Source organism: Tinamus guttatus, unplaced genomic scaffold (assembly GCF_059628265.1).
Source record: "Tinamus guttatus ecotype Peru unplaced genomic scaffold, ASM5962826v1 Tinamus_guttatus_pri_ptg000169l, whole genome shotgun sequence".
In the NCBI taxonomy this organism is placed as follows: Eukaryota; Metazoa; Chordata; class Aves; order Tinamiformes; family Tinamidae; genus Tinamus; species Tinamus guttatus.
The window spans coordinates 2,409,134-2,531,029 of NW_028288703.1; the positions used below are offsets into that span (position 1 = coordinate 2,409,134).

At 39.5% G+C, this 121,896-nt stretch overlaps 1 protein-coding gene across 1 annotated transcript; it reads right to left on the minus strand.

Annotated features, from left to right (window-relative positions):
- Window positions 1-35,957: 35,957 nt before the first annotated feature.
- SLC6A11 (solute carrier family 6 member 11) lies at window positions 35,958-104,257 on the minus strand. The gene is made up of 15 exons (XM_010217313.2): window positions 104,007-104,257; window positions 103,327-103,557; window positions 99,896-100,030; window positions 99,571-99,711; window positions 98,406-98,496; window positions 84,712-84,844; window positions 69,857-69,991; window positions 48,700-48,803; window positions 44,178-44,302; window positions 42,844-42,956; window positions 41,773-41,910; window positions 39,747-39,849; window positions 38,879-38,979; window positions 37,374-37,544; window positions 35,958-36,426 (listed from the first exon to the last, which is right to left on the minus strand). Exons 2-15 carry the CDS (start codon window positions 103,544-103,546, stop codon window positions 36,274-36,276), a joined length of 1,863 nt encoding a protein of 620 aa, XP_010215615.2. The 5' UTR covers window positions 103,547-103,557; window positions 104,007-104,257; the 3' UTR covers window positions 35,958-36,273.
- Between the last annotated feature and the right edge of the window lie 17,639 nt (window positions 104,258-121,896).

Below are 121,896 nucleotides of genomic sequence, written 5' to 3' on the forward strand. Positions count from 1 at the left end.
TGACCTTTGCCTATTACATTAAAGCAATTTGCACAGTGCAGGGTAGCAACAAAGTTGTCATCATACACACACAATACTCCAGTGCCCCAGTGCAGAGAACGGAAGAAGTTCATCACGCGCAGCCACTGGGCCAGAGCCCTGCCGTCCAGGAGCGTTGCTTTGGTCTGTCCCTTTGGCAAGAATGAGGAGAACAGATTTGTTTCCCTGAAACTGGATACGGGCCGTGTTTCAGAGTGCCGAACAACTAAATCCTGCCAGGATTAACTGCTGGCAACACAGATGTAGTCAGTGCTTGCCCAGCAGATCATGGCCCAACTCTGAGACAAACTGACTGTAGAGAGAAAAAATCCACTTGTGAACTGTTTTTCAAAGATGCATGGACCATAACCAAGTATGGCGGGCAGACCTTTCCACCTCAGCATCTCTCTCTCTTGTACCCACTTCTTTTCAATATATTCCCACAGGAAACAATTCCCAGGGCTTTCACATCTACAGAATCAAACATTACATTTTCCTAGCCAGAACTTGTGGAAGCCCAAGCCACTTTCCTAACTCGGTCCAGTCATTTCTGCCCTCAAAGGCATGTATATCTCAGTTTACTGCTAGCTATGTAATTCTCTAATTCTCTTCATTCCTGCTTGCAAGTCACTACTGAAGCACAGTAAGATGCAGATATAATTGCAAGAACTGACAGGAAGGAAGAGCAGCTCAGTAATGTGCTCCAAAGCACAACTGAAACCTGTTCTACATAGAGGAACATTCAGGCAGAGGATACATATTTACATCAAATTATCCTCATGCTTAAAGTAAGATAAAGTAAATTCAGATTATTTTTATTCCAAACAAGAGTGTCCACAGGCCTTGTGTAATCCCTGTGAAGCTGACATACAAGCCCAAGACCACAGAGCATGATTAAGCAACCAGTTTTATTTCCGCAGTCAGTGGCTACTATGAGGTATAAAAATAACTTCAGGTTTTCTTACTGACATTTTTTTATATATCTACACCCACAACTCTGCAGGGTTGTGAGGATCGGGGACTAAAATTGACTTGGTTTTCTATTTCTTGGCATTTTTTCTAGCTGTTGCTCTCCGAAAAACCCTGGCATCACATTATCATCTTGATCTGTCCTTGCAGCGGGACCAGTGCCTGCAAAAGGCCTCGCACACACAGCAGCAGCCCCAGAAAGGTCCAGCTCTGGTGCTGGGCTATTGCGCAGGGCTGCTGCACCCCTTGCAAGCAAACAGTCTTTGCTGAGACCTCCAGCAGCATCGCAGGGACTGCTAGGGGGAAAGGGCGATAGGCAATTTTCCTCATTAATTTTACGTTGGTGTTTGGCAAATAGAAAGCAGAAATTCAATGTACCAATCAAATCTTTGTGCTGCACATGTCCGGTTAATTTAGAGCATCACTTTTGTGAATGAAATCAGAGTCCATATCTGCCTTTTTGCACTCGATATTTTCATCTTGAGTTTCAGACAAAGCCAGTGCTCTTTTCCGTGTTTCTGTGTGAAGGTGCTTTGGTGTTGAACAGAAAGTGTGTAGATTTTGATGTTTCTCTAACAACCCTTTGCCTTCAAAGCAAAATAAAATTTGAGTTTTTCCCTGTTGATAAGTTATGCATTTTCTTCTGCATTCATTATAATATAAGTGGAAGAAAACTCCATATACATCCTTCTCAGTCTTCATGACTGGAAAACTTACAGAAACTAAAGCTTATTGCATTAAAATTACATTGCAGGTATGTCTGATATTAGCATGTTTTATTCAATACACTTTCTGTTGATTTAGACTAGACTTTTTCTTACTTTTGACCTTATAAATGTTGTGTCTTGAGAAGAAGAGAGCTTCTCATTTCCTCTCTAAATTTTACAGAAGTGAAAAACTGTGCTCTTCTTTTTTGTTTTTTTGTTTGTTGTTTTTTCATAGGCCATATCAGCCTATATCAGAGTTTATGTGCTTGCTTTGTCGATGGATGTTTTGGAAGGCTCTAGAAACTATTACCTTCTCAAATAAAATATGTATTACAGATATAGATATTTAGTATTTATGTAGCAGACATAGTATATCTTTCTACTAGCCTGGAAATCTTGAACTGTGATTCTGAATTAGAAGATATTCAAATAAACACTGTGAACAGATAAGAAGTCAAATCAGTGGCCTCTGCGTAGCATATATACTCAAACCTTGCTAGAGTGACTAGCACAGTTCTTATTTATCCACAAGAATAGTGCCTATTTCATCTGAATGTAGGAAAAACAACATGGAAGAGGCTTCATTCCAGCTCTGTATCTGGGCATGTAAAATGTCTGTATTACTAGCAAATGGCCTGTGGACATACTGCACTTTGGGACTGCTTATATGGTGAAATGCACATAGGGGCCATTGTCCTTTCTTTCTATCTGTAGCTCATGCATTTGAATTATTTCTCTGATATTTTGCTGCACTCTGCAAAATCCTTTGAAAGGAGTAACATTGTTAGAATATGGCAGATAATAATAGCATCACAAGCAACAGTCAGTGAAGGGGATGCGGGTGGGCAGAAATAGAAAAATCCCATTGTTTAATTATTAGAGCTATTCACCAGACTTGGGAAGATGTCAGAATACTTAAGCAACCTGCATTCCAACCGCAGTGCTATAATTAGGGAGTTGCTATAAGACTTGGAGAGAGAGGCAGATAAAGCGTAACACAGATGTCCTTTTTTCCACCATTCCCCAACAGGGCTTCACAACTGCCTCGACGGGAGCGGTTGCAGAGCTGCCAGGAAGGGCTAGAAGAGACAGAGACCTCAGAGATGAAAATGTTTCAGAGAAGTTGCTCAGATGGAGCTGAACCCATTTCACATTTGGAGAATGTCAGTAGGAGGCAGAGTGATGCATCCACTATCACGTAAGCAGGTATCAGTGAAGTTTCTGTGCCCTCCCATTGAGTGAGGAAAGAGAGAACCTATGATAAGATCAAGCAATAGCTATTAGGTTATCAATGTTCACTTAGATTAAATCCCAAGTCTTAAGAAGCTTCAAGGCATATTATGAGTCTTGCACTTACTGTATGTTTCTTAAAAGCCAGCTACTGGAGGTAAGTGATTACATGGCAGCTTTCATTAAAGACTTTGCAATTAAAAGAAGTTCGCAAGTGTGGTCTCCAAAGTCGTGCCACCAACAAGTCAAATAGAATTCCTGAGATGACTAGAACTAATTATGGAGACGTGCACATTGGGGAATGGCTAGTCACCAGTTTGATGCTTTTCTGTTGGATCACTCCTTCTGAGATGATCTGTTTCCATTCTGTGTCTAAATTTAATTTAAAATACAGAATAGTATTTATTGAATCTATTTTCATTTTGAAAACACTTTGTGTTCAAAAGTCATGATATTTACAAAATTTTAAGATAAAGCTAAATGTAAACCAAGGGGACATTTTCTAAGAATATAGATTGTTGTGATCCCATATGTTACAAAGTGTCTGGTAGGATGTATTAGAATTTTTTTCCGCTTACACAGTGTGTGTGGTACACAAAAGAGTGTCCTAATGCAAAGCCATATCAGGTTAAGGGGGACATACTCAGAGGACTGAATCTGAATGCCCAGATCCGCCAGATTCCTTGTGTAACCTTGGACAAGCTGCTTAAACTCTTTAGTTAGTTTGAAAGTGGAGATCATTTTGTCTCCTGCCTATTGTTTATTTTTTAGTCATTATGTTGCATATTCTCAGGGAAGGGTACTGTCTTGTGTTCATATGTGGCAGCTGACCCAGAGCATTTACTCTTTAGCCATAGCTGTCATGTAAAAGATAAAGAGATGCTTTTATGGACATTGGTGTAACTATTATATTCTTGGATACAGAAACTGATTTCAGATTCACACATAATTTTCCCAGAACGAAAAAGAAGAATCCAGGGGGGAGAGCAGATAATGACTTGAGAGGACATTCCTTGAATATTAAACATGATTTTGAATAATGTTTTTGTAGTCTTCCAGAACCTTGTTTGCTATTCCTTAGAGCAAATATTTACAGAAATAATAGTAAGATCTGCTGGGAACAGCGCAAAATAGTCTCAGCATGATAGTGCAAGAGCAGTAGGAACTTCCTTAAAGCATTTTTGTACATACCTCCAGCTAAAGACAGATTGTTTACACTGGAAACTGCCTCATTTAGTATTTCAAAGAAAATTCATCATAGATATGGCAATGCAGAAGAAATACTCACTTGAGCAAGCAAGTAAGCAAGCAGATGCCTCTGTTTCTGTGCATTTAGGAGAAAATCTTGTGTTCTGTCATTCAGAAGGCAACACCCAATTCCTAACCCATGGAGAGGGGCTATTGGCATGACAGTCTCTCACTTAGAGACAGACCAACATTGTGTATGCAGAAGGTGCAAAATGTCCACATGCAGCTTGGGCTCTCAGGGATGACAACAAGGGGCAGAAAAAGAAGTGCTGAAAGAAGAATGAAATGTCACCTGCCAAAGCAGCTGTTCCTGGGCAGCTGTCTGGTGGGAATGGAAAAAGTTTCAGTGCGGTTTTGCTGGTCAAGTATTGCAATGTGGGACTGCAGCGTTTGGGATTCCTGCTGTGGTCCCTTAATCTGCTTCAGTGGTTGCATTTTCAAACTGCACCTAGGTCCCATTTTAAAAGCTCTGTGGCCCTCAGGAGGTGCAGGAAAGCTGGCTTAATGATGGGTGGGGTCAAGACCTACTACACTCCAAAGAGGGCTCTTGCAGCTCTAAGCACAGTTTTCTGTAGTGATACTGTCAACATCATACCACTTTTAAAGCTGTGGTGCAAAGATATAGATGTTTTGAAATTAGATAACATAGGTGTTTTGAAATTTGGTAAGTTGTTCCTACTTCACCTATGAGTTAATCCTTTGACTCTTTCTCGTCTGCACTCTAAATGAGTTGGACATTCGTGAGTTTGAGGTAATCAGGCTAAAGTACTCAGTAAGCCTCTGTAGCAGTGAGTACTGACTCTAACACGGTACGTTCAACAGCACACATAGCTCAGTGCTTTAAGGATGGCATTTCAGTGAAAAGGCTTAAGAGAGCAAGCAGAACTGTGTAAATAGTGAGTATAAGATTCCTGATATGGCAACTGGCAAATAAGTGAACTCCCGTGCACCTCCCTCAAAGTGGTAAGGAACATAGGGCCACTGATTATGATAATTTAACAGGCTGAGTTTTTTTAAGACAATGATTACTGTGAGGTTGACAGTTTCTAACTACATTAGAAGTCACAGCTGCTGCTATCATTATTCTGATTAGTTACCTTGAACTGCTTTGCAAAAGACAATTATCATTACAGCTTCGCTAGCACAAGGAGGAAGTGGCTCCTCTTGGCAGAACTGAATTAGAAAGCAAACCAGAGCATGAAATAAGGGGAAGAGAGCGAGTGTGTCAGATACTGGAGGGAAGCTGTTCACACCTTCCTGGATTCAAGTATTTTAAATAGAGGCTATCATGCTGAAAGACAGGAAATGCTAGAGCAGCTGGTGCAAGTAACCATTTATAGAGGCTAATGCTAATCAAGTCGAATGATCCCATAGCTGGTGAGATGGGTTTATTTCTGATAAATTACCCTGTCTGCTTTTAGAATTCCCCAAGCTGGCAGGTGTCTGTAGGGCTGCAGTACCACAGGCCAGGGATGTCTGGGTTCCCTGCGCTTTCTGTCCCTTTTGCAGCTTGGATATTATCCATATTTATTAGCTGATGCCTTTTCACTGGGGACATCAGGCAAGGAAACAGAAGATACATGGCAAGAAGGGATGAGCCCTGTATGAGGCAGGAGGTCTCATCCATCAAATGAAGAGCAAACAAGCTTCTGTGCCTCACGTCTTTTGCCTGGACTTTTCCTTGCTAGGAGTAGGAGCAGAGCTCCAGTTTGTCACCACAGTCACTGGTGGCAGCTGTGGGTATCACCATATGGACAGCAGTGCGTCTCTTTCCTTTCACAAACTCTGCAGGACCAGAAGCAGCCACAGAACGGTGGTAGAAGTGGCACTAAGACATTTATTTAATCATTTATTTCTCATTTAGATATGCAAAACATCTAGACCTGCATGGAAATTTTGACTGAAGTCAAAATTCAGAATTCAGAGAATGAGGATAGAGATTCTGTATGTGAACATAAAAACGATGGCACTGTGGTTGGGGCAGTCAGTGTGTGTTACAGTTTTACTGGGTATACTTTTAAAACACAGGTCTTCTTTCGGGGTCCCGATAATGGTATATGAAAAGTATAGGAGAGGAGGTTATAGCAATTAGTATGGCATTAGGCTGTGACATTGGACAACATTTTGACCACCGTGAAAGAAAAAAGTGGCTGTATTTTATAGGAGGTATGGAAGGGAGAGTAAAGTTGGACATGGCAAAATACATGGAGAGTGAGGTCCAAATAACAAAAATGATCCCCCCTCTTTGGTAAGATTTAGCAAGATGGCAGAATTAACAAGTGTGTATGAGGACTGGAATAACTGGAAAAGTTTAGGAAGTTCTTCTTTAAGGTAGAGATTTGTAACAACATATATTCGGGTACCTCTAACACTGGAAAGACTGAGCATCTGTATGGTAAAAGAGCAGCGTAAAGGGAGCCAGTAGCAGTGTTCATTCCACAGTTACTTATTCCATGGTTAAACTAAACTAGGAGGCACACAAATCAGAAAGTTTTTGGTGTGGAGCATGCTACCCTTCTGTGATCATTCCACATGATCTGCACATCAGAAAAGCTCATCCATCCAATCCTACAACCACAGCCCAGAAAACTGCCACAGCACATCATGAAATACTGAAAACTACCACCATCACAGGTTGCTGCTTCACATCCAAGAGCAGACACAGAGAGAAATATATCTCTAGTCCCTGTGCTTTGGTCAGTAAGTGCTCTCTATCTGGTCTCTCTTCCCCAAAAGGAGGGATGTGAAGAACACAGCCGGTGGGTTGTCTTTTACTGTTTTAGGCTTCTGTGTCCCAAAATGTTCAGCAAACATCATAAACCTATTGGTGAAGAATAGCCACAGGATCTGCCAGGCAAGTGTTAGCAGTAAATGTTAGCAGCATCCAAGTCCCTCCTACAACTTGTCTTTATATATATATGTGTATATATATATATATATATATATATATATAATTTCTCTTACCATTTCTACAGCTTTAAATTTCATTTTGAAATTGTCCTACTCCAGCACTGTTGTCCTTTTTCAGCTAATGAATGTGATCATCCATATTCCAAAAGCTGAAAATGCTTTCCCATCAAAGCACCTTTTCAATCAGTCTGGTTTCAGCCTGTGGATATTATAAATTAAAAAATGACATTACAAATAGTTTTCAAGTTGCAAAGTCAAGCACTAAACAAATAAGAAGTGCTGGAACCTTAATTTGGGCCCTTTGTGCATAACTATTGTGATATAGTCTTTAATTACATGAACACAAACTATTTTTTGCGCATCTAAATGCATAGATGTGCAAATTCTCAAGCAGTTGACTTGATTACAAGTATGCATAATATAAAAGTTCAACAGTCTGTTGATATTTAGGCAGAGTACAGAAATTCCAGATATTCACTGCAGCAGCTGACTATATTAGGATACTATGCCAAGAGCTGAACAAATGAAATCAGATTACTCCAAATGACAAGGAACAAATAGGCAAAAAAAATAGTAGGGTCACAGGAAGAAACAGCACAGTGAATACTAGACAAATACATTTGGTTCAGCTGAAACAGGGCAAGAATTCTGAAAAAGCCCCCCCAAAATGTTTAATGTTTCCTCTAGTCCAGGAAAACAGACTGCTGTCACTACACTACACTGTGCTGATTCCTACTATTGGCTACTTCCTATTTGATAACCCCAAAGACTAAACCCTGAAAATGGGGTCAAAGTATGTGCTTGAAATACACAGAAAAAAATTAGAGGCGACATGTTGGCCTGTAGGTCTTCTTCGGGCTGCAGAAAAAAATAGAAAAAGGTTAATTTCAAGGTTAGAACTAACCTTGTTCTATTTTTTTTCCCCAGAGCCCAAAGCAGAGCTCATGGCCAACATGTCGCCTCTAATATTCTTTGCTCTCTCAACTGTGGGTTTTGTATTAACCTTTTCTCTTAAATTTTGCAGTCAGAATGATAATACACTGCGGATTTTGTTGCAGTGTTAAGAAGCTTGGCTTCATCTTCTTTTAATCACTGGTCAACCAGGCACAGAGGCTGGCAAATGTTACCGCTCTTTGCACTCTACAGGGAATAAAACAGGATGAGAAGAAATCAGGGCTGAGCTGTGCTGATAAGCCACTTCTGGGCAGTTGCAAAAGCAGAAAATGCCTTTATTACTCATTGATGTTTTTATGACTGAATAAAACACTTGGAGAGATAGGAACATTTTCCATTACTGTCCCATAAATGGGGAGAGTTGTTTTCTGCTAGGTGCTAGATATTATACCTAAAATTGTTCACCTTCTCTTAAGAGTTTGTTGGAGGACAGTTAGAGATCAGATCTCAAGACTTGCCCTGGCAAATTCCATACAGTGCATATGTTATATTTATTATAGAATAAGACTGATTAAATCTTCAGTTCCGTTTGAAACAAATTACCTTTTCCTTTCATACGTTCCCTTCCTCATATCTCTTTTCTGACTCCAATGCCTCAGTTTATTCTCCCCAGCTTGTCTTGTGCACCCTAATTCCAGAAGGGACCCCACTGCTAAGAGCAAGCTTTGGGAAAAGCACTCTGCCCCCTGCAAAGCCTGTGCATCCCTTCCCAGGCCGTTGTTTGTGAATCTGCAGCTAATTCTGCAAGTGTCCATGTACCTCCCAGTGTGGATCCGAAGCACTAAGATGGTGCTCTGCTGTGGGTGGCTCCTTACGCAGAAGAGAGGGGCACCAGCTCAGCTGCTTGGGGAGCGGGAAGGGGCTCCACTTTGTAGCTTCAGGGGCTGAATGAAAGTGTGCAGAAGATTCTGCCCGCGTTTTAGCGTGGGGCATGAGTGAAGCTGCAAGGGAACAAAGAGATTTCTGCCTAGGTAGGGAACAAATTATAAATACTGTAGAGGAAGGAGAAGAAAATTGCAGGTTAAAACTCTCCATGTGGTGTATGAATGTAGTTTAAAAATAAAGCTCTGGCCCATGAACATCGTCTGCCCCTACACGGACATTGAGGCAAATTCTATTTATTCAGTTTTTGCCCAGTTCTGGTAAAACTTTCAATGAAGTCAGTAAGTGAGACAATCCCAGTTACCCTGCTGCTGCTCCAGGAGAGCTTCAAGCACCAGGGAAAATAGAAAGGTGTGTGTGATCTTTCTTTGCATTTCATTTCATTCTCCCCACGTTCCCTCTCATTCTAAATGCTGCTGTGCAGAGCAGGGTGTCGCGCTTGAAGAGGACTCTACCACGGAACCTTTTCCGCTGGCAAGACTGTCTGTCATTTGCCACGGCATTTTACAGCACGTCACGCTGTCCTGCAGGATCACTTAAGCCAACACCACTCATCTCTCGTGACACTGCTGTGCTGCCTGTGTGAAACACAGCTTAGTGTGCAGCTCTGAAACAGTCAGCTTGCTGCTCAGGATGCTGCCAGCCTTGATCTTGCAGCATGGTGTGGGCTACCGGGTCGCGGTTCCGAATTACCCAGCCGAGTCATTTGCTAATTTTCCTGTTACATGAGAGAGTCAAGGAGAATTTCATGTTGCAGATACTTCTTATGGCTCAGAGACTAGAGCATACAAATATAGTCCACAGAAAAAATCCTACAGGGCAGAACTGTCAAAAGCAGCATCACTACCCTGTCAGCAGCAGAGCCACGTGTGCAAACGCCAGGAGCGTAGCCGGGCCTGGGCACTACTAGAGGATTTTATCCAGTACAGTTCAAACAAGGAAGACAAATTATGAAGGTCAAGGAAAGAACATGAAATCTTGCTACCTAGCAGTGTCCTGGCCTTGTGTGGAAAGATTTCATGGCTGTCCTTACGAAGCCTCGCAGCTACATGCTATTTTGGAATGTGTGGGGAAGAGCAGCATAAATCAGCTAAGGGTAGTCCACCAACAAATGTTTGGTTTTTTTTAAATGCAGTGGCAAAAAAAAAGTAGCTTTGGGAATCACAGATATTAAACTGTGTAAGAGAAGAGTTGAGTCAGGTCCAGGACATAGACTCTGAGCTAGATCTGATCCATCAAGCCTGTCAGACTTGGATATTAGGGCTTGCCCATGGATTCAGGATTTAATCGTGCATATCCAAAGGCTGACACATGACCTTTGATATATATTGCAGCAGGAAACCTATTTCATTACTGTTCTAAGACGACAGTTCACACAGATTTTTTAACCACCTGAGTATGACATTTGTACAAGATTAATGGGTGCAAAACTCAGTTAGGAGTGCACCATAAATGAGATGTGACAAAATGTGAGAAATTAAAAAGATGAAAGAAAAGGGCTGTCAAGCAGTCCCCGCTTCCCACAGCCGGCCCAAGTCGCCGCAGTCCAGAGCTAATCAGACAGTTTCACCTCCTGCAGCGGTGCCCTCTGGAATGCTCTCCCCCAGGAAGCCCCATTCAGCTGCAAGTCTGCAGCTTCCACCATCTCCATTTGTACATGAGTCTGCTGGCAAGAAGGGCACAGTGATTCTTAATTTTCCTCCATGGAAGTAGTTTCCAGAACATTTATTTTGAAGGCAGGAAGCAAAGTGGCCTTGGTTTCAGTCTCTTTTCGATGAGGACAAGTCAAGGGCCACACACCAATTAGCTCTTCGATCAAATAGTGTCAGCCATGTATGCACAAAGATTTAATGGGGTTGCTTTTCAAGCCTCCCATTAAGTTACGGTGTATACAGCATCTGTCCCCTACCACCAAGCACCAACAAATGTTCTTGATACCATTTTTTCTAAAGAAAACGGTAACTGATTTCTATCCTGATCATATCCTGGTGCAAGTGCCTTAAAGCTGCAGTGAGGGGTTGCCTGGCAACAGCACTGAGCCTGCTGGGATCTTCCTGCTGCTGATTCTTGTGCCGATATTTTGGGTCCCAAGGATGCTTTGTAACAGCGAGTGACTCTTTCCTAATCCTGTTTTCTTACCTCAGAAAGTAATTAGTGCTTTTGCTGCGATAGGAGTCTCCGCTTTCCTAAATGTCTAACTATTTTGTCAGCCCTCTCAAGAGATTTGGGAGCAACACTCAGCAATGGGATCATCAAAATAACCATGAGTTTCAAACAAACAGTGTTGGGGATATTATTGCTCCTCATATACCACACAAAAGTCACTATTTCCAATGAGACTTTGCCAAATGTGACTTCCAAGTTTGCAGAACGAGACCAATTCCATGCAGTCCCTGCTGGTGACTTCCAGAAAGGCAGTGCACCAACCACCACGTGTGGTAGCTGTGCTCTGTGTTCACCAGTTAGGGGGAAAGCTGGTAAGGAATTACCCTGATTCACAGTATGCAGAACACATACAGAAAATTGAACTAATCAGACAATAAACAATGCAATAATTTGAAGAGCGACACATTCATAAGCATTTCAGTGCTCCAAGGACAACCGAATTCAATTATAATGGTTTTGTCATAGCTGCTGTGCAGTGACAACAGTGCTAGTTTGGGTATAAGGCGTATGAAGTGCGTATTCACATACACACGGCTTTGCATGGGCTGAAAGCTCTCTCATCAGCTGGGGTATTTAAGCCCCTTTGCCTCTTCCCATATAGTAGTGGAAGTTGCACTTCCCACAGAAAACAACCATCTTCTGTGGCCCTAAACCTTACAGACACTTTGAGACATCTTTGGGATGTCCACAACTCTCCACACACCTTCCAGGCTCAATCCCCCCAAATCCCCAAAATCCTGGATGGTTTTACTTTCTGTACTCCAGAGCGGCTTGTACACCCACACAGGGGTGATTACCTAGCTGGGGGGCTCCCAAACTGCAACCTTCAGCCCAAACAAGTTGACTTCCCTCTATTCCCTCTATTTTCATAACAGAGGGCACTCCTTTTAACAAATCAGTTCCTAGCAGAACAAGCTGTTTGACAATTACGACTTTGAACAAATATTTCCAGCCACGCGCAAAACACCGTGGCAAAAAAAGCAAACTTTCAATAAAGAGAAAATAGATGATTGTTCCAAAATGACAGCTTTCATGCTGTTTATCCCAAAGGATCCTTAGAGCTTATGTAGTACAAAATAAATTTGCCACTGGTTAAAAATGTAAATTTTTAAATACATAAAAGACTAATGAAAAGGTTTCTAACATTTCCCTTTTCCTCATTCCCACTTTACTCTTTTTATCCTCCCTGAAGAAGACATTGATTATAATTACAGTGGAGACTAAAATATATGCTTGATTTTTGGGTAAAAAAAACTATTTGGAAAGTAAAATGGGCTCTGGTGTATGTCTGTGCCAGTGCGCATGTGTGTGTGTGTGGTGTGTGTCTCTACACATGCAAGCATGTGATATGAGTTGTTTTACAGCATTTAAAGATTTTTCTTTCAATGCACCAAGTGCATTTGATATTTAAATGCACCTAATTTGTAGAAAGCACAGAGAGGAAAGAGGCTGCCTGCTGAGATGAGAGAAAGGCTGCCCTGCGAGCCCATCACCATCATTTACATTCAAGATGTAAATGTAGAAGGCAGGGGCTGACACTGCGTCGTGGTGGGGGCTGCGGGATCAGTGCCACCGGCTGCCGCTTCCTGCTGATTAGCAGGAATGCTCCTGTCACTGCAGCTGCTGCCGGGTCAGAGCCCACTACGGCTGGTGCTCGTGTGCCTGCCCGGGGCCCCGTGTGCGAGCTCAGGGTGAGAGCCCAGCCGTGCGAGGGGAGCAAGTGCTCTCTGAGCACGCTGATCCCAGAGACTGCATCTGCTTTAGCAGGATGTCCAATTAAGCAGGAGTGAGAAACTAATAGTGCTAGTGCAGACAACGGTTCATTGAGGTGACAGCCGGGTGAAACAAAAAAATACAGTTCCGATCTCTCACTGTCTGGCTTCTACATCCCAAACTAACCAAGATCAGCTGCCCACTTTGCTAAGCGTCTGCCCCTGCCCAAAGTGAGCGTTCAAGGGCAGATTTTCTGAGTAACACACCGAAAGCACTCAGTGCTCCATCCCTCGCAATTAGACTTTTCTTTCTGTGGAAGTGTCACCGGGGCAGTTGCTCCTGGGCAGGGAGCTGCTGCGGACACGCAAAGCAAGCGGGCAACACACAGGCAACAAACCACAGGCACGAGCACTGCTGGAGCAGCAGGTGCACTGTGTGCCTGGCTGCCCACGTGCACAGAGCCAGACACACTCGAGTGCAGAGCATGTGGCACCTGGCACAACCAGCCTGCAGCAGCCCCACAGGCACACACAGAGCTCCTGTCTGCCAGGACGAAGCTCATGTTCTGGGGATATCATAGACTTGGCCAGGTACACACTAAGATTATGTCTGCATCTACACAACACGTTATTTTGCTCTGTAGAGGTGCGACTCTTAGAAATCCACTACACTAGTCATCAGACTGAAGAGCAGAAGATCCAGGAAGGTCTGAGCCCAGTTCCCATCGCTCCCATTCACATGCTGTACTACTGTGTGAATAGCAGTTCACATCTCATTCTTCCTTAAAAAAACAAAAACATCCTTCTTGCATACCAAACTTGGCTTCTCACGATTAATGCGGTCAAGCTCTTCTAGAATGAACCTTAGAAAAGCCACTAGAACAACACTAGTCTTTTTTTCCTCATCTTCAGGTCACAATGGCTGAAGTACCAGTGACAGCTGTGCTGCTGCCTGGTGAAATGCTGTTTGATAGACTAATGTTGTGGGTATGTTGCACAGCTGGGGTGCCACGCAGGAGTCTGAAGACTTTGGGTGTTGGAGCACTTGAGGTAAAACACAAAGAGGGTGAGCTGTGTCCAGACAGTGTCCCAGTAGCTTTGGGACAGACCTCTTCTATGGCCTCTGCCCATGTCTCCTGTTAGGTGACATTACTTAGAGCATAGCAGGTGAGACCCTAGGAATAAACTGGCAAGTGTCCAGTATTGACAGAACTAGGGACTGGAGCAAGAGCTGATCCTTAAAACTTTTTTTTATTATTATTATTATTCTCCTTCTTGGAAGCAGCAAATGTGAGTGTGGAGAATTAGGAGGAAAGGTTTCCTTTGGGATTCTAGCAGTGGAAAAAAATCCACTTTCTGAAGTTGTAGGCACAGACAGTAGATCTAAAGTGCAGTAGCTATAGTCTCACTGAACTCAGTGTAAATGCAGAGTCCTCCCATGTTCTTGTTCCTCCCGTTTTCATAATTACTCCCTATTCATATAAACAACGGCTAATGATGGGAGAGAACTGGTTATTATCCTTTTCATTTCATAATTAATGCTCTCAACTATCCTCATCAGTAGGTGTCTCTAACAAGGTTGCTTATACCTTGTTTTGCCCATGAACAAAAAGAAGGTACCAAATTAGATAAATTACTATTCTGCTCCAGTGTGGACAGCCCTGCAGTTAAAGGTGTGGTTAGTTTGAATGCACAGCCAGTAGCTGAGCACACGTCAGAAATTTTCAATACATTTTAGATGCTGTCTAGTGCAAACTGCTGTCTTCTCAGGAAGCTAGAAAGAGCCAGGGTCCAGAGACACCTTTATTACATAGGAATTCAACTTTGGCTTTAAGGTTAGCAGCTCGGGTCCTTCCCTACATAGTAGTGAAATCAGCCTGGTAAGAACATTACGGTTTTTCATAATGATGTGTCGAAGTTTTGTCTTCCTGTTCCAAGCTATTGCTAGTTGTTGTTTTTTTTTTTTAAACACTTGGCCTTCCTTTAGTGTTAACTAAGAGCGAACTGAAAGGAACTCAGACATTGGAATGGGTTGAATTCAACTTTGATATATGCTTTGTACTAACATTTTTTTCTACCTCTTGAGTCTTCTTTATGTGAGGGATCTGATTTACTTCACTGTATAAATGTCTGGGCATGCTGTTCACATTGAATCTGTGAGGCCATAAATCTACCAAGTAAACTAACACCTCAAACACGTTACTGACCAAGTGGTCTATGAGGGAATAAACAAAATGCACACCTAAAACCAGTCACATTTCATTACTTGTTATGACTGAACTAATGATGGGGGGGGAAGGAGTAAATTGATTTTGAGCAAAACTAGACCAATTGTTGCCTCATCCACCTTCATCTCTATGTATATATTATATATGCATGCATGTGTACACACACACGCCCCTCTTCTCTATTAGAGCCAAATTAAAGTATTTGGGACCATTTAAAAAAAATTAGATAAAGAGCAAGAATGAAAGGTTATTTGATGGGACAGGTATTGTACTGCTAATAGTATTATGAACATCACATGGATTGAAACTGCTGGTAAATTGGATCTATTGCAAAGATAATGACAGTTCTATCAATGTTATTTCCAAGGAGTTTATATTTCATGGTTGGATTGTCTGATGCCATAAAGAAATTGAAGAACTTCCGATGACTAGAATTTTTTTAAAATTACTTTCCTCCATGTAGGTTTTCTTATCTCACAGAGTGGCAGTGCAGCCTTTCTCTTTGTGAGCAAATAGATTAAATTTCCTAAATCCAGAATCATTAATAAGGTTGTTCTTCCTCACCTGACTACTTATTTTCAGGAACCTTACAGAAATGCAGTATCTTAAGCTCTTTATTCCTCTATCAAATCAGCCTGAACTTTTCTGAGTACAGAGGTTACTGAGGGCATGAAGAGAGCACAAGTTTAGTAACTGTGTAAGATGCATTTCCTGAGGAATCCAAGATGAAAATAAATTGTCTAACGTTTTTAGATAACCCATGGCTGGGGAACTTTGGAAGCTACAATGTCGCAGGCTTCACTCCGGGCTCTGCTGGGAGCAGCTGATGCCGTATTTCTCATGCCATATTTCTCATGCTCTTCCTCCTCTTCCCACATCTCATTGTTTATGTGCCAAAATAAAAGAACTAGAAGTCTATTTATGTAGTAGGTTGTTCTAGCTAAATACATCTGTCACCTTCTGAAGATACAATATGGGGGTGAATCTTTCCTCTTCATTTTATCCAGGCTGTATTTTACAAATACAATTTGCAATTCAGTTGAGTAGAGAACAACAACAACAAAAAAATGCAGCTGTATTCATCACTGTGCTACCATCAGCTGCACACAAAATACTTAGGGGTTATAAATTGCCTGACTTGCCCTCCAGTTTTTAATGCAGATTCACACAAGAGATGCAGAAGGAAGTTTGCAGCCTGCCATGGCTTGGAAGTCTCTACACGATAGATTTGTCCAAGTTATTTCTGTTGAAATAATCTATAAATAGCTTGCATAACTACTCAAGTGTGTTACGGAATTGTTGGAAGTTTTGCCTGATTAGAAGAAATAAGAAGCAAAATGTCTGAGAAAGGAGCTCAGGATTTTGCATAGTAATAAAAGTAATTGAAGGCTATGGACCTATTCATGTGCTTAAAATTAAGCACATACTGAAGTGCTTTGCTCACCTGGAAACAGTTTGTCTCTGAAATAATGTTGATCCTTATTTCCCAGTATGAAAATGGTCACAGAATGTTTCATCTCACACAATGTGTGATGTTAGACCAGACCTTTTTGTTTCTATCAAAAAAAAATCCACCAGTATTCTATTCTAACAAAAATTCTAGCAATTGTATGCTAGAGAATGGACTGCAGCATCCTTAGAGCAAAAGATTCATCAAATTATAGCTTGCAGGTTTTCAGCACTTCCAAGCATGATGCCTGAGTGAACATACCAGGACTTGCATAGTGCTACAGGGACAGCACCTCCTGTTCAGCCATCAAATAAGAGGCACTGAGCAGTGGGCACTGATTTATGAAGGGCAAAGGTATAGTGGTGGGGAACATCTACCTCTCCAAAAGCAAATTCAGATCCTGTTGCGAGTCAGAATGAATGACAGCTTCATTGGAAATGATTTTCATGTTCAGGCTGAATGCTGAGGAACACTCTGAGTTTCTTTTGGAGCATGGAAATGAAAGCAGCTGCTTTGCTCAGGTGAGCTATGTCCATCCTCACAAAGCTGTCTCCTATGGATTCATTTTGAAAATATATTTGCATCCCTTCTGCCTCACGTAGCTAACAGCAGGCGGGCTGCTTGGGGCAGCTTGGTTCAGACTGTGTTGTATAGCCAGGTAGCCACCAGCTGAGCTTAAAGCCCAGTGAAAACATCCCTTTACTAAGATTTCAGTGTGCTTCACTTCAGGCCTTGAGGGTCTAAGTTGCTTGGGTGACTTACAGGTGAGGCAAGAAGGATATGTAGTTCACGCCAGTTTGCTTACTGTAACAGATGTGTTTGCTCTTACTAATCTTCCAATTTAACACAGCACAGCCCTTGATACTGCGTACTTACCAGCCTGGTGAGATGCTGGCTGAAATATTTCAATGATCTGAAATAAATAGCTCAATCTACTCCAAAATAAATGGAAGAAATTTCACAAAAATCTCCTCCCCCTGTTTAATTTCTCTTTTGCTGCTAAATCAGCATGATAGTAGGCATATTTATCATCTTGGATAGCAAGCTGCTTTACTTTTTGTAAATTACAGTGTTTTTTGATAAGGTGGCTACTCATTTAAGTAGCTACAACTTTGCATTCCTGTACCACAAGGCCTTTCTTGGTTAGAAAATATTCTGGGAACATTCACTGGCCATCATCACCCTGGTGAAGGAAGATCCACAAGAGCAGCCAGTCTGGTACCCACTGAAGTCAATGAAGGTGCCTTTGCCTTCGATGGATATTTGGTAAGACCAGCACTGGCAGAGCTTTGGCTGCAAAGGTGAAGATGCTCCACCACACTGGAGCAGGAAGATGCCAACCTGTCATCGGCTCTGGACAAAGGTGGGCAAAAAAAGGCTTTCTCTTTTCATATGGCCTAAGATACTACACACAAGAATTAATCTAAGCTAATCAAGAACATATGTTGAAGAGCACCAGTGACTGTCCCTTGTTTAGCTGTGAGCAGTGCAAAGCCTTTCAAAGAAATGTGACCAGCCTGACTGACTCAGCAAGGAAGAACTGTCACCCTTTGCTGGTCTTAAGGCCAGAGTTCAAAAGCGAAAGGGCTTGTGAGCATAGAAGGGCTCCAGAAGTTTGTACTCCAGATGCTTCACCTGGCATCTAGCACTTGGCCAGCAGTTTAGGTGCACAAAGACCAACAAGTCATGCAGAAGAAATGCTTCCCCCTGCTCCCAAACACTGTATTTGGGAGATGTGCTTAGTTTTAATCTGAATAATATGTGATGCTGTTCATCTTAGGCAGCACATGTGAAACATGTTACACTGCTGTTCATCTGAAACATTTCAGAGAGGCAAGTTTTGGGATTCTGTAGGATGCTCAAGGATGCTTCACTGAAGTCAGCAATTTCCTTCATCCAGACCATCAAGCTGCTTCCAGTCACTCGGGAGCTGAATATCTGTTACTTAGCAACTGGGGAGGCAATTTGGGAGCAAATACTGTACTTGCCACTCTTCTGCAAACCTGTCACAGGCCCTGCTACTCTGTGCGAGTAATCCTTTCCACAAAGGCAGAAGACTAATGCAAGAAGATTATACATTTCCAGAAATAAACTTTACTTCAACTGTTCTTTAAACTATAGCTAGAGAATGTTTAGTGTATAATTTTCTCAGCAACCATTGGACATTTAATACCACAAAGGATCAGTCAAAGTCTGTTTCTAGGTCAGATACCCGGCTTGAGTAAAACATTTAAGTACAAATGAATCCTTCTCTTGGTGAAAAGGCTGCTTGCTTTACATTTCTGATGGAACACATGTCTACGTGAGGGTTTTGCTCTGTTTGAGAAACCAGCAGTAATCTCAAAAGCATCACGTTGCTCATCTATACTATGCTCATCTATTATGTGTGTACACACACATTATGTAATACTATCTCTGTTTAGAGACTAGTAGGCTTCCTTTAGGGACTTGCTTATTCTGTATTATCCTTGTCAGATACAACAAGTTGTGACTAACTTGTGTTATTTGCTATATTTAAACTTTTGGTGTTTGGTGGCCGTTTGCCTTCATTCTAGCTCACACATTTCAAATTGCACCTTCTCAGTCCTTCACTCATCAATTCCAGCAATGACACTCAAGCTGCAGCTGGAGATCCTTTCAACATAATCATGAGTTTGACAAACTAGTTGAATTTTATTCTTGCAAAAAGTTCATCCATTTTTACTTTCTGGGGTTGTGACCTGCCCTCATAGCAGAGGCCCCATAGATAAATCATTCACATGGTCTTTTCCAGATATAGTGTCACTTCCAAGACTTGTTTTCTACTTTCCTCTTTTCTGGTTTTTCATGACAATTATTGTGCAAAAAGGAGAATATGCTTATTTTTCTTGGCATTTTTAGATGTCACTTTTGAAGCTGTCCTAAAATTCAGATATATATGTATATACACATATATAAAGAGAAAGAGAGGGGGGAAATTTAAGCTTGTTGAACATGCTAGCCAGATTAAGTGTTTTCTTTTTCTTTTTTTCTGTAAGTGGCTTTGTCAAAGGACAACTGAGTTTCAGTGCAGCTCCTAGTGTTTCTGTGATTCCTCATACTAACAGCTACCTCCAGAGAGACTAGCGGTTTGGCACATCCAGGCTTTTTATTGTTGACTTGATAGGCAGGATAATTCACAACATTTATTTTCCAAGTAGGACAGCCAGGTTTAAATACTCTCTCCCTTCTACCTCCTGTATCATCATCTGCTCAGATAGAAGGACATATTTCAGTTCTCTCTACATGGAGGAAAAAAGCAGTGAAGGTAAGGAATAGGGGAAAAAAAAAAAAAAAGCGTTTCTCGACTCTTAACACTAGGTTTAGTAGTACGTTCTAGTTCTAGGCAAGGTTGTCTAACACAAACAGAAGAGTTTACTTTGCAGTCAGATATAGATGCATTTCTATTCCTATAAACCTAACTGCAACTAAAATCTCAGTTACGAAGACAGGAAAGTTCTTTTGCCTTATAATTAGGCGCTCATTCCCAGCCAAAACCAAAACAAAACAGTAGATTTACCAGCCTACTTGAGCAGGAGACCGTATCTGCAAATGCCTGTTGGGACTACTGCTGCTGGTTATATTTTGTAGCTTCAACATTTGATGTATAGGTCACAGATAGAGATGGATCAATAAAACTATACACTATGAAGAAAGAAGTGCCGGATAAAAGACAAATAGAGTGCAAAAATGGCTTGCTTTGTTACTTTAGTCTCTGGAAATGGATCATTAGTTTTTTTGTGTGTGTTTTGGTTTTTTTTTTTTTTTTTTTTTTTTTTTTTTTTTTTTTGGGAAAAGGAAGCGTTCCAACTACAAACCAGTGAAAACACCGAGTGAAACAAGAGGAAATACAGGTTTACAACATTATTTTCTCTTAGTTTTTCTGATGTCACCTTGAATCTTCCTGCCTAAATCCTTAAAACTTGTCTAGCGTGCGAAGGAATGGGATGAACGATAGTTCACCATCAGTAGTGCTTAGAGTCTTCTAAACACATTATTAACAGTTAATGATTTCTAATCATGGTTTCTGCAGCAATTAAATCATTGGCTTCTTTTCAAGTACTAAATCGGGATTTTTGCTGCTGTTTTCCATGCAACTGGCACACATTTGGCACATTATGTAGTCTGAACATTGCAGTAGCAGAGTCATATGCGCATAGAGACTGGTTCTTGGTGCATCCCGTAGGACAGTTCAGCTACATTGAGAAGATGAATGTATTTGTTGCTGGTCAGTGTTAGCTTTTTCTAAGGCCTGCCATGTCACTTTATATAAAGTCAATTGCAATTTGACATTTCAATGATTTGAGGGGAAAAAAAAAATCAATACTGTAAATAGCAAAGAAATCACATTAGTGGAAAATGACTTTGAAGTGCTATAAATGTTATTTCCTATAATGTAATTAGTGTGTGAAATATGATTGTGACTATATTACCTTACACTCTAAAGCTGCGACAGACTAATCAGCTGTTGGAATAGCTTAGCTAGGGAAGTAATAAATATGTTACTGTTTGGGAGCTTTAAATTACCCTGGCATCTTTCTGAAGTAAATGCCAACTGCAAGTTATTGGAGTCATCGCAACAATCACTGTAGGAAATACCTGGTTTGTGGCAGGCAGAGGTCACACGAGGTGATTGTAATGGTCTTTCTATGGGAAGCTACCCAAGGATTTACTATAAGATGAAAGGAAACCCCTCACGTATTGTTAGTGAAGGCCAGGCAGGCCATTGCTTACACACTCCTGATGTTATCCCAGGGTAACAGACCAAAAGTCTCTGCATATTAAGCATCAGCAAGAGGGAGAAGGTGTTAGAGACAGAACTGGTGGCTGATATCAACTCAAGCTCCTAATTACTTTCAATTGCAAGGCAAATGAGCTCTTACTGAAGAAGCCCCTTTTCACCTCAGCAAAATCTTCTCCCATGCATCGTCTTGGGAGAGGGGCTGGCTAAGCACCTTTTGGTACCTGTTTGTTTTCAATAGCCACCTTGTGTGCCTAGACATGGAGACACCAAACACAGCAACATGAGAGCCTCAAGGCTTGATTCTCAGCAGTACAAATACTGTCTGCAAACTATTGCCTTCAGTGGCTTGAGGTTTATGGATTGGCCTAAATCCCAGCTTCAGATACACCTTCAGGGCACCTTATCTGTCACAGGAGAGATTTTTCTACTGGGCAAATTGAAGTAGAAATAAGCTAAGAATCTAGAACTAACAATGATGAGTGGTAAGTTAACTATTTTCCTCCTGCAAGGTCTCACAAAAAGATTTTAGAAAAGCAAGAAGGGTGGCTACAGTCTGCACTGTTATCAGGAGGAGCTGCTCTAATTTGAAGTGTTAATGTGGAAATACTTCAAGAATTCATACTTTGGAGGAGCACACACTGTGCTTGCCAACCTCTCACAGATATGAGCTGTGTGAATTTTTATCCAAAAATACAAATAAATGGGAACATGCAATAAAAAAATTGATAAATCCTTGCTCTCTGGCCTTGTTTCAGGCATTCAGAACCAGATCTGCATGGGAGAGGTACAGGTTCTTTCCACCACACTGACCCTGGAATACGCCAATGTTCATTGAGACATGACTGGATGTAGGGCAGATGTCAACTCCACATGGGAATCAACATCATCAAACTTCGAGGAAACAGGTATTAAACTTTTATTTTATTAAAAAAAAAAAAAAAAAAAGGAGAAGACAGGTTTTGGTTCTGGCACCACTGAAGGGAAAGAAAATGAATGTTTGTCAGGAAAGGACTACATATGTGTATTTGGACTACATATGTGTCCATCTGTCTATTTTTTAATATATACCCATATGTGTACATGCATATATATCTTTAAAATATTGTATGTGTATATATACACACATATATATCTACATACACATAGAGGTATGATTTCTTCTTGAACTAAAGATGTTGCTTACAGAACCCAGCCTTTCCTAGAGCTCTGTTCCAAGCAGTGGACATCCTCAATCCCACTGCAACCCCAGCTCTCCACAGAAAAACTTTTGTTCTGTTTATGTAGCGTTATCCATGAATGGCTCTTGGTCTATGGCTGTAGCTGGACTCCTGACCTTATTACAATACAAAATGTAACAAAATAATACAACCAGTGTCTTGGTACACGTGAAACCAAGTTTAAATCTCACAAGAAATTGTGAAGGTCTAACTGCAGTGGGCTGTGGCCACCATTTGTAGTGTAACCTGCATGCAGGAGAGTTCTCACTTGCTAACATTTCACAATTCACTGCAGATGCAAAATGATACTTAGCCCAGCAGCATAATCTCGCCATTCTGCTTTAAGAATACTGCTAGATTAAGGAGAAAGATTTTCACACAATCCTTTAAGTAGATTTTCATGAAGTCACAGGAATAAATTTATCCCAGAAACTTCCTATGGAAAGCCTTTCTTGACTGCTCATCAGCCAAATTTCCTTTTAGGAGATTTGTTCTTCAGGATTTATGAGAGTGATCCAAATGCATACATGTATGAGGACAGACACCACTAGCACAGCAAGGAAATCTATTGCTTAAAGGACAAGGTAGCATTAACAACCAAAGGTCCTAGGTGGGTGCATTGGGCCCCCAAGCTCAGTGCGAGTTTACACATACTAAAAGCAATGTAGAGGGAGGTGAGAGGCTCAAGAATCAGGTAAGATTATAAAACACATAAAAGAAGATAGATAAGATCTCGGCTTGTGTGCTAAATAGCCCAAACTCACTGAGCTACCTTCCTTAAAAGAGTATCAGTGACAAATACTGTCCAGTTGGCACCAGGCTCTAAGAGGGTCTTCTAAAAGACGCAAAGATCTTGTAAACTAACAAATACTGATGTAAGAAACAAGTCAGACTGGACCTTGGCAGACTTGGTTTACTATTCTACAGAATGAAGGTTGGGATGTGTGCTAGAAAAGGGGCAGTTTTCCACTTTAACAGATACAGCAGATTGACCGTCTGTCAAGTGCATGGCCTGGGCCCGAGGAGACCAAACCTCAAACCAGGGTCTCACATTTCTCCTGGGTGATCAAGGCTTCATGCAGAGCTATGTCCCACAGTGAACCACCCCATCCCCTTAACCTGCTACATGGCAAGTGTGATGAAGTGATGCAAACAACTGACCTGTTGCCTAGCAGGATTGCTTTGGAGAGCTTTTATAACTGCTTCCAGCCAATAACTTGGTACCACCATTATTTGTGACCATTAGTTTGAGCCACCTGGGGCTTATAACACTTGTGGTTAAAGGCACTGAGCTGTCAGCCAATGGAAACAAGCTTCTAATCCAGAAAGTAACCAAAGTACCTTGAAATAGGCCCCAGCCACCTGGTACAAGTTCTTTTCTTTTACAGAAAATGAAAGCTAGTCATTGAAAAGATTCTATATATTGACAGCAATGGGAGACAAGGTATTTCCAATAGATTTATGGCTATATAAGGCCAACATTGTTTACTGAATAAAACAAGGCACCTCTGCAGTGTCTTGGTTTTCTAAGATTATAAAATACTGAGACTAATGAGGATCTACTGCAGAAAGGTATTGTGCATTGTGCCACCACTGCCTCTCCAGAACTTGTATTTGTTACTTTTTTTTCTAGCAGTTAGATATTAAGAAGAGGGTACCACGGCACCCTGCAAAATGTGCCATTGACACTTGAACAAAAAGACAGTTCCATATTGCTTTCTTGATGCACTTTTCAGTGCACTGGCAACTCACTCAGAAGGCTTATTTGCTCTAGATGAACAAAGCAAATTTCCCCTCATACAGCCACAGTCGTGAGGAAGCTCTGCAAGAAAACAAGCAAAGCGTGCAACATTCCCAAGGCCGGATAGGCCCCAAGGCACCAGAAGGGGACAAGCTTGCACAAACTTTCCTTCTGACTATACACGCTATGACAGGGAGCTGCTGAGCAGAGACCAGAGCGAGATCCATGGCTCTACATCAGCATATTCCTAGGGAGTGAAGAAGGGCCTTGGCACTCTGCCTATCCACAGAAATGGGTGTCAGATGGAACAAGGCCTGGCAATCGTCTTGAGCAAACGTTTGCAGAAATGAAGACACTTCTGAACGCTTCTGCATTCCCAGGGAAGGGAGGTAAAGCCTGTGTGTCTCAGAGGAGGAGTTTGCCAACAGCCTTTCATTCTTTCCAGGTTAAATTATTAGATTTCTCCCCCCGGGCTGAAGGTAATGTCATGTAAAAGCGACAGGTCACAAATCACATTTCTGCCCTGGTTCATAAGACAGCTACGTGCACATCTGCACTGTTCTCAGTGCAATTCCTTTCTGACTATGTTCACACCTGAACTCAAACCTCTGAACCTAACATACCCCATTCTCCTCAATGGGTGAAAATGGTGTTTTTGCAGAGACTAACACATGGATTCAGAAACCTGCTCACAAGGGCATCTCATGGGCATGAACTGACAGGGTCTCAGTAATGAGAAGTGATATAAAATCTCAGCTGGAATAGCCTTTCTTAAATGCAGCCTTTACCATGGAGTAGGGGATAGATATAAGGTAGATATTTTGCCTAGGTAGAGAAAGGAGCCAATTTTGTTTTGTATTTTGTATTAATGAGGTTTTAAAAACAGAAATGCCTGAAGAGGACTCTCTGCCCATAGAAATGAATATAGAGTCTTATGGGAAAAATGGAGTGCCATTCCAGACACTGATTAAAAGGAGCTGGACTATTTATGTGTCATCAGGGAAGCCTTCATTGATTTCACAGAAATGAGATGTGTAATGGAATCCAGAGCTTTTCAGTCGTAGCCACTAAGTCAACTGCAGGTCATAAATGGCATCCTTCCCCCCACAGAAAACAAAACAAAACAAACACCTTTCTAGTCGCTCTTTTGCAGTAAGTGTAAAACAAGTGTAAAACAATACAAATCCTGCCATGACTTCATTTTTTTAATCACTGCTTTAAAAAGTAACAAGAAGTAACCACCCCCCCACCAAACTACAATTTCTAGGATGATACTTCTGAGATGCATACAAAAAACAGAATTATGTGTACCCATACACACGTTTAATGAACCCAGGTAAAGCTGTACCAGGACAACATAGCTTGGTACATGTCAAAACCATCTACAATAAGGCTCTAGCTAAAGGAGAGAACGTTGTATGACTCAGTCAATTATGTGGGTTAATTTTGCACAGTGCCTTGACGTTCTGTTCTGGGGTATGACACATGAAAATTACCCACCTTGCAATAGCTCATGTTTCATTAGAACCTGCTGGATTCTTTAAACTAAGGAGTTTAAAGGAGTTTGTATTTTAGGAGAAATTAGTGAGCAAACTTGTTTAAATTTTAAGGAGTGGCTGCAGCCTCTGCAAACATTTCAGGACTCCTTTCTCCCACGCTGAGTAAGCAGGTGGTAGAAGAGGCCTCCCCAGCCTCTGTGAGAAGTCACCAGGCCCAAGGAAGGATCATCTGTACCTGGATTATTTCAAACAGGTATTTAAGTTGCTCTTACACTCCTTCAGTCCCTCCTTCACAGCAGCATTTTATATTTGAAGCCCCTCACTGCAGCTTTCTCGTATCTTGAACTAAATTATCAAGTTACTTGCCTACAACTTTCTGTTGCTCTTTCAAAACCAGAAAACTGAGGAGATGGTTAGATCTTACTGACATTTAGTGGGACATGAACACTCAGCTTCCCTTCCTTGGGTTCTGCCAAACAGGCACATGCTTACAGACACATGAAAAATAAATTGACATTTGTTTTGCTTCTTAGCCCCAAATAACCCATGCATTTTGCACAAAGCAAAGCTCTATAAAAATATCCTGGAAAAGCCAAGGCGATGGCTGCAGCGCCCATTTGGCATCCCATTGGTTTCCTGAAAGGAAATGAAACCTGGTTGTCTTTTGCCAGCAGTAACTCTGCAGAGGTCAATGGCTTCCACATGGAACAACCAATATTGCAATTTATTTTGCTCTCCTTTTCCTAAGAGTCCAGAGTTTAACAGCATTTCTCTGCATTTTGTCATGGAAGTGTGAGGATTTGTACTGCTGAAATACTATTCTAAGCTTAGTTACAGTGACATCCAGTGGTGCATAAAGTTTTCTTGCTTGGGGCAATATATGGCAGATAAATCTCAATATCTGTGTGCTTTCAGCTTTTTTTAAAAAAATTGCTTTTCATGATCCTATAAGTAAGTCAGGGATTAGAAGGAAAGTCAGTAGCTGAAATCTTTAAACTGGGATGCCTGAAGTGAAATGCTTAAATTGATTTTTAAGTACCTGTATAAACGGTCCGTGGGTGGTAAGAGCAGAACACTGCACTTTTTCATGGGATTTGTGGACATGTAAAACTTCTGAAGAATATGAGTCTAGTACCCAGCTCTGCAAGTCCCAGCTGATTTGTTTCAAAGCCCACAGTCATCTCTCAATTTCTGAATGGCTGCGTTTGTGGGAAGGCAGCACTGGCCACTGTTGGGAATTCCAGCAGCTCCAAGCAGACCTCTATACCCATCAGGCACATGCTACTTCAGGCCCCCTAAATAACAACTATTTCCACTTTGTGCTGCTTAGTACGAGAGACTGGCAGAAGCAATCCCATGTTCTCAGTTCATATGTTGCCAGTTTTTCTGATCTTTGTAGCTGACATTTTCTGTTGAGGAGATGCAGAGAGAACTACTTTCTTCCTAAACTTACAGGGCCCATTTTTCCTCCTAGTTTGGTCTACAGTTGCTTTGAAAATGCCAATTCCAAAAGCTAGAGAAACCAAAACAAATCCTAAACTTAGGGCAAGGGCCCAACTTTAAGGTCATGGTACAAAATGAGATGAAACAAATCCAATTGCACCTTGGCAGCAGTTGGGGACTCAGTGTACCATAGCAGAGGACTGACAGGGCTGCTGAACTGTGCAGTGCTCCCAAGACAAGGTCCCTGAGGAGCTCACTGCCAAGGCAATTTCTTTTTGGGGGGGAAAGAGAGGAAAAGTGTGTGTCTGAGGTGAGCTCTGGGCCAGACATGCGTGTGCCAAGCAGCAGGGGAAGCTGCATGCTGAGTGTCCACGTTTCCAAGGAAGAAGCCCCTGAGCTGGAGAGACAGAGCTTCTGTCAGGACTGGGGGACCAAACCCTGGAAAGGAGCTGCAAAGCAGGGCAAGGTACTCGCTGGTTGTCTCAGTTCAGTGCATGTTTTAAGACTCTCAGCATAGAACCCATCAGTATAGGAGAAGCCCATTTACAGTAGCTTGAGGGGTTAAGAAAAAAGCATTTCAGGAATACAGGATTTACTCCCAGTTGTCCCATTGCATAATTGTCTCTCTGCTAAGTCTGCTGAGAACTGGCTTGCCTGAGCTAAGGCCCCAGAGGCAGCAGCAGCTCTGCAGAGGGAGCTCCCGGAGCGCATTGCTCCATCCCTCCCCCGGGTACCACGGCCAGCAGCAATGACAGGCAAAGAGAACTGAACGGACCCGCATCCTGGAGCTGGGGGCACTTGCACTGCCGACTGCTGCACATCTAGGAGGTTCTTCCACTTGTCATGGCTGCACATCAGGTGTTTTCTATGCATTTGGCTGTTGTCTGAACATTTAGCCCAAGTCTTTGTGTTACGCATTCAGCCTCCAAGGCTTCTGCACATGGATTTTGAAGACAATCCACTAAACAAGCAATCAGGTGCCCAAATCCAAATGAAGTAGGAAACTGCTCCATTCTTAAAAGCTTATTTCAAGGCTCATCTTTACAAAACCAGGTGCCTCAACACGCTACTGCCAAAATTTTCCTGCAAACGTCTGTGTTGTCCCAGCAAAAGAAGCCTAAATGCTATAACCTTGTTTTTTATGATATGTTCGTGTCTCATATGAGTACAAGAGAATATACTTGCCTCTCTCCGTTTCTCTGTACGCATTTGCACATAGAGCCAACCCAGTGTATTTACAAGTGACAGCAGAACTTCCATTCTGCATTTGTCAATCTGCAGGAATGTCATAGAAAATACCTGGCAAGACAGACACGGGATAGTGTCCCAGCTGGTGCTTTATATGCTGTCCTTTGTCCCTTGCTTTCTCCTGTGCAAGTCAGTTCAATGGCTTTAGAGGATGAATTTATGACATGAGCGTAACAACATACAACACGAAATGCACTTTAAGAGACAAAACAGCTGCAATAATATTTGTACTTTTCAAAAGCAAATGCTCCTCAGACTTAGACAAATGTAGTTTTGACACAGGCCCCCAAAATAACCCTGTCAGACTCAGAATTTACATCCACATAAAGAAGGTTAATGAACCAGGCAAATTGTACTGCACAGGAAGCAAATGCCAAATATTGCTCTCAGCTCTTTCTTGTGAGTCAGTGGCTGCTGTGGCAATGGGGGGACTAAAATAAATAGTGCCCCGGACCCGCGCGGTCGGAAGGCTCCGGATGACATCGGGCCGTCAGTCTGCTCGTCCGCGGGCGGCTCGGCAGCAGGAGGGCAGCGGAAAGCTGAACCCCTGCACAGTCACCAGCTCTTACAGCGCTTTATCAGCGGTAACACAAGGAAGGTCTCCTTGTGATCGCCAGCCAGGCTCTTTGTGCAGCACTGCACTCCAGTCACCTTTCCCTGAGAAATTAGTAAGGAATACTTGTTTGTTTGCTTATGTTTGAAAAAGAAAAATCCTCATCCAAGGTGACAAAAATATTCAGATTATTTGAAAATGCTCCAAAACAAGATTATATGTGGAAATATTATCAAGGATGATGTCCTTTAGGAAGGTTGCCAGGACTCAGATAGCACAAATAATTAAGAATAAAATAAAAAAAAAAAAAAAGCGACTTTCAGAGGTTGAGTAACTCGACCTAAGCAGCAGACCCATATGCAACACAAGACCTGAGATGGTCCACTGCATTTTTCTACAAGTCCTTCCAGAGGCCAGTAGCAACTCCACCTTATTTTGTGCCATGTAGGAATATGACAGTTTGAAGATTGAAATAAAATAGCTGACCACATGAAGAATAATTTTTACTATTTGGCATGGAATGGTTTTGGGGAAGGAGGAGAGAAGAAAAAAAAAATCGGGAAGAGCTAATGCAGGGTAGCATTTCCAGCCAGCATCTGCATTTTAGGTATAAGCAGAAATAGAAGCTAGGAATCCTTGGTCATCTTGCTAATATTCCCTCATATGAAAAAAAAAAAAAAAGAAACAAAAAACCTGCTGCCTTCCCTGAGTATTTTCTGCTTGATGCGAATCTGTTGAGTGCTGAAAACAATTACTAACACAGCAGTGGCAGCTCCAGGCTCCATCTTTCAAGGGGTGCTTGATTAGAGTGTTTCTTGGGCTTCCTCTTTCGAGCACATAGAGGAGACGTGCGGGCAGCTGGGCTCTCTGGCCCTGTGTCCCCGGTTTCCTGTCTGGGCTGCAGGGTTTGCGCTGGCATCTGCTGCCACCTAAAGACTCAGCAGCCCTGTTTGGGGACAGGCCGGCTCGGCTGGGAGCATCGGAGCCTGTGGCAGGGCCGCGGGCTGCAGGGCTGCCCTGGCTCCGGAGAACATCCTGCCGGCAAAGGGGTGATCTCTGCTTGCTGCAAGTGGCGGGTAAGGAGACGTCTGCTCTCTCTGATCGTATAACACCATCAGGATTAGACCAGTTCTAACCAAAAGGTGTCCCTGCTCTACCACAGAAGTGCTGTTTCAAGCTGTGTTTGTGGCACATCCTGCAGCCACGGCTGCAGTTACTGATACCTCTCCCAAGCAGCCTTTCCAGCAGGAGCTCTCTACATCACTGCGCACACAGCAAAGAGGCTGCGAGCAGCATAAGCTGCTTCCCCAATTTGTGTCCTCATTAAAGCTTCAGCAAGGGGAGAAGCAATTTTATGCAAGAGATTTCCTTCATTACTACCATGTTAAGAAGCTGTAAGGCAAGAACTATTTTGTTTGATCCAGCTGCTTTTAAATGAAGACTTAGTAGCTGCAAGAAAGCCGTGCTCCGGTGTGCAAGACACAAGCTACACTGAAGTTATGTTTTACCAAAAGATCTCTTAATTTTTGAACATCCCACAGTAGCTTTCATATATTAACCAGTCCTGAGGTGTAGTCTGGCAAGTGTCATACACTATATTCTGCTCTAATTTTTAATTCCATCTTACTTGCATATTATTTCCTGAAGAAAAAAAAATACAGAACTATCCATTGTAACATGAGTTTTTTTTTTAATGGGCAAAGCACAAATTCTGCAAAACAACAAGAAAATTAAACTCCTTCTGTTAAAAAGATAAAAGTTCACCAGACCTCAACTCCAAAGAACTTTAGGTCAAGTTACCAGAACAATTGGAGGAACAGCAGAGCTCCCTACAACACCCAGAGCTTACTCGCTATTTGAATTGTAATGGAAAGGACAGATGATGCAAGAACAGGTGGAACTTGGGGTTGATGGGAGGGAAAAAGAAAAAAGAAACAACCCAGATAACCTGTTAGCAAGCACAAACCCTGCAACAATTTTATCAGCCAGGTCACATCAGGTCAGCATGCAAAAACCTCCAACACAGTTCAGAAAGGAAGAGAAAAATCCTACAAACTCCAGAAGCTGCAGTGCTGGAGACCTAGTTCAGATGATGCCCTCCCACCTGCCCTACTCCTCCTACCTGGTGTGCTCTAGAAGAAGCAGCTTGATGACAGGTGAGGCCACAGCCCATCCATTTTTGGCATCAGCTTCTGGGACAAATTAGGTCCAAAGACCAGCAGCCTTAACACCCCTCCCACAACACTCCCATCCTCCTCCAAAGCTCTCTCCTCTACCCTTTGTATCACCTTCCTTCCCCCCACACCTGGCTTTCATCTGTTATTACCTCAGTTAATTAATTTAAGCAATGAGAGGTTCCAGTATCACCACTTCTTTCTCCAGTTACAGGGCTGAGCCTCTATTCTGCCTTGCACTGAAGAAGAAGCACAAGGAGAAAAGCTGTGATTGCAGGAGCAGCAGGTCCTAAAACTTAGGGAAGAGAAAGACCTCATGATACTGCAGAGGGACCCTCTCCATCAGCAGTGACAGCAGCATCCTGTGATGGTTCCTGGCCCTGGTTCAGGCACCTAGCATATGCAGAAACAACCCTAGAAAGCAAGAACATTTCTAGATTTTCTAGATCAAATATTTTTTCCTTCTCCTTTTGGCAATGTATGTATGACATTTGGGCTCCTGTTCTTGACAGTAACAGGTATTTAGCTCAAGGCCATGGTTTTTGCAGGCTGGAGAAATACAGGTGATAGAGTCAATCAAGGAGGGCAGATGTAGAAAATTAGCTTGAAAGCCTGAGCAGAGGCTGCTGCAGTCAATGTGAGCCTGTGAGAGCAAGTAGATGTGACTGGAATTTAGGGCAAGCCAATGGGAGTGTAGGACAAGGCTGAGGATGGTTGCACTTTTTAGCAAAAGGTTAAAAAATCTGATTCTTGTAAAATTAAAATACATAGTAAAAGGGATCTGCAAGGCTTTCCTCAAATTCTTGCTTCAAATCAGCACGCAAATCTCAGCCAGTGTTCTCCTAATGTGTAAATTTTCAGTCTTCTACACCAAGGGTGCCAGTGGAAGCTTCCAGAGTCCACCTATAGTATCCATGCAGTGACCCAGCAGAGCTGACCCGGGCAGGAATTGCTTTGCGAAGCCCTCACCAGACTGGCTGCTGTGCTGCCGATGACCACGAAGCACAGGGATGCCTTGGAGCTGGGAATCAACATTTAAACCATGTTTCCCAGTGTGTTCAGATTTAGTCAGCGTTTACTGCAAGACTGGGGCTGGGAACCGAGCTGCTTCCCAGGCCACCCGGCGGGATGCGGGGGCTGCCAGGGGCCGCAGCTCGAGGAGGTCTGGCTGGGAGGAGGGTGCATGACCTTCCCGCGCTGGCTTTGCTGCCGGGTGGTTGTGGCTGCAGTCAGAGGGGTTGGGAGGCTCTGTCAAAGTCCATAGCACGTTTTGCTTATTACAGCCAAGCTTCATTAATCAAGATGAGAAGCAGCCTTTAAGAAAAGAGCTTCATTTCCTGTGTGTCAAGCTCCCATATAATAGGGTGCCTGGGGTGTAGAAGATGAGATTTTTTCATCAGTATGGCATGTACTAAAACAAGCATTTTTCCCTGCACAAAGGCCAGTGACATAAGAAGGCAGAGTATAAAAGTATAACATCATAGCAGAGATGCTGATGAAAGGGGCAGGGTGCTGGCCTGTGGCTGAGGCGATGCGTACAGGGTTATTTAATCCAGCATAATGCACACGGCAGCTGGGGCGCAGCTCCGTCCTGCCACGGGACCCGCACTTGGTGCTGGGTCGTGCCCTGGGGCCCTGGCAGCCAGGTGGGGCAGAGCTGGCCAGGGCGGCAGCGCCATCCACCCCCACTGCCGCCCCGGCCCTGCGGCTGCAGCCCCGCGAGCAGGGCAGGAGGGCTCCCTTCTTCCATGGCAATGTGGGCTCACGTTAGGTATCAGCAACCATCTGCTCCCCAGCTCAGGAATCTTGGGTTTGTTTCCGCCACAGGTTTGTGGAGGTCCTCAAACAAGTTGTTTCATCTTCTCTTGCTTCTCAGTGCCCCATTATTAAAGAGAGGGACGTCCGTCTGCCCTGATAGGGAGGTTGTGGTGATTTAGTCTCACAGCTGAGGGCCATGTACAACACACTGACATGAACTAAAAAACACACACCAAGTTTTGCCCACTTCCTTTAATTTCCAAAAATGAGTAAGCAGACAAAATCTTGTGCCCTTAAAAACCAAACAGAATCCTTCTTTGTGCAAAATGTTACATAAACCATAGTGGTTCTTCGTTTTTAATGTTTTATTTTTAATAGTACTGTAAATACTTCAGAAAAGGGCAATATTGTTTCTACTGTGTACAAAAATCACAATGATATAGTTGTTTTTTTTCCAATTTTCCCCTTCATATTCTGTTGCCAAAAAAAAAAAATTAACAAATATTACTAGGAAATTTGCCCTCCCACATCCCTTCCCACAAAAATAGTTTATAAAATGAATAAATGTTAAAGGCATATATTAAATGGACACATTTACAAGCAGAGCACATTAATACATTATAATGCTTTAGACCATGCCAAACTCCTGTATGTGTATAAAGCTACTGGTGAAGTGGTTGGTAGCAGCAGAATAGGAGGCAGGTTCCTTACAAAGTCCGTCGTTCCTGCGGGGACACCTGGGCGAGTACAGGCCAGGGTATGCCAGCAGGCTGAGATGCACAACTGGGTTTTATGCTGCAGCAACGAGCATTAAGATTGGAAGGGCAGCGTTGTCAGGTATTTTCATTTTGTTTCTAACGGGTGGCCAGCTGGGTAGGGCCAGGGTTGCACCTATTGGCACGTTTCACTATAAGCACCATCCTGAAGGCCGTCCTGTGGTAACGAAGGCCAAGGGCCGAGCGCGACGCGACACTTCGTCTGCACTGGCGCGTCCTTCACTCCAGCACATGTGCAGAGCCTCACTCGGGGAGGAGGAGGCTCCAGCCCGAAGTCCATGGAGAGCTGCAGCCTTTGGGACTCACTGCCACAGTTTGCTAAGTGGAAAGATTGAAGACTGAAAAGGGCCACTGGATTGGAAATACTTGTGACTCACTGGAAAGGTTAGAAACATTGATTTCTGAATTCTGTTGCAGCCTCGTGTCAGCAGCAGTACCGATTGGTGTGCAGACTTCCGCTGCCTCCCTGGATTTGAGGGAGTTACTCCCTCAGTCTGCAGCTCCAGCTCTGGGACTGGCGCTCCCAGCGCGTGGCATTCAGCGAGACTGAGGCTCTCAGCAGCAACCACCGCTCTGGGTGCCAAGCTGGAGCCCCCTCTTGGAGCAGCATGGGCAGGGAGGCGGCTCTGCCCTGGGAAGGTTGGGCCCCTCCAAACGGCCTCTCCTATGTGCGTGCTGATGGAGAGGTTCCAAGTCAAGCAGCACTTAAAACATCTGAAGTAGAGCTGTGGTAGGGGAGTCCTCTCTCTTAGATTTCCACTCTACCACACGAAAAATAAAAATAAGATGAAATGAATTAGACTGAAGAGTCTGACTTGAGACCAAGTGATTCTAGCAGGGATGCTTTCATAGGAGGCAATTATGATTCCATAAAGTCACAATGAAATGCTGGCTACATAAGTATTTCATGGAATGCCACAGTACTCCTTGTGACTCGTGGTGAACTTTCTTCCTTGGGCTGGAGGGCACCAGGACATCTCTCGCCACCCTTCCCAGTAACGCCACCTGCTGCTGTGGGAGCTTGGGTGACGCTGAATTCATCCTTGTTGTGATTTAGCTGCTTCTGGTGTTTCTCTCTTACCATGTGTAATCAAACCATGTATAATACAGCACATTATTCCTCCACAAGTTTCTCACACAGGTATTAAACAAAAACATACTGTAACAGTTTGAGAAGATGGGAGAAAACACAAGAAGTGATAGCCTAGAAATCTGAATCTTGGAACCAGCGTTTGGATACCTCATAGTGCTGACCTTCCATCAGGTTTTACATCTACTTTAATTCAGAGGGAGTTTACAGAATTGATGGAATAAACGAGTACTGCACCCTTGCAGAAACAGTGAAGTCCCAAAATCCCTGTCCTAATTCCTTCATGTGCACGGTGTGGACTTTACTTCCTGGACATCCTGTAGAGCTCAAGGAGCCCCACTCCAGTCTTACATGCAGTAAACACCTATCCTGACCTCTGTGCAGGTCTGAATGTCATTCAAGGTAAAGACTACTGCCTAACCTGAGAAAGTACCGTGCAGATTTGAGCAAGCTGTGTTCATGCTGCACATTGTTGTGCCAAGACCCTTGACTTCTTTCGAAGGACATCAGTAGGTGAACAGGTAGACAGAGGAAGAGACAGGCCGAAATACTTGCAGAGCTCTAAATGTATCCTTTTTTTCCTCAAAACATCTCCACATGTATAAAGTAACCTCAGTCTCCTCCTGTTGCAAAATTGTAGACAAACACATTCCACTTTAGGGGATGAGAAAAGTAAACCAAAGCGAAGCACTGGCCACCCACAGACCAAAGAGAATGAAAAAGCTTCAGAGGTCTCGAAGCAAAACACGTGAACTTGGAGACTTACAAGAACTGCAGAATTCATAGCTCTCAACAAAATCTCTATCCCATCTCCAGAAAAACAGTGATTCTGAAGCGGACCCCATTCCACCACATTATTCAACCTATTGGAAGCAGACGGAGGGGAAGGAGGGAGGGTGCTGGGTCAGCTGCACAAGACTTGCCTGAAAAGAGCTTCGTTAGGGGTAAAGCTCCGTCTTGCAGCTGCACAGCCAGGGAAAGGCTGAACCCTTCAAGGCCCAATGCAAAAGCCACTACCCCAAATAGGAAGAGCTGCCACTGATTTCCGTGGACTTCAGATACGCATTTCAACAGTGATACTTAACAGCAGTTACAGGTAATCCCCTCTCTCCCCCCCGATTTCTTCCAATATAAACAAAAGGACATTCTGGTCCCCTTTATATACATACATTAAAAGGTGAAATGGTCTGAAATGCTTACAGATTAGAACGCATGTATCTACACAACATCACATCTGCCAGAAATCTAAATAGAAAAGTTTTACAGCACATTATACAGGTCCCTCTAACTTCTAAAAAACATTTACTGAAATCACCATATTACAAGAAGTCATCACTAACATACCGTACAATACTATTATTTCTTTTTCTTTTACATAATTATTACTTATATAGTAATTTTAAAAAATCACTTTTAAACAAGTATACAATATTGACTTTAAAATTAACTGGTTAATAAAATTGTGTGCAAAACAAGCCAGCCTCTATAATTAAGTGTATTTATTTATTTATTTATACAAAAAAAGGCAAAAAGTTCTTTCAGAAATGTGTCTCCTTTTCTGTAATGGCTGAAATGGTGCCATCTCCTTTCAGTTTAGCATCGCAGTCATTTATTGCTGCTGTGAAGGCTCCTCCTCCAAGTTTCCCTCTCATTTTCAGATCTGAGCTAGGTGTAATCAATTTCCTGAATTTCTAGAAAATTGGAAAAAGTGGAAATCATTACCCTTTTCTTGCTCACAGACACACAGTTCTTAGACTGACTGCAAAATCATCTTCTCCTTCATGTCTGTCTCATTTCCTGTTAGTTCCACCAATAAAACCACGTGCCGCACTGTGTGGTTCACACCACACAACCCCAGGGGCTGGAGAATGAAGAGGAAGGCAAAGTCAAGGTGTATTTCTCATGTGTGACTGATTAGAGTCACATTCAGTTCATGAAGTAACTCAGCACAGTGCTCCAGCTAAGTCCTGGTATAGGAGTGCCTGGTGTTTCTCATGACAGCGTCACGGTTATGCACTGAGTGGACGTACACAAGAGACTGCCAACGTGTGTTAACTACAGTAAAAAATAGAAGAAAAATATGTGTGTGTCCAACTGAGAATTTTCTCTAATAACAACATCAGGATCAATGTTTCTGCTTACAGCTGGGAAAGCAGAGATGTTGTGGGAAGGTGGTTTCCTGGGAAGCTCCCAACTGTAATAAAAAAACCCTCTAATTCTTGCGCAGACTAGAGTGATAAGTCTGCAGTGCTTGAGGCGACAAGGCCATGCAAAAGAAGGTTCTTTTAACAAGTGCCATTTCCCTGGACAAATGCATTAAGATTGAGAGGAACATTAAGGGAATACTGAATGTTGAGATTTGCAGAAAACTTCCTTTTAATTATACTGGGAGAACTATACTGGGGACACCTCACTTTGCCTTTCTCCCTCTATTTCTCATGCAGATAACGAATCAGGAGAATTGTATCCAGCTCAGGGGAAAATCCACCAATGACTGAAAGGCCTAAGCCCAGCTATGATTCACACACCACTGGAAAAGGTATTTGGATCCTGCCATAGAAAAGCATTAATTACGGATAGATTCATACTCCTTTCCCACCTCTTTTTTGAGTATGTGTAATCTGAGAATATACCTCACCTCTAAAAATGTGCCTTCTGCCTTCCACAGCTTAATGCAGATCCACAGGGGGATGCAGATCATGGAGGAGAGCGCCATCATCCACCCTATGCCGTAGCCCCAGTCAGGGTATGTATATACATTGTTATATTTCAAAGGCTTGTATTTCACCAGGAAAAAGATGAAAATTCCCTGAAATAAGCAGAAATGTATTAACAGTATTTGAAATAGCACTGTCTATATAAGAGGAATTACGGTTAGCCGGGGAAAGGGCAGTCTCCCTGAAGATGGAAGGTAGCAGAAGCTTTGAAATCTGAGGGGAAAAACCCACTACAATATCCTGTTCTGACCAGCTGAAATAACACGTCTCACTTCTTCCCACAGAAATGAACCACCTTTCAAGTTTAAATCCTGTTTACCTCTCAGTGGCAATAAAACCGGCACTTTGGGTGGAAAAGATTAAGTTTTGCTCTGGAGAGGCAGCTGTGATTAGGTGACACAAGCAAGGTACTCCCCAGCCTGTCACTAAGAGAAGGGAAAGGCAAAATGTTTCAAGTTGCCCTAATCCACTGCTTGTACCTGCAGTCTTGTGTGCCAAATATTTCATCCTCACAAAAGCTCAAATATATCTATCTAAAAGTGGCAGGTGCCTAAAGTTAAGCAGTTTGTATCATTTAAATTTATGTAATACAGAAAAAGTTACTACTTAGAAGTAATGAAGCACTATACAAAAACAAGTGATACTAATTTTGTTCCAGAGTTGGGGAAAGCAAGTTACAATTTTTTCCAAACTTCCAAGTAGAATCAGGGGCAGAGCTCAAGGGTCCGTGGAACTCCAGGCGCCCCAATGTCTATGCTTTCGTGCCTTCCTATTTACACACTGGACAACAGGAAGGTTTTCGTATCACATCCTTGAGGACTATGGATAAAATTTATGGACTATAATTTTAGTTGTGCTCTTTTTGTGGTTTTGTCTCTGTTACAGAGCCCCAGCAGACTGCCAGAGTGAGCACTGCTCACCAGTCCTGCTGCCAGGACTGCTAGCTCCTGTTAGGACTTCCAGGCCCCACTTTGTGCCTTTGGCCTCTTCCACTAATTCAGCTGGAAGAGTGTGCCCAGACTCCTCTGAGAAACATCCAGTCACCTGAAGCGAGAGCAGGGAATAGGAGGCTGGAAGGTCAAGGAAATGAACAGAAGTCTGGAGGAACTTGAGTTATGCTGGATGGATGCAGGGGCCCTGAGACTGGAGGGAACAGGAACCTCTGTTGTATGGGCAAATGTTCATTTACATCCCCAAGTTTTTTTTTCCCCATTACAGTATATTCCCCATTACTAGGATTTATCATAATTCACAGAACACATACATTGCACAAATTTTTACAGATCCTATCGAGTGCTTTTGAGTGAAAACATATGCTACAAATCAACAGGCTTTTTTTTCTCAACAGTTGCTGTAAACTCCTAAAAACCCATGCAGAAAACCCTATGTATGTCTAAGACAAGTTATTCAGATATTATATACTTACTGCACAAATACCTGGGGTTAAGACCATCCAGCACCATTTAATCAATGATAGTGGTTTGTATCCAATCATATCTTCAATGTTATCATAAAAGCGATTGCTACCTGTACAGAAAGAACACACACACACAAAGCAAAAGTAGACTTGGAATGTGTGTGTAGAATGTGTTTGCAAGAGGTTATAGAGGCTAGTAAGCAAAATAGAAAAGAGAAAAATGGAGGCTGTGCAGAGCTGCAAAGACTGATGCTGTTGTTCCCTCACACATCCACTTCTGGTCACCTACTCATACTTGTGGCAGAGATTGCTGCTCTTGGAGCAGGGATGTGGCACTCATTTGTAAACTGGTTCTTGACTCACTGGATTTTTAAAACTCCATGAGGGAGGGAAATGAAGCTATGTGAAGGTAAAGTAGTTCAGGATTGGCTTAGGAGTGGAATGGGTCAGGGTCCATTTCTGGAGTGAGAACATCTCCCGCAATGGTGGGTAACAAGGCTCTGTGGGAGCAGTCCCAGCCCTCTGATCTTAAGCAGCCCAGGGCTGGTAAGTGCAGGATAACCAAACCCAAAGGAATTGTTCCAGAAGAAGAAAGGGTAACTAGTTCAGGGTGTTTCCTAATACTGGGAGACTCCAGCTTGCTAAGGCAGTGAGCTAAGAATTGCCCTGATGGAGAAAGGTGGAGGTCAATCGTGTCAAGGGGGCAGAAAACCACCCAAGCTTTCTTGCTGACTGGCAGGACAAAACCCGTCCTGACTTTCAGTAGTGTTTGGGAAGCAGCGTGGGCCTCACTCCACGAGAGCGCAAGGGCTTTGCTTTTGCACAAACACTAAACTCACTTAAAAACTCCAAAGAACAGCACTTTGCAGCAACTCACCGTAAACCCAGCCTATGCAGACACATTCGAATATGGCAACAAACAGAAGACACATGCCACTAGCTGCGTAAGAGTCGAACAACTGGAAGACATACATCCCACCCTGCAAAAAAAGAACAGGAAGAGGAGAACAGTGTGTAAGCACTGGATGCAAGATTTTAATTAGACAGTCTGTTGGTTCCTTTACAATCTTCCTGAGCTCCTTCTGGAACACAAGATTTCCATTTTTTTCAGTGATTTCTTACTGCGAAGGATAATTTTTTCCATACTACCTAAGATTACCCACTATGCCAGCCCGAAATGATGGGGTGCTGCATTTGACTTGTTTGCAAAATGCTCTCTTACCTCTATACCTTTTTCAACTTCATTCATTATATCCTCGGGCAAGTGTGTCTGATCTCCACATGAATATGCGTGTTTCTTTTTAATGTCTGTTCATTAATATATAAAAGTTAAATTCTGGGAAGGAAAGCAAGTGATAGCTACTAGAATCCCTGTCCAATGGCACGTGTCCCTGTAAAATGAGTACACTGCCCTATAAAGTTTGAATATAACTCACAATTGTCCAGCCGAGTTCTTATGTGAATCATTGTTATTTCACAGAAAATGAAATAGTAATCATCTGTGGGTTTTTTTTTTTCCAGAAAGTCCAAAAGTATTTTCTGAATGGCTTTAAAATAGCAACCTGTGCACTTTCAAAAAGGAGAGCAAGAAAAACCAAGGTAGGGTCCTATGTTAACATGGAATCCAGTCATGGGTTTCCAGTGTGCGTTATCCTATCAATGATCCTGTAATTCTCCGCATCCAGCAACATCACAGACCAAACCAGTATGATAAAAGGTAAATATGCTAAACGCAAACATAATTTGACTTCCTCACTTATTATTTGATTACAACTCAATTATTTCAATTGACACGTCTACCAAAGGCATAATTCTTTTCTTCTTTTTCAGTATTTTTTTCTCTTGCTTAAAACAGACTGAACTGTTCTGAAAACTGGCTGGCTTTCTAGCTCCTCTGCCTTTAGGCAAGATGAGAAGATATAACAAAATCTGATTAACATAACTATGGAAAACCTTACTAACATCCTTATACTAATATTACACCAATCTCCATGCAGGATGCTTAATCTCCTATCACATAGGCATTTATTATTCAAACAATTTATTATTCAAACTCAAAATCCTGTCTAAAAACCAAAATCACACAAATGTTTTAAGTAATCGTAATGTTTTAAGTAATCGTAAACTACATCTATGTCCAAGCAGCCATTTCACACAGCTTCTGCTGTAAAGTTATGGAATAACCATATCCCTCCCCATTTTTAATTATTCTTTCTTTCAAAGGGTATCTAAAGCTAAAGTGTTCCAATGAGTTGATTTATTCAAATTTACTCCAAAAACCTGCATACTGAGGCTGACAAATACCTGATGCCCTTTTTTAAAAGGAAGTTTGTTCATTTCTAGTAACAAAGCAATTAGAAAAACACACAGCCTAAAGGCCCTGGATGTTAGTGAGCCCAGATCAGTCGGGGAAGGCCTGGCAGGCTTGTGAATGCCAGAGCCGTGGAGTGACCTTGGCAGTCCGTGCAGCAGGGCTTCCTCGGGCACACGTTCCCCATGCGTTGAACAGCACAGAGCTGCAGAAATGCAGCTCGTTCCTCAGGTAAAGGTAGGCTCTAGTAGCCCAGCAAGCACTGCTTTCGTTTTACTTTATCATCTTTACTCATCCAGAACATATTTTTCTTTTCAGACTGATTTGCTCAGAGTGAGTAAATAGAAACCATGATCAGCATAGCTGGTGCAAAGAAGATGGAATTTCCTTGGTTATGGAACTTTGATTAGAATATATCTCGAGCTCAACAGAAAATCTGAGTATCCATTTCGGATGTTATACAATAGGTGAGAACAGTTGCTCAAGTATTTTGTAGTTTGTCTATGCCAAATGTATGTTTACGGCTTGAGTGTGTCTTGATTTATGAACCCATTTCCTGTTGTCTCCAGTAATACAACACGGAACATCTTACCTCAGTTAACATTATGAGTCCAATGAAGTATGACACAATAGAAAGGCCGAGAATCAACAGTTCTCTTCGGTAGCCCCTTCGGAAAACCTTTGGGTACATGTCTACAACAGCTGTCACAATGCTTTCGACACACACGAACTAGAACAAATTACAAAAAAGTACAAATAAAATACGTGTCTCATGCCCTCTGGATTTTGATTTCCCACAAAACTTTTCAACAACCCTTCTGTGTTCTCATCACAGAGACAGATTCACATCCCTGAGATGCTTGTAAGGAGCAGCTCAAATTGAGAGGAACATGATTTCAAAATTAAAAAATCCAAAACTATAGACTTCCAGATCACCATTGAATTCAAATATTTGCATTAATACTATTTCAAAATTCACCTTGTAGAAGATAGCTAAAATAAGAGTTAAATCTTTCTTGAATTGGCCTTAAATATTTTGATTTGTCCTTAAATGATAAACAAACCTTTTAATAAGACTGCCCCAGAATTTCACGCTAAGCATCCTGCACTTTTGTCACTCAGAGGATGACACACAGTGCTCTGCAGTGCTGAGCACTGGGTAACTTGACTTTCATGGAGAAGCTGAGTTCTCTCCATTTTACAGAAAAGAGAAGTTCAGCAAAAATATTAAGTGTCCAAGCCATGCACATGTAATGGGTTTCCACCTGGAATATGAAGATACCATAGGAACTTCCATTTTTACTGCCTGATATTCAGTTTCTTTTTTTTTTTTTTTTTTTTGCAAATTGCTTTAAACTCAGGAAAAGGAGAAAAATGGCGTTTTACTAAATTGTGGATTTTAACCATCCATTTAAGTTCACACTGATTTCATGTTAACAATGAAAGTTACATTCATGCTCAATCAGTGCTTGCAGTACATGATAAAGGAATCTTCAATATCATACAAACTAAGAATTAAGAGAAGGAATCTGAGTGATTGGTTTTAAGCAAGAAATTCAGTTAGGGTTCATTCTTTCATCAGGTTAAATGCCATTAACATATGGCACCAATATATAAATGTTAGAGAATTTGACAAAATATTTAAATTGTGTTTGTTTCATACCTGACTATCTAATCCAAGGAATATGAGCATCATGAAGAAGAGAGCAGCCCACAGAGGAGAAAGAGGCATCATGGTAACAGCTTTAGGATAAGCAATGAATGCCAGTCCTGGTCCTGAAAAGCAAGGAAGCAAAGGAAATAGTTTGCACTTCATTGTTCTTTTATGAGAGATGAGAACAGTTAAATATAAGATTGAAAACCTTGACTACACATTTCTCTAATAGTGTAAATATTTGGTGATGAGGCTAATGAGTGCTGAGGACTTATTTGGCCCATCAACTCTGCCTACATCCTCTCTAAATGAAGGTCAAGGCTTCCAGTAGATATCACTGTGCCTTATGTTCTCCTGTTTCTTTGTGTAAATGGATGGCAAGACTCATATACCTTGGGTCTTGGGGGCTTTAGGAAAAGAGAAGCATTTTCCATGACAGTATAAATAAAGCTCTACTTGTTCTAGAGTTTTCCTGTTAACCTTGATTAAACCTCATGAGAGCCATTCCTCCTCAAGAGTCCAGCATTATACTGCTTTGCTTTCTGGGCAGCCCTCTTTTTTCTGTTGAGTGTTAAGGGATACTTAAAGATGGTACATCTACAAAGGTATTAAAGAGCTATGAACTTTCATTAGGGGCCTAACCCTAAGTGATGGTAAGTAGTATTCTCAGTTTCTTGCAGCACTGGGCCTTTGTGCCACTCTGGCTTTTAGGAACGAACTATTATACTTAAGCAGACTGTATCAGGGCATGCCACAGGCAGAAAACTGAGCTGCATTAGGAGATAGCATCCGCAGTCTGTCTATTAGCAATCTAGCAGTTAGCAGCTAGATATGGTAAATATTAGCAGTTACATAGTATAAATCAAGCAAAACTTCAGTGGATTTTCAAAAACTTCTCCTGAATAGCTGGTTTGTTGTTGCTGTAATAGCTATGTCTTTTTTCAGAAGGAGCAAATACTTGTATGGGTTTTGGTGTGTCTCATTTAAGGAAACTGCATGTTCTTTCCATAACCCACCACGGGCATATATCTCTGCTAAGTCATCTGCTGGACGCTCAGTTAAAGTGAGTTAGTATTACAATAGACCCTTACCTCTTTGTGTTTTGCTGCTTTGCACAATAATGTTAGTCATACATAAAGGCATGACCATAAAAAAAGTTAAGAGCTCTAATAGCAGTTACTCTAATGCATCCAGTAGCAGTTACTTGAGAGGAATGTCTGAAAAATGGCCTGAAAGAACATCAGCTTATCTATAAGATGTGGCACAGAATAGTCTGTGCCACAGTATTCCGTCAACATCTGTAGACACTTTTGTTAGCTCAGAAAACTGCTCTTGGAACTTACCCGATTCTGCAACTTCTGCGATGGGCACTCCTTGTTCATAAGCCATAAATCCAAGAACTGAAAAGATAGCAAAACCAGCAACAAAGCTTGTGCCACTGTTCAAGCAGCAGAGCATGACGCAGTCTCTGAAAACATAAAGAGAAAAACACCACAGAGCTGATCTCCTGAGAGTTTCTTTCACATATGGAGCCAAAAGACTAATAGCATCCCAATTGCAGGAACAGACATTAAGCTCTGAATAAGCTCCCAAATGACCATAGGCCTGAGAGCACTTCCAGGAAGACAGCTTCCTTTCTGGTCAAATTGGAAACCCATTGCTACTAACTGTTTTTCAATAGCATCTTCTAAAAATGCAGCCAAATTAACACCTAAAAAATGTGATTTTAAGAAAAAAAAATACATTACTACAACTACTATAGTATTCCAGAGGATATAAACTCATTTATCAACTATATAAAAGCCGTAATAAATTTTTTGTTGGAAAAAAACTTATGGTCAGACCTTAGTTAAATCTATTGCAGTATAATGGCAATTCACATGCATACAGCCTATGATCCAAGTTTTAGAAACAAACTTTTATAAGAGGGCATGGTAACAAAATCACTATCCATTCTGTAGCAGCAGCCTAAGAGAAATACAGGCTAAAGCATAGTAGTGTTTCTCTACATATATTGAAAGTGTCACCACAGTAAATCACTTAAAAGCAAAAGAAAATGCATTTGGAGAAACGTGCTATCTTTGTGCCGAGCTCAGTGAAGTATCATTGTTCACCTTGATTTTCAAAAAGAACTTCAGCCTCCTCAACAAGTGATGAGGTAGGTGTGATTTACCGTGACACTCAGTTTCTTAAGACTTTGATACAAGACATGGCTGCATATTTGAGAAAATTATACTCTAATCTAGATGCCTAAAAGTAAATTAGGCTCCTAAAATACTGAAACACAAAGCAAGTCAATAGCCCTGCAAGCCTAAACCTTTGCCTGGCTTCTTCCCATCATACTCCAGCTCTGAATCAAGTTGTCATGCACACAAGAAGAAATGACCCTGGTGCATCCAACAGATTCTGAATCTGCAGCCTTGAATTATTCACATGAAAGGCAAGACATTCCTTCGGAATAATGTGAGGTTTTCATAAAAATTTGAAGGCTTCCCTTCATTTGAAATCACTTCGGACTTCAGTCGAGCTCTGGTGCCTTCCTACCAAGGATGCTTATAAAAATTGAAGAAAAACTAGATATACTTTGCATTCTTTTTCCAGTGTTTCCTGGGCACTCATGTTTTAAGAATCATTGGTTTCACAGCAAATAAATCCAAGTATTCTTCATCTTATATTCCTTTCCCACATCAGGAAAATGACAGAACCCCTTATCCTCAGACTGTGCCCAACTGCCTGCATAGTGCTGGAAATTCTTTCTGCCATCTGCAAACTCCCATTCCTCTGTTACTCTTAAGACTTGAAGCTTTATCTTGCACCACAGTAAGTGGTAGTCCCACTACACCCAACTCCTAATATGTATGTACAGCTGTTATGTAAAAACTGTCTCTGAGGTGCAGCTCCCAGTGAGGCTGGGGAGTCGCTCCTGGAGGGAAATTGCCAAGTATTGAGTAGGGAGCTGGTTTTCCCGGGAGAGAGCGCATGAAATAAGAACATGAGGATTTTCCTCTCCTGTCTGTTGACGATGGCTGGTGTTAATTCTAACCCTGAGAAGGTCTGAATGGACTAGGATTGCTTAGCTTGCTAAAGCGTTAGGTGGAAACAGCAATATACCTCATCTAATTCATTTGGAAAAAAACATTTCACACTGATGTTGCTGCCGTTACGTTCATCTCTTCATAAAAGTCACTTTTGATATAAACTGTTGGAAATCCAGACAGGACCTGGCCTCAAGTAATTTCTTACTGTATTAGTGTATTATAATGAAAATTAGTAAAGACATTAAAAGCTCATTTCCTATTCAAAGATATGAAGTGACTTGTTTGCAATTCATTTACAATGTTAATGAATTAGATGAGGTTGATAATAAGAAAACCCTTGTGCAGTTCGGTTTTCTACTCCCTTTTCACATTAGAACACATCATATCATTATTTTCTACTGTAACTTCTCCTTAAATTTTTTTTTTGTCTGAAAGTGTATGTTTCATTTAGGCAATATCAGTCACTGAATATCTCAAGAGACAAATCCATAGCTCATTGTTAAGTGCTGATTGAATATTATTTCTGCTTTCCACTATATGGAAAAGGCTGCTTAGCTGCTCTGTATGTCTTCTTCTGTTAATACTCATTGAACATCACTGCTTTCTACAGCATAAGGTGTCAATGTCTGTCTAACTTAGTACCTCGGATTTCTTAAGAATCGTTCTTCGAGACACAAAAAAATCTGTCATATTCAGAAAATTTCTGAAAACCTTTTGTTAAAGGAATTGTGGAGCTTGGGTTCAGTAGAAGGTATTCTTGCTCCTGTATCTTGTTCTGGACATTGGAAAGCGAGCTATTGATTTTTTATTTTGGACAGTGACCAAACTATGCTGTTAGGGGAAGAGAACTACAAAAGCTACACATAAAAAATCCTGCTTTTTTTGCAATGTTACAGCATGAACTGCGGCAGAAGAGTCCTGCAGTGCAAGAGGCTGTGACAGCATAGTTCCTAGATGGGATGCAATGGGAGAGAAATAAAATATGAGGGAAAAGAAGTAGCTTTGCTTAAATTATCACTTATGCTGATTAGGCTCATTAGCCACTGTACCAGTGGGACACTCATTCCCCCTCTCTTGGGGCATTTTCATTCCAGAGATACTGTGCTTGAACAGTGCTTGAAGGCTTTACAGGATCTACACGGATTCATTGATTTTAGCAAAAAGTTTGTACTTTGGCTGTCATAACCAAAGAGAAACTGATGTTCTGAAAAGTAGCCTCTGATCTACTTTGCATGTTTAAAGGGCTCTTCACTGTTGTTCACCGCTGTTCAGTTTAGCAGACAGTCTGTAGGTGGATACACTCGCATTTCTGTTATTACCAATCTCCTGGTTTCCACTGTCTCCGGAGACTCCTGTTATTTCTCTGACAGAAGAGCCAATTGTTGCTAAAACAGTTAGAGGAATACATTTTATTAAACTGTCTCCTGAACTCACCAGGTAAAGGTGAAACTGCAATTTAGAATTAAAAGCCTTACACCTTTGGGCTTTTGCTTTTACAAAATATAATGGTTTCTTTTATAGAAAAATAAAATTTTAATTTTCTGGCTGCAGATCACAAAGGAATCAATATACTCAAGCTGTCATTTACCCTCTTGTTTTAAAGGCTGTTGACCATTACTTCCAGATTTGTCGAAATCTTGTCTAAGTTCTTTGTTGAGTTTTGGTTGCAAAAGTTACTGAGCACCAAAACAGCAGATCCATGTTAACCTGAATACAAATTCAGTAATTATGACATTTTTAGTTTAATAGTTCCAGTTTAACCAGCAGATGGAGAAAACATTAAGTTGACAGTAAGCTGGACTAATGACATGATGAGTTTTACATCATTACTCTGCTGTATTTGTTTGCTGAACCTCTAAAATTGATGATCTAGAAACTAACTGTATAATAACTGTATTGTAGCAATATGATTTTAATGGAGAAAATAGTGTAAGTATCCAGATCAAAAATAGGATATAGATACCATTAAGAGACTGTGCTTGCAAAGTACCTGAAATAGTGGTTGTTGGTTTCAGTTGGATATGTACATCTAGAATTGATTAAATAATATCTGTTGAATAATAATCTGATTGTGCATGAATTTTCCTACAAGGTATTTTCTTTTCCTCTTCCACATGAAGCCTGCTTTCTCTCAAAATTCCACTTAATTTACCTAAGTTCTACACATATCCAGAATATGCATTTACTCGTGGCAAGGTCTGCCTTACCTAACCATATCTGCCCAAACAATTTGTCATCGAAACTACTTCTGCATAATCAGTGGAGAAGGAAAGATGACTGTAGGTTCATTTCATCCCTTAAAGGTTTTCTGGAAGTTCCAGTGCCAGATTTCCTCTCACACACCTACGGTTAGAGGAATGAGGCGAGCCTCGTTCTCAGACAGGCTGTCAGCATCCTCTTCTACTATGCTTTAGTCAGAAAACTCTGGGTGACAGTGACATTCAAAATATAAATCACTCAGGTCAAGTTTTAATAACAATTTTTATACAATTTTTTTAAAGCTGACAAACGATAGACAATTAACTATGGCACACACGTGTAAATACACATGTATGAAATTCAGTATATTATGCAGGCCAATATGTGTATGTGCATGCATCAAGTGAACATTTGTGACTGTGCAAGACTCAGAGGTGACCAAAAGGGAAGAAAACTCAGAACATTTGAGAAGAGTTCTGAAGCAATTATAAAAACAGTATAAACACATGCATCTGCTTGTGAGTATTCATGCAAGTGGCTTCACGAAAGGTAAAGTACTTCCATATAAAGCTAAGCATGGGAACAGTTCCACCACTGACATTGAATGTAAAGGTGTAGAAAATATTACCTGTAGCAGTTATTATTATAGTTGTTGTAACTTCCCAGGGCTGTCAAGCACCCCAAGCAGATTGCATAGGAGAAAAATATCTGTGTACCAGCATCCACCCACACCTGGAGACAAAAAAGACATTGCAAGAGGTCAAGAAGGAACTACCTTAATGAACTCAATAACTTCCTACATATATTTCAAAATCACTGAACAATTTTTTGCTCAAATGTAAAAGTTGAGGGTGGCAAAACACTCTAAAGACAAAATATACCTTTCGAAGACAACACACAAATGAAGATAAGCCAGGAAGAAGAAGAGACAGATTAATCAGAGATTTTTTTTTTCCCCCCAGCAATACCTGAGAGTCCCAGCTAGGCAGCAGGACACAGCTGTTCTAGTCACTGTATGATTAAAGAATCACATTTCTGTAGCACTTATCAAATAAGTAGACCTATAATATTACTGTGGCAATATTCATATTCTAAAATACCACATTCTAAATCAGAAAATAAATAAATGCATGAGCTTACACAATATGATTATTCTCTTCCCAGCAACGTCATAACACAAATACAACATGCAACTTTTTCAGCTCTTTAAATAACAATGCAGCAAACCAGGTTGTTAATTTAAGCTTGTTTCACTGGAACCTTGGTGTGGTAGGGCTTGACAGCAGAAATGAGGGTATTATTTTAACTCCTGATTTTGCCAGAACAACGTACCTGCATATGGAGTGTTACTTCCAGCCCAGTAACCTCCTGGCTTTCTTGAATAAATGAGCTCCAGGAGACTGCTTTAAAGCAGAGCAACCAAAGTGCTTTTCAGAGCAGTAACAAAATGCTGCACAGCTGATAACCAGAGGCAACAGCTGTAGCCATTAGCTACTGTGAGCCAGAGCCGGGTAAGAGGGCAACTTCTACTCAGGTAATGATTTCGGGACTATACTAATGGTAATGATCAAGAACACGGGAGTACATGAAGAGGATGCATTTGTTTTACATGTGATCAAGCCTCAGTCTCTGGAGTTGCTGAGAGTGTTAGCATTTAGGAATAATGTTAAGATCACATTTTATTTGCATCAGTAGTTTAAATGGTTTCACTGCTGTCATAGTGAATAAGATACAGCTGATTACATCTCAAAGTTTCACAGTTTGCTAAGGAAAAAGCAGCACAGAGAAAGCCTTTTGACAGACAGGCTCTTTAACAAGATCGGAAGCTCCCAAAAAGCTGGAAGTAGCATAGGTCAACTGAAAATGCACGCTCTTCTTAAGCCCAAAGAAAAGCCAGGAAACTGGATCAGCAGATGTAGCAGCGACTCTTTCCTTCCGTTGCAGTTTTCGCACCGTCTCGGAGCTCTCTATGGCACGCAGATGAGCAGGAGCCCTTCCTGTTGGCACACGCCAGCTCCACGGAGGTCGGATTATTCTTGGGACAGCAAGTGCCGGTGGAAATGGGGGCAAAGAGGGATTGTGCTCTGAAGCGAGAAACTCCAGAGCTGCTTGAGAAGTGGAGCACAGAGAACTTCCCTCTGGAGGTCCTGTGTATCTTGTTTAAAAAGCAGATAAAAACCTTCTCTTAAAGTGTTTCCTTCAAGGAAAACAAGTCTCCTCTAGAGACAGTGACATCTAACAGTGAATCAACATAAAAATAATCCTCAATACTGTCTAGAATATATTCTGTAAGGAAGTGCTCACATACGCTATAGAAGACCCTTAATTGAAGATCCTTATATTTTTGTTGCGCTAGATTGTATCAAGCAAGAAATTCTACCACAATTTATGGCTAGTGTTCAGAGGGGAAAGAAAGGGAATGTTAAATACTGAATGGAATAATCAGGGCAGGCTCTTTTGAATTTGGGTCAGAGAACCAATGACATTTAGTTGATGACCATTTTTCTATGTCAGGTTTGAAATGTTTCTAAAAGGACAGAAATATGTACATCTGATAATAGAAATGTCAAATAGCGAAATGAACTTAGAAAACAGAGGTAGTATTTTGATAGGTGGGTAAGTATGAGGGATGGACCACGTCATGTTCTGTCACAAGCCTAGCTGTGTTAAACCTTTAAGGGCAAGGGCTTGGTAATACAACTCACTTTTTCAAACTCTTTCCAGTTATCACTGGACATGATACCAAACTGAGATGCTCATTGAAAGTGGGAGAGTTTTTGAGGTACATGATATGTCAGGTAGCCTTAGCCCTGCCCAGCCGTAGTCATTCATGAACAGCACCTCAGAGGATCTCCCCCCAAATACATTTATCTGCAGGACACAAATGGCCCCTTGTAGATACCACTCAAAAAGCCAGACGCCATCCATTTGACTTATGGCAACAAAAGCCTTATAAATTCTTTTCTGAAAGGTGCTGGATCTGGAAAGGTGCTTTCTGAAAGGTGCTGAATTGCTGCACAGCAATATCTGGGTAAACCTGCAAAGCCTGGCTTAGTCTGGAAGTTGTAACTTTTTCCAAGTCCATGGAATGGACGTAGCAGGATTCCACAGAGAAATGACATTCTGAAGAACAGAGACAAGAAAAGGCTGCCAATACAGCTGAAACCAAGGATTTGGGAGCCAGCAGTTGGTGAAAGGCTGTACAAAAGCAGGGAGCATTTTCTGGGCTTGATGCATTTTTGGCATGAACAAATTTCAGAGGAAAAAAACAGAACATTCTGTTCATATGCTTTACACCTTGAAAATCCTTTGGTTAGTGATATTTAAGTCAATTCAATAATCTGCATTCCTAGATTTGGGGGTGGAAGGTCTTTTACAGTCTTCCATTAACTCCCACTTTAAAAGATGGAATTAACTGTTTCTTTTTTTTACTTTTCTTCACCTCATATTTAAAATGTTTCCACACTAAAAGTGAAAAGTAAAACTCATTTTTTTTTACAGCTCAATATCTGAAAAAAAACGAATGCCAACAAGCAGGCCCTGCTCCCCAGTTTGAGGCTTTCCTGACTCACAGCATTAATGCACACGCAGTGGTCTTGGCTGCGCTATGCTGATAACTACCTCGTGTAGGAACACACACAGTTCCATGAAACAGAATAAGTTGGAATGTTTTACTGAAAACAGATTGCAAATTACAGTGTTCCCAAGCTAGGAATACCTGAAAATCAAGACTGCCTGCGTAACCTTTATTTGACCTTCCTATGTGAAAGTCTAGGACACAGTCTTCATTTACATGATTACAGTACTACCCTGGGCCCTGCCCAGAGATGCATCAAGCTGGTGGAATGGAGAATACTGTTGTCTGGAGGCTCCCTTGCCTCTTTTGTTGCCATAATTGTAGTTCATGTAATGAATGAAGGACAAAAAAGGGAAAAAGGAGAATGTGCTGTAGTTAGGACAACAGAATGCAGCTCTGGAGAATTAAGACTCTCTTTGTGTCTCTGCCATAAAATTCCTATGTGACATTATGTCCATAAATCACTTAAAGCAACCTTTTCACAGCTGTACATTAACTGAATAGTTCTCAATTAATTACCAAGAATCCAGTGTTGCAGCCTAGATGAATGACATCAACATCTCGAATAGTAAAGAACCACAGAGTTCAAAAAGCCACGTTTTACAAATTTCAAGTTGGAAATCCCCACGAGTGGCAACTTTGCACTTTAGTCTTACTTTATATCTCTTTACAGCAGTAAGATGGAATCAAGTCCTACACTGAAAACGAAGGATGTTTTCTTAAAGTTGAGCCTTTGTTGCTGTTGTTGTTAAAAAGTCCTTCTGGCCAGTTAAATGCTGAACTCACTTGTTCATGTCACATGCCACCAAGAATGGAGAAAGTCGTGTCAGGTGGATGGAGAGGAAAACGCAGAAGCACCTGCATCTCTGCTGGTGGCCACGCTGAGCTGGAACGCACAGTGGTTTTCAGATTATATTGCAAAAGTGCTAGAAAGGATTGTTCTTGGGACAGTTTCATGTCTGTTCAAAGGCCTGAGTAAGAGAACTTGAGCAATTTTCATTTACTCTCTAGTCACCGTCTCGTAATCAACTGTAATTTTTTCTTCAGTTACAGTCAACACATTAAAATCAACAACAACTGTGTTCTGCAACCACACAAGATAAAAACAGATTTCAGTTCAAAGCACTTTTCTGCTCTCAAGAACAACCCAAACACTTTGCAGGCATTTGAAGTGTATAAATCCATTCCTTGGACACATTCTGCTCTTCTTCTGACTACCAGTACACTGATAATGTATCTTACTCCTGTGAATCTAGCATATTAAATGTAGTAGGGAAGAATACACTTCACTATTTTCCTACACAATCAGCACAGTTGTTACAACTGCATAAGTCCTTACGATTTACTGTGTAAAAGAAATAAAGACTGTTTTTCTGATTCTGATATAGGTTCAGTTTAAAATAAAAATCCACAAATCCTTTCAACAGAGTTAATTTTAAAAGACACACTTCTTTTAATCACAAATTAAAGGGATATTGCACAGTATTAAACTACTTAAAACCAGGGATCACAATGAAAAACATTTTGCCAACTAGGAAAACAAGATTGAAATGGAGAAAAAATATGCAACTCAATTTTGAAGTCACATTTCTGAAAGGCACTGAAGTCTCTGATAATGTCTGCACCAAACTTCACAATAAACTGTTTGAATGCAACTGTCTCAACAAACTAGAAACATCAAATATACTATTCAGTATACCTGTGATGTATTCCATTAAGCCTACTCCTTTAAAAGAAAAGTCACAATGTACTTAAGTTTATCAAAAAAAAAATATATTGACCTCATGGAAAAGTAACTCAAATGTTACTGGATGTAACTCAGAGACTATTGAAAATACATCTGACTATGCTATATAAAAGTGGCAACCATTTGTTCAGGCACTCGGTGGAGGAAAAGAAAGTTTAGCACAATATTTTATAGGTGAACACAGAATTCCTGGCTTACCCAGAAGCCAGGAATGGCACTAAGAGAGTCCTCAGTTACATCCATGCATCCCCAGTCAACTCAAAGAACTGTGGCTAAAGGCAAAGCTGGGGTCCCCATGCTCAGAGAAATAAAGAAGCTGCTGGATCCAAGCACTCTGGCACCAACTGTGTTTCGTAAAGTAAATAGGCTCTTTAGCCCCTGCCCCCTGTCCCCAGATGCCCTCTTGGAAAGAAAAATGCCTTGTTAGCCTTTTAACTTAATGAGAAATGTCATTAAACGGAAAACCAAACCCAAACAAAATATTAACTGTGCATTGTGGAGAAGCAGCAGCAAAAATGTTGAGTCTTGGATACAGGACTTGGTTTGTTTCTGGAGTTTACTACCCAGGGTTTTTTAAACAACACAGCTTCTGAAAGCACAACCTTCATTAGAGCAGGAAAACACAACTTAAACGGCCAGGCAGAAAATGGCTGAATTAAGCTCTTTTTTCCCCCTCTTTCTAATGGTAGTGATTCTCAAAAGATTAAAAGTAGGTTAGGAGAATAATAAAACAGCTATGTTTCTAGTGTCTACCTGACAACAGCTTTTGTAGAAGTGAATAATTACATGAAAATCACTTCCTTTCCACCTCTCTCTGGGATTTCTGTGGGTTGCTAGGCAGTCTCTCTCCTACCTTCTGCTAATGTTACTTACAGACCAGATGAATACACTATATTCATTATGAGAATGGTGAGCTGAGGGGGAGAGGGACCTAAATACTTGAAGTGTTGTTTATTCATTGCTGCCTTTGGAGCCACACACTATAGCTGTGATTACTTTACACATATTTAAATGCTAATTTGCCCAGGCAGGATTGGTAGCCAAGCACCACCCTGTTAAAATGGAACAGGAGCTTCTCAATAGCCAAGCCACACTTGTAGTATGTTGCTGTGTCGCCAAGCAATGTTGGAAGTCAGGCACTGGAGCAGGGGATGCTGAGGTCCTATACAGGACTTGCAGGATGGCCTTGTTCCCTCCCTCTGACTGAAATTGTGTGTGTTATGAGACTGGTTTACTTTCCTGAACTCCTTGCAATTGTCTTGGCATGATCCCAAAAGTAGCACTACCAAAATACTGTCCTATTTTCTGTTTGTACAATCATGAATGCACACAGGTTTGGGGTATATGCTCATTAAAAAGACACCAAACAATTCACTTGCCAGTTGACGTACTCCATGTTACCTCATGCAACAGGACACAGGAAAGAGACTGAAGGCTTTGGGGTCTCTTCCTAGAATAAGCACACGTTGAGGGCAGGATGCAAACACACAGGCTAGCATCCCAGCAAAGTGAAAACGCAGCTTGGCATGAGCTGAAGAATGCAAATGTTTGACATCAAGTTATTTACTGATTGCCTCCTTATCTTGGCTAATTACTGAGGACAGCTAGAAGCACAGACCATATCCCCTACATAGCCACACAGCTCTTCTGAAATTCACATCATTACCAAACCAAGTAACAACCTCCAACTCTGTTATTTCATTAAAATACAGTACTAATGTCTAAACTAATGTCTTTAAATTTAAAAATCTACCCATGCCCCAAAAGGTACAAAGCTCAGATGTATGCGTTTGTATGGGATGTTAGTCTGCTTCCGTTTTCAATCCTTGTATGACCTTTTTTCACTCAGCATCACAGAGATTAAGGCACCTCTAAATTCCAGACCATTCAGGAGCTGATATTGTTAAATAATTTACTCTAAATCAATAGTACCAACCTGTCCCCTGCCTTGCTTGATTTCTTCTGTGCTGATATAAAAAATCACACAAATAACTTCATACGACTTTCCCTATTTTTAAGTGAAGAACATATGAGAAGAAGGTAACAAAAGAACAAATGCCTGCCTGAAACAAGACTGTCTTCAAATAACAGTCACTGTTAATTGAACATTTTAACTTTGTCCAAGGAAAAACACATATCCACAGAGGTATTTATGAGTCCAAGAATTTCTCTCACTGGTCTTTATGATAAAACTTCCCTGTTTTCATCAAACTGTTGTCTAGAATACATGCAAGGAGTTATCTCGTAGTACAGAACTTACTTTCTAAATGGACCAACTTTCCATTATTTTGGAGACATAATGCAAAGAGATTGCTGACAGTAGAAAATCCACAAAAACCTTTACGAGATATTATTGGATAAAAGCATTTATGTCCTTTTGATGAACAAGATTTCTGCAGAAGAAAAAAGGGTCACTGAATAGCTGGAATAGTAGCTGTGTGTCTGACTGTATGAAAGGAAACTACCCTTTTTTTGTTTTTTTTTTCAGATTAGCAATTTAAATTCAGAAATCTGGCAAACTGAAAAATTTTGAAGAAAAAGGTATTGATAAGCAAAATATCATTAAGCCTGAACACTTAAATAGCACCCATTTTTACCTGCATTCATTAGCTATAACTGCATTCCAATGCACAGAGTTCAGATCGGCAGCAATGGTCTGGAGCACTTCTCTGTTGCAAAGCTGAGCTAATTTTTATCTCTGTTCATTTATGACCAAATATTCATCTGATCTATTTTGACAGGCCACTGACCTTAGTGAGACGTTTTTCCTGTCAGCCTTAAGTAACCTTAAAAGATACATGATCTTTCTTCTTTCAGTTAGGTCTTTGTTAGAGAATTTTTCTTCTAATCTTGCTTTTTGTCTTTTTTATTTGGGTAAATATTGTGAGCTATTTGGGCTGGCAAAAGTTAAAGGCACCAAAGGTCACATGCAGTTGAAACTCATTATGTACATACCCACTATGAGCAACCACTTAGCTTTGCTTGCTGGCTTCCTGCAAGCGCGTCCGAGGGCCACACGTCGTGGAGAGAACAGCCGCCAGGGCCGCCCAGCACGGCAGCTTTCTCCGCAGGAGCTCCTCAGGAAAGCTCCCTTTGGCAGGCGGGCTCTCCGTGCCCACACAGCAAGCAGAGCACCACTGCCTGGAGAGCTCAGGCTCACGCAAAACTGTTCAGTAATGTAGGAGTGTAAAGCAGCAGACTGCAAGAGCACCCATCTATTCCAGTGGTGCTGCAGGTGCACTTTAGCGCTTCCTCTGGAGGCCTCCTTGCAAGCACAGCTTGCCTTCTCCTGCAGTTGTGCTATATAATGATGCAGCCACCTGGCAATAAAGGTTCTGTTTTGTTGTTCCATTCTGTGTGTGGTATGAAAAAGCACAGTGATAGTAATAGCCTTTCTTTCTTTTCTCACATGCAGAGTTACCATCAGTGTCCTGAAGACACCAGGCTTCACCAGGTATTACTGAAGACAGGTTTGGGGGTTATAAAAAGATGAGCTTAACAATTTCCTGTAGATGATAACAGAAGATGCTCAATAATTTTCTAAATAAATGTAAGAAATGCAGGTATGTCATTTCTAAAATAAGCATGCTGATTAGTGCACCCCTTTACTGAAACATCTCAGCCCCCAGGAGAAGCGCCTGGCTGCTGTGCGTACCCTGCAAGCCTGGGAGGGTCGGCAGCCTTTCGGTGTTTTTACACCCAGTTTTGCTGAGGGACCAAAGAGAGTCAGTCCCTGGATTCAGGGGGAGGAGGTGGAAATAGCAAATGTGTTAGGAATGTAAAATCTCTGATCAAAATGTTAAAGATCTCCTAAATTCAGTTTTCTCTCTCTGATATTCAGTATTCAGCCACAATGGCAAATACTTTAAAAAAGGATATATATTTTTTGGTAATTAATCATTATTCAGACAATTAATTTCATTCAGAAATTAAGAGAAAACTGTGTTTTAAAGTGTTCATTAACTTAAATTATTTAAACAAAAATAATTGAGACCTATTTAAGCAATCCTCTAGAGATAGTTTAGAAAATGTGCATGGATAGCACAGTGTCTAAATAAAAAAAAGCAGGATTTGAAGCAGAAGTAAAAAAATGTACAGGTACAGGAAGATGGTTTCTTCCAGAGGACTGCAAATCATCTGCCCACACAGTGGGGATGCTGCAGGGCTGGCTTGAAGGATGCCGCACCGAAGGGCTGACTGCAGTGGTACGGAGCTGCCCAGCGCAGAGCAGACGCGATGGCTGCTGACGCGGAGCCTCCCTGTCCCTGCCCTCTGTGCCTAACACGATGCCGGCGAGCTGCTCCTGCGGTGCGTTCTGCTGTTAGCAGAGCAGAACTTCCATCTGCAGTACCACCACTCCCGCCAACTAAAATAAGCTGTCACAGCAAAATCACAGGTTTTCCAGGAAATAAAAACTACGCTGGAGGCTTTTGGCAGGATTTTTCTCAGTCAAGAGTCCTGCTTCATCAAGTCAGTTATTAATATAGATATGGTGCCAAAGGTGGGTGGCCACCTAGATTAAGGACCTAGTGGAGGTGTTCATTTTAAATTAAGAATATATTCTCCCAAGCTTTCTTATAGCTAGTGGAGAGAGACTGACCTTTCCAGAAAGTGATTCCATCCTTACAAGCGATAAATTGTGCTCTAGAGAAAGCCCTATTCCCCCTATTTTCCCCTATTGCTTAATTTTGGCACTTAAGGCACCACATGAAGCCTCCTCAGTAGGGTACCTAAAAATCAAACGACATCAGTACCCCCTCTTCAGGAGCCCCTAGCGATTTTCAGTGGGAATTGTGCAACAGAATTAAGGTCACTGAATCTCTTGAAGATCCTGTTCCAATTGTATGTTTCATCTCTAAAATCTTTTAATCTCTATTTGCCATGTGAAAATTTCCACCCCTTTTAAGGGAGCCTTAAGTGCTGCAAGACAAATTATCTGAATTTCAGAGGAAAAGGAAAGCACTTTATCTCACTAGGGAATGCTTTAAAAGTTTACAGATAATTTTAAACAGGTAAAACTTCTGCAGTTTTAAGGCACAAAAATTAATAGAATTACTTCCATGGGCCAAGATTTTGCTCTGTTAGTTTTTATAGAGTTATTATTTGTAAAATCGGAAATGCAACTAAAAGGCATATCTGTTTTTTGTTTGGTTGTTTTTACTTGCAGAAATATAATTAATATAATTAATAATAATTAATTCCTGTAGATTATTGATAACATCGAATGAGATTACTGCCTTCCTTCTGTGTGTGGAGATGACAGTGAGCCTCAATAATCTTGTTTGTGTTTGTATTTTCTACTCCCAGGATGTCTTTTTTTCAGTGCCAGCAGCCAATAAATGATTGCAAGAAACTGTCTGTCTCTACTGACTCTGCATGGAAAGTGGAGAGGGTGGCAGTCATAAGAGCACAGCTTTGTAACCTCAGCACTGCCTGTCTCCAGCCACTGCCAAAAGCAAAGAAGCCCAAAGGCAAGGCAGCCACCAGCCCACAATGTTGCTTTGCCCCGAGGTAAAGGACATATTTCCCCTTTTAGACTTCACCGGCATAGTGCCGAGGGTGGGCACCTTACCCCTGGCTCCCAGCCCAGCTGCTGGAGCTGTGCCACAGGCAGCTGCGTGTCAAAAATTAAGAAACTTCTCAAGCTTCCAAAGCATTACCAGTGTAAAATTCATCTCTCGCTTCTTCCAGAGCCTATTCCTTTTCTATATTTGGCATTGAAATATGACAGAAACTGCATGTAAAACTTACAAAATGCAGAAAAGATAAGCTTCAGCAGAGACAGTTCATTTTCCATAAAATTTCTGGAAGTGTTGACCACCATGTGGATGAAGGTGATCCAAGTGGTAAGTCTATTTTAATTTTCAAAAGGGATTTGGAAAAAACTGTCACCAAAAGCTCTATAGGAAACTAAACATCTATGATATAAGAAAATGCTTGCTGGATCAATACTTAATTGAAAGATAGGAAACTCGGGACAAGAATAAACAAATATTTTTTACAGTGGAAGATGCCAGCCATGGAACCGAGCAATTCCCCTTCTGTTCGGGTTCTTGACAAGCCAGCAAGAAAGAAGTGGCACTAAGATAGCAGGAATAATTTCTGATTGTCAAGATGGCTCTTAAGGAATCAAGTGACTAGAAAATTAAATAGCAAAAAAAATTAAATGTCAAAACATTTGAACATTTGAAGCTCTGATTTGACATTAATGATGAGATGGACTCTTAGCTGAGAAATATGATTTAGAAGCATTATATTAGGGTCATGTTAGTTCCCAGACTGTCATCAATAGTCAAAAAAGGAAAGTGAATTATAGGCCTTATTCAGGAAGGAACAGAAAAGAGAGAACAGCCTCACACCACTGAGTAAATCAGTGGTTTGCCCACATTTTGAACACTTCATGTAGTTCTCACTGTAGTCATTTAACAAATATTCAGTATCATTGGAAAGGGTTAAGAGAAGGGCAACACAGACAACCAAATGCAGCCCCTCTCTGCTCAGCACTGGTGAGACCACTCCTGGAGTGCTGTGTCAAGGGTGGACAACAGAGGCATACAACAGAGATGTGAAGATACTGGAGCGGGTCTGCTGGCAGGCCACGACATGACTAAATTCTTGGAACATCTGAGATGCAAAAGGAAGTGAGAGCTGGGGGAGAGAAGGTTCAGTGGCGGGAGGGACGACCTTATCAGTGTGTATAAGTATCTGATGGAAGGCAATAAAGAAGACACTTCTCAATGGTGCCAAGTGACAGGACAATAAGCAAAACTGAAATACAAAAAATACCATTTACACATAGGAAAAAACAGTTTTCCAGAGACGTTGCAGAATATCCATCCTTGGAGACAGTCAAAACCCAACTGACATGGCCCTTGGCATCCTGCTCTAGGTGACCCTGGGGACAGGGGGATTGAACCAGAGGATTTCCAGAGCACCCTTCCACCTCCAACTGTTCTGATATGAATTAAAAAAAAGAAAAAATCTGTACCAGTCAGTCAGTAATACATTATTTATTGTTCAAATAAGCATGTTCTGACTAGCTGGTACATACTTCACCTTATTTTACAATAGGGACACACAGAGAAGGCACCTGCAGAAGGGAAATGCAAAGACAGTAGAATTGGACAGAAATTCTGTAGCAGAACCAGGCTGGACCTGGTGGTTGCACATTGTGTGTTTAATTTATCTATCTATAATGAATTTAACTAATCCCTATTAACTAAATACGTATTTTTGGCCTCCACAAAATCCCCTAGCACCAAGTTACCCCATTTAATTATTCACTGTGTGAAATAGTACATTCTTCTGTATGCTTTTTTATAGCCCACTATGTCTCCATTTTGACAGACTTTTGCCAAATCCAAGGCAAGGTTCCAGTAGGATCTTCTGAATTGCTGGCCCACTGCCATGCAAGCAGGGCATGGTGCCTTGGCTACAGAACGAGGAGGGTCATGCTCCAGGTCCAGATCTGACAGTGTGCAATGCTATTTGCAGACTTCTGCACAAGAATAATAGTGACTATTTGCTGTAAACTGCCATGCAGAGCTACCATTGTTATTTAATGAAAAGATGAATCTTCTAAGGAAGACCACGAGTGTGACACGGTCCATGAAAAGTCAAAACTGTGGTCCAGATTCCAGCTAGTATCAACTGAGCATTTCCACTATAATTAAATTAAAAGAAAAAGCCTAATAAGACCAAAAGGAAAAGTGAAAAATGCTGAAAAAGACATTGAAAACAAATAGATCATGAGTGCCTCTAGAAAATTCCCCTACTAAAATAGTATTTAATAGACTAATTAATGTAGCCTATTACCTCTGTTGCATAAACAAGTAAATGGCTAAAGACAGCATTGATTTCACCCTGTCCATAATAAATCAATCATTGTCTTTCAAAAGACATAATTAGGTGATTAATATATTTTTAAAATAATAAACTCAAAGATTATTAAAATTTTGTTCAACGCCAAATATGTAACTTATTGACACTGATGATATAGGTCAACAATCCAAAATAGAAAACAAGAAAGTACATTAATTTCATTACAACTTAATCATACTTTAGTCACCCAGCCTTTGACAAAGCTAGGGATGTGCATAATCACATCTAACTCAGCAAAAATTGCCCCAGAGAACTAAAGCTGTGCAGTTCTAGAGCCTAAGCCATTTTACTAAAACATCTTAAATCCTCTTTTCTTTTGAGAACTGTCATTTTCTGTTTAAGATGAAGTAATTAAGACAAGAAAATGCACAGAATTCAAGTTAGCATATACTATATCACTATAGCTACATATGCATAAAGGATAAATACTTGGCTATAAATAACTAACACAAGCTTGGCTACATTCAATCAGTGCCATGGCCCAATATTTTCTTTTAATGGTTCCCAAAACCAGATGCCCAGGGAAAGATTACAGCAAGCATATAACAAGCTGATGTACAGCAATTTTACTCTAGTTAGTTTAGCTACATTAACATGCTGTATAGCATTATATAATCAAATGACTTGAGTCTAACACACTGGAACCGCTCTGCCCTAGGAAACCCACTGTTATCCTGTCATATCTGTTTTCTGGCAACTGCTGCTGCTTGCACGGCCTTCTAGTTGAGGATCAGCAAAACCAACAAGTCTCAACTGTTATTCTTCTACCCCATGAGTTTTTCTCAGAGGAACTCTCAGGACCAAAGCATCTCACATCTGCACTTGGCACAGCTTTGAGGGGTGATGTCCTCTGTCGTTTATACAGTCACACACAAGCAACTGGATACAAATACTTGGTTGCAATATAGATGCAGCACCATCACTTAGTCCTGCACAAGCTGCAGCAGAGTTGTGCCAGAGTATTCCACTTTACGGGGCCTCCTCGGTGTGTGTACGCCACAAAACCCTATGCATTCACTGCAGTCTTGAAGACTCCATGTTCACAGACTCTCTATGTCTACAGACTCTCTATTGCTTTCTCCCTTAGCCTCTTGTGCTTTGCATTTCATCAGAGGTTGAATGGTAAGTCATTAATTTACACTTTTCATAGAACAATTAATTTATGCTTTAAATTAATCCCTCCCCACATTTTCAGATTACACTTGTCATAAATTCCCAGCCAAAAAAAGGAAGTCACACGGCACATGCAAGCAGACAGCAAGCACTGCCCTCGAGGCTGCGTGTTTAAGACTCCAGCGCAGGAGTCCAGCGTGGTACCCAGGTATGATCAGACTAGGTGTCTCAGAGTTTTATTGCTGATGAAAGGTAGCTGGAATCAGCTTGAAAATTTTTTCCTGAATCACACTTATATGCCAAGAATCTGTTCTAGCAAGCAGAGAGCAACAACTTAGCCAATCTAGCTCAGATCTTAAGCAGTATTAAAAAACAGATATAAGAATCTGTTCCCTGGATAATTTTCACAAACAGATGCAAAGGGAGGGGGGAAAGAGGAAAGTAAAGTAATGAAGTGAGACAATTTTAGAGCTGCAGTTTGCCATTTCTTCCTTGTGATGGATTTGCTTTAGAGAAGTTAATTTAGAAAACAAACTTTTTTTTTTCCTGATATTCTAAGTAGTCTTTTTAATGACTATCTAAAATACTCAAAAAAACAATATTCTGTCTGGAATTTAGCTCATACCTATCCAGCAACATAGGGTGACACATAGGTGGTTCCAGCACATGCTGTGCTTGTGCCTCAGATCACTTCTTACATGTTTCCCCCTCCATCTGAAGGACAATTTTCTTCTGCCTGAAACCTCCATTGCACATTGCTCAATACAATAGAACGGAAAGAACAAAAAGGAATTACGTTTTTGTCCGCTTCCTTTCTCACTTACTGCCAACATACTTTGTCCCATGTTTGGAGTGTGTCTTTTGATAAAGCACACTCAGTTCTTATTTCTACTTGCACCCATCACAGACTATATAGTGAAAGTTAAAATTTAATCCAGTTTATAGAATAGATATTGGACATCTCTCAGACCAAAACAGTATTAATATTTTACTATTTAGAATTGAATTTGACAGAAACCTAACACATCACTATGAGAACACAGAACTTATCAGTAAACAAAATCACCAGGAAGCAGTTCCTACCTCCCGTTCTGTAGGATTTCAAGCTCTGCCTTCTTGATGCTCTACTATGGGACACGAAAAGGTTCAGATGGATTGAAAATACATAAATGAAAGATCATAGAGGTGCAGTGAACTTGCACCTCTACCTGCCTCAACATCTGATGATTTCCTGCCAAGACTGTAACAAATTTACTCAATTCATTTTACCCCTTTAGTAGGAGGTACCCTCTCTATATCAGTCAAATGCTTTCTTTCCTTAATCTCATTTAGAGTCCTAAGTTGCAGCAGCGGTGTTTGGCTGGCACTAGAATGACCAAACACCCATTTGCCTTTCTGATGGCACTTTTTTTTTCCTCACAGCCAAGATTCTGGTGCATATATCCACCAAATGCTAGATTATCAGAGACTTTTAAAGGAGGGAAGCAGCAGCTACGCAAAGTTAGGTAAAATAGTTGACAAGCAATCCAGCTACAACAGTCTAAAAGAGTATACTAATAGAAAGTCAAGCTGCTTTATCTGTAACAAAGGAAGAGTGAACTCTTCAGCCCAGACATTCAGAGCACAGAGCGTCAGAAGTCATAACCTCCGATATGCTTCTCTTTCCAGTTTGCTCTCCTGGATCGGAGCAGTCTGGGAGCTAGCAGCACTCATGATGATGGAGAGGCAGTTTGTTTTCCTGCATACACTGTCACAATACACCAGCATGTGCCATCAGTCACTGCCCACCTTCTTCCTACCTTCCCCCTCCTTTCTCTCTCATTTTTTCTCTCTTTCCCACACTGCCCTTGCAGATAATGCACACACCTATGCACCAGTGTCCCAAAGAAACTATATATGACAAGGCAGAGCCCACATCTTATTGCAGTTCCCAACCACCTGATATTGCCCCAGAGGAAGACATCTTTGTCTGCCTCTGCCTTCCTCCTGTTGCGGTATTTCCATTAATAAAGAGAATAGTAACTGCAGAGGAGAACCTCTACAGCAGCCTTCTATAGGCAAGTTCTGAGGAAAAAATAATGGGTGCGAACCAAGTCCATTTTCAGTAAGGCCTTAGCTTCACCATGGGGTCTCTGCAATGCTCATACACACAATATACCTGACCATCACTGCTTTTCTGCTCTGCAGATCTCGGCCCAGCCTCTGCTAAAATGTTCTGAGAATTCAAGTATGATTCTAGCTCAAGGATCAACATTAAAAAAAAAAACAACCAGAAATGTTTTGAGGAAGAGAAAGCATTATCTTCTGCAGCTCTATTAGAGAGTCATGTTTAAGAACATCCCATTTTTAAAAGGTATGTGACAGATTTTTTGCGTGTAGTAAGCCCTTCAACCAGCATCACACACACTTTCTTTATTTCTCTCACTGCTCTAGACTATATCCCTAAGGTTTTATTAGAAAGTTGTTAGCATTTAAAAAATATTTTTTTTCCAGTGCGTGCTTTTATATGGGATCATAAACACACTCATAAGTGCCCAAAAATAGTATGGAATATTTCTTTGATTCACAAGTTCTACATTCTGGTGAAATAAACTGCATTTTATCTGTAACTTTTCTCTTGATGGAAGAAGTCTTCTAGAGCAGCTGACAGGCCAGTCTCATTATCAGCAATTCTTCAAATGCTCCTGTGAAGATTTATTAATTTGAGTGCAAAATGGCTCTTCTGGCCTTTCTGGTGCTTCTTTTCAGTTACCACCACTGTAAACATTGATAATCTCTCCCTGTTATGTCAATTCACCGAGCTAAAGTGTGGATCCTGTCTCCCTCCAGTGGTGTATCTCTCTGGCCATATCATCTAATATTTAAGTGCAAAAGGACTTTCCCTGCAATTCAAATGACACTCTCAGTTGCCAAGTTCCTAAGAGATTATAGGGATAGTTGGCAGAGATTTCATGGGGCCTAAAATCCCTGAAAAAAAAACTACCCCCATGAAGAATGTTGTTTTTTCAACAAGTCTCTTCTAACTGCCAAAATATGCTGTTGACGACCCAGCATGGTGCTGCTTGTGTAGCAAGAGCAAAAAGCAAAGGGGTAGAGAGGGGAAGGAGACTAAAACTGTTTGCCCAAGGCTCCAAATAGTGACTGGTTTGCTAAAAACTGTTCGCTACAAAGAAAAGCCAGTCTGCAACATTATGCTGCTGTAAACCAGATCTGCACGTTGAGACATGAAGCCAAGGCACATTCACTCATAGGCAGCAAAGGTTTAGTGATGGCGATTCCCATCTGGGCTGCACCTTCAGCATGCTATGCCCAAAGACACCTTCTGCCTCTGCACAGTCTAATGACCTATGTGGTAAACAACTACCTACCTGTTCCATACATCACAGAGAGTCATCTTTTTGCACAGCAGGAGGATACCCTGGGTATGTCTTCATATGTTGAACTGTACATGCCAAAAGCCTGTTCTGCAGATTCACTGGGGAGAAGCAGTAAGTAAATTCCCTGCAGCAAATGGACTGAAATGTTGTCCTAGGCTTGCCCTTAGTCCTTCTAGGGGGCAAGTGGGAACAGTCTAACTCCCAGGAATGAGTCCTCTCTTTGAAAAACCTCTGTACTTTTGCTAAGAACACAGTATTTCCACTACAGTATTTTAGTGCTTTTCCTATTCTTTAAAACCACATAAATAATTTGCAATATAAAGTTATAAAAATAGTAGTATGAAAAAGTTCCTCATTGCACAGATCATAAACTGCACTGCAGGGCAAACTGTTTATAAACATCATACCAAACTATATCAAGCTATATCTGTGCTTGTCTTGCAACTTAAAATCTCAGTTACTAGTACTGATGGTGCAAACAGTAGAATTTGATTCAGATGTATCAATCTTTTACAAGCTTAAATTTAAGAACTTTTTTCTTTTTTTTCTTTTTCTCAGAGACTTAAGACCTGTGTTCAAATTCAACAGTTACCTCTGCTTTCAAAGCTGTAAGATTGTTCTCTTTTTTCTGCCGTTTAAAACACAGTTACCATTGGCCTCAAGATGGCGACACAATTGCTGTACTTGCTGTCTTCCAAGGATGCATAGACTAGGTTCCCTCTCCTCACTGCTACAGACTTCTTGCAGGAATCACAATGACATTACTGCACAGATTTTCAAACGTTGTTGTATTTTTAAGGGGAAAATACCATTTTTTAATGTGTGCATATTCTAAATGCACTTCTATTAAAAGTATTTTTTTTCCTAAATTATGTATGGAATGCAATAAAATGTTCTTTTTTCCTACAAAAATAGAGCAGAGAGAAATTTTTTGAAGTGGAAGCAATGTAAGAGAAAAGGAGTCATCTTTGTACTGTCAGACTTATCTAGTCCTGAGGTTTGTTCCAAGTCAAGTTTGTCAGTCCCTTAATCAGAGATCTAAGTCCTTCAGTGTACGTGTTTGGAAAATCCCATCTTAGAGAGCCAGAACACTTCTGTGATAGCAGCAATGCTTTCCAAAAAGGCACTGAGTGCCACATACAAATACAGCTACACCCTAGGAGACTGGGATTTGTTGAGGGACAACCAGAACAATATTCTGAGTCAGAGTTGCACACAGAAAGCATAGGAATCTTGTTAACTTTGTAAAAATCTTTTTTTGGGGGGTGGGGGACGCTCTTTCTCAGGAAAGAACCCATGTTTGGGCTATAAGCGGCACCTTCATCTTCTGAATAGCAGTAGACACACATGTATCAGGGCAATTTGAGCATGAACGCTACAGAGGCCTTACTGCTATTGAAATAGAGAGCATTTCTGAAGTTTAAATATAGTACTCCACTATCATGGAGAAATGTTTGGTATGAGCTGTACAGATACACAGCACAAAAGATGGCATTTTCAGACCCAGAGGATCCAGTTTGCAGAAGAGATGGAATATAAAAATGAAATAGAGAACACAGCACTTGCAAGCTAAGAAGAACTGAAAAGACAGATGAATAGCTGCTTAGAAAGCTGTAACAGACCATGGAATGCAAATTGCACCAAAACAAAAGCTGCAAGAACTTCAAACTAAAGTAAGCCTTGAAGAGAAACTTAATTTATTTAATCCACAGTAAACATAGTTGGCAGTGTGGTTCAAATACTGGTTTCCTAATACAGATACGCAGCAGTCTCCTTGGAGCATTATTTAAACAGACCTCCAGCTGAAGAAGAAAACAACCTCTGCTGGTACACATGCATTATGCTTTGATATTACGGAGCAAAACCAAATAAACAAGAGTGAAGATGAAAAATGGGAGCACAGATGCCAAGGTTAGTTCAGCTGTCTTCTACTAGCTGCTTTGCAAGGCCTCTAGAAAGAATTCGGGAGTGTTTTTGTGGTGTATATTTTTGGAACATTATTAAATTCTACATTTCCATAACATTGAAAATGTTTGTATCTCTATCCTGTTAGCAATGAAAGTTGCAATAGAGCTGAACCAATTTTTTTTTTTTTAATGAATTGGGTCAAGTTCTAGATTTAAGACTGAGAAGTGAAACTTTTTTCCTTTCTTCAGAAATGACTATAATTCTCTGCTAACTCAGAAATATTTCTTCAAGAACTCTGCCTCAATTGATCTGTCTCAATGAAATAGTTCAACTTCAACAAACTAGCATTTTTTCAATGGAAAAAACATCATCTCAAAAACCATATTATCACCTATATTGCAGTTAGTCTCTATTATATCCCATTTCAGCTTCTTTCCTAAAGAAAAGGTCTTGACAATAGTGAAGGCTGATGCACAGAAATGTATCAGCAGAAGCCATATTCAAATAGAATGAAAAGCTCACTTGTTAAAGCACAACATTTCCCAAAAGACATTCTAATATCAGCTGAGCCGTGTGCGTGGGACACAGAGATACATGCACACATGGCTTTTAAGTGCTTTGTACTTTAAAGACTGTTTTGAATAATACCATGTGCTTTGGAAATCGTCATGGCAACGACGTATTTCTTTACAAACGAAAGTATTAAATAAGCATATAAACCCCTCTTGTAACCTGACAATTCCTTCAACTTGCGTGTCCTCCCTCAATAGCAAACAGAAGTAAGGATGCCAGTGGCATGTGGAAAATCCACATACAGGCCCAAATCCTTTTAGCAGGCACATCACGGGACAAATGAAGAAGTGAGGTTCAGGCAGGAAGCCTCCCTCCTGGTCACGTTAGGTCAGCAAAGGTTGCAAGTGGAGGAATTCAGCATTAGAGGAATCAGCATAATGCAGTACAAGAAAAGAAAGCCCAGTGAGCACTTTTATTGAGGCTGTGGGTAACTATTTGTCAGAAACATGACAGTAGTCAAGACTGAGCAATGTAATCCTACCAGGTTTCCCTGCTACTCTGTTAGCTTCTAAAGTGACCTGAAGATACCTCTAAGCAAGCTTAACCTACCCCAGTGGTTAGGAAGTTGTACAGAAGCCCTGACTCCACAGGTCTTTCTGCCACCCAGGCTAACAGCAAAAATCAGGAAGAGATTGACATTGAACGTTGAACATGCCATTAAGCTCAAAGGTAGCAACATCATTCATTTTTCTTCTACAATTTCCAATATTTAAAATAGCTTTTTCTTTCCTCCTTTTCTCTATATAAATATTACTTCTTTAAGGTGACCTTTATGAGGTCAGTGGTTTCAGAAGCTTCAAAAAAGTTATCTGAACAGTGTTTGTATTGTCTTGGGCAAAAAGTACTTTTGCAGATGTGTCTAATAACTTGGTAGGTCTAGGTGAGCACTTAAGAATTAAGTTATACAAGTATTCCCAAACTTTTAATCTCCATCCTATGATCCATTTAATATCATAGCTGCCTCAGAAGTAACACTGTCTAGTAAGTTTCACATTGCTGAATCAAGCAAGTAAAATGCTGTATGCAACTTTGTGGAGTTTGTGCTGTTTTCCCTCTTTGATTCTGGAGGAGCGATATACAATAATTGTTTTACTGTACTCACCTGTCACTCAAGAGTCAACTCAAACCAGTATTTACATGTTCATCTCTACTTCTGAAATAACTGAAAAAACACAGTTCCTAGTTTTAGTATTTCATGGCTGCTTTCATGCTTGGAAACCTTTGCATCAAGAACAACAAATTTCTCTTCTACTCTTGACTGATATTTACATTTGTAATGTGCACAGAAAGGTACTATTTAAAAGGGGTAAGTCTCAAGTAAATTTGATCCTGCTGAAAATACACTTGTTCCTCAGCAGTAGGAACTAAACACATACACCAAGCACCTATGAAAATTCGGGTTTTTAAGCCAGGGCACTTCTCTCTCAAAAGACTGCAAGCAGTGATGGTTTTAAAACCCTATCCATAACACCAAATCCCTAATAATGAGCAAATATCCAGCAATTATGTGTATTCAAATTTTAAAAAGAAAAAAAAAATAAGAGTGAGCAAGAACACTGCAGCTTTTACCAGTCAGCAATAAACATAAACACATGGGGTATGAACCTACCTGGGGGTCAGACAGTCGAGAAAGGTCAGGGTACAAGTAGAATTTTATCCCCTCAGATGCCCCTGGAAGTGTTACTCCACGAATCAGAAGAATCATCAGCATGATATAAGGGAATGTGGCTGTTACATATACAACCTAACAAGAAAAAACAAACATTAGAAAACTATTTTCTTCTAACTGCAAATAAAAAAGCTCACTTCTGCATTCATTTTCGATTGGATAATAACATATAAACCTTATATGGGCGTTTAAAGAAGATCTGGAGTGCTTTTGATGACCCCCTGCCTATGGGTATATTTTCCCCCAAGAATATTCCCTTCTAAACCACTTAGGTATTCAGGAAAACACTTTCTTACAGAGGGAAGTTCTCTTCACCTATTACTTACCCTCTTTAGGTTACAATTAAGAAGATACTATACTCTAGCATAGCAGTACACAATAGCAGTATTGCACAGATACATTAGAATTGACTCATAATAGCGAGCAATTCATATGTTAAAAAAATGCTGTCATCTGCATGGCCATGTTTGAAAAATTAGCATTTCATCAAGCCAACATCGTACAACCTAACCTGTAAGTTACACTTACGCTGAGCACCTTCAAACAAGATTTCTAAACACTCAAAATCAGAAGTTTCCAGTTTCATATATATATGGTCTTTATTTTTTTTTTTAACTCAGAAATCGGTGAAACTTTTGTGCATGGGAAACAACTGTGCTTCTTTGAAAAAAAAAATCTCTTTTTGGGAAAAAAACAGCAGAATTGCTTCTAATACACAAACATATATTTGAGAGCAATATCTAGCTATTCCAAGTCTGAGATAGATAAAATGACAGATTCTATTTCACTATATTTCCTTTAAATAGAGTAATAATTTCAACTTACTTCTCCATTATCCTCTGTATTCATTTTCACCTGTGCAAAGTAGGTATAAGATCCTAAAACGATGAGGTATTATACATGTCTTGCAAAAGCCAAAACGACTTAACAAGCTGCAAGAGTGGGGAAGTCCTTTGATCAAAGATACTACCAAAACCAAATATTTTAAAAAGAAAATCTATTTGCTGGCTTATATAAAAGGAAGAGTTGCATCAGAGCATGCACCATGACAGTCAGGATTCTTAAACACTTGTCCATGACTCATAAGAGTCAGAGTCATGAATTTCAGACAATGTTGGATATTTAACTCCAGATATAACCCTTCCTAAGGGTGCCTCAGTTGGCACACTCAGAGAATGGAGGTGCTTAAAAATCATGCTGCAAATACACAAATGTGTCCAACTGTCCAGGACACTTTTAGATACTTCATTGTCACTCACTTTAATTGGAGGTGAGCATTCATGATCTGTGGACCTTATCCTTTTTGAAAATATAATCTTTCCAGAAAATGGAAATTACCACAACATTCCTATGAGTCTCTGAAGTGTGAATTGGTTAATTCACCAATCAATAAAAATACAAAACGGAAAGCTTGATCCCTGCGCTTCTATTTATTATTATTATTCACTACTAGTGGAAAAGCATACTGTAGCTAACTGGTCCAACAGACCATGTCCAAACAGACTGCTCTGCACAGGGAAGTGTCAGATAAAAATGGGTTGTCATTTTAATGAGAAATGAGAGGAAGTTCCTGGAACAGACATGGTGCTGCTCTGAGTCTTATGGCCATATGCTGCATGGAGAGAACAGAGAAACCAGTGGCTGGTTTTCATGTTTCTACATTTAATTCATTGCCAGGTATTTTTCTCCACTTCCTTTAAATGAACAGCAGCTTCTAATAAGGACAATCAGCAGTCACAGACATGTCATGACATGGAAGCTACTGCACCTGAGTGCAATGCAAGTTAAAGAATGATGTTTTGTTGCATCATGCTTCCTTAACTAAAACTAAAAGGTTTTCAGTCTCTGCTATCCTGAGCACCCTCCCACTGCCTTTGAACCCTTTTACATGAGCATATAAAAGGTTGTTTTATAGAAGCACATATTATTCCCAAGTTCCTTTGGGTGCATTTCCTCATTCAGCTCCATCATGGAAGAAGAGTAGAAGCCGCTCATCCCTACACCCGTGACAGAAAAGGTAAGAGTGTTCTTGCCTAATAACCTGCACTCCCACAGCAGCCAGCCAGACTCATAGAGCTACAAGCCATCTGAATTTTGTATCTTCTTTTTCAGAGTACCTGTTGTAGTCCATCCACAGCTTACCACAGTACTAGAACCACAACTCCCAGTAGTTTTTATCATGAGGAAACTATTGTGGCTGGCAGTTGTGCCACAGCTTTACAGGAAAAAGGACTCTCCCTCTCTGGCTGCCAGGTGCAAAGGGATTGTAAATAGGGAGAAAATTGGCTCAACATTTCTGACAAGAACTAATACGGTTATCCAGAACAATGACAGAAGAGACAGCAGGAAAGCATGTGAGGCAAAGATAGGCTTTTCCTGTGAGCCAGCTAACATTGCTGTTAATATTTTGTCACTGATAACATTTATAAAGCTACAAGAGTGTTAGAAATGCAAGCTTCTCTTGCTGCAGCCAGTAACAAAGTACACCATGTTCCAAGAGGGCAGAGAAGGCCACCACACTTAGATGTCCAAGTCCCCCAGGATGCTAAGCAACTGCGCCCAGTGCATGAATTGCCATGCTCAATTTATCATGCTTCTCAGAGCTCCTGAGGTGAAGGATGGGATGCTTTAGAAACCAAATGCCATTATTATCATCACATCTGTAAGCATTAAAAGTTTCCTGCATTGTTTACTTTCCTTTCAATTTACCAAGCTTCTCTGCATATAAATGTGAACACAACTGTTTCTAATTGCACTGTATCCTGTTTTAATTGACTTTAATTGCTTGCTACATTAATTTGCATTCCAAAGCTCAAAATGCTTTTTTTTTTAAACCCTTGTCAGAGCAATGCTAATGTTTAAACAGTTGGAAGCAAAATAAAAATTTCTAGCATGCCGGTTTCTACACCAAGTTTCTCTTATTGCAATATAGCTGAGAGACAAGTTTACAAAGTTATTTATAGAGATAAGAACATAGAAGGGCACCTACTGTGAGAACCAGTAGCTCTTGGATTTAGGTGCTTCATGGATGTACATTAGGACCAATGTTCCTGAGGACAGGTTTTCAGCAGCTTTTGGTGCTCTTAACTGCCATGTATTTCAGTACTGCAATTTTCAGTGCCAAAACCACAAAAGACTTAGATGCTTATGTATCACTGAAGTGGTAAATATATCTAGGTATCAAACTATGCAACAATTTCATGAATAAATAGCCATGAAGGTCTTGAGAATTAAACTAACTGCACTGCCAATGTGCGTTTTTATACACCTGAGTACCCTTACATGTCCAAATTTGGTACTTTAGGTACAAATTTTGGCCCCTCTTTTGGCCTAAAAGAAAGACTGTTCTTCTGAACATCCTGGCCACATCATAGTACAAAGGCTGAAGTTGAGGTGGCTTGGCTTGTGAGAGAATGTAGAAAAATACATCATAGATCTGTTGAGAGTGAGAAACACCCCTTCATGCAATGAATTGAGCCATACAAATCTAAAAGACTAAAAACAGATTTCTCAGGATACAGCTACTACAGAATGTGCCAGCTCAATGTTTACACAATTCATCACAACAGCTTCTTCACAGGATTAGTCATGAATAGGAACTAGTGAACTTTAATCCTTTGCTTTATGCTTGCAGAAACCATAAGTGAACAAGCATTGAATGGGCAAAACAGTTTTCCCTGGCTGGTAAGTTTTAACAATCATCTGCCGACATAAGGTAACACAATCACAGAATGGTCGAGGTTGAAAGGGACCTCACATCGTCTAGTACAACCCCCCTGGCTGAGCAGAGGAAATAACAGTACTTCTGCATGACACCAATGAAATTAAGCTCTAAATGGCGACAACTCCTGTGTAGAGTGGGCCACTGCAATAGGCTAGTTGGGAGAACAAACAAAAGAATCCTCGTACAAACATGGAAATATAATGGTTTTATTTAACACTTAATAACTGACCAGTCCTCATCTTGTAACAGGATCACAGAATTTAAAGAACAGAAAAATAAGTCTATGCTTATCTGCAAGCTGAGGTGTTTGGTTTTATTAACGCTATAAGGCAAAGCTATTTTTTTTTTTTTTAATAGGGAGTAAATATATTTTAGTTAATGCTTGAAAAGCTTAATGCCTTGTTAATCTCCCTCCCCTGAAACCCTCTATGGCTCCCTTAGGCTATACCAAGGCAATATCAATGAAAAATATTGCTGGTAATTACCTGAAATCAGTATTTGAATTGTTATAACAGTCTCCATACCCTGTACATCCTTAACATTAAATTTAGAGTTTTTAGCTTGCTGACTGTTCACAGCTATTTTGAGGATGCTGAAACCTCTCGAGAACTGAACTGAAACCACCAATTGCCTTTGTCAGGATAAAACCTCTGAGGAACCTTCAGATCTCAGTGACTTTACAAGATTTGTGTATACAGGGCAGGCAGCTGGGGACAAAACCATGCTCGCTGCAGTACACTCATGCTATCAATAAAAAGCTTGGTTGCCTGATAGATGTGAAAGGCAATAATAATTTTTATTCTGCTTTTCAATGTTGATGCAGAAAGGCATATCAGCATGACTACAGAAATATAATTTTCCTACTACAGTCCAACAGCTCTGGTATCTCTGCAGAGGTGCTCTAGTCATTGTCAATATGGAAACAATTTCTACTAAGAACAAAAAGTTTTGCATGCTACACTTAGCCAGCCATCCTGCTTCTCCAGTCACTTCTCAACTTCACAAATTCAGACTTTTTAGTGCTGCAGATGATGCATGATCTATGGAAGATGCTCTTTTTCAACTACCATGGTTTTCTGTGAAATTTCTCATACAGTGTTTGAAAAGAGGCTTTTGCTACTCTATTTGCTACCCTATTGCTTCTATGGATACACAAATCATAACTCAAAAGAGGCATTTTCAATATTAACTGGATTTAAAAGCAAATGTAAGGTAGGTGATTTATTACTTTTTAGAAAAATACATTATTAATAATTATGCACAACATGAAAATCCTAACAATTATAAAAAATGTCTGCCCAAAACAATTCTGTGGTTCCAAAGGAGGTGTGTGGTATAAAATTTCTAATTTTCAAGATCAGAAAGATCCAGAAAACCTTTCGCAAAATGAGCACTACAGTTTGACAAGCAGATACAATTTTACCACTGGAAAATTCAAAAGAGATAACCAAAAGAAAAGGTGGTCTGTTAGAGCCACTACTGGCACTGTTGCCTGACATTGGCAATCGACTCCGTCCGCCGAGGCGGCCAGGCACGTCCCACCCGTGCCTGGGCCAGAGAGCACAGACACCAATATGAGGATGCTGCAAATGGCGTTTAATATACGCAGGCTGGATCTTATAAAGGTAGCAAAGGCGGAAGCATGCCTATATAGCCAATAAGCGTTGCTCTTTACCTAATATGGCATATGCCTTAGTTCCCTATTCTTCCCGTACATCGCGAGATCTTCCGAGCGCCGTACCCTACAGGCACCTATATAGATTTTTTTTTTTTTCTCTCTCTCTTTTTTTTTTTTTTGCCTGAGGAGAATAGTTAATTAATTAATTTTAATGTCCTCCATAAATCGGACAGTGTGGAAGTAGAAAAAAACAATTAAATATTGCTTCCTAGTGCCCTGTAACTGTGACTACCTAGAATAAGAATGCATTTGCTTACAATCTAGTGTACGAACAAGAAGACCTGTCACGTGGTTGTGAGCATGGAGAAGAGTACGGATAGGGAAGATGCAAACTTCAGCATCTTGGCTGAGCTCATTATTTCTAGCAAAAGTATTTATGCAGAGCTGCCATTAAGCAGGCCATTATCAGAACCACAAATACCTCAAAATCAAAGACTGCTATTTAATCAAGTAAAAGTCAATTTTAAAAATCACTCAGGAAGAATTTTAAATATAAATTAGGGCTAATTAATCAGCTGAGGGTTTTTTATTTCCATTTTGAAAAGGTCTTTAAAAAGTTCAAGCTTTTTATAAATCAAAACCTTCCAAGATTTTCAGACTTCTAAATGCCAGCTTGTTTCCCACTACATACAGTAAGCCAGATACTGGTATTAGGTACACATACACTCAAAAACCTGAATCTTATGGGCTGAGTATCAGACTGCTCTTGATAAATCACATTTCTATGAAGAATTTCCAGTGGCCCGAACTCATCTCTTACAAATTTCCATTTTTGTTACTATATTTACATAGGCAGAAACAAAAAATTTGTAAGGCACTAAATGGATTTGATTTCTTAGGTGCTCTAGACATGCCAGTCAAGCTCTTACCAAGTCCTCCAGTCAGTAGATTCTTACATATTCTGAAAATGTTTCATTCACAAAGTAGATAAAGATATGAAGGCCAGAATATGGCAGGAAATTATTTAAGAGGTTTAAAAAAAAAAAAAAGTAAGACTTTAGTCAACCCCAAATCATTGACTAGATCCTTCTAAGGACTTAAATCTCTGTCACTTCTGCTGTGATTCAGAGGACAGTAGAGGGTGGTTTGCTCTCTGACTTCATGGCACAGAACATGCAACTGGGTTTTCCAGGTCAATGTAATCCTCATATAATTATTAGATGCTTTGGAGAATGTTTCAGTGAAGCATGATTTTCAAGAGAACTAGAGTTTGACCAAAATATTCATCGCCATCTCCCACTCAGACTGATTGCTTCTCCTGCTTCATTTTCCTTAGTTGTCTTTCAAGCACTCAGGTCATCCCTAAATGACTTACTAACCAGAACCACACACTGTTCTCTAGAAATACCACATCATTACTTAATCCTGGGCAGCCAGTAGCCAGCTTGTAAACAAGCATGTAATAAATAACATCCCTAGAGCAGTCTCAAACCTTTCTTTGATAAATTTTGTAATCATGAAAGAGTCTTGCACATGGGACATTCAGATATTTCATAGGATAATACACATCTTATAATTTATTATTGAATAAAGGTGTGTGTTTTTCTACCTACACAATGACAAAAAGTTGTTCCTTTTTATTCCACTCAGGCATAGGCATATAGGTCCTTACCGCCATAGTGACAGTTATGGTGACAGAGATATATTTACCATAAATCATTTGCTATATTATGTATGCAGTAACAGTTATAATACCTATAAAAACAACACTTTTACCACTTAAAATTAATAAATACCCCTGTCCTCCAGTTCCCCAATTGTTTCCCTCTCGATTCCTTATGGATACTACATTACTATGATACAGGTAGCTAAACTAATATTTCTCCTACAGGCTTATTGTGCTGTATTTTCTCTTCACTATAACCTCTAAATAAAACTTTTAAATCATCTCAAGGCCCATTTGTAGAATATCTGACAAAGCATGCTACCATTTAATTGTGTTTTGGAGCTAAGGCTCACAGTGTGAGAAGATAAGCTGATACGATGAGTAGGACACTGTTCACACAATTAAGATACTGGCCTAAAAAACAGTCTGACTTGAGTGTGTTTTTGCCATAGGTTTCTATTCTTATATTAGGCAAATACTCTTTTCTCCTTTTACTGTCACTTCAACACAGATCCCTGGATATTTGCTACGTGGATGTGAAGGCAAAGTCTTTGGGAACAGAAGCATCTCACTTTGTTCATCCAAGACTTGGGAAATTGAGATTCTAACCTCAGAGGCTAGAGCCAAGTGGGAAACAAGCTAAATCACAGTAATATTTGCTGACTTGAACTGCTGTTATCTGAGATAATAATAAACACATTTTTTTTTCAGTCCAGTTACTTAATTTTTTGTGTTATGTAGACAGCAAAGGACACCACTTCTGCGGTCTGACGCAATCAAGCTTAAAAAGATTTTTTTTTTTTAATGTATCTGCTATTCATTTCTGCTGAACAGTTAAACTGTAGCCAACTCATTTCTCTGGGATGTGTCTTAGTAACCAACAGGGCACCAGCAGCTGCCGGACGCTGCCTTTGTTGCTCATGTAGCAATTTATTTCATTAAGCTTTCTCACTCTTAAGACTGAGTTTGGATTCAGTCCATGTTAGTCAACTCCAGAGACTATACAGAATTCAAGTTTGTGAATCTCACAGGAGCAGTGTGGTAAACAAAGCAAAACTTCTTCTAAAGAGGCATCTGTACATTGTAGATAAAACTAAAAATCTGGCCTGACTGCAGAACCTAAAGAGATTGCTCTTCCCCTGGGGAAACTTGCTGCAGTATCTTTGAATATAATGTCATGGGGAGGGACACCCACAAAATGCTTTGTAGATTGCTAAGAATGGGCTGATCATTTGAAGTTATATAAATTAGTGTCCACCAAGGACAAACTACCTGTATGCAAATAAAGAAACGTTATCTGTTCATTTCACTGAAGAAATACAAAACTAAGAATAGTGCTATAAAAAGATACCAATTCTTGTATATTTGCACTTGCACTGAGAGCTAAAAGTACCCTGTAGGTTCCTGTTGAAGAAAAGTTGCAAGTGACATTTCAAATGCACAAACCAAGAGCCAACTATAGCAGTATTCCTATACTTTCTGAACCCCCAGGAAAAGATTAGGGAATGGACAAAATATATTAATAACAATACGAAAGCATAACTTCATAAAACCTCAAGAGTTATTAAGGATAGATATAAGCAGTGTCTCATGCAACTCAAAATAATGCTGTAGCCCTAACATTCCCACCACCATCAACTGGACTACACAGATCCTCTTATATTTTGGCTCCTGTTCAAGAATCTTTTGCATGGTATTGTTTGCTAATTCTTTTGGTGAAGGACAGCAGAAATGCCAGGAGACCCTAAGGTCTCTAAGAGGAGGAATGAAAGAGGTCATCAGAAAACCAAATGACAAACTATTCGCTTTCTGAAGTCTTCCTTTTTTTTTTTTCTTTTTTTTTTTTTTAATTGTGTCTATACATTTATTTTTCAATAATGGGCTAAAAGTGGTTGGTAATATCATGGAAGGAGCAAATCCATATATGTCACCTTTATCCAGATAATAAATAAGTCTCTCCTAGCATGATATGTTCATCTCTGAATTTATTTTGTGGTTTTTGGCAATCTTTAATTTTTAAGCAAATATTGCTGAATTATCACACCTGGCCTTTCTTTCACACTGCTTTTTCATACTTCAGCTAGATAAATCAGATGACTTCTCTGCCCCCAAATTCTCACATGCGCATGCGTGCTGAGCTGTCTTTCAGTGCTCTGAAACACACTTCTGACTTGCTTGGGCTGTGGATCAGGGCTTAGATCTGATCTGAGTAAGGGTTCATATAAAAGGCAATCTCTGTGGCTAAGGTAAAGCTGGAAGGAATCAAATAATGAAAAAATAATTTAAGTTTATTTACTTAATACTTTCCCTTACTGCCAAAAAGAATTTTGAGAAAACCATTCTCGAAGGAGAGGCAGAAAAATCTCCTTTATTAACAATCTGAGATGCCCTTAAATGCTCAGTGAACAGGAGAGTGGAAAAAAAAAACTCTCAGTGGCTGTTTTAAAACTTCACACAGGCAGTGGATAGCAGGAATTCTGCATGCATCTCATGAGTGTTCTACTTTCCCCTTTGAATACAGAGATCTGCCTTGGACAGAGTGCTAAAGCCTTTCCGAAGGGCTATTCTTTGGTATTACTTCAGGCTAAAACAAAAGACACTTCAGGAGATACAATCATTGCTGCCTAGTTCCTTTTCCTGGGCTCCTACAATGGGGCCCATTTTTTTTTTTCTTCCACACATCTTTCTCTTTTATTTTCTGCTTCTGTCCCTTTACTCTTTTTTTTTTTCTTTTCTTTTCTTTTTTTTCTGCCTCATTGAACCCATTAAGGTCTTTATACAGCCTGCTATTGAAAAATAAATTTTCTGTGAGGGTACTGACAGTCTTAACTGCTGGCAAGCAGGGCTTAACTCCTGATGGGAGGGCACAAAACATGATGGGCAATAGGTATGAAAAGCTCCTGTCTGAATTACAGGTCTTGGCAGGTAATCTTTACCTGTATCTTCGACTATTTCCCTTGTTTCAGGAGCACATACCCCTCCTCTGAACAGCTGTAAATCAGAAGGCAGACTGACATCAACAGAAACTCACTGCCATAAAGCAGATGTGAGATCATGTTCACCATTAACATTAACACATAACTTTCTGCACTCAAAAATATGACTGCTATGCAAGCTTGTCAATATGTCAAAGATACTACAATGCAGAACATTTTGGCATAAAACCAGTATAGACAGAAGAATATGCAAGCCAAAAATCTTCTGGGGTGATACACAAGCCCTTATGCAAGTGCAAACTGTGAGAAAAGCAAAAGGAGCTACTTACAGTTCATGGAGGGGGCGAGCAGGGACCTGCTTGAGGCCAGAAGACGATGAACTCATGGCCTTTCCTAGCATAAGTAAACAGCTCTGCCTATGCACAAGCCAGTTCATGCAGGTGTTCACTGCCTGACACAGGTAACTGGTCCTTCTCCCCATCCTGATCCCATCAGGATGAAAAATCATTTGTCAGTACTTTGTCCTCTACTGATTCCAGCCTGGATAATGAAGTTATCCAAGGGAATGAACAGTGAAATGTCCATATATCATACTGCACTCCCGAGCAGTGTAAATGCATGAGGAGCGAGAAAGACTGTAAAAAGAGAAGGAAGTAGCATGTTGAGGTCAGTAGTGAGAGATGACATTACATACAGCCAGCCAGAGCCTGGCAGCTTACATTGGCATTTTGAACTGCTTACACAAAATCTGAGATTCTACTCAACAAGAAGATAAAACACACCCAATATTTAAGTGGAATTGCCTTTTTTTTTTTTGAGTTATATTTTAATGAATAATGTGGAGTTGCTCGGTTGGAATAAACACTCAAGAGTTCGAGTATCTATTATGTAATGAGCTATTCACTGAGCCTAAGACAAAAAGTTTCCAGAAGTGCTACAGATGAAAGAATAGGGTTCTCCACCTGTAGTTAAACCTCACTAATTTTAGCAAAATACTAACTTAGCACAATTTCTTTCCGAACAATTCTTTAGCCATCTTATTTTCTCATTGTAAATGGTATGATAGTTTTCAGTGATCCTTTCCGGCCCATCACATTCACAAACTACCAACACTGTCAAAACGACCAGCTAAGCCAGCTTCCTATTATTGTCAGTAGGCCTCATCAAGATGTCCCAGGCAAACAACCACATGTTACTGTTTTCTCCAACGTCCGACCTTTTAATACACAGCTTGCTTACAGTTTCTTGACAAATTACTCTTGCATGGCCCTTCACTACATCCAATTGAGCAGATCCAACTAATCAGTGGGACCAAATACTAAGGGACAACTCAGCATTGGGAAAGATCACAGATAACAGATACAAATGAATTTCAAGCAATTGAATACATAATTCAGTAATAAAATTAACTATTGGAAAAAAACACTGTATGTAGGAATAAAAAAAAAAATAAGAAATCACTCCTGTTGTGAAAAAAGTTATCTATAGGTAGAGATTGCACCAAGAATTGTGAAATCTCTATCCTTAAGAGTATTTTTATTAAAGAAGCGCTAAGCAAACCAGTCTGAATTCAGTGTACACCCTGCCTTGAGCAAGTCTAGACAAAGGATTTCCCAAGGTTCCTTCCAACATGAACAATCTTGTGATTCTGTAATTCTATGGAACCTGCCCAGTTAAAAGTTAACAAGATCAGGTCCAGATAGAGATATGTTGATGCATTCAAAAAGCAAGATGATTGAACAGAGAGGCAATGAACTTATGAATACGACAGAGTTGTACAATGCCTTTGTGCAAATCTATCTATGTCCTCGCTTCAAAAGAAACTGGACAGAGCTTAAGAAAATGACAATTGAACAGTGCTGGGAAAAGGTTGCAACATCACTGTGTCTCAAATGCTTCCTGTGGAGTACAGCTTGATGCTAGATTTAATATAGTTAATATATTTAATATATTAAAATATTAAATATTCATAATCGGAGTAGTTATGTTAGCACTAGCCGGAGAAGGATGGTTTTATTTTATGACAGCTTTTAAGGCTTGGATTTTTCTTTTCACTATGTATTAAGATGAAGAGTAAAAAGAGGAAAGGCACAAAGCTCTTGAATATTTCACTAAACTGTTAGGCAAACACAGCAAATTTCTCTTTCATATATGCTCCCTTTCTCATCTTATCTGCTTCCTCTCTCTTTCCCCTTCTCTCTTTCTGTTCTGGCCCATAGACATATTGCTTTCAAAATGCTTCTGAAAGTGATAAAAACCTAAGTAGTTTTCCACTTTGATTAAATGTGTTATTGAAATTACTCAATTCAACCAAAATGTCAAGGAAATTCAACATGCTACTTTGAAAACACTTTCAATATTACCAAAATAAAAATCTAGGAGTGCCGTAAATATCTCCTGAAAATGACTACCTGGTCTCTGAATCTAGTGCAAAAAACAAGTTCAAACACGAACCAAAAGTGCAGCTAAGGCCACCATTCTGCCATCATTATTTCAAAACATTTTTTTCATTTGCAACATCTACAAGACCAAACTGCTATATATGCTTTTCACCAGTCCAGGGAGATAGTGAGATGACAAAGATTTTTAGTGACTTTGGCTGTAATAAGAGATATGAAGGAATATTGAAATTCTTAAGTCAATCTGACAAAAAGGGAAATCTATTTACAGCAAAAAAAAATACTGGAAACCAAGTGCAATGTTGCATATTCATCTAGTAAAAGTATCCTTTACCAATTACAGAGCAGAACTGGAGACAGAAAGGACCCATATTGTCTATGAAAGGTCCTTATTACTGCATGTTCCTTGATAAGCAGTGCATCCTCTGCACAGAGGGACTGCTGACAGCTGCAGTATGTCCTGAGGAACAGAAAGCCACAGGAATCTACCTATCTGCATCTGCAGATTTTTTATTTTGATTGAGACACTTAGAGCAGAACAGTGGGTACTAAATTCTTTATTTTTTTCCTCAATTTTTGTTTGAGAAGTACCCACTATTTTTGCTGCCTCTGTATCAGCCTGCTTCAGTTAATCTCATCAGAAAGGCAGCTATCAAAATTACATTGATCTAAAATAAATTGTATTCCACCTACTAGTAAGCTGAGGTTTCAGCTAAGCGATCAAAAGAATGGTCTCTCAAATAGATCAGCGGCACTTTAATTACCTCCGAAAATTAGGAAAGGGGTAAGGGTTCAAGTTGAAGAAATATGGTGTGCTATGTACATGAAAACCAAGAGAAGCTTAAATGCAAATCACAGAAATGCCAAATACAAAGTGTATCTTCCCTGTGATCCTTTGAGGCTCTCTCTGTCAGCCACTGATCTGGACAAATGCTGTTTAAGTACAGTTTTGCACCGCTTTGCATGGCATGCACTGTGTGAGTACACGCATGCACATGTATGCACGAGCACACACCATGTGTTTTTTCCTCTGCCTTTGAGACGAGACGTATCTCAATCTTCAGACATTCTTTTTGACAGACAGAAAAAGTTATTTGCTCAGCTTCATTTCTTTACTGCCAGCGGTAGCTCCTCAGACAACTCTAAACCATTTCTGTATCTCCCTGGTGTGCACACTTCAAAGGCATAGGGGATATTTATCTTGTCATTTCCTTATCTCACCTTTGCTTCTTTACATTTTTGGCTTCATTTTTTTTTACTCTTCCCTCTAAACTATTTTTGGTTTTTGTATCTCTAGACAGTTCTTAGCATCTTTTGTGCAGTGAGTTGATAAAAAGAAGGGTTGCATAAATCCGTGTGCACAAATGCTCAAATGAAAAATGCAGTTCCAGATTGACTGACACAGTTAGCAAGTAGACACTGAATTCACCAAATAATTTCAGCCAAAACTGAAAGGAAGAAGGATTTGCAGTTGACAAAGCTGAAAAATTTCATTTTGACATTCTCTAAATTAAAAAAAAAACCATTTCAATCACATATTATTTATAAACGCAGCCTATAGAAAAAAAAAGAAAAACACAGTCACACTTAAAAACTAAGTAATAAACAACTCAAAATTAAACAAACAAAACATTTCAATCCACCCACATATTTCATGTGCTATTTAGTTTCAATAAGCAAAAACAGTGTTTTTTTCTTTTTAGACCCCTCCAGAATTATGATTATTTTTCTCTCTCAGCTTAGCCCACAAATGGCATGCTTGGCAGAACTATGTCTTGTACTACTCTGGGGGCAACCTCTTTCCTTAAAGTAGTCCCTCTCTGGTGGATATTTGGTATGTGAGAGCATTCACTCTGTAAATTGCATGGATTACTGGATTTTTTTCTAATTCATCCATCTTCACCTCTCAGGTTTTTCACTGTTCCTGCTTTTGACATTACTCCTTAAATTGTAGACAATTTAAGGATGACAATTTGTATTTTTTCCAGTCTACTTATGCTTCTGAATTACATACTTTTATTTCCTAATTGTTACTTGCATTTCTTAATTCCCTCAGTCTACACGTGTAATTTGTTTGTGTCACTGGGATTTTCAAATCCTTTCAATTTAGAATTAAATTCAAACTTTGCATACCATGAGCACAGAAATCAAACTGACTCAGCATCAGTTTCAAGATTCGAGAACTCATAACTTGCATAGAACATTAAATTAGCAAAGAAATGAGACTCATCTAGCATAATTAGATGGAAAATATTGACAAAAAAAATCAAAAGAAACAAAACAAAATGCAGTATGACTTATTTGCAATTATGTTACACATCTTCGGTATTCCAAAATACAGCTACTTAAAACAATGTAAGGCATTTAAAATTCTACCATTGTCAATAAATGTAAACAGTAACACACAGGACATGAGTCATACTTCAGCTAATGCACAGAATTTTAACCTTACCTTTCCAGTTGACTTTGTTCCTTTCCAAATGCAAAAATAGCAGATAGTCCAAGCAGCTAGAAGGCATAATGCAAGTTCCCAGCGAAGATTCCCAATGTGTTCAATTCCATCGGATATAGCAAGCACTCTGCGTCTGCCAAAACAAAGTAAAAAAGCCAGAGTGAAATATAAAACATACACCTACGAGACACAGGGATGAAATCAGGGAGATTCCTACCTACTGACTACTAGGGATTTACCACATTATAAAAGAAAAATCTGAAGGAACCAGTGGAATATTCTCACAGGGTTTTGCGTCGGGTTAAAACTGAACAAATAGTAGATTTTTCCAAGTTGGTGAAATAATTAAAAAGATTTTAAAATACTTAGTATAGCAAGTTTTTATTTAAAAAAATGAAAGCAGCAAAAATCTCAAAGTAATTCTGCTTGCCTCAATTACAGAGAAATCATGGACAATCAAAGCAAAACACCACAGTAACAAGCGAATGATTTGAATTAATCTTTATTTTTAGCTTGCAATATTCTTCTATGAATGTCATTTTAGATGAAAATATTATTTAAAAGCATTTCTTTAATTGTGTCAAGCATTATGACATTTTTCAAATGGATCTTATTTAGAATGTAACATTAAAATGCCATTTTTTAAATTACACTGTGAAATGGCATCAACAAGAACAGGTGCTCTATTTACTGTTGGTTGAAAAGAAAGAAAAACAAACAAAAAACCCAGATTCAGTTCTGAATATATGCCCTAATACCCCTCCAACTCATAGTCTGTACCCAGAAAATTTACTAGAGGAGTAAACGAGACAGTTAAAAAAAAAGAAAAAAAAAGTTTACTCATACTCTTAATGTTTTGTAAAACAGGAATTGGAGAACAGAGAAATTAAGTGACTTGCCAGTATTCACACAGAAAGTCTACAAAACCAGGCTTCATCTCTGCACACCTCCTGAAATGTGTGCAGCATTTTAATCATGAGAACTCTTTATTTACTTTCAAATGATTCTCTTACCCAGAGAATACAATGTCATTTCATACCATTTAATGTTTATTTTAAATAAAATTACTTTGTCTGTAATTTTAGTGTTTTTTATCAGGCTGTAGGTTGCATTGCATAAAGACAATAACAGTAAAAAGAATTTCTTCCTGTAAACTCTTCAGTTTCATTAATTCCCTCACAATTTTTCAATTACTCTAAAATAAACCCTATAGAGAACTAAAAGACTTTTCTTCAGAAAGTTGAATTTCCCAGAGCAACAAAAGTATGATTTAATTTATATATTAAGATAGAGGTTGATAAGGATTTGAAACCCTGACATATGTATAAGTGCCTCATGATCTTCAAGCAACAATCAGTCATTTGCTAATCTTATATATGAAATAACTGTTTTCAGTCATTCAGATTTGTCTTAATCAAATCTGTGTAGGACTGGCCACAGTCCTTCCATGTGGATGCACACGGATGCACACATTCTATCTACATTAGTGTGTATATATATAAACACATCCTTCTAGCATCAAATTTACATATCTTGTCCAAAGTTTTCTCTGAAGTCTGTATTGAATGCTACTTAGCCTCAGAGACCAAAGGGTTACACTAACTTGCTTCCCTGAGACACTGAGAAGACTATTTAATCAGTATTGTGATATAGTTAAAGTCCTAGAAAAAAGTAGCACTCATCATAGTCTGGAACATGTAATTTTGCATACAGCTCTGAAAGCCAAATGATATATGATTACCATATTGGTATAATTTATCACTGATATATAAATTGTATATATTACCATATATGTATAACTAATAAGCTAATACAGATTTTTAAATTCATTACACTAAAATGTATTTATGTTATCATGATAACTATTAACACAGAAAATACCCAACCCACACAAGTTACACAAAAGAGGCTACTCACAGACATCCAGTTATCAGCATCAATTTATTCTGCTCATACTGAACACGCATCTACTCTTGCTGTATTTCTTCACAAGAGGTAGAATTAAGGTTGTGCCAGTAATGTACATTCAGCGTATTTTAGCTGTAACTGTAGTGTCCTTTATGCTCTCTTTAAGAATGCTTACATCAAGTGGCATCCTCTTCCTTATGAGGTTTTGAAGCAGCAGACTCCCCATGTATAAGTAGACTTCCTGTGTATAACGAAGACTGATACTTTCACTGACTGTAAATAGAAGGTGCACTAGGGCTCAGCACTACCAGGGAGAAATCTGATCTTTCACTTTTCCCCACCAGTAGATGGAAAATGTAGGGGAGTTCTTTTACCTGCCTCTAATGATGGAAAACAGGAGGCTGGAGATGAGAGCAGCAGCTGGCGCATAATGTTGAGAGTGAAAAGATCTAACCACTATCAAGTCCTTCAGCTGGCCCTATAGCTGTTGCAGACCTTTTCTGTCTTCTGTGCCTTCCAAGTGGTACAGCTCCTACTCCTGGATTTGACATGTATTATAAGTTCCTGTTCAGTTGAAGCAGGACAAAATTTAACAGATAAAAAGAAAAAACATTTCTCTAGACAGATTTGTCTTCTTACTTTCTAATGAATATAAAAAAGACTATCTGTAAAAGTTATTGCCATCATCATTTCCCCTTTGGCTACTAACCTGGTTTATTCTGCAAAGCTTCTGATATCATTTAGTTAGAGAAAAAAGTGATCTGCTATGGAACAGAATAAGCTAGCAAAGAGTTACAAAGAACATAAAGAACTGACATCTAAATGCAGAAAAAAAAAAGGAAAGAGATAACTTTTAATGAAGGATATGAGTTAATCAAGGTGATGTAACATTTTAAATCTACAGTCTAGAGATAAGAATAACATCACTAAGCTACAATTATAGCAAAAGACTGATGAAATGGATACTTAAAATTCAACAACTTCTATGCAATTTGACAGGTGGCATCATGCTGAATTTAACTTAGGATGACTTTTCTACAAATTGTCATCCAGAAAGAAAAAAACCTTCCAAATCTTAGCTAACCTTAGGGTGTTGCTTTCAAGAGAGCCAAGAACAAAACTGGTATAACATGATTTAAAAGGGTCTGGACAATAAAAGGCCAATCACTGTATGGAGAGCAGGCTATGGATAACCACAGCGAAACCACCCTAGGATTGAATACTCCATCACAGGAGCCTGGTCTCCAAGCAAGGAGAAGACAGTTTCAAAGTGGTCTCTGGACTGCAGATGCTGTGAGGATTTTCAACCATTTTATTCATTTTACAGGCAGACTAAAAAGCCTCACATTATATATGACTCACTCACTCCCCCGATTAGAGGGCCACTGCTTCCTTTCAGAGCCTCCTAGATCCACAGTCTTAAGCTAGCATTAAGATTTCCGCAGTTATGAAAGCAGATATTAAAGCAGAGCACATGAAGGAAGTAAATTATGCACGTTATGTAATTTATATAGATTGTGGTGGGAACAGGTTGTGAATGCTCAGTGGTCACTGCAAGGTATTTTTTCCTGAACAGAGGGCCTCATCATCACCCAAAAGATCTCCTAGAAAAATCTATGTGGTATAGTACAACGAAACAATGGTATCCTGAGACAAGCTGCAAACATATGGGGATTCTGTATTCTAATTATCAGGTCATATTAAAAGCCAAAATGAAAAACAGTGCTTTTCTGATGATGCAGTAGTTAGGTAACTACCATAACTGACACCTCAGGGAAGCCACTCCAGATAACTGACAAAGCTAACACAAACTGAAGGCCATACTTAGTAGCTCTGATACAATTCTAGGCTTGCATTTTGATACAGTTGAAGTGCTGGCGCTTGTATTTGTCTGTGCTAGAACTTTTCATTGTAGGAAAATATACTGGGTTCTGAAAGATTAACTAATTCTGATTCTTTCAATCAATGATAATGTTCACAACCACCATATACTTAAAGAAAAAAAAAATCAAGACTAATTCTGACAGAATAAAGCCCAAGAACCTATGAATCTTCTGTAACTGCCAGTTCAACAAACTGGCAGTAGTTGCAAGTAACCATTTCAATTACTATAAAATTTATTAAGATCACGGGTTGTTAAAAGCCATTATAAGCACTGCAACTCCAGCTATGCTGGGCGAGTTTGCTAACAATAACTTAAGACTGCGTGAAACTTTGCTGTAGAAAGGTCTAGGCTTACAATAGGGCCTGAAGAAGCAAATCATTAATTCTCTTTGTACTTTGGTGAAAACAGAAATAGATTTTTGTAAAAGCATTATGATTGGTTGGGATTTCCCTCCCCTCCCCCCCCCCCTTTTTTTTCTAAATACACAGCAGTTCAGTTTCTTGAGTTGTCAATAGCTTGTGAGACAAGACAGATGACTTGAACAAAATACTGAGGGAAATAAAGATACCTTAGATACCTCTGTTTGGACTAGGGCTAATTTAGGGCCTACAGGTTAACTCAAACCAGAGTAAAGTTTTTAATTTAGTGGAAGCAAAACATTAACTCTACACAGGACATTTTGCCTCTAACCGAAAAATTAATGTTCTTCTCAGAATTAACTACAGATTCATAACATATCTTATACCTAAAATACCTGCTATGTTTGAAGTTTTCATCACCTCAAGCTACGCATTTGCTTGACTAAATGGTGATGAAGAAAGGTTTTTACTTGTCTCTTCTCGTATATAACATAAAGGGAAGTGATTAAGTAAATATATTGAATTAATAAAAGATAAATTCAGGCAGAATCATAGAAAGCTCAAGCCATAATATCAGCTTAACCATCAGAAACACTGCTGTTTGGCCACAGGGTTTTTAAAAACTAATCTTGGTACTATCACAGCATTATTAGTGCAGTGTGGCTTCATCCTGACCACAGCATTAAGTACCGAATATTATAAGTCAAATGCTTACAGCTTAACTTGAATCAAAATGTAAGCGTGAATAAAACAAACAAACATGGACAGGGTAGGGAAGAAATTGCAGATATGAGCAATTCCAACACACCTAATATACTTGAGAGTAACTATGAAATAATACCCATGGCAAGAAGCTACAGAGCATGCTCTAAGTTCTGTTCTCTGTGTTCCAGGAGTGGACTACTGCTAATGGTTACTGCTGTTCTTCCAGCTTTACGATTAACATCTCTGCACATATATATTTTAGCAAAATCTTTGCTATATCTTTGGAAAGATAAAATCCCGTAAGTATTGTGGAATGCATTACATGCTTATTGAAAGTGCTTTTAATTTGCTTGTGAATGTGCTGAAACAGCTTTCAATTTTGCAGTTCAGGCCATCTGAAGGGAAGATGGGGTCCTCCATCCTTGGAATTGATGTGGGGGACAATATTATAAGATAATTGCTACTTTTGACTACTCAAAGCTGAAGTGTATGTAGCCTTTTAAACCAAACTTGATCACTGTTATTCTGAAAGCTTCTCCATCCACAAGGACACTCTTTTGGGTCACGGTAACCACAGCACATTTCCCATGGGCCAGGAGAACACATTTTCCTGGGAAAAGGAGTCTTTATTAAAGCACTCCAATATGTGGGGTTGTAGCAGACCCTTGATTAAAAGGAGGATTTACTGCTGCCAACACACTGTTGAAAGGAATGCATCATGGTACTTGTTGCATTATTTCATTATTTGGAAACTGAAGAATTCTGGTAGATTCTGTCTATTTCAGGAAGGCCCCTTCACAAACCCTTTCTGATTTAAAGCAGTTTCCAAGATATTTTTCTTTTACAAAATATCAGAAGAGATGAGGTGGGAAGCAAAGGGAAAACAAATTTGTGCGAAGCAAAGGGAAAACAAATTTAAGTGACTAAACAGGAGTGGTACTGCTGTCCAGTGGCCTCTTACCTGTCCTGGCATGTTTCTTTCATACCTATGGATTTTTCCCACCTACACTGTATTTACCTTATGAACTGTGGTATTTAGCTCCCTGCACAAAACATACAGATCTAAGCATTCATGTTGAACAGCTTTCCCATCATTTCAGCAGAGAAGTAGCTTATTTCTATGTTAAGGTGAGTTTAAGTTTTCCAGCAGAAAATGTGTTTTCTAACTCCCCCCTTTCTGTCTCTCATTGTACTTTATGCATTTGAGTATTCTCCAATTTCTATATATATTATCTTGGGTATTGCACTTCAGTATTATGCGCAAATAAACGGTCTCCATTAACAAGTATCAACAGGGGCTATTTCAAATCATTCACATATGATCTTTTCTACAAAAACACAATTTCTATGTTTGCCAACACCTATCTTAACATACCAATCATTTTTTCATATTAACCCAACACTACAAATTCCCAGTAGTATACAGTAAAATAAGCGTTTTATGAACTACATCTGGTCTGAAACAATACTGAAGGAAGTATAAATGATATCATTCCAATTAACTAGAATAACAGAAGACAGATTTTTTTTCATGGCACACTCACAATCAGAAAAACAAAACTTTATTATTAACCAAAGTGTCCATATCTAGCGAAGAGGTGCTCAAAACATTTTAAATTTCCTTTCCAAAACATACTTTTATCAGAAGACTAAAAATTTCCATTATAACAGATACACATGTATCTTTTCAGAATTCCATTGATGGAGAAGAAGTTTTATAACTGGTATCAAAAGTATTAATGGAAATTTTTGGTTGCACCCAAAACCCAGGCATTACATGACAGTCAATGCTCAGTATAGACTTCTTCAGGAGTCAGACTAAATCCCTCCAGACTTCCCATTCAATACACACTAGCACTGCATACTTACTATATGAAATGTGGGGAACATCAGATGGAACAAAACACCTGGAGGACTAGGAGTTACGGAGACTGGAAGTCTCAGCCGAGGTGAGACTATCTGGACAAGAATGCTGATCCTTCTCAAACTAGCAGTCAAGCAGAGGGAGATGAAGAAAGCAAAGAGAGGGAGGAAGAATAGTTTGGGATTAGCTGGGCAAGGAATCTAGGGAGAAAGGAAAAAATACTTAGGAAGATAAAACTGGAGAGCAGGTGGCATCCATTCTGAGAATGGATGTGAGTCTGTGGCATCTGAAGATGCCATGTCTGTGGCATCCGACACAGATGTTATTTTGGCTGGACAAAATGACCAGGGCTAGAAGCTAGAATCAATTCTTTAACAAGAAGTTAAAGGCAGGTCAGAGAACAACCTGTCCAGCCAAACAGATTAGATTATGTTGTAAAATAAAGAAGAGATAGCACCTTGACATATATTTGAGAAGGGCAGGATTAGATACAATCCTGAGTAGGGATAACAGATTGGATAGCTGTGGTGAGAGCACTGGTAAACTATATGCAAGGAAATAATAAATCAGCTGAGGAGGTAAAAGACAGGAACTGAGATAGCTCACCAGTGTCCTAGGAGAATGCTAACATCTAGGTTCCACCAAAACTCATCTGATAAAGTGTCTGGACCTAAGATGAGAAATATGAGAAGTGAAAAGCTGATTTGCATACACAGGGGAGAGGAGACTAGGACAGGGAACTAACAAAAACCTCACCCAGCATCCTAGAAGCCCGTATTTATAGCCTTCCTCTATCTAAAGACACGTAAACTTTCCTACCAAGAGAACTCCCTACCTCTCAAACTTGCTCCCATTCTGAAGTATGTGGATTCAGAAAAGGCTTTTATTTTCTCCTGTTAACACTATGTATAAACTACTAAATACTGAGTGGCATGAAGACTGGAGCTGGATGGTCTATTAAAGTGACAGAGTAATCTGCCTCAGTCCTTCCTGTCTTGGAATAATCATTTCAATCTAAGCCCCTTAAATAGGCACTGAGAAAATGATTCTGTAAACTTCTGCCTAAGGCACTCGTCTAAGCAGCAGAACATCTGGATCCCAGTCTAGAACTCCATGGTTATTTAATCTTATATAAAGGATTCATATAGGTTCAAGAGAAAAAGATGAAAACCCTCTCCCACACAGGACATTTCAAGAAAGTGGAACATATCATCCTATTTCTTGCATGCAGAAGATAACTTACCTATGTCTAAAGTGAGACCTCTACATACTGAGTCACTGGAAGAAAGGAACTAGAATATTATTGCATTCATGAATTGTTCCCTTAAATTTCATGCAAGTGTACAAGATAAAAAGTTTTGTTTCATTTCAAATGGAAATTACTTGTGTCAAACAAATAGTATAGTGTCTTCATCTAAGTTTTTTAAAAAAAAAAAATCTTAGCCTTTGGACAAAACTGACATGCTGATTCACTTTGTTTCTGAACCAAAATTATTTCCGCAACTCTAGAGAATCTAGTGCTAAGCAATATGAAAAATCTGCTCTTGGTCCTCTCACATTAAGCCCTTTTAATGTCTCTAACTTAGATCCCCTTATAAGAGAAAGAATAATCTGAGTTTACAGAGTTTTTGTGAAAGAAAAGGAATGTGGAAATAATCAATTTATGATTGCAAAGTTAGACACCATGAACACCCCAAAAAACTTGATAAAATAACTTCATTAGCAGAGCAGCAATTTAGTAATACTGAGAATATAAAAGACAGAATAGAACAAAAAATAATAAATAGGTAGACAGTGTTTCCTCCCTATCTGTCCTCTAGCCAAAAGGAAGTAGTTCTGTTGAAAAATATTACAGTAATTTAGCCAAATATGATCTTTTTCCTAAGAAGCTGCATTAACATTGAATTTAACTTTGAACAGATAACTTTACTTTTAGTATTTCCTAATAATCACTTGATTTTATAACTCTTGTCATTTTTTTTCTGCATAATAAAAGTATTATGTGAACTGCAGAAGATAAAATTTAAAACCAAGTTCATTTCCCTAGTTTAGCATCTTATTAAAACACCATCTTTCCAGCAATATTATGAAACTGGCTAAGCATTTTGAGACCTATCCCTATCCCTTCTTTCTGCTGAAACCAGGCGAAGGCTGTGGTTTCAAGGGAAAACCAGATGAAGAGCTCATGTGAATTCAAACAAAAAGCTGTTTTCACACGGCCTCCTGTGAACTGAGCAGAAATGAGCAAGTTTGGCACAGCTCAATGTTCTGCTGCAAGACATGCACAAAGGGCCTAGTTCTGAGGGGTGCTGAAAGTCTCTGGGTACTGAGTACTGCAGGATCAGGCCCAGATTGCTAATGACTTTCCATAGGACAGTGGGGATTAACTGCAATATGACTCCTGCAGTCATTTGCAACCTGAATGAAAAAGAAAAAACTCTTTTTGACCTTGCAAGGAAAAGGTTTCTGCCGTGAACAGAGCCTTTTCTTTTCCCTAGACAAAAAAAAAAAAAAAAAAAAAAAAAGCTAGGCTTTACTTGAAAATGCTGAGGATGTGTTACTCCCTCTAGAGAATGACAAGCTAAGAACTAGACTTTCTTTAGTAGAGGACTATCTTGTTGCTACAAAGCCACTAAAATAAACTATTGAGGTGGAATCAACCTCAATACCATGTGTCTTCTCCCCGTCCAGCCCCCTTCCCGGGCACTAGAAAGCTCGAGTCCCGGGCCACTGTGACACACTGAAGCAATAGCAATCACACTGGTGCACTCTTTTGGCCTCCCCTATAGTTGCCTGACAATTTCCACAGCTAGGAAAGTAGGTGGAATAATGGAACAGAATAACAACTTCTCTCTACTCTGCCTCCCAAGAAAGCAAAACAGCCTAATGGACAACTAGTCATCTTTCATAGATGTTCTTTAACATATCTAAAATGACTATTATCTCTATTATTACTGCAGCTGTTACTAGCTTTTGAAGTTTGGATGCAAAAATTACATCTGCCATACCTCAAAAATATAACCTTTTCTTCTTACATAAATCTTTACCATGCTATCTGATTATGACAAGAGAAACAGTAAGTAAAACATACCATAAACATGGCAAAGTGGACATTTCCTGAATACCAACAGGAAGTGAAAAGGGAAGTTTAAACCCTTGCCTGTCTTTCTGAGGAAATCAGCATCAGAGAATTTGAAGGATAAAAACTGTGAAATTTGATCGGTTAAACAGATTACCTTAGAAAACTGTATATTCAGATGATATGTTAAACTTATTGAGGCCATGGTTTACAAGGTCTTCTTAAAGATGTTTAAGAAACCTCTCATGTTTCTGATTTTTTTTCCCCAGAGTTGTCAATTCTGTTATCTTTAATCACAGAACGCTTAAGGTTGGAAGGGACCTCTAGACATCATCTAGTCCAACCCCCCTGCACACGCAGGGTCACCTAGAGCACATGGCACAGGACTGCGTCCAAGCGGGTTTTGAAGATCTCCAGAGAAGGAGACTCCATGACCTCTCTTGGCAACCTGTTCCAGTGCTCTGTCACCCTCACTGTTAAGAATTTTTTCCTTAAGTTCCTGTGGAACTTTTGATGCTTCAGTTTCTGGTCGTTTCCTCTAGTTCTGTCAGTGGCCAATTAATCAATTAAGTCTGTTGACTCAAATGAACTCTTAAACATTCACTAACAGAAGTAAGCAGGAAAATGAGTAAAAAGAGTCTAAACTCCCAGATTTTGTCTACTGTACCTTCAGCAGGATCAGACTCTTTGTATAGCTGTACAGCTACAGATAAGTAGCTAGTTACAAGCTAACAAAAAAAAGATATACTTTGAATTTTGAAGTCTTTGCATGCTTCTGAGTGTAACAAGAGAAACAGAGCAAGCCATAGGGCTTGCTGTCAACTAATCTCTCCATCGAGTGGGGAAAAAATTCCATCCAAGACAATAAGTGGGCCATCAATCTCTGTGTGAAATTGCTAGAGAATGTCTAAGAATTGGAGGAAGTGAGCCTATACCTGACCCTGTAGCAAGGAAACAGCAGCCTCTGTGCATACCTGAGGAGGGGCAATTCCATTAGCCAGCACGCAACAAAGGTTCCGTAGTACTGCAAAGCATGCTCTCAGTCACCACTGTGCTTGGGTGAGCTGCTGTTTCGCTCTAGCAAAAGCTTTACAAGTAGCCAAAGACACAGAAGAAACAAGCTAGAAATAAATCAACAAGAGGGGCTATGATTTTATCTGCCATCCTCACACAGAATGAGGACTTGCATTTCTTTCAAATCACACATTGAAAAGGCTGAGTCTTCTATAACTTGGATAATGGGGAAGATTTAGCAACACTAGTTCAAAGAAAAACAAGGCAAATCAAAACAAACAAAACATGCCTCCTTTTCAAAGCTGGAAGTAAAGACATTATGGGCTTAGTATGTTCATACACACACATGCATATGAAATTATATCCAACTTTTGCCCCTCTACTAACATCTGCTGCTATTTAACTCTGCCAATCTAGCCTGCAGATAGATAATGACCTGCAAATCCCTATCAATAATGCGCAGGGACTTGAAAGAAACACATGACACTAAAGAAAAATGCATTTCTGCAATTACTGAGTCCTCTCCAATTTTCCAAAGGTTTGGAGTCTCTGTATTTATTATTATTATTATTTTAATTCTTAAGATATTGTGAATACCCTAGAAGACTGCAGTAAGGTGATCTGGTTATCCAAGGAAAAATAAGTATCAGCTAGACAGTTATGGATTGCACTATTCAGTTTTATAGGAGTTGAGACCTCTCATATTATGCAAATAACATCATTATTCATAATAATTACCATTATCATTCACAGATTATCCCAAGAGTAGGTGGTAGCAGAGAACACTTCCCCAGCTTACAGATTCCACACTAATTTTACCCTGTTGTGGCTTTGACTTAGAGAGTTCCAGCTGTAGTTTAGACATTGCAAAGAACAAAATGTAAGGGAAGTTTTGAATGCTGTGGCTGTTCAGAAGAAAACTACTGCCTCCCCCTTCCTTTCAGAGGCATTAAGCTAATTAATCGTAAGGGACTTGGTCATTACACAAAAATTCAGTCCTGTGACTGGTTATCATAGCGTTGAAGATTATCACACACTAGCTGTTTGATTTCTGGAAATAATAATCAGCTTCTGTGCCGTGCAATCTACCCCATCAACTTTCTTTTACTACTCATTGCAAAAAGACTCTATTAATAAAATTCTAGGTCCTGACAATAGAATTTGTAAAGCAGCAAAACAACACTGAGAGAACAGGAATTCTATAGTATAACTTCTAGTTTACTACCTACTTTTTCCGTGACTTGCACTGCAAGTTATATATACAGACCTGTACTGTGCAGTTATATGTTTGATATAATATGACATAAAACTTCATTCTAATCTGTTCATTTCAGGTAATCATTTTAATAGAAAACTAGTCCTGATCTTTTAACAGTAAGATTCCCAAGCCTGCTTGTCTTCTTTCCAACTAATTTATGTCACATGTCTTCTAAATTTTGAAACCATGCAACACTGAACCTACTTAATTTTAACAAAGCAAACATCATCCTCAGCAGGACAACAGCACATTTATTCTCCAAGGGTGGAAAGCCATGCAACACCAGTTTTACTTTGACAAGAAAGCAGATGATAATTCAAAGGGACCTAGACATGTCGGAGAATTGAGCGGAGAAGAACCTCATGAGGTTCAGCAAGGACAAGTGCGGGGTCCTGCATCTGTGAAGGAATAACCCCAGGCACCAGTGCAGGTTAGGGGTTGACCTGCTGGAAAGCAGCTCTGTGGAGAAGAACTTGGGAGTCCTGGTTGACAACAACTTAATCATGAGTCAGCAATGTGCCCTTGTGGCCAAGAAAGCCAATGGGATCTTGGCCTGCATTAGGAGGAGGAGCTCTGGTGGGGCTCCACCTGGAGTACTGTGTGCAATTCTGGGCTCCCCAGTACAAGAGAGATGTGGAACTTCTAGAGAGGGTCCAGTATAGAGCAACAAAGATGATCAAAGGACTGGAGCATCTATCTTACAAGGAAAGACTAAGTGAGCTGCGCCTGTGTAGCTTAGAGAAGTCTGATCAATATGTACAAGTATCTTTGGGGAGAATGGGGCCAAACTTTTCTCGGTGATGGCCAGTAATAGGACAAAGAGTAACGGGTACAAATTGAAACACAGGAAGTTTCATCTCCATATGAGGATAAACTTCTTTCCTGTGAGGGTGACAGAGCACTGGAACAGGCTGCCAAGAGAGGTTGTGGAGGAGGACTCCTCTGGAGACCTTCCAATGCCACCTGGATGCCACCCTGTGGCTCTAGGTGTCCCTGCTTGAGCAGGGGGGTTGGACTAGACGATCTCTAGAGGTCCCTTCCAAACTTAACCATTCTATGATTCTGTACACATGCATCAATTAAATATAACAAGAAGCAAGCCTGTCATCACAAAAGCAGCCCCTATTTTGTCCAGACATTATTCTCTTTCACTAGTCTAGCTAGAAACCTGAAGAAAGGAGACAAATAATGTTCTAGTTACTGTTATAGCTGAATAATGAAAGTAATGAAATACAGAACCTGAAGTATCATCCAGCTCAAACAAAGATGCAGTTCTTGAGAGGAAAACATGCTGAAGAAACAAGAAATATTTTAAATCAGTCACTTTTTTTCACCTCTGCCTCTTCATTAGCATGAGTTTGACATTCTTCCCTTCAGCAGCAGGAGGCAAGCTCCCAAAGCAAGTGGTACACTTTGTTCTATGCTCTTTCATAATATGGAATTCCTTTCCTTGCATCCTAAAAGGAGTTAAAACTCTCATTCTCACCCTCCTGACTATATGAGAAAATTTCCACCTGAACTCAAATCACTAAAAGGGTTGAAGGTGTCTAATTACCTGTAAATGATCAAAATATTGGAACGTAATCAATACTCAGATCAAAGGTAAGTTTAGGTGCACTTACTCCCAGAATTCCATGACTGGAGAAGTGGCATTTTGTAAAGAGACTTGACTGCAGTTGCTCATATTAAGTTTTTGAAACTCCACGCAGTTATCTACAAAAGAAAAACAAAAAAAGTTTGCTTTATGACATATAATTTCATTTTTTATTGTAGTATATACACCCATTCTGTAATAAGAAGGATTTCTAAACCCTCTAAAATACTACAGCCACTACGTATATAGCACAGTGTATTTTGATCACCAGATCACAGACCCATCCCAAAAAGATACTAATGCTGTATGATACATTCTCCTACACCTTCCACATGCAAAAGGGCTTTGAGATTATTTTGGGGGAATTAAGACATACTACCGCTCCAGCAAATGCTTCAATGCCCAGTAGCAACAATTAGCTCAGGAAACACTGCCAGCAATAAGTTTCTAGTTTGCCTTAGTATGGCAAGCATAAAGTCAATCTTTGGCCTATCATCTCTAACAGAGAAAGAAGATCACAGTAGCTCAGCATTGTTGACATTTACTATTTGAACAACAATCAACATTGGCTATGGTTCTTTAAAGGGATACCAAAAATGATACTGGAGTCTTCCAGACTTAGTGGGTCCAAGGCAAATTCCTTGACATAACCCCAAAAGACTTCAGATAGAAGTTTAGGTGTACTCAAGGAACATAATTACCAGTAAATAGAAGCCATAAAAGATAGTATAGTTGGCACATGACTTGAAATTGGACAGGAAAAAAAGGCAAAATATTAGGAACACAGAAATGAAGGGCATTAGTATGCATTCCTTCCTATAGGATTTTGTGATCTTAAAGAGCAGTATAGCAAGTACAACGCCTTAGATACATTTATTGATGAGAAGATAAATGCAGACCCCTAAACTGTAACACCTTATGAGTACATACTTAATCTTTGATATAAAGGGCTATTTTGCATGCAGTAAGGACTATGTGGCTAAGTTTTCAGTAGTAGCCTGATGCGCATCAGTAAAAATACAATTTTTATTTATTCTTATTTTTCCATCTTCCTCTCCATTTAAACTCCTACCAATTTCACCCAGAGTGAAAAAGCATGATTGTAACCTGTCATGATGCCATCTTTTTGCCTTTACTCTTGTAGCAAAGATATGGGAAACAATTTAGAGTAATAATCTCTATTGAGGTCATACCTGTATTCCATTCATGCCCACAGGTAGCCCAAGGAAGCTCAGTAGTAAAGCAGTTAAACAGATAGAAGATAGCCCATGCTAAAATGATGATGTAATATACATTTAAATGTGCCTCTATAACTTGGGTAGCATATCCAATGCCTGGAGGGGAAAAAAAGTGGATAGGGATACACACATGTACAAAGAAATGTTTTATTTTTTCAGGTCATTTTAAAAAGCAAACGCTCACTATTTTATGTCCTATTTTTAATCTTGATATGATAGCTTTTACTTTAGTTTTGATTTAATAACTTCTTTTGCACTAGAACAGAGAATTCTTCGTTACCTTCAAATAGAGGGCAAACTTTCCTCCAGCATGTAATACCACCTTCACTAGTAAACTGTCCCAAGGCTGTTTCCAGGAAAAATACTGGTATTCCACAGCAAATAAAGAAAACCACATACGGGATGAGGAAAGCACCTACAAGCAAACATGAGGGGGTATTGGTTACAAAGCTCCTTCACTGCTTAGTTAAAATTAATTTTCTTAATAAAGGAGGATCGCTTGCCAGTCAACTCACAGAAGATGTGCTGAAGGAGCAGAAAATGCTTATAATTCTCTAAATGTTGCAAACTAGCTTTTATGCCAGTATTGAGGGACTAAAAAGATCAAATCCAAAGTTCCTCATGATAGATTAAATTCTGCTCATATTTCTCCCAAACACAGCGAAAAATACATTCATGTTCAGCCACACAATTCTGCTATGATTATTCAGTATTTTTATTAAATGCTGACAGTCAATTATAACATAGATGACTAGTACGATTCAGTGCTGAAGAGCTGTACTGTATAAGATATGTTTCTCTTAATTTATATATAGCAAAAGTATAGCATTATTTCATGATTATTTTACTACATATGGCACCTACAGAACATGCTGTAAAGTACGCAGAGAAGCACACATACATGCTAGGCAGAATGTCACTTACTAGTGGAGGTGCAAACCTACTAATAATGCAGTTTTTACTTACTCTGTTGAGAACTGAACCTAAATAACAAGGAATGAGATATTAGCCATTCTACTATTAAGAGAACCAGTGAATATGTAAAACCAAAAGAACTTTTTCCTCATTCCCTGGGTCCTCAGCTTCCCTGATGAGTCAAAGGATGAGGTGTAAACCAAGTAACTCAAAGTTTTGATTGAAATAAGAGGGAAATAAATAGGAAGAGGAAAGCATAAAATAATTGTCTTTTTTTTTTTTATACTTACACCAATAGATAATGTTTAACCAGACTAAAACAGCAAAGCACTACACAGAATGCACAGTGGTATGCAAACAACAAAGCATTAATTTCCTAATTAGATTATGATAGCAAAGGTTAGTACAAGATACATAACACAGCGTATCCAGGCCTACTTGTTCTTCAACATATAAACCCAGAATTGTTTAATATTGCCTCTAAATTATACAATTACCCTGTGCCATTCAATTTCAAATCAACACAAGATGTGCTAAAATGACAAGTTTGACAGACATTGTTTTTCTTCAAAGAGAGTATTTTACAATACTGTCCATTGCCGCACACAGCAGTGGTGTTCAAAAGATTAATTCAGCCTTTAATGATAGCAGCATATCTCTTTTAACTAACATTATCAAGAGTTAGTTAACAGCAGCCTCTGTACTACTAAATCTCTATCAGAATCTTAGCCATGAGCAAAATGCTTCCAAATGTTTTGGGAAAATTTCTACAACTATGTGGTAAACATGGATCATATCCATGATCATAAAAAGCATTTGTTTTAATCACTTTGACTTAGGCAACACAACTAAGCACACCTCCTTTGCAAAGTTCTATGTAGTATCCTCAGGACCTGCAGTTTCTTTCTTTAGACCCTGCACATAAAGAGATCTTTTCATGAATAATCTCTTCCTTCAACCAGGCAATCTGCCTGCAGCTGAATCTCAGATGTATCTTGAATAATACATATGTATTTCCACAGAGAAGGGAATACATATATCTAAAACATGACTTCTCCATAGGATGTGCCGTTTAAAATATACATAGTGATGTGAGAACTGCTGGTCAACACAAAATCTAGCTTGGCCCACTTGTGCACAACTCTAGCCATATCTGTTCAGTTTGAAAGTATTGACTTTGACTACTTTTCCATCACTGATATACAATCAATATACATCATGAAGATGAGAGATCAAGCTACTTTGCAAGCAGATCAGACACCAACAAAAATGTAATTCAGTATATTTAAAGGAATTAGAGTTTTATGAATAGATTACCAAATGCCAGTAAGAAAAAACTAAAGAAGCTTATGTTACATATTATGACCTGAGAGAGAGCACAGACCTTGGAAGTTCCAAGTTTCTGCTCTTTTAGGATTGCTTCCACACCTGATTAAGTTATTTCATAACTACCTCACATTTCTCAACATGATACTTCACTTACTACCTACTAGCTTTCACTGTTCACATCTGACAAATCAAATAAGCCCAACTTAAGTCAAAATCCTGCATGGCATTCCAGAAGGTAACAAAAGTGGAGCTGATGGCAGAAGATCATATACCAAGAAGTCAATGGCAAATGTTCTATGTCAGGATACGCCAATTAAAATATATGTTTATTCTATCTAAAAATATGTACTGGTGATTGAATATGATATTTAATTAACTGATTTTTCAACAAGTCAACCAAACACAAACGTGTTTTTTTTTCTATTTAATGCTATACATTTAAAAATGATAGTATCACATTTTAAACAGGCTACCATATACACACAACTACAAATCTTCAACACACACTGAAAAATTACTTCTCATGTTTTTCCTTCACAAACAAGGAAAAGTTTCTCTGCATGTTGCATCCAGCGTATTAACATTTGCATACTAAAATATTACTGGGCAGCATCATTCTTAGGAAAACATGAATTCTTGTCATCTTGGTTTCGCCTAAGTATTGAAATATAAATAAAGAAGAGGCACCTACTGTGCATTAGTCCTTAGAAACTGCAAACAAAACAGGCCAAAACCATCCCTGGGTTCAGACAAGCATGCCTAGTTTTGGAGAAACAAGGCAAAGAAATTTGGCACTGCACTGTTGGCAATCCAACCTGTTAAAAAACAGATCTTTGTATATGAGCCACTGAATACATATATTTACACTGCATCAGGCCTTAAGTGGAAGTGCTGAATCCAGTTCACAGTATTTCTGAACTATTTTTTTCTTTCCTCACTGCTACTTGAGTACTCTTTTTTGAGTAATAGAGAGCTTGACATCTTCCCCCACTCTAATGTAGTGATTTGGGGAGTAAATACTAAGCAAGGTACAATTAATTAAAGGAATTTTTATATGGAAAATAGTAACATTTGTAGCATTATCAAAAATACTGTTCATCTTCCCTTAAGAATGTTGTTTGGAAAATAAACTGCTGCTTTCTTTTTCCATACCCAGCAAAACTTAAGTATGGGCAGGTCTGTATTTATATGCAGAAGAAAACACAGTGGAGTCTATTTTAACAGAACACTTCTCTTATAGATCAAAAATTTTACAGCCAAAAAAAAAAAAATCACAAATGCGAAAAATTTTTGAAAGGAAACCCCACAACAAAAGGGGGAAACAGGAAACCATGTTTCTTCTTACTTCTCAGTTGCTTAATGTTTCCTCATCTACATATACACTGAAATCTTGAACACTTACCTTTTTTAACTAGTGCAAAACATCATTGCAAAGCGTTATTAACTGTTTATAGGATGCCATCTTACCTCCACCATTCTTGTAGCAAAGATATGGGAATCTCCATACATTTCCCAGCCCAATAATCTCCCCTGCCACAGAAAGCACAAATTCAATCTTATTGTTCCAGTGACCTCTTTCATGAACTTTCTTATCATTGCGGTGAACGAGGTTTGTACCAGGGGCTTCTGAGTCCAAAACATCTTCTGGCTTCCCGTTAATTATGGGAATAGTCTTTTCAGCTGTCATGACTATTCAGCCTGAAGGAAGAGACAGACATACAGACATTTTAAAGCATATCAACCACGAGGAAGTCCTGCAGGATATCTTTGTCTTCAAAATACTTATTACCTACACACAGTTGCAGGTGAAAGCAAAGGAGGCAGTTTTGTAGGGCTAGAGAAGTTCTAAAGAAAGAAAAAAAAAAGAAAAAGGGGAAAAAAACTAAGAAGCTGTGTATAGGATAGAGGAAGGGTTCTGAGTTAAGAGACAGAACATGCTAGCAAGATACTTAGGACTTGGATAGTGGAAGCTTTCAAAAACATTTCAAAAATCCACCCCCCAGCAAGGATCCCAACTTGACTAACCTCACTAAAGACACAAATCTCCTACACATGCACACAAACAAGGAAAGAAAAGGATGTGCAGAAGGTAGACTTAATAGCTCCTGGCCTTCCTGAAACAGTAACAGAGCTCCCAGATTACTCACCCAGGGCTCTGCCTGTGCCTGCGTGGCTCGGAGAGGGACAGGCTCTCTAGCCTTGTTCTCAGCTCCGAGTGCACGGCTGCTCTACGCTCTGTTGCACAGGAACACGGGACAAGACAACCACAGGCAGCAGAGGCAGGCAGGGGGAGGTGGGTGTGAGGATAACGAGGAGATAAAAAGCCTTGTCCTGCTCTGCAGCTGCCACCTTCGCCCAGCCAGACAGCAGGGATAGGGTGCTCCCCACTCCCCGCGTTCTGAAGCCGGAATCTGCAAATGCTCAGCCTTCCCCAGAGCACTGGTATAACACCCACCTCCGCCCAGCTCAGGCTGTCCCACCAGCTCCCCCCTCCTCCTCTTCCTCCTCCTCCTCCAGCCAGCATCACTGCCTAAGCATCCCCAGGCTCACTCCCCCCACCCTGCGCAGAGCAACCAGGGCCAAGCAGCCGACAGGACTCAGCCCTGCTTTTAGTATCCTTTGCCTCCCCACCTCCCCCCGACCCCACGCGAGAAGGAGGTGACTTGCATGCAGCTTGCAGAGGAAGAGCTGCCCGAATGTAGCGGAGAGCAGAGTGGCGGCGCGGCACAGCAGCAAAATCTCTGCGCACCTGCCGGCCAGCTTGCTGCAGTGCCGGGGCTGAGCCCCCGTCCGTGCCGGGGGGAGGCTGGCACAGCCACCGCCTGCACCCTGCCTCCCGGCAGCTCTTCACCCCGTGCTCACAGGCCAGATTCATTTTTGTTTTTTTCCCCCCTATCCAGGATTGGCAGTTTTAAAAAAAGCCCTCCAAGGCCAGATTACTTTAATTTTGGTGGAGGGGGCGGGGAGAGAAGAGATATACTCGATAGAGGAATATTTAGAAAGTGTAGAAACAATGTGGGCGCTTTCTAGGTACACTTGCAAAATGCTGAAATGGCCCACAGCACTACCACCAAGAAATCAATTATTCACTTCTGCAGCTTCTTCCTGGCAAATAGGAAAACACAACTCAATTCTTCAGTTCCAGATCTTCCCTCCAATCCCCTCAATTTCAGCTAGCATCACCGCTATTTCACTCTGTAGCCCCAAGAGATGAGCTCATGAACACTCTGTCTCTGAAATTCTGGATTACATTTAAGCATGCCAAAGGATGCTGTTCCAGACACAGTGTATTCCTACATGCAAATTCTTGCCCTCTCTTGCCCTGTACTTCTATGGACTTCTTCCAAAGCCAGCAAAATGTGTTATCTAGTACTTACTTAAGACAGTGGAAAAGTGCCCAGAAAGAATTTTTATATTAAATTTTAGCTGAATTCAAAATACAGATGCTGACCATACTCCCTTACATACCTTGTCTCAATTTGCCTTTACACAGAAACTGTTCCTGGTGGTTAAGTGGTGGGAGTGGTTAAACTTCTCCAAATTTTGCTTCTATATTTTGTATGCCTCAAGTTAGGGTTGTCAGAGAGTCATTCTAGAGTCACTTTCAACTATATATCATATAAATACATTCACTTAAAAGGTATAGGATGAGGTCTCTCTTCTTCTTACTGCTATCTAAATGTTTAGTTCTAGTCAAACCTATGCCATAAAGTAAAAACAACAGCAGCAGCAGCAGCAAAAAAAAACCAAAAAACACACACCTGTATGTTAAAAGTAAAATACTATAGTAGAACTGCAAAATTCTGATTTTCAGCAATTTTTTAATCAAAAGATATAATTATCAGAAGCCTTTTTTTTTCTTTTGTTTGTTTCTGTTTCTTTGTGGGGGGATTTTTTTTTAAATGCATCTGATATCCAGTAACTAAGGACAAGACAAATACATCCTTCCCAACTTTGTACAAACCATTCTCAACTCCCTGCCTCCACCTTCCAGTTTGCAGCAGGGATCAAAACAGGCAGTTTTTTTGTATTCCAGGCAGACTGAGCAAGCTCAATGGACTACATTTAAACATCAAAATGGAAATAGAATTCTCATCTCATTGCTAAGAGCAATTCTAAAACTGAGCAAAGCTAAGGGACAGTTAAATACATGACTAATGATTCAATGCATGAGACACCAGTCTTCTTTTTATACACAAAATAAATTTGAAATAATCTACATGATGGTAAAGCTTTCACTGATATAATGCCGGTTTGCCCAACCTATTGGTGCCTATTTTTAATACATCAAAACAATGTGACCCTTTTAATACTGGAAAGGATCCCAGGTAGAGTAAGCTTTCTGTTACAAATGGGACTAATGATACCAAATCAAGGAGTCCTGCTTCAAAGACCAGTCTGTAGGATGACTGGAAATGCCAAAGATTTTTAATCACTTCTGATTTGTTTAGTATTTGAAATGAAGAAAACAAAAAAAATTATCTACTGCTGCATTTCTGCACTGATTCCCATTCAATCTCACAGTGACTGAAAAGCTTGTAGAAGTGATTGCTAGCCCCTGCTCTTTGTGAATATATTATTGAAACAGTGTTTGCAACACAAAACTTTGCAAATGTCTTGATAACCCTGGCAGGCGGAAAGGGGCAGGGGCATGATCAAAACCAAAACCAAAAACTGCAGAGCCACCAATGACAAAGGGAAAAAAAAAAAAAAAGAAAAATCTGGAATATGGATTACTTCTCAATACATGCACCAACCTACGCTCCTCATCATGCATTCATGATTCCTTCACTCTGTTGGGAGATTTACACATGACATGCAATAGAGCTGAACTCACAGACAGGGATGAGAACATTTCTTACAACATGGCTATGCTTGCTGCACTGCATAATCTTTTTGTCTCTTGACTGAATGCCTACCTCTAGAATTTTTGCATTTTTCCTGAATAGTGTAGAAAAACAGAGACAATGAATCACTGTACAAAAAGCTCTCATTAGGAATACACTTACGATGAACAGAATTTTGTAATAGTGGGATCGATCTGTTTTTTTTTTCAGATTGCAAAAAGAGCAAAAACCATGTTATACAGTTCTGGAAGTGAGAGGGCTTGACTGTCTCTACTGTTTATTATATCAGTAGCTGTTGACTTCTGGGTTATTCCAACAATATAGAACTCTGCCAATATAACAAAGAAGGTGAGAATGGAGAATACAACAACCCTAACCAGATTTAACAGTTTTAGTTTAGACTTGATGCAAGCCAGATATACACAGGTCTTGTGTAAGATTTCACAGAGTAAGACTCTTCACATGTAAGTAGCTACACAAAAGAGGAAAGCACACAGTGAATTTCATTGGTGATACTGATCTGACTTATTATTTTGGATCAGGCTAAGACCATGAAGGAGGTTTCATACAAGTCGGACAGTGTTTGCTATACTATTTGACTTAAGTCTAACAGCAAGAGGCTGTCTGATTTGCAATTGATCAGTTTTCTGCAGTGGAAAAAGAGTAAGATTTGTCGCAGATAAAAATTTTAAGTTAAGTGATAACCGACTGTTGTGCTTCTATTTCAAAAGGCTTAAAAGATGTCATTTTAGATATCCCTCTTCTACATTTATTGCCTGTGTCTCACAATAGTGAAGATCCTGTATTCAGCATTCCAGAGAACTGTGAAAATCAATTTTTCATTCATTCTTGTTGGTCCTTTGAGCCTTTCTCTTGCCATTGTTGTTGGTCTGAGACGCTGCTTTATAAAGCACCTCCTCTGCAAGAGTGGCTTGCAATATCTTGAGCTGAACATGAATTTTTCAGACTGATGACACTTAAAGGGAATACATGTGTTTTGCCCAAGTATTTTTTTTCTGTTTTACATAAACTTAATGTGTTTACCTTAAACCTTGTATATCTGTATATATCTGAATAAGACAATATGGAATACATTCACAAAAAATAATCACCTTCACACACAGCAGAGAAACAGAGTAAGGGGCACTAGTTTGTGTGAAGAGAAGAAAATAGCTATCCATATAAACGGCAGCACTAAAGACTTGCAAACTGGACCAAGTAAGGTTCCAGAAAGTGAGATATTTTAAAGCCCAGGATGACCAGAGTCTCATAATCCTCAGTAACCACCTAGTCATTCTTCCACATCAAAATCTGAACTCACAGTTTTCTCACCACTATGTTTATCATCAGTATGCCAAACCTATGCTTACTGAGAGATGCCACAAACTGGAAAATGAATGATCTCTGAGGGAAGTTGGCACTCATATCCTCTGAACATATTTTCAGTTAAATCTTTATTATTACCAGTAGTAGAAGAACATTAAAATAAAGGCAGAAGTAAAGACAAAATCTAATTGTTCCTCTCCAAAGCCATCTTAAGTCCCTTATACTATCCTAGTGCTTCTAGATTCAATGTCATTTAAGAACATGTAAGAATCAATATAGATCTTAATAATTTTTTTTCTGAATCCATAAGAAAATTTCAAAACTATATTTTAAAATGTTTAATTCAGATGGGTAATTACTTTCCTGATCTTAAACTATGGCACAGATAAACATAGTGATGCCTGAATCCACCATAAGTCAGCAGCAGATCCTGAAAGAGGACTTTGGTATTTCAGACTCAGTGGGTGCTATCTGCAGAATGAAATGACTGCAAATTAACTTACTAAAAACACCTGTATCAAAATATACAAATATATATATAGAAAATGTTTTAGGATCTAATGGCTAACACTCATCAAATAAATTATTTATATAGCAAATCTTCTTTCCACACACTGGACTGACAGACCAAGTGCCACAAAAAGGCTTTTTATCAGGTCATACTACATCTTTGGTAACAGAAAACTTTCGTGAAGAAAATTAAATTCCCCCTCCTCTGACTCAGAAGCTTAGTCTGCTCTTTTATATGGTTTTCCTTCTCAGAAACAAAGGATCAGCATTGATCCTTCGCTGTGAATTCCTGATTGCGCAACTGTCTAAATGTTGCTCATAAAAGTAGCAAGCTATGTAATACTTAAGTTGAATGACGTGCAGCAGCAGCAAACATTCTGACTGCATAATGCAGCTTAAAAAACATCAGAATGAGCAACTGCAAATTACCATAAAAAAAAAGCAATTGTAACCTGTGAATGAGTGCCTTGGTTCACTTTCTGACCTGAAATTAAAAAAAAAAAAAAAAAAAAAAAAAAGATCAGTTCAATTCATAGTGAAGTTTTTTTTAATATTATCATGAAAAATAAATTATGACAAATATGTATAAATGTGTTACCTTAAAAATGCGTTCAACTTGCAATGACACATTTCATTTTGGAGATTTTTGTATCCTAAGACTATAATAGCAAAATATTGTTTTAAAATTAAACAAGAATCCCCCTCCTATTTTCAAAATGCTTCCTATAATTATTTTGAGCTGATGCTGTACATTAGGCAAACAAATTGCCTGATTTTTTTTTAATGGATCTTATCAAATACACCTTATCTTCGGTATTTGTTTACATTTTAGCACTGTAAACATTTAAGTGTTACCTAGAGTTTGAGATAAAACACAAAACGTTTAGTTCTTGCTGCTGGCCTACTGCATTTCTACTGACACTGTGCTACTGCACCTCCTCTAGCACATAAATTACATATGACTACCTGGACTAACTCGGGAAACAATCCATTCTTCAGTTGCCTACTGGCACATTGCTAATTAACAATTAATTGCCTTCAGCAAGATTCCTGCAGAGCAGATGATGCTATACTGCAGATGTTTCAGTCAAGTTTCATTCCTGCGCACTATTGGTGAAAACTATCTCAAAATTTTTTGCTGCTTTGCTTTCTTGTCACTGTGTTTTAATCAGAAAAATGTTTCAGTAGTTGAGTACTCATTCTGAAACTCCTATCACTAAAATACTTTCCTTCGGGGTTTGTGAAAATGAGCTGTTAAATGCTATTAAGACATCACCTGTGGATTTATATTCTGTGATTCAGTAAATGCAGGACTTAGTGAATAGATCAAAAACAAAAGAACTGTAAAAAACTGTTATAACAGTGCACCCCAGTATGTCCAACAACAGCAAAATTTCAGTGCTTTAAGAGTCAAAATATAGTATATTCTGACTTCAAGATACTCATTAAAAAGAACCATTTTGTGCCTCAGCTGGTGTGTGAATTTCTTGCATCTTTGACAGCTTAAAAAGCTATAATAGGGAATAGCTCTTGCATGCTAATGTCAACTCTACAACTCATTCCACACAATCCATTGAAAAGGTGAATGAAAAAGATGCAAGAATATAATTACCTCCTACCAGGAACACCAGATCATATCTAATTTTCTGTTTGCTGATCAAAACGTAACCTGGAAGCAGCTAAAACTATTCTAGTTAGCAACTAATATTAAATCAGTACTTGAAGTAAGGGGAAGTAGGTCATAGATAAGCCTCAAAATCTTTCAAATACAAAATCTAGTCTCTAAAATTAAGGCCAAAAGAAATAACCTAGTGACCATTGTGATTAAAGCAGATTAAGTTAAGCAAGCATGGCTTTACATCTCATGGCTCTGTGGCTGTAACTTTCCCAAAAACGTGTTATTTTCACAATTCTTTGCTACCATTACAATGCTCTAGAATATGAATATTCTGGATCTGAGACACTGTATGAGCAAGTGCTCTTTTTCAAATTCAAAACACAGACAGTGAAGCTGACCACTCCAAGCCATACTGAAAGCTCTCCATGTAAGCCATACCATGTAATTAGATCATTTTCTGCAGTAATCTCAAAATATTTGTCAGGAACTTGTCACTTTTGTTCCCCACTAAAATTATTTACAGTATAGTGTCAAAAGGTCTTGGATATTACACTTTAAAATGCAGAATCCTAAGAGCATTCTAAAAGCTAGTTCTAGCTAGCTTCTAAAAGCTGTCCACCATAGAAAACTACCATTCTGTCTCAGGTCTGCTAAAGGATGGCTTCTCCACTCTATAAATGTCACAGAACAGCATCACATAAAATATGCATGTTATGAGAAAATAAGTCCAAAAATTTTCATATCCAGTCATATCAACTTGAAATCTACACAAGATGTAAACCAACAGCACAATGGCAAATTAGAGAAGTCTTTGTCCAGATAATACTGGACCCCTCCCTAGATTAGGGAGGCATACTGTTGCAGTGCTCTTAACATTAAAGCAGTAGCTAACATTGATGCTCTAAAGCCAACTTATCTGTCTCATGTCCCCTGTATTAAAAATTCAGGTACAGTGACAATAACAATTTTAAACATAGAAAAAAGTTACTTTTTACAAGTAAAGCAAAGTCTCTGTAATGTATATTGCATGGCCAATAAGTCTGTACCAGAGTGCAGCTATATTATAATACAACTGTATTAAATAAGGATTTTGTGAACTATAGCAATGATGGCTATATGCCAAATGTTGCTATATATTGGAAGCACAGTTTTTTTAGCACTGATCTTTATTCTGGAACTACGACTGCATTACAGTATCCTAATCAGGGTAATTACTGTGACATCATTCAGCAAGGCATCCCAGTTTATGTTGAGTGCTACATGAGAGTGTTCATCCTGTCTCATGTATACATACTTTTTTCCAGCATAGTGGGTCCACATGATTGCTTGAAGGATTTGCTCCTGAGCTACTTTGCTAACAGCATTTTGAAGTTCTAAGTCCCCTTTTATGTTCGCAAACCAGAGTTCCGGTCAGACACAAAAACAACTCATCTCTGAATCCACATGATTAAAACAAAATTTGGCTGCTGCCTAATGGCTTGCTCAGGAAGTGTTTGGGGCGCATTAGAATGAAGAGGCCAAAGAAAGTTGCTGAGCTGCATTCAAATATTGATGTGAAAGGTCAAAATACCATAATGAATGGTACCTAGTCTGTATAACAGCACAGAAACTTTCAGAAACAGCTTTTACCACCTTCATAATTTACCAAGTTACTTTATTCCTAGACAAAACAGTTATAAGTTATAGAACCTAAACATTCAAGAAAAAAACAATATATGTTTGAAGAAATGAGAATAACTAAATGTAACAAATATTTATCACATACTTAACTTCTGTGGTTTATATTATCTTTTCCATAAATATGTTCCCCATAATCAAGACCCACCTTTTACAAACCTTTCTAATTCTAATATTATCAGCTCATATCAAGTAGGTTAACATCCCTGAAAATTTTCCAATTCTATTTCTTGATTAAAAGTTAATTCTACTTTCAGGACCGTGAAGTAATGAACAGCAATAAACACCGAACCACACATTCTCAGGAAATGATCATGTGTCTTTTATCACCCTAAAGGCAACTAACAAAGTATGGTCTCAGCTAAGAGCAAGCAATGGAGTAAATAAATACTCTAAAAACAGACATGATAAAAAAAAAACATTAAATAATGTTCAAGATGGGACATAAGGCAAGTGTCATGAAAGATAAATTCCATACTGAAAAACAAGTAGACATTGAAGTGTGGGTAGAGTTATATTCTTCAACAATTCAAACCATACAAGCACTTAAATTACCTTTTCTATAAAAAACGGATTTTGATTCAACTCAAATAACCTTTGAAACACAGGTGCTTCAAATAAGCACTAACTCCTGATAAAATACCCTTTCAATAAACATAATGGTCCATCCTTTCTCACCAACATAACCTTAACGTATCAAGAAAGTTCCTGCAAGATTCATCTCAATCCTAAATACATGGTATTTGAAACTATATAGCAATAATAGAGAATAATGGCCATTTAAAAATTTCAGAACTACAAAATAGTCCCTACTGACATAAAAAGCCAAGTTTTATGTTTCCTTAGTTCTTCCATCTCTTCAGTACACCAAAAAATTTGTACAACTAGAACTCACATGATAGTCTACAGATTTGCCCTTTTTCGCTCACACTGAAGAATTTCATTTTATTCCTTCACTGGTTTTCTTCTTGAAACATCAGAATTTTACTTCCAGTAATATATGCTAAGATTTTTCATCTATTTTGAACAATATGGAATCACAGATCACAGGAAAAAAAAAAAAAAATATATATATATATATATATATGCAAACAGCATTTTCCCAATATTAATATTTTTCATGAATTTCACAGAAAATGCATTAAGAGTTGAATCAGTTAAATCAACAGATAAAAAAGTATTATTTCAAAAAGTTAACACGAAACAATGGGTAACATACAATTTTACAGGTACTGTCACCATAACGAGCAATAATGATAAGTAACAGTTACTAGGTCAGCTCTTAGGCTAGATTGCACTGTCAACATTTTATCTTCATTTCAGTTCATGCCTGATAACAGCTGGAGGAGCTAAATTTTTAATCTTGGCTTGCAAGACATAATTACCTGAACATTTAAGAGACGCCTCTGTTCCATTAATTGACTTTAAAGGTCCCTCTGTCAAAACTGAACTGCATTACTTAGCATTAAAACACCTTTACCTGTTGATATAATTTAAAAAATATTTTTAATATCTTTTTCACTTTAGAAATTCTTTAAACTCACTGCTCAAGCTAATTTCTGGATTAAGAACAAGAATACGTTACTTAGCATATTACTTTGCATACTGGCATGAAAGTAGCATCTTTCCTCTTGTTTGTATACATCAGACTGCTCAGATTAGAAAATACTTGAAGTCTGCTCTCCGACTTGTACCATTCATTAAAAGAGCAATACTGCTTTTTACCAGATGCATAATCAGGTTTCCACCCAATACAGGTCAAAGACACACACAGTGGGCCATCACTCCTTGAAAAAATAAAGGGAAATGTCAGTTTGAGTTTTTCAGTTAGTTCCTTCTCTTGAGATTAGTTGAAGATATTATTCACAAATACAAAAAAAAAAAAAAAAAACAAAAAAAACAACAAAAAACACACTCTAAATTTTACAGGACAGGGCTATTAACGCATAAAGTCTACATATAGATAGCATAAGCTCTATAGCAGAAGCTTCAAATGGGTTAAAATGGACTTCTCATTTACATTGTTATTAAATAGTATTAATTGATTTATGACAATATAGTCCAGAATAGGCACTGTATTAGCACCAGTTTCTACATATGAGACATATAACTATTTGTAATATTTTATAGTTTTCTATTTTATTTCTAAAGGTGCTTCCTAAAGAGCCTACAAATTTTACTATCTTCATTTGTGTTGTAAGCTTGGGAGCACTCTGCCTAATTGCTCTAAGCAGTGATTCATAGAGCTAAGCAAATTCTTGGCAACTAAAAAAAGAAACCAAGCCAAATTTGCCTGTTTTCATTACCAGCTGTAAACTCTGACCGGATGTGCTGTGGTCTAGTGAACCTTTCAAGAGAATATGTACAGAAAAGTTCTGTATCAAAACCAGGCAAAACTCAGCAGCTAAAGCTGAGTTTTCACTCCAGTGTTTGAAGGCTACCCCATATATAAAGTGAAACTCAAAATTTTTTAAAAAAAACTCAGGCAGAAAACAAACAGAATTTTTTAGTTCAAAGTGCAACTTACCAGTAGATAAATTAAAGAGGCAGCGTTAAGGATACCCAGGAGAAAGAACTTTTTCATCCACAAGCATTCTTTATTTCGGGTAAAACAAGTGCATCTGCATAGTTCTCCATTACCTTTTCCAAATCATCCGTTCAAACCACCCATTGACTACTTTAACACCTTAGAAAATGAATTCTATGATTGCTCCTTCAAAGAGTTGTGATCTGGATTGATAAATAAAATCACTATTACATATATATTTAAAAAAACACAAAAGTCTCGTCTACTCAAGCTGTTCTATGACAGAATGTACGATTATTTTTAAAAACATAGGTTGCAACAGTTAAATTGTATGTTAGCAGCTACAAAAACAGGTCACATTATTCCCACTTCCTTGAAAAACGGCTTGCTGCAGTACTAACATAGCAATGAATGCTGGTAAGCAGCAAAAACTACTTGCTGTGCTCTGGTGTTTAGCAGTGCTCTACTGACAAGCTTTTTTAAATAGCTATCTTCCTTCTTCCAACATCTACACTTGTAACACTCACTTTATTACCTAGAAAATAGGTTTCTTTGCAGCAATGGGCCCTTGGCTCATCACCCTTATACTGTCAGAGCTGAGTATCAGGTTGGAATAGATTTGATAAGTTCATTAACTGTTTGACCTTTTCTACTGCTAAGGAAGACCAAAACTGAACACAATGCTGGACCACCTAAGATGCTGCTACATCAGCTTGTGAACAGAAGTGTCTGTAAAAGCAGAAACCAACCTACTCCTGTGCACTGACCAGAGCAGCATATTCTAGGCAAAGAAACCAAAAGTCATTAACATTCTCAAACACTTTTTGGGTAGGTGCACTGTCACTAAAATACACTGTCTGCTGAGTTGCAGTACAGACAGTTCCTTCACTGAAACATTACCACCTCCTGCTGAATTCGCAAGCTGACAAGCTGGCTTTTACTTTTATAATCAGTTTTACAATTAAAAATTCACTGGAAGACAGTAATTATTCTGCTTGTGTTCCAATACTGCACATTTTGCTGCTGTTATTCAAAATAATAGTCTGAATAACACATCTACAGATGTAACTAACCAGACTGCAATAATCCCAGACTCTCCATTGCTTCATTATATCATTCCCCAATCCATTTTCAGATCAAATTACACACTCAATATATCAAGAAAAAAAATAAAAAGACGTATTTCACCATGAATGCTTTCTTGCATTATTTTCCAGGGGCTTTTCATCAGGACAGCAGGGACAGGAGCTTGCATATGACTGCTTGCACTCATGTCATTTAAAATTAAGCCACACTTTCATAAATATTAGTTATGAATACTACAGAAGTACCCTGAAGGACAGGACATGAAGTAAAACAAAGTTTATCTTTGTCAAGGAGTTAGAGCAGTAGTATTCTTTATGAAGTTTTCTTCTCCTCTTCTGTATTTTTCTAAAAAGATGAAATAGTAGCTTTGCAGGGATTCAGTACATCATGCTCCTATGTTTTAAAGTCAGGTGCTGAAAAAAAAATGCTAGATACCTGATGTGTTGTTATTTTTAGAAACTGAACATATCACCAGAAAAGTCTGTTCTGCATTCCCAGAGCCAAGATGAGATGTCACTCCTAGGCTGGATGCACTTCTGATGTCTATGGGCAAAGATCCACTAGTGACAGTGCATATCAGCAATGAAATGGAACAGTAGGGCTACAGCACAAGCCACAAAATGGCTTCAGGGAACCAGATAACACACTCAAGGAGAGGAAAAAAATAGTAAAACTATACATATTAACAATTCTTTGTAATTATTCCTGTCCTCCTTGTGATGGAAGGCAGGATGGAAATGAGCTTCTAGTTAGATCAAAGGGATAAAAGTGGAGAACCTTAGTTTGGTTGACTACAGGAACAGAAGCCTAAACAGTTTTACTTTTGCTGAAAGAAAAGCATTCATCCAGGTGACCAAGGCCAGGTGTCTAGCATCATTGCAAAGGCATTAAATTAAAAAAAAAAAAAAAAAAAACCCTAACTGCTGGGAGACCTTGCATTCCCCCTTAGCAGGAGAGCATGCAAAATGGTGACCAGTGTGCAGCTTCAGTCCTTTAAAAAGAGTGAAACATTTCATATACAGTAATAGCACATTTGAGTGCTATAAGACACCAAGTATAAACTCAGGCTAAACTTGCACCTAAAAAAACCAAAACCAAAACCAAAAACAAACCAATGAACCAAACCTCTAGTATGTTAAACTGATGTAGATACACCCATAAGGCTCCTCTAAGACTTTTGGAAAGTTACCTCTTTTCCTCGCCTTTGAGGTTTTCCTTTCAATTTCAGTTCTGCTACAAGGAAATTCTCTGCTTCTCTTGAGGGACTCCCAGACGTCAAGGACTGCAGCACAGCCATAGCATCCCAGAGACAAATTACTTGGTTGTTCTTTGAAGAATCACTTCCCTCTCTTAGCAGAGGCTCAGCCTGACAGAGAGTAGAACATGAGGCTAAGTAGACATGCATTGTGTGAAATAAGACTTTGAACTGCAACCTGGAAACAAACACATTAAAATTGCATCCTTTGTTGCAAGATGAAAAGATGGAACATAAGTGCCTTATTTAATATGAAATACTGATACTGAACAAAACTAATCACAGCAATAATGAATGTGAAGAGAAATTGTTCCACTGTCTGTTCTACTCACAACACTTAAGGAGTCTTAAGATGGCTGCACTAGTTTATTATTGAAAATAAACCCGATACAACTGTTAGTGCTATTATCCAACCATCCCTGTCTTCAAGTCCTGAAATCAAAGTTATTTGCAGTAATAGAGGAATTCCCTTTTAACCTTTTTGGTGTCTTTTTCTCCTATGTTCTTATTTTTATGATTTGTTTTTCCTTATTGTGAAACAATAAGGAAACAATAATAACTCCTAACTAAAGCAGACCATTCAAATAGCTGCATGCTTGCCACCATGTTGCTACTTCCTTATAAACTTTATCTTCAAACCCTGCACGAGTGTTTCTAGTTCTTAGATCTGGGTGCCCCAGCTCCTTCCATTACTGTACTAATAATTCAGCAGTTCACTTTTAACAGCTGTGGCCTGAGTTTTCTCTAGCAGGCTGATGTGGCTATCATCATCACCAATACTATATCTCCTGTTGAGACTGCCACATCTCCAATGATATATCCATATATCCTCAGTGCCCTAAGTTTACCTCTTTTCATGCCTAAGCTCAAGTTATACAAGCGTTTCCCAACATTCCTCCCTCCATTTCTTCACTTCTGATTTATAGCATATAAATAATTTATGAATCTATTAATTTCTCTCTCTGATTGAGACTGTTTTAAGTGTAATTACTTCCTACAGGTTATACATAAGCAAGGTTGCTGTTTTCATACCAGCAGCCAAGACCTTTCATCCCCTCTCTCATCTCAAAAATTCACACATATCTGAGACACACATAAAAATCCAAACAAAAACAGAAAACACTTTGAAACAAAGTCCATATATTATATTCTCTTCACTTGCACTTGTTTTCATTAAACTTAAAGAAGCATAGCATTTTAACTTTTACCTCAAGTTTTTTGTTTGTTTTTTAATTTAGCTAAGGTGTTTACAGAACTGAGAGGAAGATCTAATATGATGGTACAAACCTGCTCTCCTCCAAAAATCAGAATAAAAGTACATATTCAGATCATAATGCCTGTCAAGAGCAGCTGCTGATGAGCTGGACTATCTGCAGCATGCAGTTTAGGATGCAGTTTAGGATATCCTAAACTTTCTGCTTCTGCCTGTGTAAGTCATTCATTCTGGGAGTCACTGTAGGCTCTGCACAGGAAATGGAACAAGAGGGAATAAAGCATGTAAAAAGAGCTAGTTCAAGCACAGACAGTTGAGTTAGATGGAGAAGTAGACAGGAGCATACAGCCAGGTAAGATTAGAGGATGGAATGATTGTTAGAATGCACAGCACACGTTCCCTCCCAAGTCCCCACACTGGTTAGAGCTCATTTGAAATAGATGAAACATTTGCAGTGTCAAAAGCAAATACAAAAGCAGAAGAGATAGTGAGGTAGTAAAAGTAGTAAGGTTAATTGCAGAGCATTTATTAAAGCTTAGGTATAGGCAGGCACGGTATTATCCTATTCGGATAGTATAACAAGTAACAGACAAATACACTAAATATCAACAAAATGTTTCATTTGTGTTTGTAATGTTTAGATCTCAAATGATAACTTAGTTATTCTGCAGCCTTGCTACAAAGACTATCATCTTCATTTTATTACTACCATGAGAAACTTTGTTACCAGTATCTTGAGGGAGGTGATCCCTCTACTCAGCTCTGGTTGAAGCCACACCAAGCATATTCTGTGCAGTTCTGGGCTCCCCAGTACAAGAGGGACATGGAACTTCTAGGGAGGGTCCAGCGTACGGCCACAAAACCTGCTTCAGAACCCACCTGGATAAAATCCTGTGCAACATGTGCTAGATGGCCCTGCTTAAGCAGGGGAGTTGGACTAGGCAACCTCTAAAGGTCCCTTCCAAACTCAAATGTTCTGTGATGAGAAAGCCAAAAAATGCTTCACAGATAGTGTCTACATTATTAAGTTAGCCAGATAAGCTCAAATACTAAAAACATTATAAAGAATGAAGGATCTCTCTCGCTTACAAAAATGCAGGTAGTCCTTGGCACTCCTTGCCATTAAGCGAGCAGAAGAGTTCCAGTGACTGTTTTTAGAAATTCCTGGACTGAATTTAGCAAGATGTTCAAGCATCTTTTTTTTTTTTAAATCACTCTTAAAATGGAAGAAGTTATTAGTCACAATATGTGCAGTGGGCCTTCCAATAAAAGGCTGATTTTTTTCTGACCTTCAGCAGCATAAAATGCCCCCAAATGTCCCTAGCTCCCTTGTTTCATGTATGCAATGTCAAAGGTTGTCAGCGTAAGAGATTCAACACATTCAGTTTTAATGTCCAAGAGAGTGTAGATCAGACTGATGACCTAGTCTACCTAGTTTGGTTTTGATCAATTGTAAAATTATAAAATAACTATATTCAAGTTTTGAGGATGTTTCATAGACAATAAAATACAGGAAAAAGCTTTTGTGCAACCGTAAGTACTGATAATTAATAACACCCATTCTTTCCCTTGTTTTCCAAAGCTGCATGCAGAATACCAATTGAAAGTCATAAATTAACCAATGCAGGATCTAGTGCTCGCCAGATCAGATGATCTGATATGAGTCTTCTTTTAATGCAACTCTACTGATATAGCCTTAGCAGTGCAATCATTAAATACAGCACGCAAGACAAATGATCAAGTATTTCTCTCTGTTTAAGAGGGTTAGTATATGGATCAATATAAAAAAAACACAACTTTATATGAATGGTATGTATCTTGATAATAGCACAGATGTTTCTTTATAACTACCACAGTAAGCTTGTTAAGTAGACTACTTACAACACAGCTCAAATTTACCATAGTTGGTCCACGCTGGTATGTCTATGAATAGCAGCGAGGCTGGAAAAGACACTGCCAGTTTTCCTGAAGTTGTATCCTTCTGCAGAAACAGCATCATGACTGTATGAGCACCTTATGAGCACCTTTGCAGCTTCCTCAGGCTGATGAATGTACAACACTAAAAAGAAATGGAAAAAGGAAAAAAGAAAAAAAAAAAACAGCTAATGGTAAGAAGCAGAAGTCACGCTGTGATTTTTTTGCCTTTTGCTGTTTAAAATGTGTAGTATGCATATACAAAGCTTAAAATTACTGCTTTACAACAGAACACACATAAGAACATGCAGTAAATCCAAATGCACACACACTCCATTTGTTCTGAATAAATCCACAATGTATATACACAGTATATATACTTGCTTTCTCATATGAGCTAGGAAAGAGCTTAATTATATCTTCACCATAGCTCACGAAAGTTGTATTTACCAGCCAAGGTAAATGAGGATACAGAGTTGCTTTTCTAAGGTGTAAAAAAAAAAAAAAAAAAAAAAAAAAAAAAACTGTTTTTGAAGGAGGCTTTGTTTTCACTACTACATTTCCTTTTCAAAAACAAAAGGAAACAAAAAAACCCTCTGAACTTCACACAAGGAGAGCTAGCAAATTATCCTGAGGTAAAGAGTGATGAAACAACTGCCTTTCAACCTAATGGAAGGGAAAATCACCAGAGTCACTGCTGCCGCGCGCTGCCAAGCTCAATATGGAACACGGCAGCCGCCACAACCCTTAACAGCTGCTGGAACCTTCTAGAAGGCGGGGGGGGGGGGGTGCGGCTGGAGCATGTGCAGTCGCGTCTCGAAGGAGTTGGAACCTTCCAGAAGGCGCGTGGGAGGGGCGGCGGAAAAAGGGGCGGGTACGGGGGACTGGTGGGGCAGGGAGGTGAGGAGGGAGAGACGCGCAGATCTAGAGCGAAGCTCAGGTAGGTGGAAAATAACAAAAAGCAGCTCCACGTTAAGGATAACACGGAGATGTCGTCTTGCATGCCCCATCTTACACACCCTCCCTTCCCCTGGCGCTCCTTCATAAAGATTTTGATGGCAAGCACACTGATTTAAGGAAAAGGGTTTGAGGGATGAGGTAAGCAGAAAGGTTTTTGGGTCTGTTTTAATTTCCCTAAAGGGATTGGATCCAACCTTTGGTAGTCTTTAAATGATGAAGTTTGATATTTTTGAAGTTATGCTGATTTATAGTGTAATTGTTAAAAGATTTGCTCTTTTATATATAAATATGATAGGCAAACAACATGTCAGCAGATTAAATAGGCCTTTTCAAAAGAGGGGGGAAATAATACGAAGGTAAAAATTGGCAGTTAAATTGCCTATGTCCTGGCTGCAGGACTATGAGCTGCTATACTGGGCTCTTGCCGGAAAATGCCTGAAAGCAGCCCAATCGTGAGGTTTCTCAACCTGGTTTTGGTCATATTTTTCCATGGCCTTCCACTTAAGAGATCTTGGGGAGGGAGCCACATGGGAAGCAGATTTAGTACAACGTAGCGCTATCCTATAGCAAAGCCGACTGTTCTCTGTTGCCGGTAGGAACGCATCTGCACCAGATAAGCAGTGCAGGCTCCCTCTGGTGGCGACTTCTTTGTTAACAACCAAAACAACCACCTCCCTCCCCAAAGTCTAGGGGATTCAGATTTAGCTTAATGGAATAAAACTTTTTGAGAACATCGATGAACAGCTGCTTTTAGTATGAGTGGGACTTGTAAGTTTTGACTAAGAAAACTGAAAATGTGCAGAGATTTTTCAGACTTAAAACCTCTGCAAATAAGTACATTAAGCATAAACTCAGTCTTTTTTTCATAATATTGAGAAAAAGTCCATTACACTGATGAATTTAATTGCATCCCCATTGTGACCACCCTTGATATTACATCAAATGTAATGTATCACATTACATAGGTGTCTATTTCTAGGTAGAGAGGAATAAAGTGATGTTTAAAATAATTAAAAGGTTTTAAATAAAAACATAAGTACTTGCAGAAGATGTTCCTGGACTTGCATCTGTGGTGAGCCCACATCTTAGATCCAGAAAATCTTC

Excerpts from the sequence above, each read along its gene's own strand:
- SLC6A11 (XM_010217313.2), bottom strand. The coding sequence starts at position 103,546 with ATGACAGCTGAAAAGACTATTCCCATAATTAACGGGAAGCCAGAAGAT. Across the intron at positions 48,804-69,856 it reads CTCGACTGTCTGACCCCCAG|GTGTGGGTGGATGCTGGTAC; the intron begins GTAGGTTCATAC and ends TTTTGTCTCCAG. Across the intron at positions 36,427-37,373 it reads CAGAAGGCACATTTTTAGAG|AAATTCAGGAAATTGATTAC; the intron begins GTGAGGTATATT and ends CCAATTTTCTAG.